The 116817-nt window shown below is 47.5% G+C and overlaps 4 protein-coding genes and 1 long non-coding RNA gene across 26 annotated transcripts; 3 read left to right on the top strand and 2 right to left on the bottom strand.

Moving 5' to 3' along the window:
• Positions 1-30842: 30842 nt before the first annotated feature.
• SELENBP1 (selenium binding protein 1) lies at positions 30843-50349 on the top strand. Of its 3 annotated transcripts, XM_086718212.1 has the most exons (13): positions 30843-31069; positions 32435-32473; positions 45003-45059; positions 45243-45355; positions 45613-45798; positions 46456-46576; positions 47734-47916; positions 48193-48371; positions 48797-48875; positions 48970-49091; positions 49359-49451; positions 49623-49741; positions 49947-50349. In XM_086718212.1, the coding sequence occupies exons 2-13, from the start codon at positions 32443-32445 to the stop codon at positions 50107-50109; spliced, it is 1446 nt and encodes a 481-aa protein (XP_086574338.1). In that variant the 5' UTR covers positions 30843-31069; positions 32435-32442; the 3' UTR covers positions 50110-50349. The 3 variants fall into 3 exon arrangements, with proteins under 3 accessions (XP_086574338.1, XP_086574339.1, XP_025791019.2); XM_086718213.1 differs by lacking the exons at positions 30843-31069; positions 32435-32473 and adding an exon at positions 42457-42603; XM_025935234.2 differs by lacking the exons at positions 30843-31069; positions 32435-32473 and adding an exon at positions 44601-44918.
• On the bottom strand, positions 40444-74150 carry LOC147578353 (uncharacterized). 4 transcript variants are annotated; one of them, XR_015255115.1, is made up of 7 exons: positions 62984-63121; positions 62770-62864; positions 61868-61924; positions 59983-61407; positions 58988-59067; positions 43576-43688; positions 40444-41238 (listed from the first exon to the last, which is right to left on the bottom strand). It is a non-coding gene; the product is annotated as an uncharacterized LOC147578353 (long non-coding RNA). The 4 variants fall into 4 exon arrangements; XR_015255113.1 differs by lacking the exon at positions 43576-43688; XR_015255114.1 differs by lacking the exons at positions 43576-43688; positions 62770-62864; positions 62984-63121 and adding an exon at positions 73563-74150.
• RFX5 (regulatory factor X5) lies at positions 59812-65726 on the top strand. 7 transcript variants are annotated; one of them, XM_086718208.1, is made up of 11 exons: positions 59812-59960; positions 60828-60956; positions 61187-61220; positions 61654-61736; positions 61990-62109; positions 62313-62432; positions 62576-62657; positions 62916-63117; positions 63358-63458; positions 63608-63914; positions 63951-65726. In XM_086718208.1, the coding sequence occupies exons 1-11, from the start codon at positions 59827-59829 to the stop codon at positions 64598-64600; spliced, it is 1962 nt and encodes a 653-aa protein (XP_086574334.1). In that variant the 5' UTR covers positions 59812-59826; the 3' UTR covers positions 64601-65726. The 7 variants fall into 7 exon arrangements, with proteins under 7 accessions (XP_086574334.1, XP_086574333.1, XP_025767918.2 ...); XM_086718207.1 differs by having other exon boundaries at positions 63945-65726; XM_025912133.2 differs by having other exon boundaries at positions 63608-65726.
• A 294-nt stretch (positions 74151-74444) lies between the features above and the next one.
• On the top strand, positions 74445-100423 carry PI4KB (phosphatidylinositol 4-kinase beta). 4 transcript variants are annotated; one of them, XM_086718203.1, is made up of 13 exons: positions 74445-74650; positions 82442-83378; positions 87928-87972; positions 90372-90599; positions 91613-91840; positions 93499-93608; positions 94159-94263; positions 94479-94602; positions 95263-95528; positions 98085-98217; positions 98471-98591; positions 99271-99333; positions 99639-100423. In XM_086718203.1, exons 2-13 carry the CDS (start codon positions 82470-82472, stop codon positions 99818-99820), a joined length of 2514 nt encoding a protein of 837 aa, XP_086574329.1. In that variant the 5' UTR covers positions 74445-74650; positions 82442-82469; the 3' UTR covers positions 99821-100423. The 4 variants fall into 4 exon arrangements, with proteins under 4 accessions (XP_086574329.1, XP_086574330.1, XP_086574331.1 ...); XM_086718204.1 differs by lacking the exon at positions 87928-87972 and having other exon boundaries at positions 74455-74650; XM_086718205.1 differs by lacking the exon at positions 99271-99333 and having other exon boundaries at positions 74456-74650.
• Positions 100424-100676: 253 nt separating this feature from the next.
• Positions 100677-110187, bottom strand: ZNF687 (zinc finger protein 687). 8 transcript variants are annotated; one of them, XM_086718197.1, is made up of 10 exons: positions 109289-109711; positions 106361-106451; positions 104152-106274; positions 103836-104014; positions 103285-103461; positions 103034-103196; positions 102526-102861; positions 102316-102428; positions 101916-102057; positions 100677-101770 (listed from the first exon to the last, which is right to left on the bottom strand). In XM_086718197.1, the coding sequence occupies exons 3-10, from the start codon at positions 106255-106257 to the stop codon at positions 101276-101278; spliced, it is 3711 nt and encodes a 1236-aa protein (XP_086574323.1). In that variant the 5' UTR covers positions 106258-106274; positions 106361-106451; positions 109289-109711; the 3' UTR covers positions 100677-101275. The 8 variants fall into 8 exon arrangements, with proteins under 8 accessions (XP_086574323.1, XP_086574327.1, XP_086574325.1 ...); XM_086718201.1 differs by lacking the exons at positions 106361-106451; positions 109289-109711 and adding an exon at positions 110085-110187; XM_086718199.1 differs by lacking the exons at positions 106361-106451; positions 109289-109711 and adding an exon at positions 109961-110082.
• Between the last annotated feature and the right edge of the window lie 6630 nt (positions 110188-116817).

The raw sequence follows: 116817 nt of genomic DNA, 5'->3' as shown, positions 1-116817 counted from the left end.
CTAACAGTGAACGCGGGATCTCTTAACATGTGTATTTCTCAAAGCAGCCTTGTATAGCAGGCATTACTCCACCCGTTTTATAAATATGTCTTGTGGTGTAGTGATTTTACGTGGCCACACAGAGAGTGAAGGTAAATCTGTCTTCAAGCCCAGATTTAAAAAAGAATCATACAGATGTGCAAATCCTGTGGTGTATGGTATTTCAGGTGGGTCACTCACTCTGTGGGAACTTGGACAGATATCTGAAAGTTTTCTTATTGTCAGATGCTCTTGCCCACCTCGTATGCAGCAGAAAAATTCCATTGACTGTGGGCATGAAACCAAATTCCAGAAGTTTCCTTTTCAATGTGGTTATGTAGCAGGGACTGGAACAGTATATAAAATGAAACTGGGCGGGGCGCCTGGGTGGTGAAAGGGGTTAAGCCCAGGATCCTTGATTTTGGCTAAGGTCATTATCTCAAGGTTCATGAGATCTGGGTGGAGGGGAGCTGGGCTCTGCACTGGCAGCAGGGAGGCTGCTTGGGATTCTCTCTCTCTGGGCCCCTCCCCTGCTGGTGCACAGGCTCTCTCTCAAAATAAATAAACATTTTTTAAAAATTAAAATCAAACTGGTGAACCTAAAATCACTACTTTGTCACTCCTCCCCACACAACTTGAATTAAAAATTTTTTACTTAGTGGGAAACCAAATCAATTTCGTTTTAAAAATTCCATGAGTTAATGGGGCGCCTGGGTGGCTCGGTCGGTTAAGCGTCGGACTTCGGCTCAGGTCATGATCTCACGGTCCCTGAGTTCGAGCCCCGCGTCGGGCTCTGTGCTGACAGCTCAGAGCCTGGAGCCTGTTTCAGATTCTGTGTCTCCCTCTCTCTCTCTGCCCCTCCCCTCTTCATGCTCTGTCTCTCTCTGTCTCAAAAATAAATAAACGTTAAAAAAAAAATTCCATGAGTTAATTTTAACCAAAGCAATGCAGGAAATCTTAACCTAATTAAGTAACAAAAAATTTTATTGGGTCATGAAACCCTGGAAAGGGAAGTTTCAAGATCTTGTGTTAGAGGCACCCAACTGACCCTCATTGTATCACCTTTGGTCTTGAAAAATATACTTATTTTTCTAATTAATAGCCACTTCCTCAAACCCTATATTCCAAGTGACTCTTGGGTCACTCAGTTTTACTTGAACAAATAGCAGGTGCTCAGTGGGATGATGGCTTACTGGGATTCCTCGAAAACTACGCGAATACTTTGTTATTTGTAGCTGCCAGAGCCCTCATTATATGAACTTTAAATCAATCAATCAGTCAATCAATCAGCAATTAACTGGCTATGTCCTTGTTTAGAAGTGGTCTCATGGCTTGCTGGTTTTGGTCTCACTCCTTCTTAGGTCCTCAGATTAAGGTTCTTGTGGGGCCAGTACCAGTTCCAGAGATCAGACAAGTAGTCAAAATTCCATCAGGCCTAAATGAAGAAAAGTGAAAGGATCTAGAATCATCCAGCCTGAGGGTAGAATGGCTCTCAAACCGCCAACATTTGATGATGCAATACTCAAAAGAAGGTGACCACCCTGTCTTTTTTTTTAAATTTTTTGTTTAATGTTTATTTATTTTTGAGAGAGACAGACTGCGATGGGGAGAGGGACAGAGAGAGAGGGAAACACAGAATCCGAAGCAGGCTTCAGGCTCTGAGCTGTCAGCACAGAGACTGACATGGGGCTGGAACTCATGAACGTGAGATCATGACCTGAGTCGGTGGGACGCCCAACCGACTGAACCACCCAGGTGCTCCCAGCCTGTCTTTTGTTATGAGGTAAAAACAAGACATAAACAAACAAGGGAAATTTGGAAGTTTCTTTCTTCTCTTTTTATTTTTTTTTAATGTGTATTTATTAATTTTGAGACAGAGAGAGAGAGCATGAGCAGGGGAGGGGCAGAGAGAGAAGGAGAGAGAGAATTCCAAGTAGGCTCTGAGATGTCAGCACAGAGCTCAACACGGGGCTCCAACCCACAAGCCACAAGATCATGACCTGAGTTGAAATCAAGAGTCCGACGTGTAACCTACTGAAGCCAACCAGGTGCCCCACTTTTCTAAAGCAGGTCTGATATTATCTGGAAAATATTTTTTAAGTGTGCCTAATTTTCTATGGTTGGCTGTTAACTTTGAGTGTAATTAACACTTAGCTCCCACCAAAGTTTAAACTCTTAAATCAGCAATCCCTGGACTGGATTTGAAACCTGAAACCTGTCAGGATATGCTTGAATATAGGGGATGTCCTTAAATTCTCAGAACAGAAATAAAACTAGACTAAATTGGAATATAGCAACCACCATCCCCACCACCTCACAAACATTTTCACTACTCTACTTTTTAGGAGAAATGGAATTTGAACCTTCAACTCCAAAAGAGTTAAGGATCATTTCCTGACCTGCTGGGGGAGGGGGGCGTATAACAGAAAGATGAGAAAGAAAACCTATCCAGCTTCGCCATAGCTGCACTACTCTATGGGTCTTCCCTGAGGATTTTTGCAATTTTACATCCTCTATAATTCAGTTCTACAGTATCTCTCTCACAGCATGCATCACACTTGCCGTAATACTGTCTCCTCTGCCAAACTAAAAGCCCCACAAAGGCAGGAACTGAAATTGCCTTTCAACAGTGTCCTTTGATGCACAGAAGTTTTCAGTTTTGACGTATCCCTATTTATCAATTTACTCCTTTGTTGCCCATACTTTTGACTTCATATACAGGAAATTATTAATGCTTCAATGTCAATGAAGCTCTCCTCTAGTTTCCTTCTAAGAGTTTTATAGTTTTAACTCTTGTATTTAGATGTCTAATCCACTTTTTAGAAAAGATTTTATTTTTAAGTAATCTCTATACCCAATGTGGGGCTTGAAGTCACAACCCCAAGATCAAGAGTCACATGCTCCAGGGCACCTGGGTGGCTCAGTTGGTTAAGCGTCCAACTTCGGTTCAGGCCATGATCTTGCGGTCCGTGAGTTCGAGCCCTGCGTCGGGCTCTGTGCTGACAGCTCAGAGCCTGGAGCCTGTTTCAGATTCTGTGTCTCCCTCTCTCTGACCCTCCCCTGTTCATGCTCTGTCTCTCCCTGTCTCAAAAATAAATAAAACGTTAAAAAAGAAAAAAAAAAGAGTCACATGTTCCACTGACAGCCAGCCTGGCACTCCATGCATCTCTTATCCATTTTGAGTTAAATTTTATATATGGTATAAAGTAAGGATCCAGCTTAATTCTTTGCGTGTGGAAATCCAGTTTCCCCAACATCATTTATTGGACAAACTGTCTTTTCCTCAATGGATGGCATTTGTACCTCATGGAATTCATTGATTGTATGTGTGAGGATTTATTACTGGGTTCTGTGTTGTATCCCATTAGTCTGTGTGTCTGTTTTTATGACAGTACCACACTGTTTTGCTTTCTGTAGATTTGTAGCAAGATTTGAAATCAGGAAGTGTAAGATCCCCAACTTTACTCTTTTTTTACATGTTTTGGTAAAAGTGTCTTTTTGAAACTTTTTTTGTGGTGGCATTTTTTTCCTCTCCTATGGAAATCTGGGTTGATGGTTACTTTCTTTTGAAACTTTAAAGATGTTATTTCATTATCTTCTGACTTCCACTGTTTGTGTTAGGAAGTCACCTGAGTGTCATACTGTTGTTTCTTTGAAGATAATGTGGTTTTCTTTCTTCTGACTTTTTTTGAGATGTTCAACAGTGTCTTTGATGTACAGCAGTGTTAGGAGGATGTACCTAGGCATTGTTTTATTTGTATCTATCCTCCTTGGGTGTGCTGAGCTTCTTGAGTTAGTATCTTTCACTGGTTTTTGAAAATTCTCAGCCATTATCTCTTCAGATATTGCTTTTGCCCAGAATTCTCCTTTCTCTCCTTAGACTGCAAATATGCTATCTATTTGAGCATGTCCCTGTGCTTCATACGTTCTTTCTTTTTCTTTTTTTTATGTTTATTTTTGAGAGAGAGAGAGAGCCAGGGAGGGGCAGAGAGAGATGGGGACAGAGGATCTGAAGCCGGCTCTGCGCTGACAGCAGCGAGCCCAATGTGGGGCTCCAACTCATAAACCGTGAGATCATGACATGAGCTGAAGTCAGATGCTCAATTGACTAAGCCATTCAGGCACCCTACTTCATACTTTCTTGTTTTCCAGTCTTTTTGATATCTGCGTTTCAAGTTGAGTATTGTCTTTAAATATATTTTTTAAACATTTTTTTAATGTTTATGTATTTTGAGAGAGATAGAGTATGAGTGGGAGAGAGGCATCGAGAAAGAGAGAGAGAGAGAGAGAGAGAGAGAGAAAATCCCAAGCAGCCTCTGCACTGTCAGCACAGAGCTCAATGTGGGGCTCAGTCCCACAATTCTGGGATTGTGACCTGAGCTGAAATCAAGAGTCAGACTCTTAACCCACTGACCCACCCAGGTGCCTCCAACTTGAGTATTTTCTATTGACCTGTCTTCCAATTCACTAATCCTATGTTCTACTTTGTCCAATCTGCTGTTAAATTCTTACATTGAATTCTTCAGATTTTTTTTTTCAGTTCTAAAATGTCCATTTGACTTTTTTATGGATTCCAATTCTATTTAAATTTCCCATATTTTCATCTATTATGTTCATTGTTTTCACTCTTCATTAACATGTTAATCTAGGTTATTTTTACATTCTTGTATGCTGACTCTAGTATCTGGATCATCTGTGCATTTTCTTCTTTTTTTTCTTTTCATTTTGGTCATGTTTCTTTTACTCTATGCAAATAGAATATTTTTTTCTTTTTTTCCAGAAATGATTAATAATTCTAGAGGCTCTATATCATGTTCTTTTCCAACAGAGAACATTCTCCCTTTTTTCTTTCAGGCAGATAGGGTGAGGGGCTGATCAACTCAATCTAGTCAGGAATTAAGTGGTGTCAGGGTCAGGTTGCTGTTTCAGTCTGATTTGCTCATATTCTTCAGACATGTTCCTCACAACCTTCTGATTGAAAACTGGGCAGGTCTTCATCTCCTTAGCCCCAAAATACTAAAGAAGATTGAGCTGACTCTCCAGGTTCCTGCTCCATGCAGCTCAGAATCTGGCAGATGTCTTTTTTTTTTTTTTAATATCTTTATTTGAGAGAGAGAGAGAGCACAAGGAGGGGAGGGGCAGAGAGAGAGGGAGACACAGAATCTGAAGCAAGCTCTAGGCTCTGAGCTGTCAGCACAGAGCTCAACACAAGGCTTGAACTCATAAACCGTAAGATCATGACCTGAGCCGAAGTTGAACACTCAACGCAGTGAGCCACCCAGGCACCCCGAATCGGGCAGATATCTTGAAGAGGAGACCAGTTGAAAGTTGAGGTTCTTCCTCTGACTCAACAGGTCTTTATTTCCTAACCAATAATTCCAGACTGGGAGATTTAGTCTGCCTTTTAGAAGCTTCTAGTCAGCCTCTCCAGCCTCCTGCACATTCCAAGAGTTCAGCAAATGTTCCATGGATAAACTAGCCACCGTTAGAGGCCCCCTCAGTTTTCAACTTGTCACTCCAATTTTCCAGTTTTGAATGACCACCAAAAGTGTGATTTCTCTTTCCCAAATAGAGGCATTCTGCCTAGATTATGCTTTAACCTCAGCCTGTGCTCAACTTAACTCAGAAAGGTTTTTCCATCTCTGGATTTTATGTCACCTAGTCCTCATTCCTTCTACAGCCTTTTGGTGCTTTTTTAAAAAATATACTTGTGGGGGCTGCCTGGCTGGCTCAGTTGGCTAAGTGTCCAACTCTTGGTTTTGGCTCAGGTCATGATCTCATGATTCGTGAGATCAAGCCCCATGCCAGGCTCTGTGGTGACAGCACAGAGCCTGCTTGGGATTCTCTCTCTCCCTCTTTCTCTGCCCCTCCCCTGTTTGTGTGCACGTGCTCTCTCTCTCTCTCTCTCTCTCAAAGAAACAAAAACTTTAATAAATAAATGAATAAATAAACAAACAAACAAATAAATAATGTGTTTTTTGTAATCTATCTAGATTCTTGCTGCAGTAGGATGACTGACCTGCCATGACTTATCTGGTGCATTCATTTGCTGTAACAAATAACAAACCACAGTGGTTTAAAACAACAGAAATGTATCCTCACACAGTTCTAGAAGCCAGAAGTCTGAAGTCAAGGCGTCAGCAGGGCCACACCCTCTCTGGAGGGTTCTTTGGCCTGTGGGTACATCACTCTTTGTCCTCATGTCACCTTCTCCTCTGGGTCAAAATCCCCCTCTGCCTTTCTCTTTTAAGGACACTTATGATTACATTTAGGGCCTGCCCAGATAATTCATTATATTCTCTTCATTTAAGGACCCTTTCTGGGGCCCCTGGGTGGCTTGGTTGGTTAAGTATCCAACTTTGGCTCAGGTTAGGATCTCATGGCTTGTGAGTTCCAGCCCTATGTCAGGCTCTGTGCTGACAGCTCAGAGCCTAGAGCCTGCTTCGGATTCTGTGTCTCCCTCTCTCTCTGCCCCTCCCCTGCTCACACTCTGTCTCTCTCTCCAAAAAATAAACATTAAAAAAAAAATTAAAGATCCTTCCTTTAGGGACACCTGGGTGGCTCAATTGGTAGAGCATCCAACTCGTGATCTCTGGGTCGTGAGTTCAAGCCCCACACTGGGCATGGAGCCTACTTAAAAAAATTATAAAGAAAAGAAAAAAGAAAAGTAAAGATCCTTCCTTAAATGACAACTGCAAACACCCTTTTTCTAAATAAGGTAACATTTATTTTTTTCAACGTTTTTTTTTTTTTGTTTGTTTTTTAATTTTTGGGACAGAGAGAGACAGAGCATGAACGGGGGAGGGGCAGAGAGAGAGGGAGACACAGAATCAGAAACAGGCTCCAGGCTCCGAGCCATCAGCCCAGAGCCTGACGCGGGGCTCGAACTCACGGACCAAGAGATCGTGACCTGGCTGAAGTCGGACGCTTAACCGACTGCACCACCCAGGCGCCCCTAAATAAGGTAACATTTATAGGTTGCAGGGTTAGGGAAGTAGATCTATCTTTTTTTTTTCCCCATAAATAAATACGTAAATAAGTAAATAAATAAATAAATGAGGAGGAGGAGAAAGGGAAGGAGGAGGCATTATCAACCAACTGCATCTGGATACAGAAATGCATCTGTTTTTTTACCTTTATAGTTGAAAAATAAAACACAGAAGATCACGCAAAACAAATATATGACTTGATGAATTATTATAAGGCAACTACCCTTGAAACTACCATCTAGATCAAGAAATGGAACCACTCCAACTATCCCACCCAGTCCTAATCACAATTCTCACTTTGCCCCTAAAAAGTAGCCACTATTCCTGACTTTTGTAATCATCACTCCCTTGTATTTCTTTTTTGTAATAAGTTTTTTTTTTCTAAGTTTATTTTGTGAAAGAGAGAGAGAGTGCAGGGGAGGGGAAGAGAGAGAAGGAGAGAGAGAGAATCCCAAGTAGACTCTATGCTGACCTGGGGCTCAGTCTCATGAGATCATAACCTGACAGAAATCAGTGCACCCTCCCTTGTATTTCTTTATAGTGTTATCAAGGAGGCATGCTTCCCTGGACACTATCCTCCAGTCTTTCCCACTTCTTTGATTTGGCATGTATTCTAAGTTTGGTTTTGTTTTGTTTTCCAATCTTTAGCCCTTTTTAATGACATGTTATTCTTCTCAGTATCATTATATACAAATCAATATAGAGTCTTTTCATTTCCTCTTGCCTTTTAGGGATAGTTAGGACTAAGAAAAACCACTTATTTTTATTATTTCCATTCTAAAATCTGTAGAATTATTATTTTTTTATTACCCTTTGATTCTTGGTTGGAATGTGTCCAGTTGGGTAAAATAGTGAAGATATGCTAAAAGTGCTCCAGTTATAACTACTTAAAATTTTAAATATGTTGGGGCACCTGGGTGGCTCAGTGGGTTGAGTGTCCGACTTTGGCTCAGGTCATGATCTCACGGTTCGTGGGTTCTAGCTCCGTATCAGGCCCTGTGCTGACAGCTCGGAACCTGGAGCCTACTTCTGATTCTGTGTCTCCCTCTGTCTGCCGCTCTCCTACTTCTGCTCTCTTTCTTTCAAAAATAAACGTTAAAAAAAAATTTTTAAGTTTTAAATTATGTCATAATTTTTTCGCTCTGTCTCTTTCTCTCAAAAATAAGTAGACATTAAAAAAATTTTTTTTAAGTTTTAAATTATGTCATCTTTTCAAATGAAAAAATGAATTTAGAATGAGAAGTTGGTAAATGTTAAACTTAAAAGCTATGGAATTCCAAACAATTAAAATGGCTTAAAGATAATTCCTTACACTGACAATAGAAAATAAAGCTCTTCAAGCAGAAAACTTTGGTTGTTAGAGGAACTGTTCACACTTCACACGATGATTAGAATTAGGTTGCTGATTAGAATTAGGTTGCGGAAAGTTTTGTTAATTACAGGTGGCTGATTTTCCCTGAGGGTGCAGCTCAGGCCTCCTGGCCCTCCCAACACCCTGCCCCTCCCATCTCACCTCAGATTGTCCTTTAGGATGCCTGGCTGGCTCAGTGAAGCATGCAACCCTTGATCCTGGTGTCAGGAGTTCAAGCCCCACATTCGGTGTAGAGCCTACTTTAAAAAGAAATAAAAATAAAAGTCAGGTCATGTCATAAAAAAAAAAATTGCAGTCTAACCTTTCCCTTAATCTATCTCACCTTGAGCTCATTGGAACTGCTTTCATTCCACCTCTTGTGGAGGTCATGAAACAATCTTCTATTTTGAAGATTACTGAATGTACAGATTTCCTCTTCCATCCCTTTCTTTTCCTAACCGTTTATCCATTGAAGACTCCAGATGTCTGACCCGAGTACCCTTCCTTCTGCCTACAGCCTGGGTTTTGCTGATTGTATACCAATAGTGCAACTCACTGTGTTCCTCTCTCCTCTGCTTTTCTGCATGTGGGCAGCTCCACCCAGAGGTCTGATCAGACCCAGGTTGGATGCCTTTGGCGAGACTGTAGGTGGTGGTGTATTCTTTCATTGGAGGCCCATTGTGTCTGATTGTCTCTCTTTTTTGTGATGTTAACAATTGCTTCTGTTTGTTCAGTAAATTCACTGGTGTTGCAAAATAATGATATTTTGAATCTGCTATTTCATTTTCGTTCCTTAGCTTGATTATTTCCGTAGAGAGACACTTACCCTCAGCTACTTTTTGGTTACTCAGCGCTAAACACATGTAAGGAAGGCGGGATAAGAGGCACCTGGCTCATTTGGTAGAACATATGACTCTCAATCTCAGGGTGGTGAGTTCAAGCCCCACATTGGCTGTGGAGCCTACCTTAAAAAAAAAAAAAAGTTGAAAAAAAAGAAAAGCAAGATAACTTGATTCTTTCTCTTTAATGACTTTTTAAGATGATTTTGCCCCATCATTATTTAAATGCGACAATTTTTGTATTGTTTTAAGTTTATTTATTTTTGAGAGAGAGAAAGAATCCCAAGCAGGCTCTGTGCTGTCAGCACTGAGCCCAAAGTGGGGCTCAAACAGGGCTCAAACCCACAAACTGTGAGATCATGACCTGAGCCAAAATCAAGAGCCGGACACTCAACCAACTGAGCCACCCAGGCGCCCCGACATTTTTTGTATTTTTAGAAACTCATGGATTTAAACATTATTCATTTTAGTGCTCAAATTATTCCAGATTTGGCCAGTAAGAGTGTTTTCAAGCCTTTTAACATTTCCCCATCATTTTTGAGCCCATCCTTTCTGGCACAACAGGGTATTCTAGGCTCATCTCATAATTTCTCTCCACACAAGCCCTGGAGTCAGCCATTTTTCCGAGGAGCCTTGATTTCTTTTAGTGGAGACTAGTATTTAGGAACCAAGATTGGGTCCTTAGGTGAGCTTTTTACTATGGAGATGTTGATGTTCACAAGACTTCTCAGTGGAGTGAGCTACACATGTACATTTACATCAATATTTATTTCTATACTTATCTATAGGTATTAAAAACTATTAAGTTTACACCAATATCTCCAATTCCAATCCAACACCACTGGGAATATTCTAATTTTCTCTCTTCTCATTTCTATAATTCCCTTTTTCTGAAAGTGAGAAACATGGCTACCATTAGCTTCACTGTATGATTTTTTTTTTTTTTTAATTTTAGGGAGAAAGAGCGAGAGCACAAGTGGAGGAGAGGCGCAGAGAGACACAGAGAGAGAATGGTAGCCCAATGTAGGGCTCAACCCCCTGACCCTGGGGTCATGACCTGAGCCGAAATCAAGAGATGCTCAACCAACTGAGCCACCCTGGAGCCCCTCACTATATGATTTTTTTTTTAATGTTTATTTATTTTAGAGACAGAGAGAGCACAAGTGGGGGAGGAGCAGAGAGAACTGGAGACACAATCTGGAGCAGGCTGCAGGCTCTGAGCTGTCAGCACACAGCCCAACACAGGGCTTGAACCCACGAACCATGAGATCATGACCTGAGCTGAATTCGGACACTCAGCCGACTGAGCCACCCAGGCGCCCCACTATATGATTTTTTTAATCAGCTCTCTTATGTGTGACCCATCTCGTGTCACTGCCACCATCTCTATCCCTGCACGAACATCCTCCTCCTGGCGTCCAGACTTCAGTTCTCCTTGCTGTGCTCTTGCTTTGCTATCCCAGCCCTGTGACAGTGAGCTCCTCAGCCTGCTCTGATGCTAGCAGCCTACCTGGCCCACCCTTCACGAAGATGTTCCCTTTAGCCTCCTGTGGCTCCAGCGGTCCATCTCAGGTCACTGTCACTGCTACCTCCCTGCCTAGATGTCTCCTTCACATCTCCTGCTGGGCCACAGTGCATATCTCTGCCTCACAAAAGAGGCCTGTCTTGCTTGGGCCCACCTCATGGCTTTTGGGCCAGAATTGTTTACAAAAGGAAGGGGTAGGGGAAGAGGAAGGGGGGAAATATATATATATATATATAAAACAAAGTGTCTCAAGATTTTACACTGATACTTCCACTTCAAATAAAATAACCACAAGCCTTTTACTTAACCTAGTCTGTATTACATCTGTATTTCTTTTCTTCTGCAATGAGAAGAGACTCTGTTTTCTCGAGGACATAGGGGGTTATAGAATTAACATATCCCAGGATTACTCATTTATTTTATCCCACAGTTTACAACAGTCTCAGGATAACAGTACTAATAGTACCACCAATATATTAATATCGTTTCTACAACATTATTTCTAAAAAGTTAAAACATTTTTTTGTATTTGTTTTTTAAAATATTTCTTCCCTTGATTTACAGCTTTTTTTTTTTAATGTTTATTTTTGACCACAAGAGAGAACGAGCAAGAGTGAGTGGGCGAAAGGGCAAAGAGAGAGAGGGAGACACAGAATGTGAAGCAGGCTCCAGGCTCTGAGCTCTCAGCACAGAGCCCAACACAGGGCTCGAACTCATGAACCACGAGATGGTGACCTGAGCTGAAGTCGGACACTTAACCAAGCCACCCAGGGGCCCTGATATTTTTGTATTTATCTTCTTCCCCTGCTTTGATTTTCTTCTTTAGGTCTACTATTATTTGCTCCTGATCTTTACCTGTCTTTAGTATTTGTCACTGGCTCTTGAATCCTTAATATCTTTTCATTTATTTTCAACCTAAATTTTTTTTTACATTCTGCTTCTCTTGGGGCTTTATCTGTTGTATTTATTCAGTCTTATATTCCTTTTAGTTTATAGTCTTCATTTCTGAAAATACTTTTTCTTTTATTTCCAATGATTTCCTGAGGTGAGTCACCCACACTTGCATTTTTTTCAAATTCTGACTTATGTTGTTCTTTTATTTCTTGTATCATTTCCTACTGAGGAAATCTTTCAGCTCGTTTGGAAATAGTGAATTAGATTATTCTGCTTGTGGGAACATCTGTCTGGCATGCTTCCATTGCCTGTAGGGATGTTATTCTCCCTATTCTCGTTCTTGTTAGAATAACTTTGTGTGGGATTTGCCCATGAGTCTTTTCTCTCATATTTTTGGAAACAATTGTTTTCCTGAACTTGGAGGAGTCGTGGTTCAGGATAGCTTTTCTAACTTCAAAGAGCCCCCTCTGCTGTTGTGTTTTGTGTAATGCTTCAAAAAACCTAGTGTGCTCTGTATGGTTTCCTAGCTTGGTTCTCCTTCTCCCCTTTTGTGGGGAGAGAGGCAGAGGGAAAGAGAATCTTAAGCAGGCTCCACGCTCAGTGCGGAGCCCAACACGAGGCTCAAACTCACAACCCTGGGACCATGACCTGAGCCCAAATCCAGAGTCAGATGTTCAACTGACTGGCCACCCAGGTGCACCCTCTCTCCTCCCTTTTATCTACACCTTCTCTTCCTTTGGCTCTGTTATCCCTGTTCTGATTAATTTTTTTCTCTCCTTCCAGCAGTTTCTTCTCAGTGTGTAGCACTATCCTAGAAGGGAGCCTTGCTGGTCAGTTTGGGAGTTCCTGGGACCCAGACTACTCCAGCCACTTCAGACCTGGATCCCCTTGCCTTCTCAGCCATTGGATTGGGCATAGCCCTTTTCTGTTTCAACTGCTGTTTCGAATTAGCCTGCTGTGTTTTCCAATGAATGCCTCTTAGCTGTTTTGGGATCTCCTGTTTTCAGGTGTTTCTTCTCCCACACAAATTCCAACAACTCACAGGTCTTTTAGGTAGTGGCGATTTTGAGACAGGGAAACTGAAGGTGATGCAGACAGGCTGGTCCGAGGACCCAAAGAAGGGGAACCCCAGGACTAGCCAGGAGGACCCTTGGCTTCACACAGGATGGAAGTCAACCGTGAGCCAGCAGGAAGTGAAGGCAGAGTTGACTGAAAAAAAATAGAGAGAGAGAGATACAGACAGAGCATCCAGGAGACTCGGAAAGGAAAAGAGCATGAAATATCATCTTTGCTTGGGGCCTGGGGTTTTTATTGGTGATTGTGGGCTTATTCACATGTCCTCTTAGGCATCTGGGAGCTGGTCAGAACAAGGATGGGGTCCAGGTGTCCATCATAAGTCACTCATTTCCTGAAGCCAGGGGTCTTGGAGGATGTACGCTCCTCCTGGTAAACTCCATAGATGTTATCTTTGGAAGACTCCAAAGATAACATTAGCTCTTTGTCCCTTACAAGGAGGACATATTTTATCTGCATTACAAGACAGGTGTTGAGTGTGTGTGTGTGGGGGGGGAGGGGTGCAGGTCTGAGCAAGAATTGAAGCTGGGCAAGGAGCAAAGGGAAAAAAATGGCTTTTTTCATGGGGTCCCTTTGAGACAGTGAAACTGAAGGGACCTCATGAAAAAAAAACCTCTCAGTGAATGCTGCTCTTCCTTTCTCTGGTCTTGCATTTGATTTCCATCCTGTACGAAGCCAAGACCCTCTGGGCTGGTCCTGTGGGACCTGCTCTGGGTCCTCATGATGAAGTTTTGGGGTGGTGGTGGGTGGTTGGGATCTGCTCTGGGTCCTTGTGATGAGGTTTTGGGGTGATGGTGGGGTGGTCCAGAGCCCACGCCCAAGAAAGAATTCTTGAAGACGTCTTTGGTGCAAAAAGGTGATTTTATTAAGGCATGGGTGCAAAAAGGTGATTTTATTAAAGCATAGGGACAGGACCCGTGGGCAGAAAGAGCTGCGCTGGGTTGTGAAGAATGGCTGGTTACATACTATGGAGTTGGGGAGGTATAGACAAAAGGGAGGCCTCCAGAAGGACTTTGATGTGCTAAAGAGGACTCCGGAGATACCTGAGGCCTTGCTATTGTCCAGCTAAGGTGGTTTTTCCCTCTAGCAAAGCATTAGCGTTAAGACAGTAGGGAGTTCCTGGGAAAACGTTTTACTCTGCCAGCCTCAGGTATTAGTCAATGGGCTGCAGGTTATAAGGAGACTTAATTTTACCTGTCGTTTCCTTCTGCCTTTGTTCCCCGTATCACTGTGGAGAGGCGATGTTGGGGCTCCAGGAAACTGACTCTCTAGGATTCTAGAGCTTAGGCTATTGATAAGATTGCCTTTTTCTTGTAATTTACTAGATGGAGACCTAAGTCTCCATGGAGACCCAAAGTCCTGTATGACTGTGATCTCTATCACTTGGCTGTTTGTTTTCTTTCCTTTTTTTTGTCCTTGGGTGGAGACAAGGATGGAGACCCAAGTCCTGTATGACTGTAATCTCTATCAGTTGGCCATTTGTTTTCTTTCCTTTTTTTTGTCCTTGGGTAGCCAGGAGTGCCTGAGGAATGTCACACACATCCCACCTGCGGGAGGGGTGTGCTAGCGTGTATTTTGCCCTCAGCCTGCCTGAGACTCCCTCATCACTTAAACCCGGCCCTCCTGCATCAGTTCGTCCTTACCCACTAATGTTTGGGTGTCTCGGAGACAACTTGTCACCTAATTTTGTAATCATTGGAAACAAAGTTGATAGGATTTTGGTTTGCTGTCTAGTTCTCTCCCTTTTTTTTTTTTTTTTTTTTTTTACAGTTTATTTATTTATTTTGAGAGAGAGAGAGAGAGGGAGGGAGGGGGAGAGGGAGAGAGAGAAAATCCCAAGCAAGCTCTGTGCTGTCAGCATGGAGCCTGACGTGGGGCTTGAACTCACAAACCTCGAGATCATGCTCTGAGCTGAAATCAAGAGCCGGACACTTAACTGACTGAGCCACCCAGACAACCCTCGTTTTCTTAAGAGAGAATTTGGTGAGATTAAAAAATCATGCCACTACCATTGTCTGAGAATGCTGTCATTCATTTTTACACTGTACAAATACAGAAAAGTTTACAGTAGAAAACACTCAATAGTGAGTTTTCCTGTACATAAATTATGCCTTGACAAAGTTGATTTTAAATATTTAAAACAGAAGTTAATCTTTACTCTTACCATCTAGAGATAATCATTCTTAACATTTTGACATAGTTCCTTCCAAGATATCAATAATGATCATGTATTTTTTTCCTTACTAATACTGTTTACTTATTTATTTTAGAGAAGCATTTTTACTTCAAAGACAAAATACAAGTCAAACAATACAAATATATCTTTCAAAAGTTGGTAATCTCCCGGGCGCCTGGGTGTCTTGGTGGTTAAGTGTCTGACTTTGGCTCAAGTCATGATCTCATGATTTGTGGGTTCAAGCCCCACATAAGTCTCTGTGCTGACAGCTCAGATCCTGAAGTCTGCTTTAGACTCTGTGTCTCCCTCTCTCTCTACCCCTCCCCCTGTCTCTCTTTCTCTCTCTCTCTCTGAAATAAACATTAAAAAAATTTTTTTAATTCTTAAACTTTTATTGTTACCTAGTGATGCTTTTGTTTCTGTAGACTAAGTCAAAAGATACATACCTTTACTCTCTATGGATGGAGCATACGTATAGTACACAAATCCGATGCATAATTCCATTAAAAATTGTTTTATGTTTATTTATTTTGAGAGAGAGAGCACAAAAGAGAGGGGGAGGGGCAGAGAGAAGGAGACACAGAATCCCAAACAGGTCTCTAGCTGCCAGTGCTGCAGAGCCCGACTCGGGTCTTGAACTCACAAACTTTGAGATCATGACCAGAGCCGAGATTAACCGACTGAGCTATCCAGGCAGTCCTCAATTAAAATTTATATATGTATATGTCCATGTAACCACTATTTAGATCAAGGTATAAATCTTTCTGCAGAAACCTTCCGTATACCCTTTCAAGTCAATAATCCTCCGCCGGGAGGAAACCACCCTCCTGATATCCGTTAATTTAGATTTGTCTGTCTGTTCTTGAACTTCAAATAAACAAATGACGCGGTACTCTTTTGTGCTTGGCTTTTGCTCAACCATATGTATTTGAGATTCATCTATGTTACTGTGTGTAAGAGTAGGGTGTTTTTTTTTTTCTGTGTGGTATTCATTGTATAAATTGGAGTGCATATTTAAATTTTTTGTATCTTTTATTGTAGTAAAATATACATAACATAATTTACCGTATTAACCATTTTAAGTGTACAATTCAGTGGCATTAAGTGTATTCACAATGCTGTGCAACCATCACCATTATCCATTTCCAGAACCTTTTCATCACCCCAAATAGAAACCTTGTATCCATCAACAAATAACCACCCTTCCCCACAGGCCCTGGTAACCTCTATACTACTTTCCGTCTTTATGAATTTACCTGTTCTGTATACATCATAGTGAGTGGCATCATATAATATTTGTCTTTTTGTGTCTGGCTTATTTTACTTAGCATAATGTTTTCAAGGTTCATCCATGTTGTAGCATATGTAAAAAATTCATTATTTTTTAAAGCTGAATAATAGTCCATGGTATGTATATACCACATTTTGTTTACTCATTCATCTATTCATTGATATCTGGGTTGTTTCCACCTGTTGCCTATTGTGAATAAGCACATTTTTTTTTGTTTTAATAGATGCTAGCAGCTTATTTTCAGAAAGATTGTGTTTTGGACTGAACTGTGATTACCCCTCTACCAAAATTCACATGTTAAAGCTCTAATCCCCAATGTGACAGTACTTAGAGATAGGGCCTTTAAGGAAGTAATTAAGGTTAAATGTGGTGGTATGAGCGGGGCCCTAATCCTATAGGACTGGTGTTTCTTTTTATCAGAAGAGGAAGAGGGGCACCTGGATGGCTCTGTCAGTTGAATGTCTGACTCTTGATTTCAGCTCAGGTCCTAATCCCAGGGTCATGGGATAGACCCCCGCATCAGGCTCTGCACTGAGCTTGGAGCCTGCTTGGGATTCTCTCTCTCTCTCTCTCTGTCTCTCTCTCTCTCTGTCTCTCTCTCTCTCTCCATCTTCCCTTCTCCCCAGCACATGCTTGCTCTCTCTCTCTCTCTCTAATAAAAAAAAAAAAAATCTCTGTGCACTCTCTGTCTCCATAGGCATGGAAGAAAGGCCATCCAAGAACATAGCAAGAAGACAGTCATCTCTAAGCCAGGAATAGAAGTGTTGCCAGAAACCAACCTTGTTGGTGGCACCTTGACTTTAATCTTCCAGCCTGCAGAACTGTGAGAAAATTAATTTCTATTGTTTAAGCTACCCAGGCTGTGATACCTGTATTTTGTTATGGCAGCCCAAACCAACTAATACAGATCATATCAAACTTTTACTCTCATGAGTAGTGTATGACTATGTAATTAGAATGTGCCAGATTTCCCCACACTCTCAAAACCATTAGATAGTATCAGTCTTTAAATTTTTGCCCATCTGATAGTGAAAAATAATTTCCATTATGCTGATGAGGAGTGTTATACTCAATTCTCTTCTTCTATGAATTACTTCCACATAGTCTTTATACTTTATTTTGCTTATTTGTTTCACTTTCTAACATTTGGATCTTTATTCTCTGGATTTTTGTTTTGTATATGATAGGAGATAATGTATCTAACTTTATTTCCTTCCAGATCAATACCCAGTTGTTCCAGGGAGCCTGGGTAGCTCAGTTGGTCAAGTGTCTGACTTTGGCTTAGGTCATGATCTCATGGTTCATGAGTTCAAGCCTCATATTGGGTTCGCTGCTGTCAGCAAAGAGCCTGCCTCAGATCTTCTGTCCCCCTACCTCAGCCCTTCCCACTCTCATACTCTCTCAAAAATAAATAAAACATTTTTTAAAAATACACAGTTGTTCCAACATGATGTATAACTAAGCATCCTTTTCTTGGGGTGCCTGGGTGGTACATTCAGTTAAGCATCCAACTCTTGATCTCTGCTCAGGTCATGATCTCACAGTTCATAGGATTGAGCCCCTCATGGGGCTCCATGCTGACATCTTAGAGCCTGCTTGGGATTCTCTCTCTCCCTCTCTTTCTGCCTCTCCCCTATTCATGTGCATGCACTCTTTCTCTCTAAATAAATAAATTAAAAAATTTTTTTATGTTTATTTATTTTTTTGAGAGAGATACAGAGAGCAAGTGGCGGAGGGGCAGAGAGGGAGACACAGAATGGGAAGCAGGGTTCCCGGCTCTGAGCTGTCAGCACAGAGCCTGATACAGGGCTCGAACCTACAAACCAAACCATGAGAGCATGACCTGAGTGGAAGTCAGACACTTAACTGACTGAGCCACCCAGGCTCCCCTAAGTAAAAAATAAAAATTAAAAATCTATCTATCTATCTATCTATCTATATATATATATATATATTTGCTTTTTAAAAAATTTTTTAACTTTTTTTTTTTTTTTTTTTTTGAGAGAAAGAAAGTGTGAGTGGGAGAGGGGCAGAGAGACAGGGAAACACAGAATTGGAAGCAGGCTCCAGGTTCTGAGCTGTCAGCATAGAGCCCGACATGGGGCTTGAACACATGAGCAGTGAAATCATGACCTGAGCTGAAGTCAGATGCACAACTGACTGAGCCACCCAGACGCCCCTGCTTTTCTTTTTCTTTTCTTTTCTTTTCTTTTCTTTTCTTTTCTTTTCTTTTCTTTTCTTTTCTTTCTTTTCTTTTCTTTTCTTTTCTTTTCTTTTCTTTTCTTTTCTTCTTTTTTCTTTTCTTTTCTCTTCTCTTCTCTTTTCTTTTTTCTTTTCTCTTTTCTTTTCTTTTTTAAGTTTATTTACTTATTTTAAGAGAGAGAGCAGAGCCCAGCACAGGGTTCAATCTGACAAATCATGAATTCATGACCCGAGCCGGAATCAGGAGTCGGTCGCTTGACTGACTGAGCCACCCAGGTGCCCCTATTGTAGTGTTTTTATTCACACTCACATATCACTGTGTTTTAGAGTTCTTAAGTTTCAAAGAGCACGTGGGATCCACAGCACATGCTCTCCCCTGAACCGCTTGGCCTGACCATCCTATTCTGAGTATCTCTCCTGCTCAAAGCCCAGCCAGGAGTGCAGAAGAAAAAAATCAATGATTTACACATCTAGTTCCCTTCCCTCTGTTTATCTGTGTTGAGGGGCTGTAGCTGGTGTATTAAATTAAGAATACGCAGATTATGGGGCATCTGGGTGGCTCAGTGGGTTAAGTGTCTGACTTTGGCTCAGGTCATGATCTTGCAGTTCATGAGTTCTAGCTGACAGCTCAAAGTCTGGAGCCTGACTCAGATTTTGTCTCCCTCTCTCTCTCTGCCCCTCCCCCACTCACACAGGCTCACTCTCCCTCCTTCTCCCTCCCTCTCCCTCAAAAAACATGAATAAACATTAAAATTTTTTTAAGATATAGAATATGCAGATTATGACTTGCTGAATGAGAGGGCCCAAGCCACCCACATGGGGTGGGAAGGCAACTTCCTCAACATCCAAGCCCCTGATGAGGTTTTGGGGTGATGGTGGGGTGGTTCAGAGCCGACAGCCAGGAAAGAATTCTTGAAGATGTCCTTGGTGCAAAAAGGTAATTTTTATTAAGGCACAGGGACAGGACCCATGGGCAGGAAGAGCTGCGCTGGGGTCTTGTCGGGTAACTCATCATTCTATACCCTCAGGTTGGCAGGGGGTCAGGGATAGAGTAAGTCTCTAAGGAATTTTGGAAGCAAGGTTTCCAGGACCTTGAGGGACTAGCTGTTGCTAGGGAAACACCATTTATTACCATTTAATGTAAGTTCAGTCATGAGACCCTTTAGATGTATATCAGGGGGCCATAAACTTGGAGTACGATGGCCAGCATATATCCTGGGGCAGTTGAGATAAAGGAAGTTGAGTTACAGGGTCCTTGATGTTGGGATAATGTTAAGCTAAAGTTCTCGTTTGCCCCCCACAAAGTGCCAGCATCCAGGCAGCTGAGCTCCTAGAGGGAGGTCACTCTGCCAGTTTCAAGGACTTGTCAATGCACTATAGGTAGTAAGGGAATTTAATTTTTCATTTGCCTGAGTTTCCCCCATGACCATGGCAAGCACTTAAACAAACCCCCTTCCTTTGTTCTTGGGTAGCAGGAATGTCCGAGGAGTATCACACATATTCCGCTGTGGGGGGGGGGGGGGGGTGCTAGCTTGTGCTTTGCCCCTCAGCCTGCCTCATGTTCCCTCAACACCCCCACTTTGGGGAAGTGAAAACTCCACGTCATTTTGATTGAAGCCGCAGTCTCAGTATAAGCACACAAAGGAAGTAAAGTCACAAGAATTATTGTAAGCGAGGGGAAGAGCAGTCCTCTGTCCCAGGTCATCAGTGAGCAGGAGACAGAAAAGCAGGATAAGAGGCACCTGTTACTTACAAGGTGGTTGGGACGGAGACCACTCACTTTTCGGGGGTTCAGCGCTAATTGGTTATTTTAAAAGGTGCCCTGGGAAAAGCACAGTGGGAACTGGGGTGGAATCTGAAACTCAGGTCCTTATCTAAGTATCCAGACTCTGGGTGTGAGCAGGGTTGTTACACTGTGAAACGCCAAGGCAGCAACTGAAAATGGATTTCCTCATTACACTTATGTCTAACCTTGAAGCATTTGCTGAACTGCATACTTCCAAGTTCTAGAAAGGGTAGAGGAAATCTCATGCTCAACCCCCACACCCCTTTCAAGCAGATGAACCCTTTCTGGGTATGGGTATTCAGACTTTTCCCAATCCTCCTAAATCAAACAAACAAAAACAGATTGGAGATGAGAAGGGTAATTCTAACATACTTCCTGCCAAAATTATACTTGAGAGCCATTGTCAATGTGAATAGAGCAGATTAGAGTCAAATTTTATCTCTAGGCAAAGGTCACTGAGGCTTGAGGCATGGAGATTATAAGGAAAGTTTAGGCTTTTTAAACATAATTGCAAAACCGATAAAATATTAGCAGATTAAATCTAATAGCATATTAAATAATACAGCATAACTAAGCAGGGTTTATCTCAGATTAAAGGTTAATTCACCATTAGGAAATTTATCAATGTAACTCACCAGATTAAAGAAGAGACACTATATAATTATTTCAATGGAAGCAGAAAGAGAATTTGATAATATTTAACAGCCATCCATGAAAAGAATATAAACAGCTTTTAATGAAGAAAGCAGAGAGGGGAGTTTCTTTAACCTGATTAAGGATATCCACCAAAAATCCTACAATAGACATTAGTTAGTGGTAAAACTTTAGATGTAGTCCCATAATCTCATTAAAGTAAAGAACAAGATAAAGAAGACCATTATCCCTGCATCTGATGGGCTGGCAATCCTCACCTCATAAATAACACAGATGGAAGGAAGGAAGGGAGGAAGAAAGGAAAAATTGAGATACAGGTGTTGAGAAAGAGAATGGAAAAATTGTGGCTAGGCAATCAATATGATTGCCCATATAGAAAATCCAAGAGATTAAATAAACATGGTATTCAAATGTAATTGAAATATAGAATGCTGTTCAGATGCACATAAAAATAATGAGGAATAGAATTATTATGTGCATTCATGCATTGAGTCTGGATTAAAAGTAACATAAACCATAAATCTAGACGAAATAGTGTAATGAGAGGTGTAAAATATTTAGAGACAAAAGTTTTTTTTCAGTATATAAGTCAGTTAATTACCTTCTTTTATTTTTATTTTTTTAATGTTTATTCTTAGAGAGAGAGAAAAATCGAACATGAGTAGGGGAGGGGCAGAGAGAGAGGGAGACACATAATCCGAAGCAGCTCCAGGATCTGATCTGTTAGCACAGAGCTGGACATGGGGCTCAAATTCACAAGCTGTGAGATCATGACCTGAGCAGAAGTCAGATGCTTAACTGACTGAGCCACTCAGGCACCCCAGTTCATTACCTTTAAAAAAAAATGTTTATTTATTTTGAGAGAGAGAGAGAGCAGGGAAGGGGCAGAGAGAGGAGGAGAGAGAGAACGAATCCCAAGAGAGCCTGATACAGAACCCATGAACCATGAGATCATGATCTGAGTTAAAATTAAGCGTCAGATGCTCAATCAACTGAGCCACCCAGGGGCCCCCAGTTCATTACCTTTTCTCAAAAGTTAAAGGTGAAAGTATTCTTTCCGCATATCCCTGCCAGCAACAGCTGTTAATAGCTCTTTCCCATATTATGCCTGACAAGGTAGAGCATGGCTTCTGATCCTTAAGTTGCATTTCCTGGACTGTCTGTGACTTTAAGCATCTTTTCATATTTCTTTGTAGAGCATTTTCTCCTCTCTGCATTGTCTCTTCATATTGTCTGTCCACTTTTCTTTTAGATTGCATGTCTTTTCCTTAACAATTTAGAAGACCTTTTCATGTAATGTGGATATTAATCTGTTGTCTGTCTTCCTGGGTATTTATCTTCCTTTAGGATCATTTATCGATTTAAAAAATCAACCCAATTGTATTGGGATTCTAATTGAAATTACATTTTGCATATATAATATATGATACAAATGATATGATACCATTTGTAATAATTTAAACACACAAAATAGGGGATGCCTGGGTGGCTCAGTGGGTTGAGTGTCCAGCTTCAGCTCAGGTCATGATCTCACGGTTTGTGAGTTCGAGCCCCGTATGGGGCTCTGTGCTGTCACCTCGGAGCTTGGAGCCTGCTTCAGATTCTGTGTCTCCTTCTCTCTCTGCCCCTCCCCCACTTGTGCTCTGTCTCTCTCTGTCTCTCAAAAATAAATAAATGTAAAAAAAATTTTTTTTAACGCACAAAATAATACATAAACATAAGGCTAATGGGCTCGTGACGGTGGTTGAAAGTGACTTTTATATAATTTTACTTAGGGAAATTTCAAAGAACCTCTGAAAATTTTCCTAACAATAAAAAATCAAGAAAATCTGCCAAATGAAGTGGAATTAAAACAGGAAGTATGCTTTGCTGGGATGAGGGGAATAACTTGGCCCCTGGAGAGGGAAATGGAGTTGGGAGAAGTTATAATGGGATTTTAGCTTTACTATAATTTTTTTTTAAAGAATGGATATAATTGCTTACATAGTTGATTTTTAAGGTATTTATGAGACTTTTGGTTTTAGGATGGTAAAGTAAAGGTGTATGCACACCCTGGCATCTTGAAAAATCTTAGGATTTGGAGGCATTGGGTACCTTGAAAAGCTGGGCTGAGGTGGGGGTGCTGAAAATTCAGACTTTGATGGAAATAGGATCACCAGGGTTCACTAGATATTTGAGGAAAGCCTTCAACATAAAGGAGACAGAAACCCTCTTCTGCAAACAGAAAAAGTTCTCTCGCCACTCCTGAGTATACACCCATGAGAGATGAGAACATATATCACAGGAAACCTGATACACACATATTCATAGTACTCCAAAAATGGAAACAGCCTATATGTCAATCAACTGATGAATGAGCACACAAAATATGGTATATCCATACGATTGAATGTTATTTGGCCACGAAATGGAATGAAGTACTGATATGTGCTACAACATGGGTAGACTTTGAACCTATCATGCTAAGTGAAGTAAGCCAGGCACAAAAAGCCACATATTATATGACGCCATTTAAATGAAATGTCCAGAAAAGGCAAATCCATAGATTAGTGGTTGCCTAGGGCTGGGGGTGGGGAATGGAAAGTGGCCACTAATGAATCCTAGGTGGTTTTGGGTTTTTTTCTGACCTCATGGAGATATTCTAAAATGAGATTGTGTTGATGGTTGCATACCTGTGAATATACTAAAAATCACTGAACTACACCTTTTATATGGGTGAGTTTTTTGGTATGTGAATTATAGCCCAATAAAGCTTTTAAAAAAGTGATCTGAAAAGAAGCAAAGATATTGGAGGGCAAAGAAGAGGATGTCAGCCCTCCTCTCTTCATGTTTGGAACAAGCCCTTCGAAAATCCTACATCAGAGAATGTGTTTCTACACATTTGTCTTTTCTTTTCTTTTTTATATTTAATTATTTATTTTGAGAGAGAGAGAGAGACAGAATCAGACGCGGGCTCCAGGCTCTGAGCTGTCAGCACAGAGCCCGATGCAAGGCTCGAACTCATGAACCGCAAGATCATGACCTCAGCCAAAGTCAGACGCTCAACCAATTGAACCACCCAGGTGCACCTGGTTTTTTGTTTGTTTGTTTGTTTGTTTGTTTGTTTGCTTAAAGAGAACATGTTATACATACAGTTCGGCAGTTGGCACCCTGCTTTTTGCTCAAATATCTTGACTGTCCTTCTGTGCCAGTATGTATGGTCTGCTTTCCTTGTGTTCTACAGCACAGATATAACCCAAATTACGTAATCATTCTCTTCATGAAATGTCTACTGTTGTCACTATTACAAATAATGCTGTACCGGACAGCTATTTTTGTATACTTATGCACTTGTTAAAGTATTTCCATAAAATTGTATTGGGGTCAAAAACTTGACATCTAACATTTTGAAAGATATTAACAGTGTTGCCCTCCCCAAAACATCATTTTGAGCACAGCATAATGTATAGGATTATCAAACCACAATGTTGTACACTTAAAACTAAGGTAACATTGTTATACTATACTCAAATAAAAATAGTTTAATTTGATTTTTTAAGGCATTTCATTAACGATGAGTGTCATTCTCTCACACCTCTCCATTATAGGATATTATCAGCCTTTCTAACTTTTGCCAAACTAATAGGGCAAAACAGTTTTGCTGGCCTGCACTAGCTTGTGAAACGGACTTGTGCCCCATCTCTTCCCAATTCTGTGTTTAATGATGACTCATTGGCAGCTGGAAATCAGTCGTATTTACACCACAAAATTGGCAAAGATTACAAATTAAAAGCATACACACACATATATACACAAAATAAGGAAGGGAATATGACTAGAGACTACAGTTCTCGTCTTTTTTGTTTTTTTACTGTTCTCTTGTTCTCATGTTTTTGTTTTGTTTTTTGTCTTTTCATTTTATTTAGAGAGAGAGAGAGAGAGAGAGAATGAGCAGGGGGAGGGGCAGAGGGAGAGAGAGAGAGAGAGAGAGAGAGAGAGAGAGAGAGTCTTAGGCAGGCTCCACACCCAGCGCAAAGCCCGACTTGGGGCTCTGTCCCTCAACTCTGGGATCATGACCTGAGCCAAAATCAAGAGTCGGACGCTCAACCGACTGAGCCACCCAGGTGCCCCTCAGGTTCTTATTTTTAATTAAACTTCTTCTTTGGAGGTAATTATAGATTCCCATGCAGTCCTAAGAAAAAATACAGGAAGATACTACATACTCTTCCCAGTTCCTCTGGATAGTAACTTCTTGCAAATTATAGTGCAGTTTCGCAACCTGGAAATCATTGATACAGTCAAGGTACAGAGCATTTATATTACTACAAATTTCCCTCATGTTGCCCTTTTATGGCCACACCCACTTTCTTCACACCTTAACTCCTGGTAAACATTAATCTGTTCTCAATTTCTGTAATTTTATAATTTCAAGAATGTTAATGTAGATTGAATCATACAGTATGTAACCCTTTGTGATTGGCTTTTTTCACTCCACATGATTCTCTGGAGATTCATCGAGGTTACTGTGTGTAAACAATAGTTCATTTTTTTTTAATTGAGATATAATTGACATATGACATTATATTAGCTTCAGGTATACAACATAATGATTTGATATTTGTATATATTGTAAATGATCACCACAATAAGTCTAGTTGACATCATCACCATAGTTACCAATTTTTTTTTAATGTTTATTTTTGAGACAGAGAGAGAAAGAGAGAGAGAGAGAGCACGCATGAGCAGGGGAGGGGCTAGAGAGAGAGGGAGACACAGAATCTGAAGCAGGCTCCAGGCTCTGAGCTGTCAGCACAGAGCCCGATGAGGGGCTCGAACTCACAGACTGCGAGATCATGACCTGAGCTGAAGTCAGATGCTTAACTGACTGAGCTACCCAGGCACCCCACCAAATTTTTCTTTATTGTGATGAGAACTTCTAAGATCTACTGTCTTAGCAACTTTTACATTTGCAACATAATATTATTCTATGATCACCAAGCTGTATATTACATCCCTATGATTTATTTTATAACTGGAAGTTTATATCTTTTGAACCCCTTCACTGATTTTCCCCACCCCCCACACCCCTCTTCTCTGGCAACTATCAATCTGTTTTCCATATCTATGTGTTGTTGTTGTTGTTGTTGTTTAATTCTGCATATATGTGAGATTTGTCTTTCTCTAACTTATTTAACGTAACGCCCTCAAGGTCCATCCGTGCTGTTGCAAATGGTAAGATCTTATTTTTATGGCTGAATAATGTTCCTGTGTGTGTGTATGTGTGTATTGTAAATAATACTGCAATAAACATAGGGGTGTGTATATCACTTCAGGTTAGCATTTTCATCTTCTTCGGATATATACACAGAAGTGGAATCGCGGATCATAGGGTGGTTCTAGTTTTAATTTTTTTACAAAACTCCATACTGTTTTCCACTGTTTTCCACAGTGGCTGCACCAATTTACATCCCCACCAACAGAGTACAAGGGTTCCCTTTTCTCCACATCCTTGCCATCACTTAACTATTTCCTGTCTTTTTAATAATAGCCATTGTGACAGGCATGGGGTGATATCTTATTGTGGTTTTGATTCACATTTTCTTGGTGATGAGTGATGTTGAGCACCTTTTCATGTGCCTTTTGGCCTTCTGTGTGTCTTCTTTGGAAAAATGTCTACTTACATCCTCTGCCCATTTAAAAAAAAAAATTTTTTTAACGTTTATTCATTTTTGAGACAGAGAGAGATAGAGCACGAATGGGGGAAGGTCAGAGAGAAAGGGAGACACAGAATCTGAAACAGGCTCCAGGCTCTGAGCTGTCAGCACAGAGCCCGACGCGGGGCTCGAACTCACGGACCGCGAGATCATGACCTGAGCCGAAGTCGGACGCCCAACCAACTGAGCCACCCAGGCGCCCCTTCTGCCCATTTTTTAAATGGATTGTTTGGAGTTTTTTTCTGTTGAGTTGTGTGTGTCTTTGTATATTTTAGATATCCACTCCTCATTGCATAGAGGATTTGCAAGTATTTTCTCTTATTCTGTAGGTTCCCTTGTCATTGTGTTGATGTTTTTCTTCCTGTGCAATGGTTCATTTCTTTTTGTTGCCAGGGAAACTTACTGTGGTGTGGATATACCTTCGTTTAATCATACCCACATTGAAAGACATCTGGACTGTTTTTATTTTTGGCTAATAATAATAAAACTAACATAAGCATGCCTGTACAAGTTTTTGTGTGTACTGTTCTCATTTTCCCAGCTGGTCCTGAAGCTGTTGCTGGTATATATGACTTCCCTCTGTTACTTCTCATTCCTTTGCCTTAATAATGGCTAACATTTATAGGGTGTTTACTGCATGCCAGACCCTGTCCTAAGTGCTTTAGAAGTATTACTCAATTCTCAAAATAACCACTTGAGGTATGAACTATTATTATCCCTAGTTTATAGGTGTGGAAACTGTGGTAGGGTCCCCTCCCTAAGGAAAGAAAAAAAAAAAACCCTCAAGGCAACCTTGACAACATCCTTCCCAACGTTGTAACATGAGACCATTTAATCAGACTACGTGTGTGTGTGTGTGTGTGTGTGTGTTACCATATATGGGAGACGAAGAAGTAAAAAATATATAAAAAACTATGCCACATGGCATTCGGGACTCCATTCTTTGGGTACGAACCCAACTGAGCAGTGCTGGAACAAATAAAGTTGCTGCCTGAAAAAAAAAAGCCTGGGTGTCACGACTCTGTGCGAAAATCCTGCTACAGAAACTAAAGCAGAGATAGACATGCAGCCAGCTTGTGTTAGTGCTTAGATCTGAATCCATGTAGACTGGTTCTAGAACTCAGCCAGGACTTAAGACAACTGAGGTTCTTTCCTTGTGGAGTGACCTCGGCCTTCACTCCTGGAGGACCTGAACTCTCAGTTCTCTTCTGCTTAGTCTTCTGTTAACATTAACCATTGCACCTGGTGGTATGAGGTACCCTGGGGGTGCCCGTGGGTTGCACCCATCTCTCTCCCTGACCCTGTGTGTAACAGCAACCTTATTTTCTCTCAATCATCAGGATCAATCGCCCCAGCTAACATCTTGCCCCCTTTTCTGCCTTTCACTCGATGGCATAAAAAACTAAAATACTCAGGTTACTGTCTCAAGGTCCAGTTCAACGGAACTACTGGTGTCTCCTCTTTGCAGAAGCAAATCTCCTTGGGATACCAAACCCCTAAACGGGCAAAGCTGATAGCCATGGATCTGCATGCAAAAAATGTTGTGAATGGGTTATAACTCCCACCCTTCTCTCTGTTTCTGGACTCATCGTGTATTCTGGCTGGAAGAGAAATGGTGCCATAGAATGGTTGCTGGTTCAGAACATAAATTGCACTCTGTGGTCAGCACTCCAATCTTAAAAGGTTTTACCATAAATGAGTCTTCTGGGAGGTCAGCTGCTTCTGAGGGATGGGGTACATGATAAGATCCATGACTCCCATGAATCTTCGTGTGGTGATTAAAGCATGGACTCTAGACCAAATTGTCTGGATTCAAATACAGGCCTCACCACTCACCTACTTCTGACTTTGAGCAATTTAAGAAACTTCCCTGTGACTCAGTTTCCTTATCTGTAAAATGGAGCTAATAATAATAGTATTTTGCTCAATATGATTGCTGTGAAGATTAGATGAGTTAATGTCTGCTGGACATTGCTAGCACTCCGTCACTGTACATTGAGAGCTTTGGTCAGAAGCCATGTTATGTGGGCCACCAAGGGAGCGTACAAAGCATCCAGGATGCCCACAGGTGGTGGTGGTGGTGGCAGCGAACATATGGGAGCAGGGAAATAAGTCCAAATATGAAATTGACTTATAGAGAGAACACATTTCTGCCTCCTCTTTGTTGAAGAGACCTAACATAAGCATCCTTCACCAGGTGGTAGGCTGGTTTGGTAGCTTTTGTAGGCCAAGTAATAGCCCTGGTAGGTCAGCCATGGTAAGGGGGTAGTACATCCTGGGAAGGCCACATGCAGCCTGTGTTCTTGCCACCACAGCCACTTCTTTCATGGAATGTCTGGGGAGGAAACAGAATGACATCCACAAAGTAGGTTCCCTTGACCCACTTGGCCACCAGAAGCAACCCTAATTTCTGATGGTGAGGGACCACTGACACAAATATTCTTCACATTCTGGGACCCTCCTGTGTGGTCTATGCACAAGCCTTCTTCCTGAACCCGCTGTCCCCGATCCTCTGTTCTCATTCTGTTTGAATCTGTCCACCCAGCCAAAGCACTGGCCTTGCACGTGGATCAGTAAAGATCCTCAGACTGTGTCTTCCACCAACAGAGCCAGTAACAAATTCTACTTGAAATTTTACCCACTGGAGGATTCTCCTTCTCCACTAACTTCTAAGACTATCTCTCAGAAAGCATTATTATCTTTTTAAATAAAGAGGCATTTATTAATTATCTGCAAGTTAAGAAAAGAATCACTAATTCTCTAGCTTTGAAAGTATCTTGGTTATAAAATTCTATGTGTAAAAACTTCAATTTCACAAGTTTTATAACATTTTTTATTGTGCTGAAGAATCTATAACATTAAATTTACCATCTTGGGGCGCCTGGGTGGCGCAGTCGGTTGAGCCTCCGACTTCAGCCAGGTCACGATCTCGCGGTCCGTGAGTTCGAGCCCCGCGTCAGGCTCTGGGCTGATGGCTCGGAGCCTGGAGCCTGTTTCCGATTCTGTGTCTCCCTCTCTCTCTGCCCCTCCCCCGTTCATGCTCTGTCTCTCTCTGTCCCAAAAATAAATAAAAACGTTGAAAAAAAATTAAAAAAAAAAATAAATAAAAAATAAATTTACCATCTTAACCATTTATTTTATTTTTTTATCTTTTTTTTAATATTTATTTATTTTTGAGAGGGAGACAAAGCATGAGTGGGGGAGGGGCACAGAGAGAGAGAGGGAGGCACAGAATCGGAAGCAGGCTCCAGGCTCTGAGCCATCAGCACAGAGCCCGAGCGGGGCTCGAACCCACAAACTGCGAGATCATGACCTGAGCAGAAGTCAGATGCTAAATCAACGGAGCCACCCAGGCGCCCCTATTTTATTTTTTTAAAATAAGTTTATTTATTTATGTTGAAAGAGAGCACGAGCAGGGGAGGGGCAGAGAGAGAGGGAAAGAGAAGATCCCAAGCAGGCTCCACACTGTCAGCACAGAGCCCGATGTGGGACTTGATCCCACAAACTGGGAGATCATGACCTGAGCTGAAATCAAGAGTTGGGTGCTTAACTGATTAAGCCATCCAGGTGCCCCCATTTTTTTTTTATTCTAGAAAGAAAGAGAGAGCACATGAGTGGGAGAGAGTGACAGGGGAGAGGGAGAGAGAATCTTAAGCAGGCTCCACACTCAGCATAGAACCTGATGTGGGGCTCGATCCCATGACCTTGGAATCACGACCTGAGCCAAAATCAAGTCGCTTAACCGACTAAGCCACTCAGGTGCCCCCATCTTAACCATTTCAAAAAAACTTTTTTTAATGTTTATTTACTTTTGAGAGAGAGAGAGACAGAGAGACAGAGGGCAAGCAGGGCAGGGGCAGAGAGAGAGGGAGACACAGAAACCAAAGCAGGCTCTGAGCTGCCAGCACAGAGCCTGATGCGGGGCTGGAACCCACGAACAATGAGATCATGGCCTGAGCCGAAGTCTGGCCCTTAACCGACTGAGCCACCCAGTCAACCCTTAACCATTTTTAAATGTACAGTTTGGTTTTGGGTTTGTGCAACAGATCTCTAGAACTTCAGACGGGCTTTATTACTGCGATCATAACATTAGCACTCCAGTGCATGCTCACTGCTACTAGAAGAACTTTACATTTATTAAGTCATTTAATTTTCAGTGCAGCCTATGAGAGTAGGTATTTTTATTATCTCTCTTTTAGAGATGAGGAAACTGAGGTACACAGAGGTTAAATAACTTGCCCAAATTCATTCAGCTAGGAACTTGTAGAACCAGAATTCAAACACAGGAAATCTGGTTCTAGAATTTTTGCTGTTAGTCTCCTGATGGGCCACTCCTGCCTGGCAATGGTCTGTTGTGGACAGCCAGCCACCTGTAACCCAAGCTAGAATGTTTTTTCTTCTCAGTATCTTTCCTGATGCCAGCGGCTTTCCTGATGAGCAGGCTTTTGAAGCCAGTAGAGCATACTGAGAAAGATGAGTTTTGGCAAGACAGGGCAAATGAGAGGGCACAGCGGGGCATTTTGTGGTTTCTTTCTGCCTTCAGGATGTTCTCAGGCTCCACCCAGCTATACTTGGAGGTAAGAAGCATGGAGCTACTGAAATCCTGGGCCAACTAGGCAAATCAGATAATCCTTAGTTTATGAAGGGGCTTGGGCCACAAAGTCACCCAGTGTCCCATGGTCCCACAGTTTGTTTCTCTTGGGACCCAGAAGCCCACAAGAGTCTATTTATCAAAAGAGGAGCCTGCTGAAGGGGGCTAAGCCTCAACACCTCTTTTGGCCTCCGTGGGGACTCTCCTTCTGGGTCTTGCTTGCCACAGCCTCGTGGGTCACCCCAATTTGTCAAGCACTGTTGGATCCTTTGAGTCATACGGCCCCATTGGCAGATGTGTTGAATACAGCCAGGCGTGGCCAGAGAGCCCTTCTTGGTAGGAGACCCCGCAGTCACTGCAGGGGTGGGGGGGTCACTGCCTCCACCCATCATGCTCCAAGTGCAGCCCTGGACCCTGCAGCATCGCTGGTCACCTGCACACTTGCCTGTGTCCACATCCACCAAAGCCCACTCACCACTGTCCTACCTCTTTGTGTCTGAGCCCTCCTGGGCACACCTACATGTCCAGGACTGTCATGTGCTTGATCCTAGCTGCAAAGGGATCTGGGACAGTGAGCATGGGGCCTTTTTGGTTCCTAGAGTGGTTGGTGGTGGGTTCCATCTGCCAACAGACATAAAAAGAGCCATACGTGCTGGCCAGCCCCAAACAATGAAACACAAAACAACCCATCTCAAGGAGCTCTTGCGAAAGTTCTATGATTCACTACAGGAGAGTGTGGCCGTTATAGGCACAGAGTCTGAAGCCGACTGCCTAGATTCAAATCCTAGACTCTGCTACCCACTAGCTGTGTGAGTTGGAGCAAGTTACTTCCCTTTTGTATGCTGTCACTTCCTTATCTGTAAAATGGGCGCAGTAAGAGTCTCCACTTCATAGGTTTGTTGTAAGGATTAATTAAACAAGGTAGAGGGGCACCTGGGTGGCTCAGTCGGTTAAGCATCCGACTTCGGCTCAGGTCATGATCTCGTGGTCCGTGAGTTCGAGCCCCGTGTCGGGCTCTGTGCTGACCGCTCAGAGCCTGGAGCCTGTTTCAGATTCTGTGTCTCCCTCTTTCTCTGACCCTTCCCTGTTCATGCTCTCTCTCTCTGTCTCAAAAATAAATAAACGTTAAAAAAATTTTAAATAAATAAATAAATAAATAAACAAGGTAGAGCATGTAAAGAGCTTACAGAAGTATCTGGCACATAGTAAGCTTTTATGTGGATTGGGGTTCATTTCTTTTTTTGTCTTTAAAGTGCTTAGAGCGATACCAAGGGTATGTTAAACATTTAATAAGTGATGTCTGTTTTTGTTGTTGTTGTCATTATGACCTATTTATCACCTACTTGTCCAGGTGCTTCTATGGACCGTATCCTAGAACTGGAACTCCCAGGTAAAAACGCTGTGCACAATTTAACTTTTGATAGGTATTGACGAATCGCATTTGTTAATAAGGCACCAGTTGGCACTGTCACCTGTCTCCAGTGATGACCTTTTCTTCATGTTCTCACCATGACTGGATTTTAACCTTTTAAATTTTGGCTCAAGACACAAGAGTGTTATCGTATTCTTTCACTATTTCAAATTTTTTTTAATTTATTTATTTATTTATTTATTTATTTTTTAATTTTTTTTTTTCAACGTTTATTTCTTTTTGGGACAGAGAGAGACAGAGCATGAACGGGGGAGGGGCAGAGAGAGAGGGAGACACAGAATCGGAAACAGGCTCCAGGCTCTGAGCCGTCAGCCCAGAGCCCGACGCGGGGCTCGAACTCACGGACTGCGAGATCGTGACCTGGCTGAAGTCGGACGCTCAACCGACTGCGCCACCCAGGCGCCCTCACTATTTCAATTTTTAAATTATGTGTGTATTTCAAGCTTACTTAAAAAAATGTAAAAAATACATAATTGGTACATAATGTGAAAAAGAAATATTCCCTATAATCCAAGTCCTCAGAGGTAACCAGTGTTGGTTACATTTGGTAAGTTTGGTATGAACTTACAAGAACTACAAGAAGTTTTGTCTCTTCAAATGCTTTTCTACAAACATGTAATCTTATTTGTTTGTTTGTTTATAGTATACATTTATAGTACATATTAAATTAGAAGTTATGTAATTATATACTACTCAATTATAAATTATAATTTAAATTAATTAGTTTAATATGTAAAGTAGTCAAACTAAATAAAACTATATGGTTTAATTAATTAATTTTATATATAGTTTAAATTGAATGGGTTCATACTATTTTCTGCCTCTTTCCCCCTCGTCCATATTTCTTGGATATCCTTCCACGTCCATGTGTATAAAATTATACATTATGGTATCTTGGTGTTCATGTTATGGATGTTCCATAATATATTGAACTATTCCCCTACTGGTTGTTTCCAACCTGTCACTATTATGAACAAGGTTGCAGTGGACATCTTATTAATAGATTTGAATACTTGTCCATTTCCACAGAGTGGATCATCCAAGGTAGATTCCCACTGAAAATGCTGCCAGGTGCTGCTAAACTGCCTTCTGAAAATGTTCCACCATTTTATACTCTTGCCAAAAAATACAAGAGTGTCCTTGTCCCCACACCTCTTCCAACACTAAATGTTAACAATCTTCTTATTTTTGAAAATCCTGTCATGTTGTTGTTTTAACAAGCATTTCTTTAGTTGCTAATGAGGTTGGGTATCTTTATTCATGTTTATTACCCATTTAACCTTCATTTTCGTATCTTTGGAATATTTTTCTATTGTACCGATTGTCTTTTTCTTTCTTTTTTTTTTTTTTTAAATTTTTTTTTTCAACGTTTATTTATTTTTGGGACAGAGAGAGACAGAGCATGAACGGGGGAGGGGCAGAGAGAGAGGGAGACACAGAATCGGAAACAGGCTCCAGGCTCTGAGCCATCAGCCCAGAGCCTGACGCGGGGCTAGAACTCCCGGACCGCGAGATCGTGACCTGGCTGAAGTCGGACGCCTAGCCGACTGCGCCACCCAGGCGCCCCTCGATTGTCTTTTTCTGATTGATTTGTTGGAGATCTTTGTATACTTTTTTTTTCTTTTGTTTTCTAAGTTTATTTATTGTTGAGAGAGACAGTGTGAGTGGGGGAGGGGCAGAGAGAGAGGGAGAGAGAGAGTTCCAAGCAGGCTCCACACTGTCAGCACAGAGCCCAATACGGGGCTTGAACCCACAAACCGTGAGATCATGACCTGAGCCGACATTAAGAGTCAGAGACTTAACCGAATGAGCCACCCAGGTGCTCCGGAGATCTTTCTATATTAAGAGAGATCATCATTTTTCAGTTTAAGCCTTTTTAAACTCTGGTTTCTGAGCAGCCTTTTGATAAGGTGAGACAGGAAATCCCAAAATATCCCCTTTCCAAACAGCACTCTCCATCTTTCTACACTTGTGACCCTGGGGAAATTGCAGTGGAACAGCAGGTTAGATATGGTATATGGAAGACAGAGAGTCCAGGACATGCAGTGAGGCCCTTTCCCAGACCTTCCTCTGATTCCATGTAGAATGAAGACAGGTGTCCCAAAGCCTCAGGATTCCTGTCTCTTTGGGACACTGGAGGGAGTATCCAAGCTGTCTGCCCTTTTCCCAGGCAGCATCTTGGTGGTGAGGTGAGAAAGTGTAGGCCCTGAGAAGAAGGGCAATTTGTTCCTGCCTGTCCTGAGCTTAGTAGAGAAACTGTGACTCAGAGATACGACTCCAGGGGCCAAAGGTCCTTCCAACCTCAAACAGAAGGGCTTTCATTTTCCTTTGGATTTTTTTTATTTACAGTATTATAACATGTCCAAAATGGAAGCTTGATTAGAGGTTTTGATGGCTTAATTTGGGCCATTAACCGAAACTGATGTAATTCTTTCTTCCCAGGGCTCGTAACTGAGAAGGTGCAAGCCAAGTGAGCCTCTGTAAAGGTGGAGACGATTGCATAAAAGCCTTTTTATGGTTCTCGTCTCAGCTCTTCTGGAGCCAGGCTTGGCACAGGAGGAAGGCTGGCACAGGGGGGGCCGGGGAGGAAGTCACAGCAAACTTCCCTGTGTCCCTGGGACTGATGTCGCTGTTACCTCCTCTAGACTACAACACTGGGTTCACACCCACCTCACTTTTTCTTCTTGTAGGTTAGATATGTGACAAGATACATAATTTCTGTTGTAGTGAGATCCTCCTTCACTTAAACTTGAATCTATCTTCAAGGTAGATAGATACCCTTGCTTTCCTACAGATTAAACAGATTTAAGAACAATAGAGGGGCGCCTGGGAGGCTCGGTTAAGTGTCCAACTCTGTTTTGGCTCGGGTCATCATCACACGGTTCGTGAGTTGGAGCCTCACATGGGGCTTGTGCTGACAGTGCAGAGCCTGCTTGAGATTCTCTCTCTCCCCTCTCTCTTGGCCCCTCCCCCTCTCACTCTCTCTGTCTCTCTCTCAAAACTAAATAAATAAACTTTAAAAAATGCATAAGAAAAAGAACAATAGAAAGGTATGGACCCTCTTCAGATCTTGATTCAAATAACCTGTAAAACAAAAACGTGTAAGACAAAAGGGGAAATTTGAATATCTGATAATAGTGAAGACTTAACTAATTTGCATAGGTGCGATTATGAGACAGTGGTTTAAAAAAAAAAAGATGGGAATGCAAGCTGGTGCAGCCGCTGTGGAACACAGTATGAAGGTTCCTCAAAAAACTAAAAATAGAACTACCCTAAGACCCAGCAATTGCACTACTGGCTATATAACCAAGGGATACAGGTGTGCTGTTTCGAAGGGACACATGCACCCCAATATTCACAGCAGCACTATTAACAATAGCCAAAGTATGGAAAAAGCCCAAATTTCCATCGATGGATGAATGGATAAAGATGTGGTATATATATATATATATATATATATATATATATATATATATATATATACAATGGAGTATTACTCGGCAATCAAAAAGAATGAAATCTTGCCATTTGCAACTACGTGGATGGAACTGGAGGTATTATGCTAAGTGAAATTAGTCAGAGAAAGACAAATATTTTATGACTTCACTCACATGAGGACTTTAAGAGACAAAAGAGATGAACATAAGGGAAGAGAAACAAAAATAATATAAAAACAGAGAGGGGGACAAACATAAGAAACTCATAAATATGGAGAACAAACTGAGGGTTCCTGGAGGGGTTATGGGAGGGGGGATGGGCTAAATGGGTAAGGGGCATTAAGGAATCTACTCTTGAAATCATTGTTGCACTATATGCTAACTATGATGTAAATTTTTAAAAAATAAAATTAGGGGCGCCTGGGTGGCTCAGTCGGTTAAGCGACTGACTTTGGCTCAGGTCATGATCTCACGGTCTGTGAGTTCAAGCCCCGCGTCGGGCTCTGTGCCTGACAGCTCAGAGCCTGGAGCCTGCTTCGGATTCTGTGTCTCCCTTTCTCTCTGACCCTCCCCTGTTCATGCTCTGTCTCTCTCTGTCTCAAAAATAAATAAACATTAAAAAAAATTTTTTTTTAATAAAAAATAAAATTAAAAAAAAGAATTCTAATCTTGAAAGGATGCTTATAGAAATATTAATGCAAGGAATAATACAGTGTCTCGTGTTGGCTTCAAGAAAATCTGAGGTAGAGGAGGGCTAGGAAGAAGAGTTGAAGCAGGTAGGGTTGTGAGCAGAGTTTTAGGGAAGATGGTGGTGTAACTGCAGGTTCATCATACTCTTCTATTTTTGTAAAAATTGACATTTTTTGCTGAGAGAGAGACCTAGAGAGAGAAAGAGATCTCCCTCTCTCATTTGCCTTTCTTTTCTTCTGTCCCAAGAGACGGCTTTTTAAACACTTCCCTCTCCTTCGCATCTCCCTTGCTCTTAAATTTTTTTTTTTAACATTTATTTGTTATTGAGAAACAGAGAGACAGAGCCCGAGCAGAGGCGGGGCAGAGAGAAGAGTAGACACAGAATCTGAAGTAGGCTCCGAGCTGTTAGCACAGAGCCAGACGTGGGCTCGAACTCACAAACCGCAAGATCATGACCTGAGCCGAAGTCTCAGCTCAACCGACTGAGCCACCCAGGCGCTCCAAGTCTTCCTTGCTCTTATTATCAGAGGCATGCCTCTGATAAAACCAAGCCATGCTTAGCACCTCAAGGGTAACCTCTGAGGCTGGAAGGTGAGAAGAGGACATCCCATTCCACAGAAATAAACTGTTAGTGGTGATCTTTCCAGCATCCGTGACAGGCCAGAAGGCGGCTATTTCTGAGTGCACTGAGGGTGGGCCGGAAGCCCTCCAAGTGCCTCTCAGATCACCCCCAGCCCTGGCAGAGGGCTTTTTTCCTCTCTCTGAGCTCTGTTATTCTGAGTGGCAGGCTTTGAACTCAGCATTGTTCAGAGATAGGGAGGTGCTGTGAAATTAGCGTGAGCAGCTGGTTGAATTTGTAAAACTCTGTTTCCTCTGATGTAATATGAAGAAAAAGCTGTTTACCTGTCCAGTTTGCTGTGGGCCGTCCCTGAGCTAACTGCTAGTGTGCAGAGCCCGGCCTGGCACCAGCCACACCTGCTAACAGGTCCTCAGTAAATGCTACTCCCTCCTGCACAGGGCGTGTCGTTGGTCTGTTAAAACCAGGAGAAATGAGCAGGACGTGGCTCAGGAACTGCTTAGCTGCGAAAAACCTCCACCTGTCCAGCCAGTCCCACATGAGGCCTCCGCAGGCTGCTGCCTTGGGTGCCACAGGCACCTTGGGTTGTGTGTTGGGTGTGTTCGTTCTGTTCGCGCTGCTTGTTTGCACACAAACCTGCACGTGTATAGACCAGACCACCCTGTCCAATCCCCGTTTACTCTCGGCCACCCACATTACCCCATGTCCTTCATTGCACTTTATTGGTAATGATGCTATTGCCTTGATTAGTGGCCATTTCCCTCCGCAAATCATCTCTATGACGGCAGAAACTGCCTTGTTTCCCACTCTGCCTACCAAACCTGGTGGAGGCCAAGACGGAATGAATGAATGACCACGCACGCGTGTGTCTCCCAAAGGAGAGGGCAGGCAGGCAAAAAAATAAATAAAATAAATTAGTACCTTTATTTGGGGTTTTGATTACAAAAGTAATACACGCTTATTATTTTTTAAAATGTACAAGTGTCGGGGCGCCTGGGTGGCTCAGTCGGTTGAGAGTCTGACTTTGGCCCAGGTCATGATCTTGTCGTTTGTGAGTTCGAGCCCCACGTCAGGCTCTGTGCTTGGAGCCTGGAGCCTGCTTCTGATTCTGTGTCTCCCTATCTCTCTGCTCCTCCCCTGTTCATGCTCTCTCTCTCAAAAATAAACATTAAAAAAAATTTTTTTTTTAAATGTACAAGTGTCTGGGGGTGCCTGGGTGGCTCAGTCAGTTAAGCATCTGACTTCAGCTCAGGTCATGATCTCACGGTTCATGAGTTCAAGCCCCGCGTCGGGCTCTGGGTTGACAGCTCAGAGCCTGGAGCCTGCTCTGGATTCTGTCTCCCTCTCTCTCTGCCCCTCCTCCGCCTACTCTTGTCTCTCTCTCTCTCTCTCTCAAAAATAAAAAAATAAGCATTAAAAAATAGATATATACAAGTGTCTGAAACAAAAGTAAAAAAATTATCCCCTTCCTTCCGTTGCCTCTCTCCAAAGGTAACCATGGTTACACATGGACGTAGTACCTTTCCTGTAGCAGGGGGCATCCCCCACTCCCTCCGCACCAGGAAGACCCCACTGTTCAGTTCAGGAGACACCTGCTTCTTCTCTCCCCATTCCCAAGAAAGTGTCGCTGAGAGTCCCCAGAAACAAAACAGCACAGCTTTCCACATTCCTTCTGGAGCTTCTTCCTCCCCACCACCCACACCCCTCCCAAGCCAAACAGAGCCAAACAAAACACCAAATGGCCTGGAGTGATTAGAAAAACTGTGAGCTCCAGAACCCAGGAACCTGAGAGGAGTTCCTGCTCGGCACCTACCTTGCTTGGCCTTGGCCCCTCTGAGCCTCAGCTTCTTCCTAAGTCAAAGGAGGATGATTTACCTACAAGTTTGGGGTGTGGCAAGGGTTAAGTGGGGGTGCTGTGGGCAAGGGCGAGTGTGACCAGGTGGTTCATTCAGTTTAGTTCTGCTTGATCCCTGATATCCTCCCCTCCACCCCCCCCACCCCTCACCGGCCGGACTGGGATTGCTTCCCCATTGCTTTTGTTTTGCGAGAGATGAAGAACAACACTTTTTTTCCTGTCTCTCTTTTTTTTAAATTTTCTCAAATGTTTATTTACATTTTGAGAGAGACAGAGCATGAGTGGGGGAGGGGCAGAGAGGGAGACACAGAATCCAAAGCAGGCTCCAGGCTCCAAGCTGTCAGCACAGCTGTCGAAGCTCAAATCCATGAACTGAGAGATCATGACCTGAGCTGAAGTCGGACTCTTAACAGACTGAGCCCCCCAGGCGCCCCTCTTTTTGTCTCTTTTCTTTTTTAAATGTTAAATTATTCTTGGAGACTCTGACGTCATCTCCTCTCCTTTCCCTTCTCTGGGTTTAATCTTTCTTTCCTCACTTCGCCATCTTGCCAAACAGTGGTCTGTTTAAAGAGGCCCAAAGAAGTCTGGCAGAGACTGGAAGGAAAGGGGGGAACCAGCAGAGGGGCTCCATACCCCCTACGCCACAAGAATCTGCTGTCTGTAGATGATGGAGCAAAGCCAAAGTTCGGGCAGCGGTTACATAACCGCCTGGCTGTTCAGCTGCTGGCCTGATAACCTACCTCCTCTAATATTTACTGTGCTTTTTTGGAGCTTGAACCAGCAGGAAGGAACATGGGCCGCACCCACCCTCCTTTGGGGTGGGGGTGCCCAGTGTCAGGCATATGGCCTCCTGGGATTAGCAGACCTGGGCTGGGGTCTCACCCTCCCTGGGACTGCCCAGGGCAGGAAGCTTGTGGCCCTCCTCATATGCCTTCATATCAATCTGGGAGTCAGCCAGCTCCAGTTGGACTCTGGTTGGCTAGGGAAGGGCAGATCAGAGAGAGGAGAGAATGCATAAGTTCCTGAGAAGCAACATTAGGGATGCCTGAGCCACAATGAGGCTGACTGGGGTGGCCCATCATGGAAGCAAAGACGCCATGGGCCGTGGACCCTTCTACGACCAGCCTGAGCCCTCTCCCTGGGCTGCTTCCACCTGTAGCCCTGATTTGAACGAATTTTCCCAACCACCTTGCAGGCTGTGGAGGAAGCAGTAGGTAGGGGCTAGGGGTGCCATTCAGGAGCCACAAAGAACACCAGGTCAGGGTTCAGAGCATGGAAGAACCTACAGTCTGTGACAGAATGGTGCTTTGCGGTTCTTGTCTAGAATAAGCAAAATCACAGTTTCTTTGGGGGTGATGACTCAAGAACCTTTTTTTTTAAATGTTTATTTATTTACTTTAAGAGCACATATGCAAAAGGGGGAGGGGCAGAGAGAGAGAGGGAGACAGAGGATCTGAGGTGGGCTCAGCACTGAGAGCAGAGGGCCCGACGCGGGGCTCAATCCCACGAACCACAAGATCGTGACCTGAGCCGAAGTCAGACGGTTAACCGACTGAGCCCCCCAGGTGCCCCAGAACTTTTGACAAGGGGGTGAGGATGGGCTTTCTTTCTCTTTCAGATCTTGGCTGTAAGGCTACTTCAAGCCCCAAAGCAGGAAAGTAGAGGAGGTATGAGATGGGGTCCGAGGAGGAGGAGGAGGAGGCCAGAGGCGCAGGCTGGAGGCAGGGTGAGGAGAGACAGCCAGCAGATGGGGAGGCCAGCCCAGGCGAAGAAGCAGCCCCCTGGGCCACCCCCTGGGGGACAGCTGCACCCACAGGGCTGACTGCGGCACATGCCTAGCTGATGGCGTGATGGTGAGGACCCAGATGTAGGAAAGAGTCAGGGGAGTTGAGTGATATTGAGGAGAAGGGGGTAAGGGCAGCCACAGAGCATCTCCCTCTGGGTGCTCCCTTACCCACGGGAACCAGGAGGACAGATGCCCATCATCTGTCATACTGCAGCCCAGCTTTGTTCTTCCTTTCACTCCGGTTTGGAAACACCATGGATCTTTCCGCCGGCAGTCTCGAGACCAAACTTCGTCCCTTTCACTATCCAATAAAAACTTCACCCCATAGCTTTCATCCAAGATGAAAGTGGCTTCTGTAGACGCCGAGTCAGCAGGTTCCTAGAAGAAGCACATGTTACCCCTGTCAGGCAGCCAGGTTTCAGGAAAGAGGGCCCCTTGACTTCACGATGAAAAACAAGTGGGGTGGGTTCCCTTGCCCAGCCCTTCGAACCCGGGCCTCTCTGGATTGGGGCAGCCCCAGAGAGAGTTAACAGATCAGGCCTTAACCTTGCCTTGGTTCTTCAGCAAGCACCTGTCATTTGCTTGACGGCTGTGTGGCATGTCCCTGGGACCCTGTACTAGCAGGCTAGGCAGCCCTGGTGGCATTGAATCCTCCAGCTGGGGGACTCCTTCCTTCCTGGATGAATGGAACCCTGAGAGTCTTCTGACTTGTCACAGGCCAGTTAGGGACAGTGACATCATGCTGGACTGCTCTGGGGCCCTGCTACCCACCTAGGGAGCTGTATGAGGTACCCAGCCCAGAGATGGGGGGGGGCACTACACTTCCACCTGCCGGGATTTATGAGAGTAATGAGCGTGATAATGAGTGCTGCCAATTTTCCTTCCACTTCAAAGCTCAACAGGAATACACAAGTCAGGAGAAAGTGAAACCTGGACATGGGTCCTAGTTAACCCTGGTTCCTGTCAGGGCGGCCATGGCAGGAGGACAGGGTGGGCAGTTTGGGGGTGGGTAGGACTGTGCCTTTTGGAGCCTGGACGTCTGGAATCAGAGGGCAATCTTAGGAGAGAGCTGACCCTGACTGTGAATAGGAGCAGATGGGCCCACGGCCCTGCGTGGAAACAGACCCAAGTACAGAGATGAGCACTGACACAGGAACATGTGCGCTCATACGCCCGCGCAAACACACACACTCACGCACACAGGCACATATGCATAGGCCCACACAAGCAACACTCCGGCAGGCACAAACTCACTTAAGTACACACAGACATGCACAAGTCCAGGCACACAGGAACACTCACACGAGCACGTATGCACACACAAAAACACACACACACACATACACACGGGCACACAGGACTGTGCACATACACAGAGCCACAAAGTATTCCCAGGCACCTACAAGAGATACACACACAGGTACAGTGCATATCTGCAAATGCACAGGCTCCTAGCACACACGCACGCGCACACACAGATACACACACACCCTGCAACTCAAACAGCAGCCTCCCAGGCCATTTGAGAACGTCCTGGCCAGCTGCCCTTGGTGGTTCACCCTGGGCTGCAGCCGGGGCCCTCCCCCTGCCCCGCCCCGCCCCCCAATTGGTTGTATAAATTCCTTCCCTTTGCCCCTTCCCGGGCACAGCGGCACAGCGTGCCTCGGACACCAGCCCGACCTCTTGTTTCTGCTCCCTCCTGACAGGCCAGTCAGGATCAAAGCATACCAGCAAGCAGCATGGGTAAGGAGGGGGCTTTCTGACAACCAAGTGCCACCCACCCTGCCACAGGAAGTGGCAGAAAAGCTAGGTCGGGAGAGCTGGGTGGGGGAGCAGGCGCTGGACTCTGCTCCACTGGCGCCACCCCACCCCCACCCCTGCATCTCCCAGCTCAGCCAAAGTTTCTAGAGGGTGCCAGAAGAGGAGGGTGGAGGGGCTGCGGAGATGGGTGGCCCTGGACCCCCACCTGGCTTCTCAGCTGCAGCCCAGGCGCCTTTCTGCAGCTGGGAATATCTGGTGGGGCGGGAATACAGTGGGAGAACCTTTTGTCACCGGCCTATCACCATAGGTGAATGACAGTCCTGATTTCAGCCCTGGGCCAGCTTCTTACTCCAGGAAGTAGGGAGCCCAGGCCTTTGGGGACAGATGGCTCTCCAGCCACCCGGAACCTGATCACTCTGGGACGGAAAGCCGAGCCCACACTCGGCCGCTGGGCGCCTATTCCAGTGCCTCCCACCCCTCAACCCACCCCCCAGTCCCCAAGCCCTCCTGTTCCTCACTCTCAGGCTCCTAGAAGCTCCAGTGAGCTACCCTGTGTTCATCCTAAACCCACAGATGTTCAGAGATCTTGCTTAAGATGCTTAAGACAGGGCATTGTTTCCCAGAAAGAACACTGATGCTCCTGGGGGCCTGGTGGGTGCATGGGCCTGACTGATTCTAAGAACTGCTGGGAGGGGGTGGGGACAGGGACAGGAAGACAACACAGCCAGCAACACCTCCCTCACACCTTTATTTCTCTCTCCGTTCAGCTTTGCGGGTTTTGTGTCTCTGTCTTGAGGTCTTGGGAGTTTTGAATCTCCTTCTGTTCTGTGTTGGGCAACCTCCCTCCCCTCTCCCTCCCCTCCTGTGCCAAGCCCTGGCACAAGTCCCCTTAATTCCTTTGGACTGGACCTCTCACCCTGCCACACCCACCCAGCCCTCTCTATGAGCACCAACCACTGCCTGGGATTTCTGTCCCCAGCTTCTGGCACAGTCCTTCCCATATTTATACAACACTTCTCCTTTAAAGTACTTCTGAATACATTGGCTTATTTGACCTTCATGGGTACCTAGAAAAGAAGGTAAGATATTATTACCCGCTTTTAGCCAAAGCAGGGGAGAGAACATGAGAGAACAGACATCAGACCTGGAGCTTGAAACCAGGTTTCCGCACTCAACAATGCTGTTGCTGCCACCTGGGCCTCCTAAGTCACTTGGCTGCCATGAGTAGGGGACCTGGCTTCCCGGCTGAGGCCCAGCTGAGGGCCTCCAGGTACCATGGAGGCTCAACTCTGGCTACTCCTGCCTCCCTACTGGTGGCCCCCCAGCTGTCAGGGCAGTGGCCAGACCGGCCATGGGCTGCAGCAAGGAGGCAATGCCCCATCCTGTGATCTCCACTCCGGGATTTCTTTCCTCCTACAGCTCCCTTTGTGCTAGTCCTCCCTCTCCCTCCTGGTCAGGCTCCAAACCCTGATGCCTGACACCTGGTCCTGGCAGCCCTCCTTCTCAGAGACTGATGTTGGTCCGGTAGATCCATGTGGCTTCTCTTGCCAGACTTCAGGGACAAGGAGGGCCACACCCTATAGCTCTGGTAGGTGGGCCTCTGAGCCCTCCAGAGCAGGACCAAACACCTAACGTTACAGATGCAGGAAGTGGGTGACACCCGGGGGTAGAAACTGGTCTCTGCACATCTAGGTGGTAACAGCTCTGTGGCCCCAAACTTCAGCCTCCGATCCTTACCAGACCTTCGGAGAAGTAACCCAGGCTTTGGACAGCAGCCTGGGGTCAGGACGCAGAGGGGAGAAAGGCAGGAAGTGTCCCAGACCCTGGCAGAGACAGCTTTCTGGGAAGGGAGGTGAACAGGCACCACCCTCACTCGCTGAGGAACAGCCAGGCTTTGATGGGCTCCTGTCAGGCAAGCACGAGCTGCATACTTCACTCATTGCACCTTCTTGTTTCCTTCTAATAAAAGCCAATCGTGGTACTCTTATTACTTTCTTTTTACAGATGGTGTGGATGTTGAGGCTGGGGAGGTTAAGTAACTTGTCCCAAAGCTCCCATGGCTTGGAGCAAGTCCCAGTGAGCAGCCGGGACTGGGATGCAAGTCAATGTCATAGCCATTGTACCGCACAGCCTCTCCTGCCCCTCTCCTGGGTCCTGCTTGAGTGTCTGTCCACCTTCAGGTCATAGCTGTGAAGGCTCTTCCTGCCACATGCACACATGCATCAGGGCTCTGAGGGCCGGGGAGGATGGTGGCGGTGACAGGGCCAGAGTCAGGACAGGACCTGGGCCAGCACGTGGTGAGATATGTGTTGCCACAGGTAGGGAAGGAGCCTTGACCCTGCAGCGAGTGACAGAGCCAACCTGCCTCATTGTTTTCACAGCTACAAAGTGTGAGAAGTGTGGACCGGGCTACCCTACCCCTCTGGAGGCCATGAAAGGTAAGTGTGCAGCATCTGCCAGCCTGTGCCCCCAGAAGGGAATTGTGCAAAGCCATCACCCTCTACTGATCCCACTGCCGGTGAAGGCAGGAGACCTGAGGCCTCAGCCTCGGGCATGCCCAGCTCCGTGCCCGTCATTCCTCTCCACCCTGCCATCCCCACTAACTGCTTTCTACCCTTTAGGACCCAGGGAAGAGATTATCTACCTGCCCTGTATTTACCGAAACACAGGCATTGAGGCCCCGGATTATTTGGCCACCGTGGACATTGACCCCAAGTCTCCCCACTATTGCCAGGTGAGGTGCAGCTTGGGCACTGGAGTACCCTGAGTCCCCTCTCTAGCCCTGGCCCCGGCAATGCCCTTCCCCAGCCGCATCCTTCTTCACCCTCCTTGGGTACGGTTGTACAATCTGTTCCCTGCACAAGGGCACCCCCAAGGTACAGGACAACGATGAACACCAGCCTGTGCTGTGCTGCCCAGCCCAAGTGGGTCCAGGGATCCCAGTGGCATGGTCTGGGTGAGCACCACCTCCTGCCCCCTCTCCCATCCTAGGTCATCCACCGGCTGCCCATGCCCAACCTGAAGGACGAACTGCATCACTCAGGATGGAACACCTGCAGCAGCTGCTTCGGGGACAGCACCAAGTCCCGCACCAAGCTGATGCTGCCCTGTCTCATGTCCTCCCGCATCTATGTGGTGGATGTGGGCTCTGAGCCCCGTGCCCCAAAGCTACACAAGGCATGTTGCCTGCCTTTGTTGCTCAAGGATCTAATGGACACGCCACTCTGGGCACCCTCCAGGCCACAGGCCACCCCCCAGCCAGCTGCCTTCAGCTCTTGCACAGTGTCAGGGCTCAGCAGCAGGGGGAGGGGGCGGGACTTCAGAGGAGGGTTACCAAGGCCTGCGGGTGGTCACCATATAGAATCATGGGGGTGGGCACCAGAGGGGTTGGGAGGAGCTTTTTGTTTTGACTCTGAGAGAGTGAAGGAGCCCTTTTTTCCCCCAGCCAATTATGAGCCCAGGACTTCCCTCAGGCAGGAGCCTCTAACCACCCCTCCCAACACGTGGTTGAGTGCCATCTTTGTGCCTTGATGCTGGCGATGGCCCAGCAGGAGAGGAGCTTCTGGTCTCACGGACTCATGGTGCCTTCAAGACAGACAATGGGAGAGAAGTCAGTGCTTTCTGCCTGCGGAGTTAGTCTCTCAGACTCTCCCTTGCTGCTCTGCAGAAGCTACCAGACTGAATCTCTGCCATATTCCCCCTGGGAAAATTGTGTTCATGTCTTAAAGGAAAAAATATGATGGTGTCAGCAGATAGGAATGGGGGGATGGGGGAGTCACAGGTGGGTCCCCCCAGCCCTATAACATTCCGATGCCATTCCTTACCCATATCCAGGTCATTGAGGCTGAAGACATCCATGCCAAGTGTGACCTGGGCTACGTCCATACCAGCCACTGCCTGGCTAGCGGGGAGGTGATGGTCAGCTCCCTGGGAGACCCCAAGGGCAATGGCAAAGGTACCTGTTGGCACTGTAGGCACATCTGTGGGGAGAACAGCTCCCAAGCTGAGACAGAGGGATAGAATGACCTTCCAGGGAGAACCAGAGGGCTGGGTCTTATCCAAAATTTAAACTATAGTCAAGGAACTTCAGTCGTTTCAATGATTTCTATAAAGATGAAACTTGAATGACAAATTCACTTAGAAATTACAGTCAGAACAGTGCACTATGTTCTGGGGGACTATGACATGACCCTGGAAAACACAGACATTTAATATCAGCCTTTACGAATTCATGGGCAAGTCTCACAGTCCGTGGGGTCCTTAACCTTCACATCGGCACTCTCATTTATGGTGCTGTCTTAGCTAATACTTACACAATGTCTCCCGTGCGCCAGGTACAACCTATGAGGTAGGTGTACCTAGCATCTCTGTTTTCCAGATGAGAAAGCCGGGGCACAGGCTGGGTAAATAACTTAGCCAAAGTCATACAGCTAATAAGCTGTAGAAGAACTCAAACCCAGCAGTGTGGTTCCAGAATCTATGACCTAATCACCACACTGAGCTGTTTCTCTCTGAACCTTACCTATTTATTCCATCTGAGGGCTTGGAGTGGGACACCAATTCCTTCTCAGAGGTAGGAGGAATGTGACCCTCCTAGGTTTAATACCACTGAGGAGTTGACATCTAGTTGTATTTGCAAAGGACTATCAAGGCGTCATAACACACTAAGCAAGGGAGGAGGACATGTTAGGCATTCACAGTGAATAACGAGTATACGCAATTTGTCTGCTCTAAAAAAAATACAACTTAGTGAGCAGAATGGAGCCTAGCCTCTGGAAGGGAGAGTCCACACTGAGAGAGAGGCTGGGCAAGAGAGCCACAGCCTTCTGAGTCCCAGACTCTCGGCTCAAGGGGACAGAAATGTCCCCTGTGGTCTAGGACCGGGATTAAGTTGACGGGAGGTAGGGGCACCAGAATGAGTCCCCACCTCCCACCTGGTCCCCTGGATGGAACCCTTTGGGCACCTGAATTGAAGGAGCTAGCAAATCCAGGGGGAGGTAGGGGCACCATGAAATGGACTTGCAGCCCCTTGGACGTGCCTGGGGGCAAGGGTTGGATAAGGCTGGCATCTCCACTGTCGCTACCTGCCACTTTACTTCCTTCACTGTTCAGGGGGTTTCGTGCTGCTGGATGGAGAGACATTCGAGGTGAAGGGAACATGGGAACGGCCTGGGGGCGCTGCACCCATGGGCTATGACTTCTGGTACCAGCCTCGACACAATGTCATGATCAGCAGTGAATGGGCGGCTCCTAATGTCTTTCGAGATGGCTTCAACCCCGCTGATGTAGAGGCAGGTGAGACTTGTTCCCCATAGGCCAGTAGGAGCCTGGGCACACACACCCCTACTTTCTGCTTGAAAACCCCTCTTCAGGTCTCCTACTTCTCTCCTGTGAACCTGACTCTTGGGGTAATTGATGGTATAGGACTCGCTGAGTACTCTGGCTTGCTCAAGCATCCTTCTTATCCCTCCAACCGGTTTTTCAACCTATGCCCTGGGTTGTGCCCCAGCCTTCACTCATGCTGCCCTGCCCTGATCCTGAGCCCATCCTCTGGCCCCATCCCTTCCCCAGGGCTGTATGGAAGCCATTTACACGTGTGGGACTGGCAGCGCCATGAGATCGTGCAGACCCTGCCCCTGCAGGACGGGCTCATCCCCCTGGAGGTCCGCTTCCTGCACAACCCAGACGCGGCCCAGGGCTTCGTGGGCTGTGCCCTCAGCTCCACCATCCAGCGCTTCTACAAGAATCAGGTGCCTCTGTGTCCTCTGGCCCTCTCCTCCCAGCCGTCCATAGCCATGAGGCACCCCTCTCTCTAGGGCTGACCCAAGCCCCTCTGCCTGGCTCTGCTAGCCCTATTTCTCCAGGAACAAAAACCAAGGCCACTTGTCCCATCTCTCTTCTCCCCTGAATCCTAAATTCCTACTCATTCATTCAAAAAACGTCTGTGGGTTTCTATGTTAGGCACTGTGCTAAGTGCTAGGAATGTAGTGGTGAAGGAGACATCATCCCTACCTTAAGGGTCTTGCACAGGAGTTAGACCTAAGTGGCAAGAGGGCCCTCCATCTGCTGTCTCACTGCAGACAGCAGGCACTGGGGAGACCCAGATGCAACCCCAAGTCCCCAATCTAACAGGCTCACCTCTCTGCCTAACCCCACCGTCCACCTCCTGACGCAGGGAGGTACTTGGTCAGTGGAGAAGGTCATCCAGGTGCCCCCCAAGAAAGTGAAGGGCTGGATGCTGCCCGAAATGCCCGGTGAGTGTCCAGGGGACGTTGGGAGTCAGAAGGCTGATTCCTGGCCCCGGGGAACAAAAGTCCTTACAGCCTCTGAATGGCACCCCTGCCCCAGGCCTGATCACCGACATCCTGCTGTCTCTGGATGACCGCTTCCTCTACTTCAGCAACTGGCTGCATGGGGACCTGCGGCAGTATGACATCTCTGACCCTCAGAGGCCCCGCCTCACAGGACAGGTGGGGTGCTAACACGATGGGGGAGAGAGAAGGGGGAGGAAGAAGAAGGCTGGGGATGAGGTGGACGGTAGGAAGTGGCTGGGGGATGATCAGGGAGGTTCAGGAATAGCAAAAATGCAGACTGAGGGGTGGCACAGGCCAGGACTGTGGGCAGCCGTGGCCACAAGTGAGGGAGTATGGGCACACTGACTGAGGCACCCTGCTCTTCCTGCGATGTCCTCACCTCCCACCACCGTCCTCCTTTCTGCTCTGTATCCCCCCACCCAGCTCTTCCTTGGGGGCAGCATTGTTAAGGGAGGGCCCGTGCAAGTGCTGGAGGACCAGGAGCTAAAATCCCAGCCAGAGCCCCTGGTGGTCAAGGTGAGGATCTACCCCCAACATCCACCCCTCACCCGCACACCCCCACCCTCCACTCCAGCTCATGGGTACCCTCATATCCATGCTGGAGAAGTATGGGGTGGGGGCATGCTCCATGATCCCTCTCCCAGGACCCATGTGTTATCACGGGCCCTGACCCCTGATTTTCCCAAGGGGAAACGGGTACCCGGAGGCCCTCAGATGATCCAGCTGAGCCTAGACGGGAAACGTCTGTACGTCACCACATCTCTGTACAGTGCCTGGGACAAGCAGTTTTACCCTGATCTCATCAGGTGAGAAGCAGACAGCCTGGGCTCCCCTCCCCAAGTCCTCCTTTCCCAGAAGAGTCTGGTTTCCTGAACACTCCTTGGGCACCCCACCCGCCTCCGCCATATAGGCCCTGCTCCTTTCTTAGGACCCACCCCTGCATCACAAACTCTTGGGGGAAAGGGATGGCCACCCCTGACCTCTTTCTTACCCCCTCCCTCTTTTTGCCAGGGAAGGCTCTGTGATGCTGCAGATCGATGTAGACACAGTAAAGGGAGGCCTGAAGTTGAACCCCAACTTCCTGGTGGACTTTGGGAAGGAGCCCCTAGGTCCGGCCCTGGCCCATGAGCTCCGCTACCCCGGGGGTGACTGCAGCTCTGACATTTGGGTCTGAAGTCCACCCCGGGTAGCCCCATCCCACATCTGAGCCCTCACTTCCTCAGACACCTGGCTTCATGCTGCTCCCTCTCGGCCCCCACGCCTTGGCAGATAGTCCCACCAAAGCCAAACAGAGGCTATTGGGACGTATTGAGTGGTGTCTTCATTTACTGACTACCTGTTGCAGGTTGCTCACTGGCTGTTTTTACACAAACTCTTGGAAATTGCTTTACCAAGAAATAAACTATTGAACCTATTTCTTAGATCACCTTGTCTTTGGGGGCACAGTCTGTGACCCCGCTTCTGCCGATCCTTTGTATCTTGTATGGGAAAGTCCTGACGAGGACTCTGGGGGACTGACTAGTTCACACCAGGGATTACAACATGATACTGAAGGTGCCCAAATCTCACTTCTATGGCCAGACAGAATGTGAAGACTTTGGAGGTGGTTGTCACAAGGAGACCTGAGGGGACAGAGTGTCTACTGGTGTTCCTAAACTTCACTATTTTTTTCAATCCATCCTCCACAGCCTGGAGGCTTTTAGGCCCGCTCTCCAGGATGGGGCCTCCTGCACTTAACCTCAGCATGAACATATGTCACATTACATTGAGACTACCTGCTTATTCCCAGCACCTGGCTTGTGCCTTAGCACAAAGAATGCTTTACTGAACAAATGAAAGTAAGGAGGCATGTGTGACGCGTGACTTATGGGGGCCTTGGGATCTAGTGTGTCTTACTAGACGTTTCTCTCCTAAGTTTCTCCCCTGTCCTTTTCAATGACCAAACTGCTTCAGAAAGAAAAAGGATCATATCGTTCTACATCGTATTTAAATATTTCTAAAGGTCTGGGGCACCTGGGTGACTCAGTCAGTTAAGCGTCTGACTCTTGAGTTCAGCTCAGGTCATGATCTCATAGTTTGTGAGTTTGAGGCCCACGTCGGGCTCTGTGCTGACTGCGGAGCCTGCTTGGGATTTTCTCTCTCCCTCTCTCTCTCTCTGCTCCTCCCCTGCTCTCTCTCTCAAAATAAATAAATAAACATTAAGAAAATTTCTAATACTTTTAAAGGCTTAAAATTCCATTCAACAAAATGAGCCTCAAACACTTACCATGCCAGAATCTATGAAGACTACAGGGGTTATATCTAAAGGACATGGGACACATCTGACCAAAGACTTGTATCTAGAATACAAAGCTCTCAAAATTCAACAGTTAAAAAAAAACCCAAATTCCAGTTTGAAAATGGACAAAAGACGTGAACAGACATTTCACCAAAGAGGATATAAAGATGGCAAGAAAGCACATGAAAAGATAATCAACATTACCAGACATCAGGGAAATACAAATTAAAGCCATGTGATATCACTACACACCTATCATGATGGCTAAAATAGAAAATAGTGATAATACAAAAATGTTGGCCAGGATGGGGAAAAACTGAATCATTCAGACATTGCTGGTGGAAGAGTAAAACTGTACAGCTACTCTGGAAAATACTTTGTCAATTCCTTATAAAGATCAAACATGGGGCACCTGGGTGGCACGGAACCTGCTTGGGATTCTCTTTCCCTCTCTCTCTGACCCTCCCCAGCTGGCACTGTCTCTCTTTTTCTGTCTCAAAAAACAAATAAATAAACTTAAAAAGGGGCGCCTGGGTGGTTCAGTCGGTTGAGCAGCCGACTTTGGCTCAGGTCATGATCTCCTGGTCTGTGAGTTCAAGCCCTGTGTCGGTCTCTGTGCTGACAGCTCAGAGCCTGGAGCCTGCTTTGGATCCTGTGTCTCCCTCTCTCTCTGCCCCTCCCCCACTCATGCTCTGTCTCTCTCTCTGTCAAAAATAAATAAACATTTAAAAAAGAAATTAAAAATAAATATATAAATAAACTTAAAAAAAAAAAAAAAAAGACCAAACATGAGTGGGGGGAGCTAAGATGGAGGTATAGTAGGAAGACCCTAGGCTTGCTTCATTCCTTGAACACGGCTACGTAACTGCCAAATCATTCTGAATACCCAAGAAATCGACCTGAGGACTGAGAGAACAAACTGTACAACTAGAGGGAGAGAAAAGGCCACGTTGAGGAAGAAGGAAGCAAAGTCACCGTAAAAGACAAAATAATTCTCAGTCTGAAGCAAAACAACAACAACAACAACAAAATTGAACTTTTGGGCATATATACCAGAAAACTGAAAATGTATGTTCACACAAAAATCTGCACACAGTTGTTCATAGCAGCTTTACTCATGACAGCCAAAAACTGGAAACCATCCAAATGTCTTTCAGTGGATTAATGGTTAAACTGCTATATCCATGCCATGGACTATAATACTCAGCAATAAAAAAGGAATGAACTATTAGTACACGCAACGGTCTGGATGGATCTCAAGAGAATTATACTGAGTAAAAAAAAAAAAAAAAAAAATCTCAAAAGGTTATAGATATTATGATTCAATTTATATAACATTCATGAAATAACAAAAGTATAGAACTGGAGAAAAGATTAGTGGTTTCCAGGGGATAGGGATGGGACTGGGTGTGTGTTGGGGGGGGATGGCTATCAAAGAGTAGCACAGAGGATTCTTTTAGTGATGGAACTGTTGTGTATCTTGACTGTTGTGATGGTTACACAAATCTACAATGTGATAAAATCGCAGAGAACTAAATATGCATATACGTACATATAAGTGAGTGTATGTAAAACTGGTGAAACCTGAGGAAATTTGGTGAGTTGTATCAATGTCAGTCAGTTTCCTGGTTATGATATGGCACTATGGTTATGCAAAGTGCATCATCAAGGAAACTGGGTGAAGGAAGGGTACATGAGATCTCTCTCTATCTGTATTATTTCTTACAATTATATGTGAATCTACAATTATCTCAAAAGAAAAAATAACACAGAAGTCAACATGAAGGAGCTTCCACTGGCCAAAGATGGGACAATTAGAGTTTCAAAGAGAACAATAATTGAAATAGATTGAAATACACTATGTTAAAATCCAGAAGTTCATGAAAACACACATAGGAAAACTCTAATTGGTCATGTTTGAAAGATACTAGAAAACCATCTTGTTATTCTGAAAACTGGAGAACAGAGAGAAAGAATCAAGTATTTATCTTGCTTTTCCTCAGGAATCCACCTTAGGACAACCAAATAGTTGATGAGGAAAAGATCTTTAAGGAATTTCAGCTAGTACATTAAGAAGGAATGATAGAATTTGGATAACACCAATTTGTAACTTCTAGTGACAAATGAGCCTAACCAGTGGTCACCAGTAGCTGCTAAAACCATTAAATGAAACACCAAAATGAAATTTTATAATGGATAGAGCTGACCGGCAAAACCAGAACTCACTAATCAATCTGCATCACAAAAAGAGTAATGATCAGGCATTATGTGCTACCTATGAAGTATTCTTGCCAAAACATCAAAATGAATCTGAACAAGTCTCTAGATCTCACAGTCGGTTTACAGGAAATATAGGAGGCAGAAGAACAAGTTTCAAAAGCTTAAAAACATTACAAAGATGCAATTCTAAAAATGAAGAATGCGGGAAATTCTACAAAGCAAATGACTTGTTTCCTCAATGAATAAGTTGAAAGAGGGAGGATATAGTTTAGAAAGATTTAAGAAACACATCAACCAAAACTAAATGCAACGTTTGGATCTTGTTGATACTGATTTGAACATAACAGGAAATACATTTTTGAGAAAATTAGAGAAATTTGGACACTGGCTGTTCAATGATAATAACTTATGTTTAAGTTTTTTAGGCATGATAATGGCATTGGGACTATGTTTTAAAAAAGTCCCTTTTTTTAAGTTATACTGAAGTATTTACGTGAATACTAAGTTACTTACAGATGTACTGATATAATGAGCACCTCTATTAAAATGACCGGGAGCAGGTAAGTTGGAGAGTGGAGGAGGTACAGATAAAACAAGATTGACCAGATGTTGTTAATAATTATTTTTTTTAATTTTTTTCTAACATTTATTTATTTTTGAGAGAGAGCACAAGTGGGAGAGAGGCAGAGAGAGAGGGAGACAGAATCCAAAGCAGACTCCAGGCTCACACAGGGCTCAAGCTCACAAACCATGAGATCATGACCTGAGCCAAAGTTGAACGCTTAACCAACTGAGCCACCCAAGCGCCCCTCTTGTTAAAATTCTTAAAGTAGGGTGATAGGTATAGGTATGCAGGAGATTATATACTTCCTTCTTCTTTTGTATGTTTGAAAATTTTTCATAATAAAAACTTTTTAAAAATTCACCTGTATCCTAGATCTGTACTTCTGATCCTATATCACTAAAACAGAAACTCCAAAAAGAAGATAGTACTTCCTGTCACAGATGACCCAGTCACCAGCAGTATGTGACCCAAATCTTCCCTAATCCCTGCTGTACCCACCCTGACAGGACCTTTGTCTGTTGTACTCACAAAGATACCACCCCATGCCCCTACACCAGACTAAGGGAGCAAGAATACCAAAACTGAGCTTAGCATGTCTTAAGTCCAATGTATCATCTAGGGGCTCCTGCTAGCACCATGGTCAGCTCCACAAGTTGGTTTATGACACCATCTGGAAAGTTCTAGAGAGTTTGCTGAGCTCAAGGATATGCCCAAAAAAGCTGTAGTCCCAGGCCACCATGTCAAAGAGTATGACAGAGTTCTGGAAGGTGTCCACTCATCATTGGTCCCTTTAGACGGATTAGACCTCCTACCCATTGTAGTTTGGGTAAGTCTTTCAGGACAACCTCAGGTAATTGAATTTATCTTAGTGAGGATCACCCTCCTTCTTGCATCTTCCAAAGTTGATTGCCTGGCTGCATGTTCTAAATATCTGCTCCTGGCCATTCTCTGGCACCCTACTGGGAGTCTCTTTCCTGACTTACTGATTTTTGAGGCCTAGCAAACTCTCTGCTCTAAACACTACCTGACTTAGAGGAATATGTACAACATTATGTTAAGTAAACAAATTAAGTTGCAGAGTTATATATATAAGAGAATAGTATAACCCCATTAAAAATTTTTTTAATGTTTATTTATTTTTGAGAGAGAGAGAGAGAGGGTGAGCAGGGGCAGGGCAGGGGCAGAGAGAGAGGGAGACAAAGAACTCGAAGTGGGCTCCAGGCTCCATGCTGTCAGCACAGAGTCCGACGTGGGGCTCGAACTCATGAACTGTGAGATCACGACCTGAGCTGAAGCTGGATGCTTAACCGACTGAGCCACCCAGGCGTCCCTATATTCCCCATTTTTAGGAAAAAATTGAACAAAAACCTTGGATTGGGTGGACCTGGGTTTGTAAGAACATGAAATGGGTATGGAGCATACTTACCAGAATGTGTTGTCCTAGAGGGATGAGGGTTATGTACGAAATTTCTAAGCTGTTTCTAGAACTAAGCGGGAAATATAAAGGCATAGTGCTCCAGTCATCTATCGCTGGATAACAAACCACCCCAACACATAATGACTTAAACCAATGGCAACACTACTTTTTCTCACAAATTTGTAATTTGGACAGGTCTCTATGGGGACTACATTCAGTGTCAGCTGGAGCAGTTTAAAGACTAGAGGCTAGAATCATCCAGTGGCTCACTCACTCCATGTCCAATGATTGACGCTGGCTGTCACCCAGGACATTGGCTGGGGTTATGAGCTACACATGGCCTTTCCATGTGGCTGCTTGGCTTCCTCACAACATGGTGGCTGGGTCCCAAGGGTGAGTGTCCCAAGAGACAGCAAAGAGGAAACTGTACCAGCTATTCTGACCTAGACTTGGAGGTCACACAGCATCACTTTCACTGCATTCCATTCACTGAGATAGTCACAAAGGCCTTCCCAGATTCAGGGAGACAGGAAATAGATTCCATCTCTTGATGGGGAAGTGGCAAGGTCCTGGAATAGTCTGTGAAACCAGCAATACTGTTGTGGCTGCATTTGGAAAATATAATCTTCCATATGTAGACACAACTATTTTAATTAATGAAACTTAGGGTGGAAAATGTTCAGCATTAGATAGCAAAACATACTACATAATTACATTAAAACAGTGTATTATTTGGGGCACCTGGGGGCTCAGTCGGTTGAAGTGTCTGACTCTTGATCTCAGCTCAGGTCTTAATCTCAGGGTTGTGAGCTCAAGCCCTGCGTTGGGCTTCACGCTGGGTGTGAAGCCTACTTAAAAACAAACAAACAAAAAACCCAGTGTGTTACGCGTGGAGGAATAGACAAATAGAGTCAATAGAAAAGAAGAAGGTCCAGAAACAGACCCAACTAAAAAAGGGAACTTAGCAGGCACCTGGTGGCCCAATTGGTTGAGTGTCCGACTCTTGATTTTAGCTCAGGTCATGATCCCAGTGGAGCCTGCTTGAAATTCTCTCTCTCTTCCTCTGCCCCTCTTCCCTGCTCATGCGCGCTCTCTCTCTCTCTCTCTCTCTCTCTCTCAAAGATAAAAATAAATAAATAAAATAAAAATAAACATAAAAAAAGGGAACTTAGCACCTGATAAGAGTATGAAAGGAAAGCTATAACAAGAAGGAAATGAGGGGCGCCTGGCTGGGTCAGTTGGTGGAGCACACAACTCTTGATCTCTGGGTTGTGAGCCCTAGTCCCACATTGGGTATAGAGATTGCTTAAAAAAATTAAGTCTTTAAAAAAAAGAAGAAGAAGAAGGAAATGATAAATATTTTGAAAAGACTGTCCGTCTATTTGGAAAACAAACAAATTAAATTAGATCCTATGGAAGACATTGTCGATTGGCTCTTGAAGAAACATTCCCAAAACTCTTTTCCATTGCTCACTGAAGGTAAGTTATATCTTTACTTTTATGGTAATAATTCTATTACTCTTACTCTTTACCACATATGTATTTATCCATAAACAATATATTAATGCAGTTTTGCCTGCCATCAAATTTTGCAAATTGCATCGTACTGTATGTTCTCTTCCGTGTTATAGTTCTTTCACGGTTTCTAAAGATTCGTCCTTGTAGATGCATGTGGCTGTGGCTCATTCATTCCCACTGCCCTATGACATTCCATCGTATGAATATACCACAACTTTTCACTCTACTGTTGATGGACATTGGGGTTCCCAGGTTTTGCTAATGCAAACAGTGAAACTATAAATCCTACTGCCTCTGTCTTCAAGGCATGTTTGTAGGAGTAGGATTGTTGAATTATAAAATATTTCCATATTCGACATTATCAAGTAATTCCAAACTCTTTCAAAATGATTACAGCAAACCACGTCCCCACCAGCAGTGGGTGAGGGCTCCTCTGGGCCCACAGCCGTGTCAGCTCTCAGCATTGGCAGACTTTGGAATTGTTGCCAATTTAGTGGGTATGAAATGGCATCTTATCGTGGTTTTAATTTGGAATTTCTTGATTACTATAGAGAGTGAACACCTTTTCATATGTCTATGAACCATTTCTGCTTCTTTCTTGAAATTCCTGTTGATCTTCTCTGCCCATTTTTTGATTTGGCTATTTATCTTTTTATTTGTAGAAGGCCTTTATAAATTCCAGATAATAATCCTTTGTCAGTTATATGTCTTGAAAGTATCTTCTCCCAACGTGTGGCTTGATTTTATATACTTTTCATAGTGGTTTTAAAAATAAATTTAAGTTTTTAATATTAATGTATCTAAATTTATCCATCTTTTCTTTTATGGTTTGCTTTCTAATGTTCAACAAATTCACTCCCAATATTAGTAGGCATTGTACAATAGTGTTTAGAGCAAATTCTGAATCCAGATAGCCTAGGTTCAGATCTTGGCTCTCTCACTTACTGTGTGACATTGGGCAAATTATTAACCTCTCAATGCCTCAGTCTTCTCATCTGTAAAATAGGCATAATCACAGTACCTATCGGCTAGACTTGCTATGAGATAAAGTGGCAACATCTGGGAGGCCCTTAGAGGAATCCTCGGCACATATTAAACTCTATATAAGTTCTTGCTATTACTGTGGTGATGCTTACCAGATAATTTTTATTGTTACTTCTCAGGGCAAGGTACATCATACCTCATTCAGCTTTATATCCCTAGCCCTTAGCGCAATGCCTGGCATAAATGAATACCTGCCTTTTTTCCCCATCTCAAGTCTCTCCCCCTACACAACCTCACCTTCTACAGTGGTGTCAAAATAATCTCCTTTACAGAGCTATGATACTTTTTCTCTCTTTCCTGAAATTTCCATTTATTCCCCACCACCTGCGAATTCCTAAGCTGGCATAATTTATCCCAAACTCTTTTTCCAATCAAGTGCTCTATATTTCCCTTCATACCAAACCGTGGTGTTTGGGGGTACCTTTCCATCAGTCTATATCCATATTTGTATATGAATATCTACGAATATGTATCTACACGGCCTAGGACAGTGTTCAAGAGAATGGGCTCTGAAGGCGGACTGCTTGCCTTTGGATTCTGATTCCAGCACTTAACTACATATGTAACTGTGGACAAGTCCCTTCACTTCTCCAAATCCCAGTTTCTTTGCCTGGAAAACGGAGGCGGTAAGTACCTTCCTCAAAGAGCTGCCAGGAGCATTAAATGAGGTGTTTAGCATTTGGTATGGTGTCTAGCACACAGTAAACATCAGACACATTTTTGCTGTTATTAGAAAACCGTCTTGCCACTATATCCTTATTCCCCCAAACTCTGCAATTCCCTGGGTTCTCCCAGTACCCACAGAAGCTAGTAGTAGATAAATGGAGGCTAAAAAGGGCAAAGGTGACAAGATCAGGCATCATTGCTGTCCTCCTTACAAAAGTACACTGATGATGAGACTAGAGAATGTATTAGAAGTCAGGACTCCAAATACAGTTTTAGGTGTAACGTATCCGTTGTGCCAAACAAAATACATCCATTCAAAAAATCGTTAACCTGCAGTCCCTTACCTTTGAAATTAGATGCAAAACTTAGTCCTCACGTGCATTTTTCATAGCAGAGGGTCCACTGCTTTCATTTGACTCGCGATCTAAACAAAGCCGTAACCGAAAGGTTAACAACCCATGGCCTATTCAGCACAATGTTCTCTTCAAGAGTTCATGTGGGCATCCAGCACCCCCTGGGGGTGTCAGTCAAAATTCCAGTGTTCCCCGAGTGCAGAACTACAGGTATGCAAATACATTAGCAACTCTTCGGAAGGAAATAAAATACCCACGGGAAACCAAGAAACGCTTGGCATTTTAACTTAATGTGGTACAGCTGCTGAGATTTTGAGGCCTCCATCAGAGAGCAACGTGAGCCCGTGTTTGCAGATTTGCTGTGAATGCCTGTAGGCTGTGTTGAGGGCGGGGGTCGGAGGGTGGGGTGTTCAACTTATTTTTCATCAAAAGGAGGTGGTGTGAACTTTCAGCGAACCTCCATCACTACTACCCATAATTTTCCAGTTATTTTATCAGCCACTGATTCTTTTCTTCCAGTTGCTCTGACAACCGAAGGCAAAACTGAAACCCTGAAGACGAGGGCAAAGGAAAAGAAAGCTCCAAAGGGAGCCCAGCGCCCGGCCTTTCGTCCTGCGGTCCCTTTAAGAGAAGAACCTCTCGGGACCGGCAGTCCCAACCGACCCCAGTTTTAACCGAAACCTAACCCGGACTTCCCCCTCTTCACTCAAATAAGACCAACTTTGGATTTTCCCTCCCCTATTGACCAATCAGAATCTGTTACCAGGCAGACTTTAGCAGCCGCCGGTGCGAGCCCGGCGCCTTCTGTCTCCGGGTGGCCGCAACGACCAATGAGAGAACAGGCCGCGCGAGTCTCTAGGCAGATCGGGACTGCTCCAGCCACTCAGAAAAAAGAAAATAAAGCAACGCACGAGCCCGCTGGGCCAGGACCGTGGGGCTGGGCTGGAGTGAAGGTGGCTACGAGGTAGTTTCTCTTTCTCCCTTACCTTTATTGTTGCTTGTGTTGGAAGGCGACTGTTCAAAGGTAGGGAGGGGACAGTATGAGTTGGGAGGAGAGCAGAAAAAGATTGTGGCCGTATTTTCAACAGCTCCTTCGCCCATGTGCACGTGCCCCGAATCCGGGACCCCGTTCCCCCAACCGGGTTTCCTACGCCCAGCCCAGGAGTTCGCCCCCCTGAAGCCTCCCACCTTGCAGCAACGCGGGATTGAATGCAGGGGGAAGGGAGGGAGGTGGGGGTGCGCCTCAGGATGGGAGGTTGAGGGAGATGACGTAGGGACCGGCGACGTGGGGAGGGGGAGCCGCGGGGGAAGCCGTGGCGAGATTAAGTAATGAGAACTTGGGCCCAGTTTTTTCCAAGCCTGCAAGGGCAGAGTATGTTCGTATCCTTTCTGACCTCCCAGGAAAATTCAGGCGTGAGGAGAATCGGAGAACTTTGTTTTGTGGTGGTTCTTGTTTTTGGTTTTTTAAGGGGGTGAGGGCGGGACGGGGCCAGAGGCAGAAATGGACATTTCTAACGTGGATTCCCAACCCGCCTATCTCTTCCTGTACAGTTTTCCACACTCAGGAGACTGCAGGAAGGGGGGGGGGGGGGCAGATAGAATGGAGGTGGCAGAGATCTCTTTGGGTATATATGGGCCTGGAGAAGTAATGGGATCATTTCTAATTTGGGGAGAAGGCAAGTGGTGAGAAAAAAAGACCACTGAGGACATTCAGAGGCTTTCTGTTTCTCTGTGTTTCTGGGTAGGGAGACGAGGAGCGCCTGGGGAGCGGTGGGGTGGCTCCAGGGGAAGGGAGGTTGAATCTTCCTGTCGTGTCTCCTCTCAACTCTAGCCCTCATGCCGGGATGGCAGAAGATGAACCCGACGCTAAGAGCCCCAAGACTGGGGGACGGCCCCCCTCAGGTAGTGCTGAGGCGGGAGAACCCACCACCCTTCTTCAGAGGCTCCGAGGTACCATTTCGTAAGTACTCCTCACCACCTCCAAGTCTTGCTCCAGAACCGTAGCACTTCACTTCCTCTGTAGATGAACTGGCTCTCCCTGAGCAAGTGCCTGTGAGCACTGGGAGATTCTCCATCATGGTAGCTGTTGCTGAGCACCTGTCAGGCCTCTCAGCCCTCTTCCTCTCCCTAACAGTAAGACACCAGGGAAAATCTTGTGTGTGACCTCCAGCTTTCTCCTCTCCTCCACAGCAAGGCCGTGCAGAACAAAGTCGAGGGGATCCTGGTGAGTGTTTTTGGGAAGAGGGCAGTAGAGAGATGGAGTTGGTGCAGCGGGGAGGAGGAGGAAGAGGGTATGCCTAAGTGAAAGGTTTCTGTGGGACAAGCAGTGTTGTCTTCCCCGTCAGAAGATAATTGGCTTTGCAACTTGCTGCCAGTTTGACCTTGAGCATCTTAGTTCATCTCTCTGTGACCTGTGGTATAGACACTCAGTAGGAATAAAATCAAAGCCGATCCCCTCCACTCCCCTCTCACCATGGTAGCTCACCTAGGTGCCTCTCAGATAGAGTGAGAACCCAGCGCCAGATCATTTCTAAGGTCCTTTTTCACTCTGACAGTCTCTAAGGCAGCCCAATTTGGGGGGAAGGATCAGAAGATCCTACCTTGGGTCCTTCTTGGCCTTATTTTTTTTCCCTTGCCTCTGTTCCTCCCAACCTCAGCAAGATGTACAGAAATTCTCAGACAACGACAAGCTGTATCTCTACCTTCAGCTCCCCTCAGGACCCAGTACTGGAGACAAAAGGTAGGTTTGGTGCTACAGTTGAAGGCGTCAGAGGTTCTGGTTCTTAAAGGAAGGCTCACTGAGATGGGGCTGGGTGACTAGGAATACTCATAACCGCTTGATAAAGAAGGAAATGTGCTGTCCTGGTTTACCTGGAAAAGGTGGATTCCGGGCCGAGTGATTTGGTCCAGCACTGCTGAAGTGGTAGTCTGTTGAGAACCACAGCCAACTATTAGGATCTTAGTAAGGTGTGTCCCTTTTACTTCTCTTGCAGCTCAGAGCCAAGTACACTTAGCAATGAGGAGTACATGTATGCCTATCGATGGATCCGCAACCATCTAGAAGAGCATACTGACACCTGTTTGCCAAAGCAAAGTGTTTATGATGCCTATCGGTGGGTGAATGGGGGGCTGGGGTGTGGGTTGGTGGGCTAGGACTACTCCCTCACTCCTGGAGAGCTCCCTGCCTTGATAGAGCCCCACTGACTTGTTAAGGGGTTTCCCATACTTGATGCCAGGGACCCTCCGAATCTACCCATGATTCAGATACTCACTGGTGTCTAAGTATCTTCCCTCTTTGCCCCCTCCCCCCACTTAGGAAGTACTGTGAGAGTCTTGCCTGTTGCCGCCCACTCAGCACCGCCAACTTTGGCAAAATCATCAGAGAGATCTTCCCTGACATCAAGGCCCGAAGGCTTGGTGGCCGAGGCCAGTCCAAGTATCCTTGAGTGGAGAGGTTGGGGCTGGAGGATGGACCTGGGGAGGAAAACTTAGGGTGTGGAGGGCCAGGAGTAGAAACAGCCTAACCTTCCCACGGGGCTTGGAGATCCCCATTGTTGGCTGCTCTTTAACTTGTCTCAGATATTGCTACAGTGGCATACGAAGGAAGACCTTGGTGTCTATGCCACCCTTACCTGGACTTGACCTGAAGGGCTCTGAGAGTGTAAGTAACAAACAACCCTCCGATTGCATTCTTCTCTCCGAAGTGAAGGGTGACACAGCCTAGGTCATTCTGCATATAGCTTCTGGGTGTATAGGATATTCCCTTTACCTACCCGATGGCTCAGGCAGACGGTGAAGAGAATTTTTGGGTTCCTGGGGCGAGTTACTCCCATTTGCAGTCTGGTCTTGCTGTGGTTGACACTGGTGTCTGAGAGGGGCCAAGGTGGGGTGTGATTGGGCATGTCCTTCCCCACTGCAGCCAGAAATGGGCCCAGAAGTAACCCCAGCACCCCGGGACGAACTGGTTGAGGCAGCCTGTGCTCTGACCTGTGACTGGGCAGAACGAATCCTGAAACGATCCTTCAGTTCCATCGTTGAAGTCGCCCGCTTCCTCCTGCAGCAGCACCTCATCTCTGCCCGGTCTGCCCCTGCCCACGTACTCAAGGCAGTGGGGCTCGCTGGTGGGTGGACCATCATCTCTCAAGTCCTGAGAAACTCTATGCCACTTTCAACTTCATAGGCCCTCCCAGCTGCTAGGGTAGAGACACCTTGCATTTGCTTTCTATTTCTAGTGGCCCTTATAGGACATTAGGTCATGCCTTAGACCGCCTTCTTCCTCCTTCTCCACCAGTCAGAGTTGCCTCACTTGTCCATTGTTTCCTCCTCGCCCTCGCCTTACTACCTTTCCTGCACCTCCACAGATGACGATGAACATGCCCCTCGGGAGCGGTCCTCTAAATCCAAGAATGGTGTTGAGAGCCTAGAGGGTGGAGCCCATAAGAAACCAGAGAGACCAGCCCAGGTAAGGAAGTTGATGCCCCTGACCTTGCTGCCTTGGGCTGGGGGCTTTTGGTATCCCTTTCCCCATATTTTCTCACCCTTCTATGCCTGTGTTGACTCCAGTGTCCAGTCTTCCCACTTAACTAGTTGTGTCCTCTCTTTACCTTTTAGCCACCTAAGGAGCCGGAACCCCGTGCTGGGGCTGGCCCTCCTGCACGTGGAGAGCGGAAGAAGAGTGTAGTGGAGAGCCCAGCCCCAGCAGCCAGTAACCCACAGGTTAATGCCCTGGTGGCCCGGCTGCCTCTGCTCCTTCCCCGGGCCCCTCGCTCACTTATTCCACCACTCCAAGTCTCTCCCCCCATCCTGGCCCCCAAGCTTTCTTCAGGCCCTCTGAAAGTGGCTCTGCCCAGTAGGGCTGGGGGACCCCAGGCAGCTGTGCCCATCATTAACATGATCTTACCAGCTGTTCCTGCTTTGCCTGGACCCGGGCCTGGGCCTGGGCCTGGGCCTGGGCCTGGGCAAGCCCTACCTGGGGTGCTTGCTCAGCCACGAGGCACAGAGAACAGGGAGGTAGGCATAGGTGGTGACCCAGGACCCCATGACAAAGGTGTCAAGAGATCAGCAGAAGTACCTGTGAGTGAGGCCATTGGGCAGGATCCACCAGCTAAAGCAGCAAAGCAGGATATAGAGGATACAGGAAGTGATGCCAAAAGAAAACGGGGGCGCCCTCGAAAAAAATCAGGTGGAAGTAGGGAAAGGAACTCTACCCCTGACAAGTCAGCAGCTGCCGTGGACTCTGCCCAGCCCTGCCAGTTACCACGGGAGACATGGGCCTCTGCAGGGGAGAGCAACTCTGCCAGAGGGTCAGGGAGACCAGGGCCAGTGGGAGGGGCTGAGAAGGGGATGGTGCTTGCCCGGGATCAGGAAGATGGTGTTTCCAGAGGAGGAAAGGGCCCCAGTTCCCGGCATGCCAAAGAAGCAGAAGATAAAATTCCTCTGGTCACCTCAAAAGTGAGTGTCATCAAGGGCAGTAGAAGCCAAAAGGAGGCTCTTCCAAAGGGAGAGGTAGACACCGCAGCACAGGGTAATAAAGACTTAAAAGGGCACGTGCTTCAGAATTCCTTATCCCATGAAGGGAAAGACCCCCAAGCAACACCCCCTTGATAGGTACGTGGGGAAAAGTGTTTATATTCACATTAACTCTACCTGCCTAGTAGAGGCCCTTCTCTGCACTTGCTTCTCATTTGGCTCTTCTTTTCCTAAGGCAGTTCATTCTCCTGTAGAGACTGCTGAGGCCCCCTTGTCTTACACAGTGTCTGGCTCCTGCCTCTGATGTTTCCAGCTCAATACCCTTGGCTTTAGAGTCCTTGATAAATGTAGTGACTGTCTTACCTGGATCTCTGCTATCCTGTGGGAGGATAGGGATGGAGTAAGTATGATGAATGTATCGGCTAGGAATCTTTCGGTTTTAAATCAAAGAAAACCTTACAAACTGGCTTAAAAATTAAGACTTCCTGGCTCACGTAACCGTGAAGTCCAGAAGTAGTACTGGCTCCAGGGAGAGCTGATGCGGTGGCTCAACCCGTTTCTAAATACCTGATCTCCCCCCCCCTGCTGCTGCCTTCTATAGGATCGTTTTAAACCTGGGCCACCTCATGGCTGCCAGCACTCCTGGGATTACACGTTTTCTCATTTATATCCAACCTGAAAAGGGAACATCTTTGTGCCAGGAATCTTAGCAGAAGCATCAAGATTAACTCTGATTAAGCCATCCTGGGTCACATGCCCACCCCTAACCAATCACTGTGGCCAGAAGGATGGTATATGCTAATTTGTTCATTCTACATCGGGGAAAGCCTGGGATCAGCCTCCTTAGAATCACAAAGGTCTCCAAACGGGCAGTTCCTGGGGAGGCAGCTGACGCGGGCCACACTATAAAGTACATGTGGTTTTAGCTTGCTAGGTTAGGATCGGCTACACCTGTTTCCTTTTCCCCCTCCCTGTCTTGCATTTTCCTTACTGCAGCTATAATAATAGTCTCTTTCCTCTGGTAGGCTCAGAAGGAATGAGAGGGAAGTCCCTCTCCTTTAAGGACTCTCTTTGGTCTCATTTAGATGATACTTCCTACATTTCAGAGATGGAGATCCTTCCCTTTCCTGTTTCTGAATGTTTGTTTTTTCCTCATTCTGCTTCCCTACTCATTCTGCTTTCCCGACCCTACTGCCAGCTTTCACCAAGTGGAGTGAAAGATGAACTTCTTAGCCATTTTATTAAATCCATTCTGTATCCACCAGGTGTCAGTCTCTTGTCATACATGTGTCAGGACTTAGCCAGGATTGTGGGGTTTAGGCTAGGTGTGTGGAAGGAGGTAGCTCTGCAGATCAGCACCAATAGGAAGGGAACCCAGACCTTATGTTCTCCTTTGGAAAAGCAGTAAACCAATATTTACTGAGGACCTACTTTGTCTTCTGCGTAGGGTAGCTTCTGTCAGGGAATCTGGTTCTGCCCAGGAAATAAATTTTCTTTCAGGGAGACTTCATTTCCACCACAGCATATTTTTTAAAATTATAATATGTAATATTTGATATATATAAAGAATATATTTAACATGAATAAATTATGAAACATAATTAAGTGAATACCTTTGACCCATCACTCAAATTATGCATTAAAACATTAGAAATACCGTTGAGTTTCTTGTGTTCCTACCCTGGCCTATTCTGCTGCCTCTCCCCAGACAATAACCACTGTCCTTAACTTTGTGTTTATTAGTTACCTACATACACACACACACACAAATATATGTGTATCTCTATATTTAACCATATACATATAATATTCTTTTAAAATATTCAGTTTTGCTTTTTTAGCTTTACAAAAATTTTGTACTCTAATAGTCCCCTGCAGTTTTTCACCTAACACTATTTTTAAGATTCATCTATGTTGTAAGTAGCTATAATGCTCATTTTTCACCTGTAGAGTATTCTACACATTCACCTATTCCTGGATATTTGGGTTGTTTCCATTTTTTTGCTATTACAAACAGTGTTGCTATGAACATTCTTGTACCTGTTAGTGCCTTTTTTTTTTAAGTAAGATTTCGAAAAAAAGGTTTCTAAGATGGTTCATTTGATCTGTGCATCCTCTGAGTTGGGAACTGTTCCCTCTCATTCTCTGGAAGAGTTGACATCAGATCAGTAAAACTCAACTGTTGAACCATTTTTGCCTGGCATTCCTTTTTGGGAAAAATTTTAACCATTGATTGGACTTTCTATTTTTTGTTGAGTCAATTTAGGTTAAGTGTTTTTTTTAGGATTTTGTAATTTCATGTCTTTTTTTTTTAATTAAAATTTTTCCTTTTTTTTTCCCCCCTGTGCTCTCTGGGTAGTCATGTACTTTGTTTTTCATTTCTACTATTTACTTTTACCTTCTTTTGCACCAGAAATTTGTTATTTTACTTATTCAGCTACTACTTTTGGTTTTGTTGATCCTCTCCCTTATGTATTGTTTTCCATTTCATTAATTATGGATATTATCTATAGTATTTCCTTTTTTCTGCTTTCTTTAGATTTAATTTTATGTTCTTCCATAACATCTTAATTTTGACACCTAACCTAATTTTCAAGCTGTTATTTTTTTCTACTGTAAGTTTTTAAGGACCTGTTTCCCTACATCCCCCCAATTTTTCTGTTGTAAATTACTTTAATTATAACTTAGTCCTAAGATATTTAAATTACCTTTATGATTTGTGATTTATGAATTATTTAGAACAATTTTTTGAACTTCCAAACATCTGAATATTTAAAGTTTTACCATTTTGATACCCACTTTCAACTTTAATCATTTGTACTCAGAGATGTGGTACCCTATGATGCTAAATTTTTGAAACTCGTTGGGTTTGTTATTTTGTATTTCTGTAACTTTCCTGGATATCTAAATCTGTTTTGTTTTCTGCTCACTCTTGCCTGTGGTAGCTTGTTTCTTTGTATATTTTCAGTCTTGGGGTTTTGAGCTCAAATTTTGTTAAACTTAATCTATGGGAATCCAGAGAGCCTAAATTGGGGGCACTTTCCTGCAGAGATTTGCATTTGCTTCTGCCAGGAGCCAAATGATGCTCCTGACCTGGGACTGTGTTAGCCCCTTCATGGGGCTCAGTTTCTTTCAGGAGTCCCAGGTTTTCTCCCCTTCCTTGGCTAGGCCCGGGGTTTAGCCTCTGTTCACAATACTGTTCACTCCTTCATACAGGTTTCAGCTTAATGTTATTTTTTTCTTCCTTTAGTGATTTCTCTTACTTTCTAATGAGCCCAGCAATATGCTGACCATTATGTTTGTTGTAATGTATCCAGGATCTACTTGTATTTTAATGGGAGAGCCCTTTCTTTTATCCAGGCTGTCAGAAATCGGCCTTACTGTGGTTTTGGCAATTTCCTTTTTGTTTTTTAGGTGCCAGGCACTTTTTAGAAGCCAACTGACTTAAGCTGTCTTCAAGTCAATAATGATCATAGCGTAGTGGCAACATAACAGTTATGTTAGCAGTAAGCATAGAGCTATGGGGGCCCAGAGGAATAGCATATAGATCAGACAGGGATCTGGATGACTTCCCAGTTGAGGTAAGTAGGAGTCACCTGGACAAGTCTAACTCCTAAAACAAGGACAGAACAACATAAGACCTATAGAAAAAAAGCTAAATCATGGTACTCATTCTGCATAAGAGCTATAAATTTAGAGAGATCACTTGGGCTGAATAATTTTGGAAGACTTCATGGAAAAGATAGGGTAAGTAGAGCGTAGATAGGTGGAAAAGAGAGGACATTCCAGGGAAAGCAGAGGTTTGGGGATGTGAGATGTGACTAAAGACCTAGGAGAACCATCCCCTGATAGAGACCTGTCAGGTAGAAGGGGGGTGTACGAACAATAGTGAGAAGTCAACTAGAAGGACATGCAACCATCATAGTTCTCTGTTGACTGAATGAGTGGATAAAGGTATGAAGTTTGCATTAAAGGATGGAGGAACTGGAGTCATAAGGAAACAGCCAAGCAACTGGTTCCATGTGGAAGGAGAAGAGGGACTGGACTGGGCTGCTGATACATTAAAAGTGACAGGCAGGGGCACCTGGGTAGCTCAGTTGGTTGAGCATCAGACTTCGGCTCAGGTCATGATCTCACAGTTCGTGAGTTCGAGCCCCGTGTCAGGCTGTGTGCTGATAGCTTGGAGCCTGGAGCCTGCTTCGGATTCTGTGTCTCCCTCTCTCTGCAACCTCCCACTCTTGTGCTCGGTCTCTCTCAAAAATAAATAAACATTAAAAAATTTAAAAAAAAAAGTGACAGGCATATGGGAAAATAAACCACTTATGTTAGAATAGATGAAAGCATCCAAGAAAACCTTGTCCTCACCATGGTTGGCTTTGGGGATGTATCCATTCACTCTGGGAGACCAGCCCACCTGAGGATTTTGAGATTTATGTGTTTTTTTTTTCCAAGTTTGTTTGTTTATTTATTAGTAAACTTTACACCTAATGTGGGGCTCAAACTCACAACTCCAAGATCAAGAGTTGCATGCTTTTCTAACCAAGCTAACCAGGCATGCGCCACTCCCTCCCCAACCCCTAATCCCTGCCATAGGATTTTTAAGTAGCCTATTTTATTTATTTGTTTATTTTATGTTTTATGGTTGTTGTTGTTTTTTAAGTAGGCTCCACATTCAACTAATGACCTTGAGATCCAAGATCTGAGCTGAGATCAAGAGTCAGACGCTCAACAAACTGAGCCACCCAGGCGCCCCAGTAGCCTATTTTTAAAACTTACCTATTAAAAAAATTTAACGTAAGGGGTGCCTGGCTGGCCCAGTTTGAAGAGTGCAACTCTTGATCTTGGGGTCTAGAGTTCAAGGCCCATGTTGGGTGTAGAGATTACTTAAATCACTTAAATAAGTAAAACTTTTTTAAAAATGTAACATGGGGGGGTGGGGACCTGGGTGGCTCAGTTGTTTAAGTGTCCAGCTTTGGCTCGGGTCATGATCTCAGTTTGTTGAGTTCAAGCCTCACATCAGGCTCTCTGCTGTCAGCACAGAGCTGGCTTCAGATCCTCTGCCCCCACCCCAAATAAATAAATATTAATAATAATAATAATCTAACATGGGGTACCTGGGTGGCTCAGTAGATTAAGCATCTAAGTCTTGATTTTGGCTCAGGTCATGATCTCACAGTTTGTGGGTTTGAGCCCTGTGTTGGGCTCTGCACTGTCGGTGCTTGGGATTCTCTGTCTCCCTTTCTGCCCCCTTCAAAAATAAATAAACATTTAAAAATAAAAATAATCTGGGGCACCTGGGTGGCTTAGTCGGTTGAGCGTCCAACTTCAGCTCAGGTCATGATCTCGTGGTCCGTGAGTTCAAGCCCCACATCAGGCTCTGTGCTGACAGCTCAGAGTCTGGAGCCTACTTTGGATTCTGTGTCTCCCTCTCTCTGCCCCTCCCCCACTCATTCTCTCTCTCTCTCTCTCTCTCTCTCTCTCTCTCTCTCTCTTTCAAAAATAAACTTTTAAAAAAATTAAAAATAATCTAACATGAAACAAATTATTCTATAGTTTAGGCAATCTTCAGTTTACTAGATAAAGGGTTAAACTAAGATTTTGGGGATTGCCTACTGCTTCCTCTACCATTTTTATTCTTTCCCCAACACCCTACTCTGTACTCACATGACCTCACCCCCCAAGTGTCATGTTCTTTCATTTTAACCCTATCATAAATTAAGTTAAAGATAATTTATAATTTACTAAGATTTGAAATAACTCTTTACTATGAAGCCAAGATAAACTCTACATGTCTAGTCGATGGCCCCAAATAAGTGTACTTATTATTTTTGTGGACAATTAACTATCTTTAGAAATCAAAGCAAATGCCACATTTACTCACATACTAAATGAAAGGACTAATGTCATCACATGTTTGTCTAAGTATTTCATCTTATGGTATGGTTCCTCAGTAGGTCTATCCCTTCTTTGCCTAGGATTGTCCAGGTAGCTCTGTCCTATGAGATAAAACTAAGCACAACATATAGGTAATGCATTATTTAAGAGATGTTCATGAGAAGGTATTTGCTGAAAAGAGCATGAATTCAGTTCATATCTTAGCCCATTCATGGGTTGTAAAACTGATTTAGCAGGGTGCAAAACAGTGTTTTCAAAAGTGAAGTAAAACAGAAACTATCAGAGTTATTTGCATATAGTAAGGGTAAGTATTAGTTCCTGAAACCTTTATTTCAGCGAAGGTACGTCTGTGTATTCTTGATCATGATATAAAATGTACTTCTTATTGTGGGTTGAAGTAAAACAACCTTGAAAAAGTGACTTAACCGTTCTGAAGCTTAGCTTCCATAAAATGGGATAAAATATCTTTCACAGGGTTGTAATGAGGAACAAAGGAGGTAATATTTGTATTCATACACAGTAGGGGCTTGGCCAACAACTGCTGGCTTCTTTATCTTTTCTCTGGAGGAAAAAAAAAAAAACCCTAATTTCTGTGGCTCAGGGAGAAAAAGTTGTTCTTTATAATTTCTTTAACCACAGGGGTATTTAAAATATAACAGGAGTTACATTATGAACTGGGTCCGCTAGTTATACCAACTTTTGATGACTAAGCCAACTTCTTTACCTGATTTGGTTAAACTTAAATAAATAAACGACATGGGGTGGCTCAGTCAGTTGAGCATCCAACTCTTGATTTTAGCTCAGGTCACAATCTCAGGGTGATGGGATCGAGCCCCACATTGGGCTCCATGCAATCAGTACTGAGCCTGCTTGGGATTCTCTTTCTCTCTCTCTCTCTCTCTCTCTCTCCTCTCTCTCTCTCTGCCTCTGCCCCTCTCGCCTGCTCACACTCTGTCTCTAAAAAACAAAATAAAATAAATGACATTACCTGACCCTATTGGTACTTTCCTGCCTTCCCTATACTCCAAGGTGCCACACACACATATACTTTTCCATCAAAACAAGAGGTGTCCCACACACATAGGACAGTACAGTTTCCCATAGGGTCACATCATCCATGTGCAACCATCTACACCTGCAGTGGCTCCCTGGGACCTAGGAAGGAGGCAAATGGTACTTTTTCTAGCAAAAGAAAATTTTCAAAAATAGGTTCAATATGGTGGGGAATTTTAGAAGATATCCTAAGTGTTATGCTTTTAATTTAATATGGGAAACAGAATAGCATTCAGCTTTATAATTTGACAACTGAAAGCAAATAGGATGAGAGAAGAAAACTAGTCAATATTTACTTGTTAACATTTTTAATTTATTCATTTATGAAAAATAACTTTTTCCAAACCAAAAAGAAAAAAAATCGGTAAGACAGTTGGTATTGTTTTACATTTTTGGAAATCCCTTTAATGCCTAACTAGATTCTTATATCTGCTTCTGCATTCCATCTGTTGCTATATCAACAAATATAATTTCTGCCCCTGTGGTAGAAACTAAAGCTACAGCTAGAATACAAAGGTGAATCCCTTCCTGCCTTGGGTTCGGACTAGAGGGGTTTGGAGACTCACAGAAACAGGAGAGTAACAACAACAACCACCCCAGAGAAAGAAAGACCAAGTCATACAGAGATGCAAAGAAGTTCACACGTGAGCCCTTAGAGTCATAAACACAGAAAATCAACATACTTCTGCTTAATATTGTTTGTAGGGGAGGAAAAAAGTGGGGATCTCACTTGGTTAATAAAGGACTTAATAACTGCCTATGGCTATAAAAAGTTCCACTTAAAGTTTGAACAGAGATGTTCCTGAAATCTTGTTTTGTTGTTGTTATTGGAAAATAAAAAACTTCCTACTATAAAAAGTAGGGCTTTCACATCCGTTTTCACACTGTTTCAAAAGCTGGTCTGAGGCCCTTTGGAATCCTATCCACTGGAAGGGAGGGATGTATGACATTTTAAACTCTAGGCTAAAGCAGGATCATCACCTCTTGACCCTTGCCTGACAGCTGATTGGGAGCTGGCCAAGAGTTGCAGGACCTAACAGGTGGGTTGGTGATTCTCTCCTCCAGACCAGTGGTGACAAATTTAAACTATCTATGGCTCTATGGCACTCTTGTCCTCTTTCTCCGCTCATCTTTCATAACTGTACTCCTGCTTTAACCAAGTTTATCAGCTTGCCCTCAAGCAAATTCCCATCTCTATTCTTCACCATACAATTTTTTAGTCTTCAGAATGCTCTCTCCTTTTTTGTTCTGCTGGATCATGTCCAATATCTCTTCTAAGACCTGGCTTATAGTATTTTTTGAGAAGTCTTCCATTCATTTGTTCACCATAATACTGAGTGGCTAGGCCTTCCATATTAATTCATCAAACTCCTCTATGTTCCTTCAGCAATTGGATAGCCCATTTGTTCTACTTTTGTACATACTGCATTGCATGTTTTACATAGGTTTTTTTTTTTTAATTTTTTTTTTTAACGTTTATTTTTGAGACAGAGAGAGACAGAGCATGAACAGGGGAGGGGCAGAGAGAGAGGGAGACACAGAATCAGAAGCAGGCTCCAGGCTCCAAGCCATCAGCCCAGAGCCCGACGTGGGGCTCGAACTCACGGGCTGCGAGATCGTGACCTGAGTCGAAGTCGGACACTTAACCGACTGAGCCACCCAGGCGCCCCTTACCTAGGTATTTTAAAGCGACTACTCTTTATTCTGCTTCCCTATTAAACACAGAAGCAATGACCCTCTTTTCTTTCATTATCCTATATAGTTGTCCAAATAACAGTAATATATAGTACCATGGTAGTAATCTATACCTCTTTTAATCCTCACAAAGCCCGTGAAGTGTTAAAATTCCTGTATCCACTTTACAGACCTAGAAACAGGTTCAAAGCGGTTACTTCAGTCCCCCCAAATGAAACAGCCTTTAAGTGGCAGGGAAGGTGGCATCCAAGATCAGGGCTAGCTTCAGAAATCTAGCCTCAACGTCGAATGTCCCAGCGAGACTGGGACTGAGGTTCTGAGAGAAAGGGCTCCCAATCAAATCAATCAATATTGACAATATACAAAACCAACACCAGAGGTCCATTGCAGGGCGCGTTTTTATTTGTTTAGCTGCATATGGTTTGGTTTGGAAAGAGGGGTTATGATCACTCACCTCTCCCAATTTAGGCCCGTCCAGCCCCTCCCTGGAGAGATCAACGTCCGGAGGCTGGAGGCCAAAGGACCCAGGCAGGTGGTGACTTCGGAGGCAGAATCGCGGCCTCGAGTCGCGCCGGTAACGGTGAAAAGATTGACGCGGTTGGACCGCGCCATTTCCCAAGCGACAAGGGGCGTAATCTTGGAAGCTTCCTTAAAGATGAATTGGAAAAGGGTGTTGAGGGTGACTATCTTCCCCGCCCGCCCTTTCTCTTTCTCCTCTCCCGGCTGGGTCCCCTGCGTATATCCCACGGTCTGATTTACTAAGAGAGTCATGTGGAACAGGGGAGGGGGAAAAGCCACTGAGAGCAATTACGGTAACTCGGTGGCTAACGCAAAAGGACTTATTTACATATAATTTGCATGCTCAGATACTTATGGAAATACCCGATATGTCTGTACTTCCTTTCTAACAGGTCATCCGCACCCGCCTGCTTGCCTGCTCTTCTCTCCTCTAGGGCGGGAGCCCGGTCCCTTATCCAGTAACTTTTACGACCTTTTCGGTTACCCAGCCTGGCACACGCTACCTCCTAGCCTTAGGAAGATTGACCCCTCCTCCCACCCGTAGGCTCCTCCCTTCGTCTTCTCCCTCTCCTGCTTTCAAAGGCCTCTTCCCCGCCCCCTTTTCTATTTCTGAACAGGCATGTTGCAGGCAGCTCAGCCGACTCCTTAGATTGCTATGGGATTGGTAGGGTCCTGAGCATCGAAGAAGCAGGAAGGCACATCCCACGAAGAGCTGCTGGGACTCACGAGAAGACTCGAGCCCTGCTGGGATTTTATTTATTATCTGTCTGTTATTTTTGGTCTTGCTTTTGTGGAGGGAGGGAGAGGAGGCTGTGCGGCTCGGTCGAACTTGAGGCAGCGCGAAGGCCCCCTCAGGCGGCGCCGAGGGCAGCCCCGAAGCCGGGGCCTGGCTCAGCCGCCGCGGCCGCTGTCAGGGAAGCGCAGGCGGCCAATGGAACCCGGGAGCGGCCGCTGCTGCTGAGGCGGCGGTGTCGGCAGCCCGACCCCGACCGCCCGCACCCCCTCTGCGGGGTTCTCCCGGAGGTAAGCGACTCCTACCCCGTGAGTCCCCCTGGCCCTTGTGAGTGGGGGTGGGGGGGCCCTCTCCCACCCTGTCCCGCACAGCCTCTCCCCGCCCCCACACCTGGGTTCAACTACAAAACTGACGTCCTGGTGGCAGCTGCACCCCGAGTGTCTTCTCCACTCTTTTCCCTCAAGCCTAGGGTCCTCTTATGCTTTTTTGGCTTCCTCTTCTGTTTAGCTCCTCCCTCTGCCCCGGGGACCCCCCCCCCCCCCCCCCCGTCCCTGTTGCCTCTGTCCCGAGTTATTTTCTATTAAATCATGAACCCTTTCCACATCAGGACACCTCTTGTAATGCCCACCCTTGTTTGCCCTTCCTCGTCATCTGTGTTCCCGCCCCAAACCTTTCCCACAGCCTCCGCCTTCATCCCCTTTCCTATTTTGCCCCTTTTCTCCGATGTGTTCGTGCAGCCCCAGCACTGGGTTCCACTTCCCCGTGGCCCTCTTCCTCTGTTTCTGATTCCATTACCTCACTGCCACCCACCCAGCTCCTGGCTTTCAAGAATTGTCTCTTCCTCTCTCCTTAAGGAATCTCAGGCCCTCATCGGCATTCCCAAAGTACCATTTGCATTGTACTTTGACCTTAATTCTTACCCTTCTTCTCTAGAGTGCTTTATGAGCCCTGTAACTTTCTTTAGCTTCCCTTTCATCCCTCCTCAAACCCCCCAACCTCTGGAGGTTTGTTCCTATAGAAGAGAAAAGATCTGACAGTGCCCCTTTCCATTCGGGATTTCCAACTTTGACACCTTCTGCCTCGAATTTCAAGGATTTTTCTGATCCTTGTGACACTTGATTTTGTTTTCCATGTGGTCTTCATGTGCTCTCTGTCACATTCTTCATCTTTACATACCACTTATTTCAGGATCAGCTAAACCTTGAACTGAGATAAAATGTGTTGGGAGGAGGGGGAGCCTCAGCTGTCTCACTCAGGCTTTTCTGGACAGAAGGGTGTTTCTGAAGGATGGAGCAAGTTTTGAAGAAGTCCCTATCAGATTACACTTTGTTGACTACTCAGGATCAGCCACTAGGAGGGATGAACAGGCCTGCATGGAGACTGAATGAGGTTGTGAGAAATTTTGTTTTGGATTACTTAATTTTAGGCTTGTCTTTAAGGCATCACAGAGTAGAGTGTCTTCCCACCCCTGTCCAGATCCAGGAATCAGTTTACTGTCTGTGGCTTACTGGAATAGTTTTGGTTGATTCTATAAGAGCTTAGGCCTGGGGTGGGGTTGGGAGGTAACTGGGAAAAGGAACATGAGACATTAGAAAAAGGTTGTACATTCGGAATCAGGATTCCTGGGTTCAGCATATGACTTCCTCACTTGACATCTAGAGTGACCTTTTGGGGAGAATGGCCCACTCTGTGGGCATTGGTGTGTAATAGGCTATTTGTAGGATGTGGGTTAGGGGAAAATTAGACTTGGTTTATTTGTTTACAGAACATTATGGGTTTCTCAGACAAAAGGCACTTATTAGTAGTGGCTTAGCTGACCTGAGACTTTTCCTTCATTGTGGTCTCTCTGTTGGGTCTTTCTAGTTGCCAGCTGTGGTGATAAGTCCGTTTGAAAGACAAGCTCCAGGCCTGCCTCCTCTGTTTGCCTTGCTTTTTTGCCCCACTGCATGAAATTACTGACCACCTCTGCTGTTCCTCATGGACTTGGTCCATAATCCAAATTTTATAGGTGGGAAGTATGTTTGTGGGAAAGCCCTTGGAGGGAGATGGCTGGAGAAGAACTTGGAAACGTGCTTCCTGTGTCCATGTCTCCCGGCCTATGACAGTGAAAGGGCTGGTGAAGTTCCATTCATCTTCCGACTCTAGGCTGTCTGAAAGTAATCATGCTTCCTCTTCCCCCTTCTTCCTGGTCTCCCTCCTTGCTCCTGAGCCAGAGCACAGCCTCCTCATCTCCCCTTTTAGGAGGACTTTCACTCTTTTCAAATACCCCCAAAGAGAAATCCTGTTTCCCCTAGCTTCCCTGCTTCATTCTCAGAGCTGGGTCCACGCCTCATGAGAACATGTTTGCCAAACGCCATCCAAAGCAGCAGATTGAAATTCTTTGATTTGGGGAAGAAGTTTGGGTAGAACCTTTCAGCAATTGGCAGGAGACAAGACAGGGCCTAGTCCAAGCACATTTGGGGCTTGCAACAGGGAGTAACAGTTCAGAGAGAGGTGAGTGCACAGGTTACTTTCTTTGCCATCTGTCTCTTTCAGCAGGGGCTCCCAGAGCTGGCTTGGACTGTCTGGCTGGAATCTGCCTACACCAGCTCCCATGGCCCTGCACAGAGACTTCTCAGCCTGATTCAATATTGACTTAACTACCCTGCGACCACTGCCCTCCCTACCCTCCTGCTGGTAGCTTGCTAGGGCCTGAGCCTGCTTGACTGTTCAGCCCGGAGTTTCTAGAGGGGAAAAATAGTACTCAGTCTCTACCTTATCCATTGAGGTCAAGGGGGAAAGATGAGCAGAGACCTTCTTCAAGGAAGGTTTGAGTTAGACTTTAAGATATAAGAAGAAACTTCTCAACAGCACAACAGGCAGCCTAGGGTGATGTGGAGTCTCTTTGGAAGAGCAACCTCTTTTTAAAAATTACTATCAAAGGTGGGGTGCCTGGCTGGCTCAGCTGGTGGAACACACCTCTTGACCTCGTGCTTGTAAGTTCAAGCCCCACGTTGGGTATAGAGATTACTTAAAAATGTAAAATCTTAGGGGCGCCTGAGTGGCTCAGTTGATTAAGCGTCTGACTCTTAATTTTGGCTCAGCTCATGATCTCATGGTTTGTGGGATCAAGGCCTGCACTAACAGTGTGGAGCCTGCTTGGGATTCTTTCTCTCTGCCCCTCCCCCGACACTCATGAGCTCCCTCTCTAAATAAACATTTAAATAAATATGTAAATAAATAAATGTTTGAAAAATTATTATCAAAGGCAAACATATACTGGGTAACAAATCCAGTGGCACTTTTTTTTTTTTTTTTAATTTTTTTTTTCAACGTTTTTATTTATTTTTGGGACAGAGAGAGACAGAGCATGAACGGGGGAGGGGCAGAGAGAGAGGGAGACACAGAATCGGAAACAGGCTCCAGGCTCTGAGCCATCAGCCCAGAGCCCGACGCAGGGCTCGAACTCACGGACCGCGAGATCATGACCTGGCTGAAGTCGGACGCTTAACCGACTGCGCCACCCAGGCGCCCCCTCCAGTGGCACTTTTATGATGAGATCAACAGTTCCTTTCCATTCATCCCTACTCCTATTCCTTTAATGTCTTCATTATCACAATATTTCTGAAGGTTAGCACTGTAGCATTGGATAAAATGCTTGTGCCTCTATTTCTTGATTTATTAATTGTAACAAAAGAGGATTGAACTTTAGAGGATTTGCACTTCTCGTTTATATAATTGTCACTTTTATTTATTAGAAGCCTGTGTAACTATAAATAACATATGTGACCCTCCCTTTCTTTTCCATGAACTTGTAAAGGTCTCTACTTTTTTAATGTTTTATTTATTTTTGAGAGAGAGACAGTACGGGCAAGGGAGGGACAGAGAGGTGGGGGGGGGACACAATACGAAGCAGGCTTCAGGCTCTGAGCTGTTAGCACAGAGCCCGACGTGGGGTTCAAGCCCACGAACCGCGAGATCATGACCTGAGCTGAAGTTGGATGCTTAACCGACTGAGCCCCCCAGGCGCCCCTGTAACAGTCCCTTTCAGCTACTCACCTTGTAGGATTAAGATAGTGGCTTCACTACCTTTTTTTCTAACTCACATGATCCATCTCAAAGGGAGGGAAATTGAGCTTGCCAACCTGCTTGGAAATTCAGATGTTCTCTTAAGACTATTCTTTGAAAATACAGGAACGTGTAAAAACATGAGGTTTGGTTTGAACCAATCCATATTTATCTATTCCCCCAAGAAGGGAATGGTGGTTAAGTGGGTGAGAGGATTGATTTGGGGCTTTTTACCTCCTATCCTAGCAGAGGCCAATCCAGGAAAGCCTTTAATGGAGACCAGTACAGGGGTGGAAGGTTGTTGCTTGGAATCTTTTGAGAAGTGGGAAACCAGGTTAAACATCCCCTCCCCCTAGAGGTTTTGCAGACATTTACTTAAATCCTAGGTCACATAGAACACATGCATGTATAGCTTTTCTGTCTGCCCCTGCTGCGCTCTGCCCTGAACGGTCGCCTGATGCTCAGACGAGGATTCCCTACATTGCCCAGACAGTAAGCTGTGGAGCCCAGTCAGTTTTTAACACCCCCCACTCCCATCGCAGTGCCTAGAAGCCAGCTGCTAGACTGCGGCAGGGGAGGCATTTTCAGTCCCCTTTATCTAATTGGAAGGACAGTTTAGATTCCCAGTGTGAAATGTGGGGCTCAGTTGTTTGAACATCTTTGAGAGCATAGGGGCCATTTGATACTAAAGATTTGAATTTTGTTCTCTTTTTGCTTATTCTCTCTCTCTCTCTCTTTTGAGAGAGAGAGAGCATGCAAGTGAGAGGGGAAGAGGGAGAGAGAACCTTAAGAGGCCATTCTCAGCATGGAGTCTGACTCAGCGCTAGATCCCATGACCCTGGGATCGTGACCTGAGCTGAAATCAAGTCAGATGCTCAGCAGACTGAATCACCCAGGCACCCCTCTTTTTTCTAATTCTCTTACAAGGGGAAGGGTGATGAATACAGGACCTGTTTCTTCGTTTCTTCTTTAGCTTTCTAGTCCTTTCCCTTTCTTTATTTTTTTCAACTTTTTTTTTTTTTTTTAATTTATTTTTGGGACAGAGAGAGACAGAGCATGAACGGGGGAGGGGCAGAGAGAGAGGGAGACACAGAATCGGAAACAGGCTGCAGGCTCCGAGCCATCAGCCCAGAGCCTGACGCGGGGCTCGAACTCACGGACCGCGAGATCGTGACCTGGCTGAAGTCGGACGCTTAACCGACTGCGCCACCCAGGCGCCCCCCTTTCCCTTTCTTTAGAATGGTTACTTACCAAAGCTATATTGTCTTTGCTTTTGAAAAGGAATGAATTGATGTTGAAGACCATATCAAGATTTAGGTTTTAGAAAATCCTTTTCCTGTTTCTTATTGTCTAAATTGGCAACTCAACACCTCCTTCCCCCCATGACTTGCTTCAGATGCAGGCAATCCCTGAGGCTCAAAGAGGCCAGGGAGGTCCACCTCCAGTTTGGTAGTTTCTAGTGGCAAAGCCTCCTACATAGGAGAAGAATCCAGTTTTCCTGCACCTCATAACACTGTCTGGTTCCCTAGGGAATAAAGACTGCTAGATGGGGGATCTGTTCAGTGAGGAGTCCCCTGAGTACTGTGATGTGGGATTCCTGGCTAAGCCCTGGGATTAAAAAAAATAATAATGGCAGGCTTACCTCCCTTGCTGGTGCCAGTAACAATCCCAATTGTGATCAATGTGGGCAGGCATCTGCTGCAGATCCTGGTGAGGTCTGTGGTGCTAAATGTGGGAGATTGTCTGAACTTCACATCTCTCAGAAGTTTTGAAAAGTGGATTTTAGGAGCTTTTGGTGACTTGGAAGTCTCTGGAATACAGGGAAGGGGAAAGATGTGCCACGCATAGACAGATTGAGGAAACAAAGTTAGTTGCATAAAACAGTTGAAGCTGTCACGTGAGTTTTTCAGCAGACCTAAAAGGTAGTGGTCTCAGTTGAGTTAGAATGACCCTCTGCTCAGAGAACCCTGCAAAGGTGTGGCAAGGGGAGATGAAACTTCCTTATGACTCCTGTGTCACCTAAAGCTGTGAGTAGGGACAGATCCACCTAGGCAGCCATGCTGGTTCTGCTGTTCAGAGGATGCTGCCCAATTTTAGGAGAGATAATGAACAAGTTGCCAAATTTTTACTGATTCCGAGCTCAAGCTGCATCGGAGAAATTAAATTCAGGGATGGGAACTTCTTGTTTGACAGAGTTGGGAGAAAGATAAACCGAAGAAGCCTTTTTTGGTGATCTCTGAGAACAGAAGAGTTCCTCATCTGTCTTCCAGCAAGACTTCAGTGGGGACTGCTGGGAGGCAGGGAGCTGGGCTATAATAGTATTGGCAGAGCAGATAGCTTTGACTTTTAATGTTTTAGAGGTTCAAGAAGAGGCCCTGGGAGGGTGGCAGTGGAAAATGGGGCTTCTCAGTGTGATCAGAGAATTTGTATCTTGAGCCTCTTTTCACCTACCCAAAGTCCTATGTCCCCAGATTCACAAGCATCCAAGGTGATGTCACTAATAGTTGGAAATTACCTGCATTCTAGCTCTACAGTAGATTCTGCCTTCCTCTTGCTCATGCTCTTGAGTTTATCTTAGATTCACTGTGTTTTCATGAAGAGGCCTCTGAGCCCATTGCTTACTACCGTCAGACTCTGGAGCTGGGTTGAGCTGACATTAACAATGTGCCTCTCCCAGTCCCCGTTTTGAAATTTCCTTCAGTTGTGCACTAACTCTTCTGATGTGGATTCGGTGAGGCTCTGAAGAACGGTTCTAGGAGAGCAGTGGCTTTTGTCACTCCAGAGAGGGCTTCTTGGTGATGTGATTCCTGTTCCTCCCTGTAGTTTGCATGTTATAGACCCATGAGCTCTGGCCCGAGTTCTTTTTTTTCTCTCAGCCCTTCCAGTTCTTGAAGTGTGTGTGTGATAATGGGGAAAGTAGTGTCGGGGTAGGAGAGAGTTGTCATAAATGTTTTGGAGGATTCTCAGACAACGAGTGTAACTCAAGTTCACTTTCCTTACAAACAGTATATGCGTGCGCACACACACACTTGCATGCGTGTACACTGTTTACTAGCCTGTTAGGTGATTGGGAGTCACCTAATATTTATTGACTGCTAATGTGTGCCAGGGACTGTGCTAGATCCTTCTACACACATGAAGTTATTCCACACAGTAACAATGAGAAATAGATGTTTTTCCCATTTTCCAGTTGAGGAAACTGAAACTCAGAAAATAGATGGTTTGCATAAGATTACACATTTCATAATGGCAGAGCCAGGATCTTGAATCCCATCCCAGCCTATTTGACTCCAAGTTCAGGAGTCTTTCCACTTTACTTCAGCTACCACAGCACTAGAGAAAGAGAGAATGGTGTCATGAAGTCAGACAAGCAGAGAAATGACACACTTCTGCAGAGTTGATGATGGTTGTTTTAGAGCTGTTTTCTTCTAAGTGAAGCCTGGATATTATTTGCTGACCCTATTCCTTGGAACTTTGAGTCTAAAGAGAAGGTAAAGTATCTGTGATTAGAAAAATATATGAAGACTTTGATACTAAATAAAGGTGAGATGCTTAGGACCTGTGTATGGAGTGTTATATGAGTAAGGAAATAACAGATTAAAGAAGAAAAGAAAAAGGTTATGGGCAGGCATGTCAGGGAAGACCCAGAAAGAGCACAAAGATAGAAAAACATTTGAAGAGTTAGAGACAAGGGAGTAAGACGAGAATTGCTTCCCAGTCTATCTGCAGAATGTATACACCTATACAAACATAACATGTAAAGCAACATTTTGCAAATACAAGGTAGGAACAGAGGCTAAGCCGAGTAGCTAAGTGCAGAAGGAAGGAAGAGTAATGTGATCAGCCATAGAGGTAGGAAGGGGAGGCTCCATGGGAGATGGCTTGTCGTCTGATTTTGAAGAAGTCCAGGAAGACAAAAAGAGGAGGGGCCTGGGTAGGTTTCATGGTGGGCAAAGGAAAACCCAAGGATGCCACCACTAACTGGTGTGTATGTGTCTCCCTTTCTGTTCCTTTCTCTCTCCTTCCTCCTCCAGCTTGGAAGCTCGAAGTCTGGCTGTGGCCATGGGAGACATGGTGGTGGAACCTGCCCCTCTGAAGCCAATTTCTGAGCCCACTCCTGGCCCACCAGGGAATAACGGGGGCTCCTTGCTAGGCGTCATCACAGAGGGGGTTGGGGAACTATCGGTGATTGACCGCGAGGTGGCTCAGAAGGCCTGCCAGGAGGTGCTGGAGCAAGTCAAGCTTTTGCGTGGAGGCGTGGCCGTCTCTAGCACAGGCACCCCACTGGAGCTGGTCAATGGAGATATTTTGGACAGTGCGATCCGTTGCCTGGATGATCCACCTTCCCAGATAAGGGAGGAAGAAGATGAAATGGGGGCCACTGTGGCCTCAGGCACAGCCAAGGGAGCAAGGAAGCGGCGGCAGAACAACTCAGCCAGACAATCCTGGCTCCTGAGGCTGTTTGAGTCCAAACTGTTCGACATCTCCATGGCCATTTCCTACCTATACAACTCCAAGGAGCCTGGAGTACAAGCCTACATTGGCAACCGGCTCTTCTGCTTTCGCAATGAGGATGTGGATTTCTATCTGCCTCAGTTGCTTAACATGTACATCCACATGGATGAGGATGTGGGTGATGCCATCAAGCCCTACATCGTCCACCGTTGCCGCCAGAGCATTAACTTTTCCCTCCAGTGCGCCCTGCTGCTTGGTGCCTACTCTTCAGACATGCACATTTCCACTCAGCGACACTCCCGTGGGACCAAGCTCCGGAAGCTGATCCTCTCAGATGAGCTGAAGCCAGCTCACCGGAAGAGGGAGCTGCCCTCTCTGAGCCCAGCACCTGACATGGGGCTATCTCCCTCTAAAAGGACTCACCAGCGCTCTAAGTCTGATGCCACCGCCAGCATAAGCCTCAGCAGCAACCTGAAACGAACAGCCAGCAACCCCAAAGTGGAGAATGAGGATGAGGTAAAATGCCTGGAAGGGGCAGTGGGGCAAGGTGGCATGGAGACAGGATGTCTGACATACAGTTCCTCTGTCCTTTTCTCTCCTTCCCTCTGTTTCATTTCACTGATAAAAGCATGGGATGTCAGAGTGGAAAAAGACCTTAGGATTCATGTATTCCAACTGCCTCATTTTACAAAGGAAGAACTCAGAGACCCAGAGAGATAAAGTGACCTCCCTCAGGTCATATAGCTAATAGCAAGACTGACACTCCTGACTCTGCCTGGGTGTTTTTACTCAACTTCCCTGCCTTTCCATTAACTGTTTACTGAGAACTGTGGCAGAGACCCCTCCCACCCTGACTTGATAGATACCTGGGGATCTACCAGAACCTCTCAGAGCAGCAGCCATAGGGGAGGAAAAGGGATGGTGTGTGTGCTGGAGGGAAGGTGTGTTAAATACAGCCTTAGCTTCATTCTCCTGGTCCCTCCTCCTCATAATCCCTCTGCCCCATTCCCAGTGATCCTGCTTTTTGTCGACTTAAGAGTAAGGTTTATTCCCTGTCACTGAGGCATCTGCAGAATGCCCTTGTGCCTGCCTTTCCTCCAGAGAAGGGATGTCTTGCTGGGATCTTTCACTTTGCATTTGGGAGAAGCACAAAGGGAAGAGGGAAGCAGTCTTGGTGTGGAGTAAATCTTGGGCATGCCCAGAGGCTTGTCAGAGACTTGAAGGCTGGAAAGAGGAGAAGGCTGCAGGAACAGCTGGGGGTGTCCAGTTTAGGACCCAGAGCAGGGAGGAGATAAGCACATCAGTAGGTTATGCCCAACTGCCATCCCATGTCTGGACAGATAGCTTGGGAAGTTGCCAGGGGACAACCAAGTGTCAGTGACCTGGTGTCCCAGCCAGACAATGGTGCTCCAGTACCCCCTTCTGACTCACCACCATCCCGGCTCTCATTCTGGCTGCCAGCCCAGCCTACGAAAGAAGGGAGAAAAGAACAAGGAATTTGCACTTGTTGGAAAATGCATATAGCCACGGTGCTGGCATGTGCCCCTGTGGGGCACATAACCCACCCACGGTTTTGATACAATGAGACTTCTTTCAGCTTCTTTGAATCAGAGTGACTAAGGAAGGGAGAAAGCAGGAGGGACAGAGACTACAGAGCCTGCTTTCTGGAATTTTGGGATTTTGTTACGATAGTTTAATAATCGTGAAGCCAACAGAGCTAACATTTATTGAGCATCTATTATGTGCCAAGCATCATGCCAGGTACTTTACGTTTCATCCTCACAAAGTCCTAAGAGATGGGGATTATTTTACCATTGGGGAGACAGGTTTAGAGAGGCGAGGTGATTTGCCCAGGGCTGCTCAGCCAGGCCTCAGTTCACAGCTGGTACTCCTCCATCATTCAGCCAGGCCATCTTGCTTACTTCTCAGCATCCGTTTTCCTAGGCCCTCAGCTGTCAGAGTCCACCTGGGGAAGAATGGCCTAGGCCTTAGCCATCTAGGTTTCCACAGTTCCGTGCACAGGCAGAAGAGCTCAACTGTTCTCAGAACCAAAATGGACCATTTCCTTTTCTGGTTGAGCTTGGCAGGGAAGTTCAGAATCATGAAGGGAGGTTGTTACAGAACAAGAAGAATCATTTCGATCTGGTGGGACTATGGTCATGAAGGGTTTGGGAGCTCCTCCTCTTGGGCTCAGGCCCATAGCAGTGTGTGTGTGAGCAGCTAGAAGTGAGCCCCTTGGTGCCTCCTGTCAGGCGTGGCTTTTCTCTGTGTGCATTTGATGGTCCTCATCTTAGGGTCAGAAAAGCTGAGGCCTCAGGGCTACTCTGTGCTGGTCCTTGATCTCTCTTCCTTGGTTCTAACTCCTTCCCAAGATGCAATCATGAATGACTCTGAGACCTAGGTATTCTGTTAAATCCTCTGGGATGGCTTCTCTGGCTGCCATTCTTTCCAACCTGGCACCTTATCGTGGGTCACTAGATCCAGGAAAGGAAGGAGATACCCCATCCCTAGGCATTCCTGGGTTATCTGATGCTGGCAGAATGAGATACCTGAACCCACTGTGCGTTCTTAGGAAACATGAGAGCAGGAGTGAGAGAATAAACATGAATATCTCTACGGGTCCAAGCACTGGCGTCTGGCACAGAGGTCTCTCCAAACCCCCTTTGTCAATTTGAGGATACATCTGTCAAGGCCCAATACCAAGGGAATGGGTTTGCCTCCTCCTCCTCCTCCCCTGTTATGCAACATTCATTCACTCAACAAATGAGGTTGTACAGTGTGCAGAGTGTCCAGTGCCAGGAGGCAGTGGGGGCTGGAGGATAAAGTACGGCCTGTCCCTCCAGGAACTTGGAATGTTGAGACCCCATTATCCGAGAGACCATTTAGTGTGGGACTCCCGATTTTGTTTCATGAAACTTCACTGAATTCATCAGTTCTAACAGTTTTTTGGTGGAGGTCGTGACTCTCTTGAAAAGCTGTCTCCTGCATATAAGGAGGAAGTCACCAGCTTACTAAACAAAGCACGAAATTATCTAAAGAGAAGCTCTGGAGAGTAAAGTGAGGCCGCACAAGAGGCGGCCCTGGGGCTGCTGGTCTAGCTGTCCCCCTGCCCAGAGTCTCCCTGCAGTCTTCCCCTCCCCAGATGTCACACAGGGTTCTGTTTTCCTCTAATGATGGGTCTTTTCCACTCTGGACCACAGCAGCCAAGGGCTCTAGCGCGGATTTCTCCCACCCCTCACCATTTCAGCCCCTAGGACACACCGCTTCAAAGCAGTTTTTGTCAGCCTAACCAGAGGACTCTGCTCAGGTGGTTTTCCTTCCCATTTGTAACCAAAATGCTGGACATTCTGACCTAGAGTAGGGGCCCAGGGAGCAGAGATGATTTAGGTACCACCCCCACTCCACACCCTGTCCCCACACAATGACAGTTCTAGTAGATGAGCTTTGTCTTTTCAGGACTGCAACCTTTGTACAGAGAAATCTGCTGCGTGTCACACTGGAAACCCCGGTGGGCCTTCCAGCCTGATGCGGTGTGATGTCAGCTTCTTGGCCTCAGCTTTTGTCCTGGAGCTGACTCAGTATGAGTGACTCAAGCCTACAGAGTAGGACAGATATACCTCCCTTCCCCCAGGGCTGTTAATGAGTCAGACAGGGCCTGTCTGTGGAAGACTCAGCTGGAGCGTTGCTCACTGAGCCAATATCCTGCCTGCTGTTTCTTCCCCAGCCAGCTCATAGGTAGAAATTGAGCCACTAAGTCAGAACAGACTCTGGCATCCTCCTCACTGCCTCAGCTCTCCCTCCCACCTCTGCCTACCTACCCAAAGCAGAGGAGTTGTTGCCTTGGGAGAGTGTTTGGCTTGCCTTCTCCCTCAAAGTGCCCTTCTCCCCAGATCCTTCAAGGAATGATCTGCCTGTAGGACCTCCAGCTAGAAGAGAATGTAAACCATGGAATGGAATTAAGTAGATGCTTGACATCCTGATTGCAAAGTAGAAGCTTAGTGACCACTGCCCTCCTGCCCTGGGACCTCCCAGGGCTTTGTCTCCTAAGGCCAGGCCCCTGCCCTCCTGCAGGTTGGTGCACAGGTATTGCCCCTTTGTCCCTGCCCTGGGAGACCTTGGCGGACAGAACTCAGGATGGGTCTGTGCGTGAGCTCCAACAGAGCCGCTGGAGGAGAGTTTGACCACTAGCCCTTTCCCCTGATTTGCTCTAGACACCAGTAAGACACAGGGTGAGATTTAGACAAATCCCCTCACCTGGGACCTGGATGGCTGCTACCCAGCTGCTCAGCTTTCTCAGGTGGATGCAGCTAGGGCCAGCTCCCCAACTTGGGTCCAAGAATTGTAATTTATTGAGTGGGGCATGAAATAACCTGATAGGAAGCCTGCGGAGGTTTGGTAGATAGAGTCATCCCCTCCTTTATGCCCAGCAGCATCTAGCCCCGAGGTGTCATGCTCATGGCTCTGGAGTGTCCCTTGTCACCTGCTTCAGTGTTGGGACTGGTCTTCCCAGGGTGATAATGAGGCTGATTGGAGAGGAGACACCCTTGACACTGAAAATTTAGCTTTTCTCCTTCCTCCTTGCTGTTTCCAAGAAGCTGGAGGAATGCGGGCTTTCCAGTATGGGGGCCACACAGCTTGTTACATTCAGTCCCTTTGTGGTGGTTTCCACAGAGAAGACTCTGGGTGGGAGCGCATGAGTGGACTGAGTGGACGAAGAGAAAGCAGGCAGCTTGCCAGGGCAGTTACCGCCCTGAGGCACCCAGATGTTAGAGGGAGAGCTGGGTTCAGGCAAGGAGAGAAGGGCGGAAAGTGAAAAGCACAGGCCCTCTGTCTCTTCAACCCTTCTTTTACGAAGGTCTGAGCTAGCAGCCTTCCAGTGTCTCCCACAAGTGTCAAGAATTGGGGCAAGTGGTGTTTCTGGGTTGACTTTCTCCTGTTAAAGCAGCAAGGTAGAGATCACAAGAGAAGCTGTTATGATCCAGGTTGGAGCTAAATTCTTTGCCTTTGTCTCTCTCCCCTCCCTCCCTGCCCCTCCTCCTCCCTTTGCCCTCTGGCCCTTTCCCAGGAGCTCTCCTCCAGCACCGAGAGTATTGATAATTCATTCAGTTCCGTAAGTGGGGCCAGGCTGGGACTGGGTGGCAGGCTCCCCCTGTGGCCGCATTTCCTCTCCGTCCCCAGGTCTTCTGAGTCCCCAGGCCAAGGCTGGAGTTAAAAGGTGCCTTTTTTTCCTGGGAGAACCGCCCCTCCCACCCGGCCTCCCCAGCCTGGAGGAATCCCCCGTCCTTTGCCTCTAGTACCCTGAGTCCAGGTGGGGCCTTCTCCCAGATGCACCTGGGATGCAACATGACTCAGCCCCTGTTCCTGGGTCTCTAGAGAAAACAGCTGGGAGAGAGGTAGAATTTACCCCTGGATTCATGCCAAGAACTGTTTGGCAGAAACCCCCAGGATCCTGTTTCCCCCACCCAGAACCCTTTCCCTATGGCTTCTGCCATCAGACCATCAAATATTTATTCAGCCCTTCTAAATGCTAGCCCCTGTGCTGGGGGAGCAGACTCCAAAAGCAAACAGGATTTGGCCTGAAGGAAAGTTTTACCTCCCCACAGCTGGTTTTCTTTTTTAGCTTCAACCACCTTTCTTCCAGGTCTGAGTTCTTCCCTTTCCCAGCTCACTGCCAGGAGGTTCCTTAATCTGCATTCTCCTTTCTTGTTCCCTCTGGACTAACCCCGTGACCCTCTGATCCCACAGGGTCTTGGACCTTGTTGTTGGGCAGAGACGTGAGAGGAAATGCTGGACCCTCTGGGAGTTTGGAAGATTTTTTTACATTTTCTTTTTGATTTATCTACCCAGTCAATTTTCTCCGTTCTGTGCTGATTTCCTTTCAATCATGATTCCTATCTCCTCCCATGTGGCAGAGCCTCTTTCGAGGCCTGGGGTCACATCTCCAACATACTCAAGGAATGTAGGGGCCCCCGACCCAAATGCTGATTGGAGGATGGGAAGGAATTCTGCCTTTTCTAATCTAAGATGACTCTGAATTGGTTGGGGTGGAGAGTCCTTGGAACAGTGACCATTTGCCACCTGAGTGGATGGATTAGGGGATCAGGATGAATGAAGGAGTGAGTCTCCAAATTTCCTCGTCCTTTCTTTTGCTTTCTCCATGGGCCCCTGTGATATTTCCAGGGGCCACAGAAGCCCAGTTCTGCTCTCTTCCTGTCTTTATCTCTTTTCAACCCTGTTTCCCAGAGCAACCCTGATTGATTCTGATACCCTGTTTCATTATTGTGTGGAGCCCTGAGCCAGCCCCTCTGTGGGGCAGAGGCTGAGAGATGAGCTGTTCCTTTGAACCCTGGCCCTTTGCACATGCAGAGATGGGCCTGGTACTGCCCAGCTTTCAAAAGAAGCTCTTCTTTGCAGTGTAAGGGGGTGAGGGTAGAAATTCTCAATTCTCAGGAAACTAAACAGGACCCATAGAGAGGGAGAAAAAGGCCTGGTGAGTGAAATACTGTTTCTACCAGAAGAGGAGATACTGTTCTTACATAGCTGAGGGGAGCTGGGATGGGGCTGCTGGTTGGCTACCTTGATAAAGTGCCCTTATGATAGAAGGACTTGGACTGGGAAAAGAGCCCTTCTTTGTGTCCATCTTTCCTCCTACTCCCACCTCCCTCCCCAGGCAGACTTTGCCCTTTCTGAGAATGACGAAGTACCCAGCCTGCAGAGCCAGGCCCACAGCAGGGAGCAATAAGGGGACGCTAGTCCCTGAGAAGGGGGAAGAGGACCTAAGGAAGAACCACTGAAAGAGACAGGCCTTCAGGGCCCTTGGCAAGGGCTGAAAGGAGCTATTGCTTTCTCCACCCACCTCCCTGCACCTCCCTCCCTCCATCTCCTTTTTCTGTCCCCATAGATTGTTCCTTCATTAATGCAAAGTCTACTCCCATCTCCTCCTCATCCCCTGCATGTGCAATGACCCCTTGTAAGAGACCGTGGGGTGGACCAGGGGGGATGCCATGGAAGGTAACAGAAGTCATTTGAATGGTGTAAGTCCTCCTTCTTTGCAAGGGGACATAGTGACTCAGAGCTCCCCTCCCCAGCCGTGTGGGCTCTGGCAGAGCCCTGCAGCAGAGACTCAGCCCAAGAACCTTGAGCCGAGGGAAGCATGTCAGGTGTAATCAGCTCTTCTCTCCGTCCGCTCCACCCATCTTGAAACCTTGGGACAGTTCCTAAGGAACTCAGGGCCAAGAGAAGAGGGGTGCCTCCCAGTGACCCACATTCATGCCCTCCTCCCACCCAAGAATCAGCCTGTGGAGGAGTGGGCTGGCTTTTCTACGTACTCCCAGCTCAGGTTGTCTGGGGTGGAGTGGTGGGATCTGCCACCAGTGCTGAAAGGTAGCTCTTTCCCTAGGGTTCAGACATGGGGATCCCTGGCCTGCACGGCCAGGAGTGACTGAGTGGGTGGCCCACTTTTTTCTATGGTCTCTTCACTGTCTTTTACTTCACCCCAAACCCCTGTAGCCCGTCAGACTGGCTCCTGAGCGAGAATTTATCAAGTCCCTGATGGCAATTGGCAAGCGGCTGGCCACACTCCCCACCAAAGAGCAGAAAACACAGCGGCTGATCTCAGAGCTCTCCCTGCTCAACCATAAGCTCCCTGCTCGAGTCTGGCTGCCCACTGCTGGCTTTGACCACCACGTGGTCCGAGTGCCCCACACCCAGGCTGTTGTCCTCAACTCCAAGGACAAGGTAGGTGGACTCTGGCCCAAACCCATCCCTACATTTGACTCTTCTCCCATGGTTGTCCAGGTTTGTGTATATGCCCAGATATGCTGCACCAACATCCTGGACTCCTTCATGGTTCATGTGCGCCTGTCAATCTTGACTTTACCTCAGTGCTGTTGTGATCCTGGGGCCATCTTGTCCCCCTTCTTGGGCCTTTTTTCTGGTCCCAGAGAGGCCTAATCTTTCTAGTCCTCCTCTTCCCATGGTCAGGAGAGAGTTGCTCTCCAACCTCCTTCCAGCCCATCTTTAACTCTTAGGCTTTCCAGGCACAGTGACAGTGGGAGTAGAGAAATCTCTTGTTTCTAAGACCTTCTCTCATCAGAGTGGGCAGGGAGGAGAGAGAAGGATGCCAGACACACGTTGGAGAGAATTAGCTGAACTTGTGTGCTGATTGGAGCGAGTACTAAGGTTCGGCTTTTTCGGAAGAAGTATTGAGGATTAGAACCCTGCTTGGAACAGCACCCAGCTTTTCCCCAGTCTCTTTGTCTATCTTTAGGACAAACCCCCAGAGGCTTCCAGGCCTCTTTGATGGTGATAATCAATAGTTTTGCCTAAGTGCATCATCTGTACAAGTGGGAGCTCAGCTGAAACATTCATTCATTCATTCATTTATTTATTTTTAAAAATTTTATTTTGAAGTAATCTCTACACCCAACATGGAGCTCAAACCCACAACCCTAAGATCCAAGAGTCACATGCTCTTCCAACTGAGCCAGCAGGCGCCCCTCAGCTAAAACATTAAAAAAAAAAAAACCAAAACCTGTGCATGCTCTCACGCAAATTCTTGAAATGCATGTTCGCAGGACAAGTTCCTGCCCTGAATGTTGTGTTCACAGTGTCAAGGGACTGACAGGCAAGGGTTGGAGCTAGGAGTGGGCAGCTAGAAGGACAGTGTTAGCAGAGGGGAGATTTGGCAGACGACGGTGGAGCTAAGTGGCAAATACTGGTCTCACACCCACTGCACCCCACCCTGCCAGGCTCCCTACCTGATCTATGTGGAAGTCCTCGAATGTGAAAACTTTGACACCACCAACGTCCCCGCCCGGATACCTGAGAACCGAATTCGGAGCACACGGTCCGTGGAGAACCTGCCCGAATGCGGTATCACCCATGAGCAGCGGGCAGGCAGCTTCAGCACCGTGCCCAACTATGACAACGATGACGAGGCCTGGTCGGTGGATGACATCGGCGAGCTGCAGGTGGAGGTGAGGGAGCTCCCAGGAGGTGGTACTGGGGCCCAGCACCCGTTCTCCAGGAGCTTTCGTTATATTTGAGACAGGACCACACACCCTGAGAGGCAGGCTGAGGCAAGTGCCCATACGAATGAGCTAGGTAGTAACGGGGATGAGGGGAAAGGCTCTGGACAGAGCTAGTCTGGAATATTCAGGTGGAGCTCGTTTTCCTGCTGAAGGAATTTAGGTTAAATATAAGGATGAATTCCTAAGCCCAAGGGAGTGAGGGAAACTTAGAGTATTTATTGAACATTTGCTATATAAAGCTGTCTTATGGAAGCAGAGAATGATAAGTCATACATTCATTCATTCAAGAAATATTTATGGGCCTTCTTTGTGCCAACCTTGAGTGCTGTGTGCTAGTGAGCACAATGGCCCCTGCCTGCAAGGAGTTATGACCTGAAAAGACAGATGACAAGACCAGTCAGCAGGTAGCTGTAGTCCGGCGAGACCCCAGTTGTGCTGCAGAGGGCAGGGCGTTAACGGGAGCACCTGAGGGTAGAGGTAGGACTTACTACAGACTTGGGCCTGGGCACACCTCAGATGATTTCCTAAGGAAGTAATAGGTCAATGGGGGCCTGAAGATGGGTAGGAATTTACTGGACGGAGCACTCCTGGCAGAGGGAGTAGCAAATGTGCAAAGGCTGGAGGACAAGAGAGCTCGGCCCGGTTGAGGAACTGAAGGACATTGTGTGTGACTGTGATGTGTGGTGTGGGTGAGAAGTGGTGAAGAAGGAGGCTGGAGAGGTTGGCATGGGCCCGGTTGTAGGAAGGATCCTATCAACCATGGAAAGAAACTTGGACTCTCGTGCGGAGCCAGAGCCACATTTTATGGAGGACTGTGACACAACCACATTTCATTTTGTGAAGACAGACTTCACTTGTAAGCTCTGTCCTTGAGCTTACAGTCCAATTAGGGAGACTGGACACAGACATCTAAGGGGAAAATTTTTGTTTAGGATATACAACAGGGCAGTGTGCAGTAAGTGCCGAGTGGAGTTGAGGAGAAGGGATCCACTGCGAAGGAAGGAGAAGGGAAGGACTTTGCTGTGGACCCTGGGGTCTGGTAGAATAATTTGTATTTGAGAGAGATGGGGAAATAAGACTGAATGGCTGAGACTGAAGAAATGGTCAGAGGCGACTAGTCGGGAGAGGCTCTGTTCTCTCCTAAGGGAGAATGAGGCCGAAGCTGTGGACAACACCTAGTAGAAGGCCCGAAGTCCAGCTTTCTGTGGCCGTTGTGGTGGGGCTGTGCAAACTTGAGCACACTTGGGGTCTTCTGAGAACTTGTTAAAAGTTCAGACTTCCAGATCCCATTCCCAGTAATTCTACTTCAGACTGATGGCAGGAAATAGGAGTCTGTGTTTTAGCAGCGTTCCAGGCAATTCTGATGCAGGTAGAGTCCACGCCTGGAGAAACGCTGCTGTAAGGCCTGTGTGAGTGCCTAGGCATTTGGGGTCCAGGTGGCGAGGATGGCATGGAACCAGGGCAGTCTTTTTGGAACAGCATCCATAAGGTGGTGGGGTGATTGTGACACAGAGGCAGCAAGCAGGCAGAGTGGCTGGAGGAGTAGATGACAGAAGCGAGGCCTGTGCTTGGCACTTCTGACTTGTGGTCCCCTCCTCTCTCAGCTCCCTGAAGTGCACACCAACAGCTGTGATAACATCTCCCAGTTCTCTGTGGACAGCATCACCAGCCAGGAGAGCAAGGAGCCTGTGTTTATAGCAGCAGGGGACATCCGGTATGGCCAGGCCACCACCCTGCCCCTTGTTCTTCCTCCCTCTCAGGCACTGCCTGTCTCTGTCCCCTTCCTGTGTGTCAGCCTGTCTTTCCCTCTTCTCTCTCCTTACTCTATCCTTGTCCTGAGACCACAAAACTTGAGGCAGTGAAGGTGCAGGTTGAGAAATTATTGGGCTACCGCAGAAGGACGTTACATTTTAAGAGGACTCCAAAGGGGTGAAAGCACCAGAGGAAGGAATTAGAACAGCATTTCTCGGACCCAGTCTGAGGACTACACGTGTCAGAATCAAGGGAGAGGGGAGGAGAGCTTGCTGGAAACACAGATGCCAGAGCCACACCTGATCTGACTCAGAGTCTCGGTGGAGGAATGGGGCCTGGTAACCTGCATTGCAACATGATTAGAAACCACCAGGTTAGCAACACTCTCAGCCCAGGTTTCTAGCTCTGTGTGCCCGGAGTCAAGGAAAGAGTACAGGAAATTCCGGCATTGACAGGGACGTGAGGCTCTGGGGTGTCTCCTCCAAGCAAATGATATAGTTTCTTCCTGCTAGACGGCGGCTCTCGGAGCAGCTGGCTCATACCCCCACAGCCTTCAGACGAGACCCAGAAGACCCTTCTGCAGTTGCTCTCAAAGAGCCCTGGCAGGAGAAAGTAAGGTGAGTCAGGTGGGAGTGATCTCTAGGCCCTCCCAGAACTTGCAGGTGACCCGGGACTCACCGCACCCCCTGTCTTGTCCATCAGCCTCTCCCAAACCATCAGGCTCCCAGGCTTCTGAGTCCTTGCCTTGTGGGGAGTTTGATCTGGACTTCGGGCAGAAGCAATGTCTGTCCTCTCCTGGCATCACCTTTTGCTTTTGCCTCTTTCTTCACAGGCGGATCAGAGAAGGCTCCCCCTATGGCCACCTCCCCAATTGGCGGCTCCTGTCAGTCATTGTCAAGTGTGGGGATGATCTTCGGCAGGAGCTCCTGGCCTTCCAGGTGTTGAAGCAATTGCAGGTAAGAAGGGGCAGGGGGGACAAAGGTGAAGAGCCAGCTGAGGTGAGCGTGCAGGTTGTCCCAAGGGGCGCTTGCTGGGGCCCAGCTTTCTGCCCCGGGGCTAACTTGGATGCAGACACAACTTGAGCCGGTGCTCCTTCCCCAGTGCACTTCCCCAGGAAGTACAACCATGGGAACAGCTCCACAATGACCCCTCGTGGCCTTTTCGTGGCCCATGTCTTCTGTGATCCCTGAACTTTGGGGGCTGGGTTTGTCCTTTAGTCTCCGAACTGGCCTGTGGCAGGTGGTTTGCAGTGTGCTGTCGATCCCCTGAACCTTTGAATTGGTCGCCTGCAAGCAGCTTCGCCTATTTCATCCAGTTCTTTCTGAAAATATTGTCATTTTCTAGGGAGGGCTTTTCTGCACCTAAATCCTTTCTTTGCCTTTTTGGGGCTTTCTATCTATCCGATGCTTTTCTCACATACCTCCCTGTGTATTGTCGGGCCCTGGACTTCTTTCAAACCTCCCTGGTCCTCAGTGGGATCAGTGGGTTTTTTACTCACTTGATGATCCAGAATCCAAAACCATGGGGACTGTCCAAGGTTGAGGTCAGAGGGGGATTTTAACCTCCTCCCCCAGTTTGGAAAGATGATAGTCGCATGCCTCTGTGTCTCCTCACAGTCCATTTGGGAACAGGAGCGAGTGCCCCTGTGGATCAAGCCATACAAGATCCTTGTGATTTCGGCCGACAGCGGCATGATTGAACCAGTGGTCAACGCTGTGTCCATTCACCAGGTGAAGAAGCAGTCACAGCTCTCCTTGCTCGATTACTTCCTGCAGGAGCACGGCAGTTATACCACTGAGGCATTCCTCAGTGCCCAGCGCAATTTTGTGCAAAGCTGTGCTGGCTACTGCTTGGTCTGCTACCTGCTACAAGTGAAGGACAGGTGGGTGAACTCCTCATCCTAACCTCGGCCCTTCATGCGTGTTGTCACTCTTCCCCGCCTCCTGTTGCCTAGATGTCAAAGTGGAACGAACAGCACAGTTGAAGCAGCGACGTGTTTGCGGGCGGGTTCAGCAGGGAGGCAGACTGACAAGTACTAGGATACAGAGGCAGAGACCTGAAGGACCTAGGGGAGGAGCAAGGGATTGAGCAGGCAGTGTCTTGAAGGATGAGGAGGACGAGGCTAGAGGGCACTGTGGGGCAGGGACTCTCCAGGAGAGGGACCAGCCCAGTGTGCTGAAAGCCGGGGCCACGCTGCCTGGCAGAGGGAGCAGGGGGCACCGCAGGTAAGCCGAGGCCAGGTCGGAGGGCCTCCCTTGTGAGGCCCAGGAGCCTCAGTCTGCAGGCGCAGGAGTGACAGGGTCCAGTCTGTGTTCAGTGACAGTTTGGTGATCGCCCCTGTGGCGCTGAGGGTGAGGCTGGACTCATCCGGGTCTTCAGCAACAAAGCAAGAGGTACTGAGGCCCGGCCTGAGGGTGGTGGCGACGGTGACCGAGAGCAGGAGACAAGATGCATGTGAGGGACATGGTGGACACAAAGTTTTACCTCCCAGCCCCATACTCCCTTTCTTGTTCCAACACATGACTTCCAAAGCTTTTAAGTGTCTGTTGTTTCCCCCAGAGTGGTCATTTCTTTCAATATCACATTGAACTTTGTGAGGTCCGACTTCACGTATAGGTGAACAACGTGTTGTACAGAGATAGTTACCCCTGAGAAAGTCTGTCTTAGAGAGTCTGTCTCCGGACAGTGAGTGACTCAAGGTCAGCACCCTGAATGTTCCTGTGAGTTGCACCTCTCACTAGATAGAGGGCAGCCTCCTGGAAAGACAGGTGTGCAGTGGCCTGAGCTCCTAGGGCTCCCGGTAACATGGCAGTGTGTGAAGATCTGACTAACGGGATGTTTAACAGAAATCTCACATCCGTTAAGTACCTGTCATGGCCTGGCATTCTCATATTAAAAGCCAACGAAAACCTTGTGAGGCAGGCGCTTCCCCCAAGGGAAATGAGGGTCCAGGAGCTTTCAGGACCTCTGCCTATTCTACCCAGCCAGCCCTACAAAGGAACCCAGCAGAGGCTCTGCATGCACAGGCCAATGGGAAATGTGATTATTTGTAAGGATTTTGGTTGCAAGCTTTAGACTATCCCTGAAGAAGTAGGATTTTGAACCCAAGGCCCAGAGAGCCTGGAGCTGAGCCCCGGATTAAGTGGGGGTGGCAGCGGGCAGGTGCTAGTCAGGCCTTTGAGCTTTCCTGTAGGAAACTAGTGTGTTTGGAAGAGTAGAGATCATCCTTTAAAGAGGGTGAGGGGTCAGGCAGCTGATAAGCCTTGTAAAATAAAGAGCAGATGTCATCAATCTGTGAATGGATCAGCCACTAGAGAGAAGTGGTGACAGTGAACCATGTAGAATCAGGTGTAAGATCTCAACTGCTGCGGAGAGCCCCGGACCACCTTGCAGCGGAGTGGATTCCAGCATTTGAGAGAAGCCTCCCCTCCATAGCCATGGGGCCATGGGCATGAAAGTCCCTTCTCTTGGAGCCTCTGTTTCCTCACCTGTACAATGAAAGTTTGGACTAGGACATCTAAAACCCTTCTCACTCCCAAGACTGCCTTTATTGCTAAATTTGTAATGCTTTCCCCAAGGGGGAAGGACTGAGGTGGGACTGGCTCCCCCTCTCTCCCCTTTTTTAGCCAGTCACACCAGACCTAGAGAAGGGGGCTCCAGACTAGGAGCTCTTAGCCTGCCAAAGCCTCTGTTGACACTGAGAGAGAGGGTCAGTTAGGTTGAATGGGCCGGGCTCACATGCTTGGCATGCTAACTGTTCCTCCTTCTGCTGGCCATTTTGGGGGGATCACGGAGACCTGGGATTTCTCTCCCTCTAACTCTTCTTCCTGCAGCTAGCTTGTAATAATTGTCTCCGGAGATTTTTTTCTTTTAACGTTAGTGATCTTACCATGTAGTTAGAATCTCCTGCTCAGAGCCCCACGCTATTTTACACGTACACTCCGCTCAGCCTGTGCTCTTATAGTGGGGCTCTGCTCTGCAAGGGGCTGACAGGAATTACCATGAAAATACAGGTAAAGTATGTTCTGACTAGAGGCCTCCCACTGAGCAGAGGGCTTGGCCTCTGAGACAGCTGGCTGGAGCTAGAGACCTTTCCTTGCCTCCAGGTGCTCTATTTGGGATCAGTTTGGGTGCCAGAAGCATGATTTTTGGAAAATGGGGATATTCTTAAACTGTTTTCAGTTGTTAATGCAATTTCAAAAATAATCATAATACAATTTCAGATTCCACGGCCTTTGATAGCAGTTTACTTTTCTGATTTCCCTTCTTTCCGCTGTTAGCTTTAGGTCCTAGGAGGTTGGGCCCAGAGTTCTAAGCAGCAACAAACGTGGCAGGAGGTGCCCCTGCCTGGTATCACGTGGCCAGTGTGTTGCATCTTGAGGCTCCCACCTCAGTCAGACTTACTACTGCCTCTTTCTCTCCTCTGCCCCCTCCTCAGACACAATGGAAACATCCTTTTGGATGCAGAAGGCCACATCATCCACATCGACTTTGGCTTCATCCTGTCCAGCTCACCCCGAAACCTGGGCTTTGAGACGTCAGCCTTTAAGCTGACCACAGAGTTTGTGGACGTGAGTCAGGAAGGAGAGGTGCCTCACTGTGTCCTTTCTCTGTCTTGGGAGAGGGAGCTATGGGCTCCCCCCAAATTAGGAACAAACAACAGAAATGGCAGCAAGTCAGGGTGAGGCTGGATGTCCTGGGAGGCTTCCTGCCTGATAAGAGAGCGGGGAAGTCATGGAGTTTGGCGTGTCTGCCCCGACGGAGGGGGTCCTGGCTGGCTTATAGGACACTGAGCCCTGTGCACACACAAGTGTCCCTTCACAGGTGATGGGGGGCCTGGATGGCGACATGTTCAACTACTACAAGATGCTGATGCTGCAGGGGCTGATTGCTGCTCGAAAGCACATGGACAAAGTGGTACAGATCGTCGAGATCATGCAGCAAGGTGGGCTGGGAAGAGGCCATATGTTTGGGGACAGGGCAGTGCCCATAGTGCCTCAGGGTTCCCACTCATATTGGGGCCCTGGAGCATGGAACTTCCAAAAAGTGGATTCCACCTCAAGACGGGGGGGAGGGGGGGGGGGCGGTACTCCCAGAGGGTTTCCAGCTCCCATTATCTAGTGCCATTCTTCCTTTGGGACATTCCTCCTGATTCCTGATAGAGCTGGAGGGGAGGTGGGAGGGTATGCGGGGGGTGGTGCACAGGCCACAGAAACCACCCTCTGGGCACACTCAGGGAAAGAACAGCGTCCCTCCCTGTCTCCTGTCCCTTGTCTGCCTGAGCTTGTTTCCTTCCATGTCTCTGGCTCTTCTCTTTGCCACCCCCATGTGTTTCTGGTCACCACTTTCCCCCCTGCTGGCCCTTGACCACACACTGCCCTGTCCCTAGGCCCCTTCCCTGTCCCAACACTGCCCTCTCCTGCTGAGCTGGAAGTATTCCCTCGGCTCTCCTCTTGATCCGCTCCCACAGAGCCATCTCCTGGCCACCTCGCCCTCCTGTCCCAGATCCCTCCTCTCCCAGCTCTTCTGGGCCCGGTCTCCCATCTCCCTTCTCAAGGCTGTAGTGCACACTGGGCTAAGCTGCCAGTGTCCTCCTCCTCCCCGCCCCTGCCCCCACCCCACAGGTTGTCGCCGTTGCTCAGGAGCATCCCCGTCTGGCCCCGTGATGACGGTGGCCCAGATCATCTGTGAGTGTCAGACGTAGCATAGGCATTGGCCTGCGACCAGATAAGTGCCCAGCTCAGGGCCCGTTCCCCAGACCCTCTCCCCAGCCTTCCCTCTGGGTCCCACCCTTGGCGAGATGGTGCTGGTCCTCTCCCCTTCTGCCCTCATGCAGCACCTGGAGGGCCTGAGGAGTGTGGGGTGCAGATGGGCTCAAGACGGAACTCCCCTTCCCAGGCAGAACTGTGTCTGCAGCCAGGGAAGGTACTGAAGTGGGAGGGGAGGGCCTCGGCAGACAGCCCATGACCCGCGCCCTCGCCACTCCCCCCAGGCTCTCAGCTGCCTTGCTTCCACGGCTCCAGCACCATCCGCAACCTGAAAGAGCGCTTCCACATGAGCATGACCGAGGAGCAGCTTCAGCTGCTGGTGGAGCAGATGGTGGATGGCAGCATGCGGTCCATCACCACCAAGCTCTACGATGGCTTCCAGTACCTCACCAATGGCATCATGTGAACCAGGCCGGCAGGGGTGGGGGACCCTCCTGGGAGGAAGCCCCGCCTGCCCATGGGAAATGGAAGGCAAGAAATACAGAGGATCATGTGGTAACTGTAGAGCTTGCTGGGAGTGGGAGTGCCAGCAGCGGCAGGGCCCAGACCTGCCAGGACCTCCCCTCCCGACAAACTGCAGGAAACTGCAGGACTCGATGCCCTCCCCCTCTGGAGGAGAGGCGACCGATGGGAGGGACACTGGGGCCTTTCTGCTCCTCACCAGGGTCCACAAGGTTCTTCCCTTAGGCCATCCTTGCTGTGTTCTGGGCCCCAGGAAGGGGGGAGGGTGGGGACAGTAGGTTCTTGGTACTTAGGACTCCTGTGGTTGCCCTTTGGCTGTGCTGCTGCCTGCCTCTGTCCCCTCCTAGCGGCTGGCTCTGACGTAGGGTCCTGCACGCGTGGTGGTTCCCAGTCCCGGGGTCAAGGGCGGGAAGGACTGGGACCCCTCCTGTGGATGAGGGGATCAGCCTAGCCACAGGGGATTCCTTGGCCTGATCCCTCCCCCACATCCGGGGAAAGAACTCTCAACTTTTTAATTTTTGTTTGAAATAAAGTCCTTAGTTAGCCATCTGTGTCATTACTGGATTGTGTTTTTTTCAGGGGTTGGGGGGGAGGGGGATAGGTGAGGAAGTGTTGAGCAGATGCCTCAATGTCCCTGATGCAGAAGGCACCACACAGAGCCAGGTGGAAGAGGACTGCTCCTTCCCTGCCTTGGCTCAATCAGTGCCTCCTTGTCCCTGGAAGGGCCTCCCCGGTTTTGACTCTCACCAACTCCCTGTCAAGTCCCCAGTGTCTAGGTCACATAAAAAGAGGAGCCTGAATGGGGATTAAACCATGAGCAGTTTTAATGGTCTGGTTTTCTCCCTCCCGTTTCCCCACTGTTAGTATTATTACTACAAGAATAAAGGATTCCTGAGAGCCTGTCCACTCCTCTCCCTTGGGCCCTCCCTTGACAACACTCGTCCCCACCAACCCCCTCTGGATTTCTGGATTAAAAAAAAAAAAAAGTGAAAGGCACTGCAGGGGTGGGGGGCTCAAGTGCCAGGGAGTCTGAAGGGTGGTACAGGGGCAGGGCCAGGCCCTTGAGGGTGGAGAAGCATCCTGAGGGCCCCAGTGGCCTAGGAAAGTCCCTCCTCCCACCCCCAGACCCACCTCGGGGGTCTGCAGCAGGAGAGTAATTAGTGTTGGGCTCAGAAAGGAGGAATGGAGGGCCCATTCTACTAGGACCCACGGGCCAAACCCAAAGGGGACTGCAAACCACTATAATCCTCAAAAGCCTGTTGTGTTCGGGGGATGGGGGTGAGGAGCTGAACAAAATGTGAATTAGGATGAAATCCCTAGTCCAGGGACCACACAGCAGCAGTGACCCAGGCTCCCGGCAAAAAGGGAGGGGAGAGGGCTGGTCAACTCAGGCCCAGGCCTAGTTGTCCCCACTGCCCCCTTGCCGAGCCCTGATGAACGCCATGCCGTGTGTGCGAAAATGGGTCTTGAGGTTGAGGGGGCTGTCGCAGCTCTTGCCACAGACCTTACAGGTCAGCGGGCCCCCAGAGGCAGGCAAGGGGGACTCTCCACCCTCTGGATCAGACCTCAGTGGAGGAGGGACCTCTTCCCCATCACCCAGGCCCAGGGCACTGGCACCACCCACACCCCGTTTCTTTTTGTGGCTGATGAAACGGTGCCGGCTCAGCGAGCCCGGGGAGGCGAAGCACAAGCCACAGTCGAGGCACTGCTGGGCACCGCCGTCCACCCTCAACCCCACCATAAGGCTCTGCTCCACTGAGCCACCACTCCGGTAACGCAGGGGCCCGTGGCCTCCTGAGCTGGGCCCACCCCTGGGGGACTTGGCCGGGGGTGTTGTGCTGTCAGGCTCCTCACTACAAGAGTCAGAGGACTGGCGGCGTTTCCGTCCTGGCCCCTGGAGGAGAGAGTACAGAAACTAGGCCTCCCCATCACCCCGCATGGTCCCGGGCACACCCACCTAGCTTCCCGAGGCCAAGGCCTAGAATCCTGCCGCGTTCCAGCCCCAGGGACCCGACACAGTGGGCCGGGCCTCTGCCTACCTGGGCTCTGGCACCGGGGCCCCGAGCCAGGGTGCTACCCCGGCCAGGGGACTGGGACCCAAGTGGCAAGCCATGCCGAACCTGGACGTGTTTCTCCAGGATTAGGCGGCTGCTGAAGGTGCGTTTTCCCTCTGTGCAATACCTAGAGGGGGAGAGTGTGGAGCGTGGGCACCAGGGGAACAGCCCAGAAACCAAGGCCTAGGACTCAAGGTTGGGTGGGGTGGGGTGGGGCGGGGCGGGGTGGGGGGGGGGTCTCCCAGAGAGGAGACCTCAACCTTCAGTCCACTCAAGACAAGACTCGGGTTGGCAGGTACTTAGTGGGGGTGGGGGCATGGGGTGGGCGGGTCACTTGCTGGGCAGAACGAGGAGGGGGACGAGGCGGCAAGCAGCCAAGGGTTACCTGCATGGGTAAACTCGCTTGATCCCCTCATGATTGACCCTGACGTGGCGCCTCAGGCTGGGGGCGGAACAGAAGGAGCGCTCACACAGGCGACAGGGAAACTTTTTCACAGACTGAGAGAGCAGAGGGCGGGGCAGCTCAGAGCCAGGCTCCAGGCCACTGCCCCTCCAAGGCCACACAGACCAATGCCCGAGGGGGAGCCCCACTCACCTTGCCATGCTCCTTCTTCATGTGAGCCACATACTCATCTCGCTCGGGGAACCAGGAGTGACAAAGGCCACAGGTCCAGCCTCCAGGGCCCCCGCCCCCACCACCCTTGATGCCTTTGCTCCCTAGCTCCCGCCGGGGCCGTTTGGTTGGGCGAGGGGGTGAGGGGGAGCTGGGTAGTTCTTCCTCTTCCGAGGATGAAGACGACTCCTCAGTGGGGACGGTTGTTCCTCCCCGAGACAAGGCCAGCTCCTCGGGCTCAGCCTTGGGGGTCGTTAGGGCACCCGCGGCCCCTTTCCCAGCAGTGTCCTCCCCCTGGCGCCCGGACTGATGGGTGTTCTGAGAGAGGGAGACAAGGGTGCAGCCGTTGCAGGGGAGGGCCTGGGTCAGCCAGTGGCATTTGCTCCCACACCCCCCACTTCCTGAAGGTCATGTGACCCCAGCCCCAGGTCACCACAGCTGAGCACACCACCCCACCTCCACCCCCGCCTCTGTCCCTTAACTTCTATACCTTGAGATGATCCAGCATGGTCCTTTTTTGGGCAAAAAGCAGAGGACAAGACGGGCACTTGAAGACGCTGACACGCTGGGGCAGCAGGTGCTGGTCGAAGTGTGAGGAGAGGAGGGGTTTGTGAGTGAAGACCGTGTCACACATGGCGCACTTGTAGATCATCCTGTGTGGGCGGAGAGGACAGTGCAGACACCCTGGCCAGCAGGGCCCCAAGCCCACTCCGGCCCGCCCCACCCCCTCCCAGGTCTCACTTGGCCTGCTGCGCATGGAAGCTGGGGTGCTGGGTGTACAGGTGGGCATGGGCGCTGGGTGCAGACTTGAAGGCCATGGGGCAGATGGGGCACTTGTGGAAAACCTCGCAGTGCGACGTCTGGATGTGGGACTTGATGGAGTTCACACCCCCAAACACCACTGCGCAGCTAGGGCACCTGGGGGGCACGGAGCGTGGAGGTAAGGTGGGGCAGCTCCAGCCTGTCCCCCAGCCCTCTCATCCCCAGAGCCGCTGGACTTAGAAGCTCATCGGCGATGGAGCATGAGCAAGGTGGGGACGGGAGGGGTGAATAGACCCTGCTCCTTGAGGGAGGCGTGTGGAGAGTGGTCTGGGGCTTTCTCTGCTCTCCATGGGGGCAGGGCAAAGGCAGACAGATCCCAGGAGGAGGAGTTCAGCAGGGGAGATGGGGCGCTCCCTCAAAGACCGGCTAAAAGGCTGGTACTGGGCCACAAAGTGCTGAGCTGCACAACGGTGGGCTTGGGGGCAGGGATAGATGGTCTCAAGACAACGGGGCAGGAAGGCAGGAGGCACCTGTATCCCACACGGCGAGACAAATGCAAACAGGCCTCCCGGAGATGGGTCTGGAAATTGGCTTGCAGGAAGTTGCCCCCACACTCAGGGCAGACGTGGGGAGGCCGGTTCTTATGCATACGCTGGTGGGCGCTGAAGCTGCAGCGATTGGGGAGCATCATGGGACAGGTGGGGCACACCTTTCGAGGGGGTGGAAACAAGACGGTGAGCAGTGGCCTGTCCCCTGTGACCTCCCCTAAGCTCCCAACCCCCTCCCAGGTCCTACTCCCCGGGCATCGGGCTCTACCCCGGGGAAGGGCAGTGAAAGGCAACTCACAGTGCTGTTGGCCCCAGGGGCGGGGGGCCCAAGCTGCTGGAAGTGGGCAGCCATGCCCGCCTTGTCCCGGCACTGTTCCTTACACTCCAGGCAGCGAAAACACGTGTAAGCTGAGGTGGCAGGGGCAGCAGGGGGCTCGGAGGAGAGCGGCAGCACAGGGGCCTCGGCAGGAACTGCGGTAATGGCAGCAGTGATGGCCCCGTCCCCCTTGCCCAGGGCAGGCAAGGCTGGAGGTCCGAGGGCAGGAGGGACAGCCAGCAGGGGCGTGATATCCGGCTGCCCCACCATCTGGTCCAGAGCAACGGGCCTCATGACCAGGTGTGAGCACTGCATGACGAGTCCTTTGTCCTTGTGCTCTCGGGCATGCAGCAGCAGGCTGCACTTGTTGAAGAAGACCAGGCGGCGGGCGCAGTGGTTGCAGGTGACCTCGATGCGCATGCTCCGGCGGTCATAGTGCCTTGCCAGGCTCTTCTCCAGTGAGAAGGCATCCCCACACTCAAGGCAGCGGTAGCCGGTTGGAGGCAGGGCCAGCCCGGCCTCGGCCGGAGGACTCAGGTTGGGCCGGTAGGCAGGCAGCAGGTTCTTGCTATTGAGGACCTTGTTGAAGGCCTCCACCAGGCTAGACTGAGTCCGCGAGATCACCGTGCCACCGCCCACCCCGGGCCCGGGGGCCGGCTTGGAGGGCTGCACCATCACCACCGAGGCACCGTTCACCTTCTGCCCCCCAGCCCCCAGCCCCACCCGTCCCTCGGCCTTGGGCAAGGTTTGGGGCACCAGACCTAGCACATTCTTAGCCATCGTCTTAGGGCTGGTAGCAGCACCTCCAGGCAGAACCACGGCCTTGCGGGCCACGCTGGCCGCCATCAGCATGGCCGTACTTGCGTTCTGGATGGTGGCCACAGGAAGCACGGTGCCTTTTAGCCGTGTACCGTCACCCAGCTGGACACTCACCACCTTTGGACCCTCAGGGGTCGGGGGCGCGGGGGATAGCTTCAGGAGGCCAGCCTCAGCTAGGAGGGTCCCTTCGGCCAAGGGGGCAGGGGGTTCGGGATCTGACGGGACCCGGGTTACCGTCCTTGTGATATTCCCGCAGGACGTTTTAATGGTCTTGATCCGCACCTTGAGAGGCCTTGAGGAGCTGGAAGAGGCAGGGGAGTCGTTGCTGTCCTCATCTGCAGCCTCGGCTCCACTAGAGGGACTCTGGGGACTTCTGGGGGAAGACTTGGCCACCGGCCCCTCCTCCTCCTCTTCCTTCAGGGGCTGACAGCGGGGCACTCTGGGGGAGGCAGGAGGGCTCTGATGCCCTGGAGACTGCTTGAAGAAGGGCACCCCTGCAACCTGGGGAGGTGAGGCGCCGGCAGGAATGTCCATGGCCTCAGGGCTAGAGCCAGAGCCTAGCCCGGCTAGGCCCGGAGGATGAATGGGGCTGCAGCTGTCTTGCTTCAAGGTCCCCAGCGGTGGGGGAGAACCAGACGACAGCAAGGCTGGGCCATTCTCCCGGGACAGCTCAAAGGGAGAAGAGAAAGGAGGTGGGGTCATGGCCCCTTCCTGAGGCGGGGAGGGTGCAGTGGGAGGGAGGGGATCAGGGTGCTCCCCTGGCTCAGGCCCAAAATGAGCAAAAAGGTCCAAAGGAGCTTTGCCTTCCATGGCTTTTTCTTTCCAGGTACCCCCACTGGGAGGAGCTGGAGAGTGGGGTGTACCTGGAAGGGATGACTCAGGGCCCCCAAAACCATTCTGCATCAGACGATGTCCCACAGGCCCTTCCTTAGTCACCCCCACAGCCCGGGTCCCGTCCCCTCCTGAACTTCCAGCCGGGGACTCAGGCTGCTCGGGACACACAGTGTTCTTGACAATGACGCTGACTGCTGAGATGTCTGGGGGTGGCAGGCCATGATCAGAGGCCTGGGCTGGAATCTCGGGGCCATCCCGGGCAGCTGCTGCTGTTGCCTCTCCAGATTCACCCCCTACGCTGGGTTCTGGCTTCCCTGAGTCTCCGGGCCCCTCATTTTCTTCTGGCCCAGAGTGGATGGCTTCATTCGCATCAATGTCAGGGATGTCAAAGGCAGCAAGGAGGTCGTCGAAATCAGGGGTCTTCATGTCCCCCATGGCAGCGGGTCCCCAACCTGATGAAAACAGAAGAAAGGAGGAGAAACTGAGCCCTCTGGAGGCAGGGACCCCGGCCCTCCTCCCTGGAGAGTTCCAGCTTCACCTGCTCAGGACCTGCGCACAACGTGACCTGGGCACACCTTTACCGCTGCGCAAATCCTAGGGAGCTGGTGGAGCTCTGCCAAACCCTAAAACTGAAAGAGAGGTACTGTGCACATTCCAGGGAAGACACCAAGATCCAGAGAAAGCCGAGGAAAAGGCACTTCTCAGAAACACAGCTGAGAGACAAGGGCAACAGAGACAGATGAGTTCAGTGAACATCTTGGTTAAAACTGCCTCAGCCCCTCCTGGGCCCTGCACAGAACCAATCAATTAATCAATAAAGGAGCAAAATGTACACAATGCTCTGGGGCTAAGGGCTCATTCAAGGCAGCACGGGACCCATTCACAATTTCTTCAGGGATCTTCTGGGGGTCCACAGAGATCTGAAAGGTCAGTGTACAAAGAGACAGTGACTTAGACCAAGATGTAAGAAATGATTCTAGTTCCAGCTTTATTAATGGCCTGCTGTCCACTGCCTTACTTTTGAAAAGGAGGGCCAAGTAATCCATACATTACAGGGTGAGTCTGAGCATGATAGGAATCGTAACCCTGAGAGTCAGAACCCAGAAGATTTGTTATTACAGGTGGGACAAACAAGGACTAGTCAGGTCAAGGAGGAGCCAGGAAGGAATAAGCACTGAAAATCCAGGACTGGGGTCAGAGAGAAGAATCAGGGGTTAAGTCTGGAGACTTGGGGTCATCACTGGCACCTGGAGATCTAGCTTGGTTACCAAGGAGAAGTGGACTGAGGGAAACCACCCAAGAGACCAAGATGGAAAGAATAAGACACAGGAACAGAAAGAGACAAAGAGACAGAGGGGAAAACCGTGACGGCACCCTGGTCACAAGGGCCCCAGCCTAGGCCTCTCCTGTCACAAACACCTGCTGCTAGCTCACCTACCTTCCCCAGAGTGCCTCTGCCCTCCCGTGGCCCTCCCTGGGCCAGCCCCTCCTCCCTTCCACTCTCCCTGGATCCTGCTCTCTCAGGGCCAAAACTCCAGGGTAACTTACCCAGCACAGCCGCCACAAAGGGGAAAAGCCAATCCCCCTCACTCCTGTCACTTCTGCTCCGAACTCATACTCCTCCCCTTTTCATTTTCCCTTGGCAACACCAGTCCAGGAAGTCTCGCCCAACCCCAACCTGGCCCAGTGTACGCGCCCGCACGTGCACGCGTGCACACACACGCACGCGCACGCACACGCACACACACACACATCCCACAAGACTCATGTGGCACTAAACCAACAAGAAGGATAGCCTAGGGCTTGTGGGGAACCCGGGTCTGTTCCTCACCAGTTTCTCCCCAAAAGTGTTTCCATATCTAAGAGGAAGAAACTGAAGAAGTCTCTGTCCTTACACATTCTCTGCCCAGGATGCAAGCCACTTCCCAGGGCCAATTCTCTCACCTCCTGCCAGCCTTTAGACCGAAACTGGAGAGAGTCCCAGCAGGTGGCAGCTGGCAATGCTGGGAGGAAGGTAGGGTAGAGGAAGAGGGTACCAACTAGAGAAAGAAAGGGAAGTTTCCCCTCATCACCCCCTACTTAATTCTGCAGTTTCTGGGTTTAAACACAGCCCTCCATCCCTTGCCTCTGCCCTGATGGAGAGCCAGGGCCCTCCTCTGCCTGGCTGTCTCCCCAACAGGAGAAACCCGAGCTACCTTCCACCCTGGCCACCAGAAAAGCGGGTTGGTGAAGCACAGATCACTGGGGACTACAAGGAAACATATGCCCACTCACCCTCCCCAAGCAACTCCCCCTTTGGCGTCCAAGTGACTTAGAGGTCATGCGATAGCCAGGAGCGGACAGTCCAGCAAGCAGCGGGAGCTCAAGGCCAAAGAGGCTCCCCCCCACCCCACGGCTGAGGCCTTTTCTGCGGCCGTTGTGCCCGAACTCTTGGGCTCCGGCCCTCCCCCCACCCCTTTCCTTCTGTTCTTCCCCAAACACCAAAGGAAGGGGCTGAACAGGAAGAGGGTGAACTGGCCTGGGTCGGGAGGGGGCTCCACTGCCCTTTCCCCTGGCCCGGGGCCTGCAGCGCAGAGGAGGGCGAGGGGCCGGCGGCCGGGGGCGATTAGGCTGCCGCCAAGCTGGGCAGCGGGTGGAATTAAGTCCCTGCCATCTGCCGAGGGCCGGCGCGGGGAGATGTCCGGGGTTTCGAGGAGGGGGCGGGGTGTACAGAGGAAAAGCCGCTGGGGAAACTGAGGCGCACCGCGCTTCTCTCGCTCCCACCGGCGTGCGGAGGGAAGGACGGGCGCCGGCCAGGCCAGGCCCCACGGGATCTGCCGCGCAGCACCTCCCGGCCCAGGACTTCACAGGAGTAGGGAAGGCGCGTGGAAAGAGAGGAGTGGGGAGGGGACGGTCTTTGCGTGACTCGCAGCTCTCCGACCGGGGTCCGTCCCAACTCCGACCTCCTCCCCTCGTCCCGGCGCAGCACAGCCTCCTCCTCCCGCAGACTCCCGAGGATCCCTCGAGACGCGAGTGAGCCGAAGGCGCGCAGCGGACCGGGGCGCGAGCCTGAGTCCCGCCCGGGCCCGGACGCTGACCCGCACCCAGTCGGGGTGCAGGCTCCGCTCCGGCCAGGCCCAGCTCCCCCGCCCCCGCCCCCGGACACGGACACCATTTTAGGTCGCGACATCCCGCAGCCTCCAGTCACCGGGCCGCGCTTCGGACGCCTCTTGGGCTCGGGGCGCCTAGACTTGGGGACCCTGACCCTCCCTCCACGTTTACCCGGCAGGGGGCTGTGCTTTCAACAGGCTGGGAGTTTCGCCCATCCGCCTCAAGGGATGGAGGCGCCGGCGGGGCCTTCCTAGAAGCCGCCCCAGGGGGGCGGCGCGGAGAAGGGGGTAGTTGACCAAGTGGGGGAGGGGCGGGGGTATTTACCCGCCCCCCCGGGGGCGGGGCCAAGGGCGGGTATTACCCCAGGTATGCTTACTTGTTCCGCTCCAAGTGCGGGCCGAGACCCGGCGGTCTCTCGCCTGCTCCCACCGCCACCGCCACCGCCGCCGCCCTCCCCGCGGCCGCCGCTACTTCCTGCTTCTCTCCCGTTCAGCCTCCCCCTCCTTCAGCTCCCTCCGCGTTCCAGGTCTGGGCTGCCCGCTTCCGCACTCGCCATTGGCCCACGCTCCCGTCGTTCAGCACTGCGCCCCTCCCGGCCCCGCACTGGGTTGGCCTTAAGTACTGCCGCTCGGAACTAGCCCCTCACAGTCCTCCCAGCCTCATTGGGCAAGGAACCTAGTCCTTCTGAAGATGCCTCTCCCCATTGGCTGCGCCGGGCCCACCTGCCCCATCTGGGCATCTCAAAAATGACTGGCTTCCGCTACAGTCGCTTAGAAAGAAGCCAATCTGATCCCCTGCTTTCCCTCTAGAGGCGGTGACTATCCCAGGTGCGTCTCCGCCCCCTCACTCCCTATTGGCCACAATCCTTGAAGCCTGCAGTTCACTTATGCAAATTAAAAGAACTCTCAGCTTCTATTTGGTGGGCACTTTGAGGAGCGCCTCGTTGACTCCTAACGAAGCCCGGATGCGTAGATCCGCTTGCATTGTCTTCTCAAGCTAAACCCCAATGTCAGTCATGCCGTGCAGAAGTCACAAAATGGGACGTTACCCAAAACATTACGTCATCTGGTTGACCAGTTCCTTGCAGTCTTCCTACTGTCTAAATCGTCATATAACCTGCACGGATGGGGTTCTCGCGCGGGCCAGCTCCTGGGCGATGGCGTTACCCCTACCTTCTCCCTCTGCAGGAGCGCTTGCAGTGGGGGCGGGATTAGTTATGAGTGTGGAAGGAACCGGCACCAGGAGCCCGGGACGGCTTTGCAGACCGGAAGTGGAGGAGAGGTGACGTTAGAGTGCTGGCGTGGCCTGAGCCATGTCGAAAGGGATCTTAAAGCGGCATGCTGGTAGGCTTCCTGAGCACGGGGACTGGATGGGACCGACCCTCGCTTCCATTTCCCATTTTAGGGCTCTCCTTTTCCCCGCCCCCAGCACGGGGTGGGGGTGGAGTCGAAGCCGGTTTTCCCGCGCTTTGTTGCCACGCCCCCTGGAGGCGGGAGAAGGGGTGGGGATCCTCCGTAAATGAGTTGCTTTGATATTCATAATACAGATGCTAGCACTGGCTGCCCCCTCGCGCGCGGGCTGCCCTGTCCGCGAACCTCCACAGCCGGTCGCGTACGCAGCAGCTCAGCACCGGGACGCGATTACTAAAAGCGGTTCTGTTATCCTGCACAGGAGTCACTGGACCTCTGGACCTAGGACTCTCCTACGCGCCCCGAGACTTCACACGGGTAATAGCGACTGTATTGAGATGTCAATCAGAGTCTCTGAGTGGAAATCTTCGGGCCACCACCATGGAAATCTATGGTTCCATCGGGCAAGGCGCTCGACCTCCCTGCACCGATTTTTCTCATGGATAAAATAGGGACTATAATACCCACCGACATGATTGTTTTTGTGAGGATTACACCCGTTCAGAACCTAAAAGTGCTTTGTAAAGTGATGGGCAAATGGAATCAGTGCTCCCCAGTCGGCCGCCTTCTTTGTGGAGGTTTGCCTGCAGTTAGTTACCCCGGCTCACAGTGTTCTTCCATGTCTGAACCACTAGCTAGAGTAGCTTCCTGGATGTGGCCAGACTGCATTCCATTCCCACCTCCTTCCCTGCGTCTTCCTGCATGGAATAATAATTACCACTGATGCACACGTACTATGTGTGGGACCTATTATAAGCACTTTATATGTATTAACTTATATAATCCTTGCCACAACAGCGTGAGGGAAGTACTATTATTATCTCCATTTTACAGGGGAAGAAATTGCGGCACAGACAGGTTAGATTAGGTACCTTAACCAAGGTCAAAGGCAGTGGAGTTGAAAGTCCTAAAGGTCTGGAAAGCTGAACACTTTCGCAGATTCCTTTGTCAGGAGGACTGTGAATAGAAGTTTGTTCTTCAATTAGATGCACTATTCACTCAATTAAGAAATACTCTAATTCAGGGGCACCTGGGTGGCTCAGTCAGTTGAGTGTCAGACTTTGGCTCAGGTCATGATCTCCTGGTGGGTGGGTTTGAGCCCTTCGCGTTGGGCTCTGTGCTGACAGCTCAGAGCCTGTGAGCCCAGATCCTGGTTCGGATTCTGTGTCTCCTTCTCTCTCTGCCCCACCCCTGCTTGCTCTCTGTCTCTCTCTCAAAAATGAATAGATTAAAAAAAATTTTTTTATAAAAAAATATGTTATTGTTATTATTTTTTTTTAATTAATGTTTATTTTTGAGAGAGAGTGCCCAGCTGGGGAGGGGCAGACAGAGAGAGAGAGAAGGAGACACAAAATCCAAAACAGGCTCCAGGCTCCGAGCTGTCAGCACAGAGCCGGATGTGGGGCTCAAATCCATGAACCGTGAGATCATGACCTGAGCTGATGTTGCACCTAACCAACTGAGCTATCCAGGCGCCCCAGAAATATTTTAATTCAACCAATACCTGAGCACCATCTAGGAGTAAAATAATGTAGACACTGAGGATACAGCAGTGAACAAAGCAGACAAGAATTGCTGGCCTTATGAAACATACTGAGAAGACAAACAATAAATATGGTAAATAAGTAAGATAAATAGAAGCATGTTAGAATCTAACTGCCGGGAGAAAAATTAAGCAAGGCTATTAAGCCATAAAAAGAAATGCGAGGAGCTTAACTGCATATTGCTAAGTGAAAGAAGCCAACTGGAAAGTCTATATACTGTATGATTCCAACTATATGGCATTCTGGAAAAGGCAAAACTGTGGAAGCAGTAAAAAGATCAGTGGTTGCCAAGTGTTCAGATAGAGGGAGGAATGAACTGGTGGAACACAGTGGATTTTTAGGCAGTGAAACTATTCTCTGTGATACTGTCATAGTAGATACATGACATCATACATTTGTCAGAAACCCTATTGTAAACTATGGACTTTAGTTAATAATAATGTATCAGTATTAGTTCATTAATTGTAACAAATGTACTACACTAACACAAGATGGTAATTAGAGGAAAAACTAGGGGGAAGGAAGTATATGGTAACTCTAATTTCTGCTCAATTTTTCTATAAACCTAAAACTGCTCTAAGAAATACTCTATTAATCTTTTTTTAATGTAAAAAATAAAGCAGGAGGGGGGTACCTGGGTGGCTCAGTCGGCTAAGCATCTGACTCTTGATCTCAGCTCATCTTGATTTCAGGGTCGTGAGTTCAAGCCCCACACTGGACTCTGCACTGTGTGTGAAGCCTACTTAAAAAATAATAAATAGGGGCGCCTGGGTGGCGCGGTCGGTTAAGCGTCCGACTTCAGCCAGGTCACGATCTCGCGTTCTGTGAGTTCGAGCCCCACGTCAGGCTCTGGGCTGATGGCTCAGAGCCTGGAGCCTGTTTCCGATTCTGTGTCTCCCTCTCTCTCTGCCCCTCCCCCGTTCATGCTCTGTCTTTCTCTGTCCCAAAATAAATTAAAAAAAAAAAAGTTGAAAAAAAAATTAAAAAAAATAATAATAATAAATAAATAAATAAATAAAGCATGGAAGGAGTACAGGAAGTGTGGGAGGATTGTGATGGCCTTTCTGAGAAGGTGGCATTCAAGTAAAGGCAGAAAATTGGTGACTGAGCCATGCAGCTATCTGCATTGCTATCTGTGAGAACATTCCAGAAAGAGGGAACAAATACAAGGTCTTGAGATGGGAGCATGTTTCAGAGGGATAAGGGGTGAGATGAGTGGGTCAGGCCACCAGATGCTTTCGGAAGGACTTTGGTGTTTTCTCAGAATGGGATGGGAAGGAAACATGATGTAGTGGCCTGACTTAACTTTTAAAAGGGTTGAATGTGCAGGGAAGTGCAAATCAAAACCACAATAAGATATCACCTTATGCTTGTCAGAATGACTAAAATAAAAAACAAGAAATGGCAAGTGTTCGCACAGATGTGGAGAAATGGGAACCTTCATGCACTGTTGGTGGGAATGCAAACTGGTGCAGCTGCTGTGGAAGACAGTATGCAGGTTCCTCAAAAAATTAGAACTACCCTATGGTCCAGTAATTGCACTACTGGGTATTTACTCAAAGAATACAAAAACACTAATTCAAAGGAATACACATGCCCCAATGTTTATTGCAACATTATTTACAATAACCAAACAGGAAGCAACCTAAATATCCATTGATACATGAATGGGTAAAGAAGATGTGTGTGTGTGTGTGTGTGTGTGTGTGTGTGTACACACAATGGAATATTACTCAGCCATAAAAAAGAATGAAATCTTGCCATTTGCAACAACATGGATGGAACTAGAAAGTATGCTAACTGGGATAAGTCAGTCAGAGAAAGACAAATACCATATGATTTTACTCGTGTAGAATTTAGGAAGCAAAACAAGAAAAAAAGAAGAGAGAGAAGCCAAAAAACAGACTCTTAACTATAGAGAACAAACTGATGGTTACCAGGGGTGTCTGGGGGTCTCAGTCAGTTAAGCGTCCAACTCTTGGTCTTGGCTCAGGTCATGATCACACTGTTCATAAGATTGAACCCCACATGGCTGGCTCAGTCAGTGGAGGCCACAACTCTTAATCTTGGGGCTGTAAATTCAAGCCCCACAATGGGTGTACAGATTACTTAAAAATAAAATGGGGGGGGGAAGGCGGGGGGAGAACCAGGAGAATATCGTATCCTTAAAGTCACCAAAAAAAAAAAAAAAGCGTTTCAAGGAGGAGGAGAAAAGAATGATCAACTGTCAGATGCCACTGAGAGATCAAATAAAATGAAGCCTGAGAACTGACCAATGGAATGGGTTAAGCAAAATTGAGGTTATGGGTGAGCACGATAAGGACAGATTAGATGGATTAGTGGCAACAAGAGCTTGCACATAGTGGTTTCAAAAGAATGATAAGGGGGTAGGGGAGACAGTGACTGTGGACAGTCCTTTCCAAGGAGGGAGGGAGAGGAAAGGGGTGATAACTGGAGGGGAAACAGAGGTGAGGAAAGGACTACTTCAAGATGAAGGAATTTCACTATGTTAGTACACTGAGGGGAAAGATCCTGGAGAGAGGAAAATCTGAGGTTGCAGCAGAGATAGAAAAAAGTTCTGGAGCCAAATGGTTAAAAAGATGAGGGGCGCAGTCTAGTTCCCGAGTGGAGGGACATGTAGAGTTCACCCATAAGGACAGGAGGGAAGGCAGAGCGAGTCGGCTTGGCAAGGAAGCTGTAAAAATCTCTCCAGTTGCTTTTATTGCTGCTTCAGTGTAAGAAGCAAAATCGTCCCTGAAAGTGAGAATGGTGGAGGAGCTGGAGGTTTGAGGAGAGGGTGGGTAAGCTATAGGCATTCAGGAGCCAATCAAGGGGCTGAGAGGCCAGAGGGTTGGAAAGCTCATTGACAAGAATACTGAAATTAAGAATTAAGATAGCTGTAGTGTGGGAAAGAGGGAAGGGAGCGGGGGCGCAGATGGCTGCAACCGAGAGAGGTGGTGGTAGTTTAATCACAAGGTACTACTACGTGTGTGTGTGTGTGTGTGTGTGTGTGTGTGTGTGTGTACGTTACTAGCTCCCTCTTAGCCCTTCCCAGGGAATAATTACTATCTGCTTCTATCACCATCGATTCATTCCATGTGTTCTTGAACTTCATATAAAATGAAATCATAGAGGGGCGCCTGGGTGGCTCAGTCGGTTAAGCGACTGACTTTGGTTCAGGTCATGCTCTCATAGTTTGTGAGTTGAAGCCCCTGCATCAGACTCTGGGCTGACAGCTCAGAGCCTGAAGCCTGCTTCAGATTCTGTGTCTCTGTCTCTCTCTGCCCCTCCCCTGCTCACAATCTCTCTGTATCTGTCTCTGTATGTTTAAACATTAAGGGGCGCCTGGGTGGCGCAGTCGGTTAAGCGTCCGACCTCAGCCAGGTCACGATCTCGCGGTCCGTGAGTTCGAGCCCCGCGTCAGGCTCTGGGCTGATGGCTCAGAGCCTGGAGCCTGTTTCCGATTCTGTGTCTCCCTCTCTCTCTGCCCCTCCCCCGTTCATGCTCTGTCTCTCTCTGTCCCAAAAATAAATAAACGTCGAAAAAAAAAAATTTAAATAAACATTAAAAATTGCTTAAAAAAATAAATAAACTGAACAATTGACTGGCATTAGTATAACCATGATGTTATATAACCACCACATCTAACTCCAGCCATTTTCATCTCCCCAGAAGAGAACCCTGTATGCATTAATTGTTCCATTCCCCATCCCCCAAGCAATCTGTGTTGTTTCTGTGAATTTACCTATCTGGTTATTTAATATAAAGGGAATCATACAAGATATGACCTTTTATACCTGGCTTCTTTCACTTAGAATGTTTTCAAAATTCATCCAAGAAGTTCTTAATTTTAATAAAGTCTAATTGATCAACCTTTTATTTACAGTGAGTGTTTTTGTGTCCTGGTTAAGGTCAAGAAGTTTTTGTGTTTTTTCTTCTAGAAGCTTTATTTGTTTTACTTTTCACATTTAGGTTCAATGATCTATTGTGAATGGATGTATATGGTGTAGGTTAGGGATCATAGTTCCCCCCGCCCCATATGGATATTCACCATTTATTGAAAAGACCATCCATGGGGCACCTGGGTGGTTCAGTGGATTAAGCGTCCATCTTTTGATTTCTGCTCAGGTCATGATTCCTGGGTCATGGGTTAGAGCCCATGTTGGTCTCTGTGCTGAGTGTGGAGCCTGCTTAAGATTCTCTCTCTCCCTGGGGCGCCTGGGTGGCGCAGTCGGTTAAGCGTCCGACTTCAGCCAGGTCACAATCTCGCGGTCCGTGGGTTCGAGCCCCGCATCAGGCTCTGGGCTGATGGAGCCTGTTTCCGATTCTGTGTCTCCCTCTCTCTCTGCCCCTCCCCCGTTCATGCTCTGTCTCTCTCTGTCCCAAAAATAAATAAACGTTGGAAAAAAAAAAAAAAAAAAAAAAGATACTCTCTCTCCCTTCCCTCTCTTGCCTTCTCCCCTTCTCCCAAGCATGTGTGTACATGTGCGTGGGTGCTGTCTCTCTCTTTAAAAAAAATAAAAAGAAGAAAGAAAAGAAGAAAAAGACCATCCTTTCCTCCCACTAAATTGCAGTGTAGTAGCATTGTGTTCTTGAAATGAATAGTTCCAGTAGTAACCAGTAACTTCCTGATATCCTCCCAACTTCCTAATCATGACAAAGATAGCAGTTTCCCTGGCAGACTGGTTCCGCCATTTTCTGAGAATCATTCCTGGAAACCCAGACTAGAGCCTGCCCCTGTAACCTTTCCGAGTACTTTGCAAACACCTGATTCAATACATTGAATTTCTTTCTTTCTTTTTTTTTTTTTTTTTTTTTTTTTTTTTAATTTTTTTTTCAACGTTTTTTATTTATTTTTGGGACAGAGAGAGACAGAGCATGAACGGGGGAGGGGCAGAGAGAGAGGGAGACACAGAATCGGAAACAGGCTCCAGGCTCCGAGCCATCAGCCC

This window comes from Puma concolor, chromosome C1, assembly GCF_028749965.1.
Source record: "Puma concolor isolate L17-30 chromosome C1, mPumCon1.1.hap2, whole genome shotgun sequence".
NCBI classification, from domain to species: Eukaryota; Metazoa; Chordata; class Mammalia; order Carnivora; family Felidae; genus Puma; species Puma concolor.
This window is presented reverse-complemented; position numbering and strand designations above follow the sequence as displayed.

Bases quoted from the DNA above. Each gene is read 5' to 3' on its own strand.
- SELENBP1 (XM_025935234.2), top strand. From the start codon at position 44,717: ATGCAAGTCAATGTCATAGCCATTGTACCGCACAGCCTCTCCTGCCCC. The intron at 45,356-45,612 runs GTGAGGTGCAGC...CTCCCATCCTAG, and splicing joins AGTCTCCCCACTATTGCCAG to GTCATCCACCGGCTGCCCAT. The intron at 49,452-49,622 runs GTGAGGATCTAC...GATTTTCCCAAG, and splicing joins CAGAGCCCCTGGTGGTCAAG to GGGAAACGGGTACCCGGAGG.
- RFX5 (XM_025912133.2), top strand. From the start codon at position 59,827: ATGAGAGAACAGGCCGCGCGAGTCTCTAGGCAGATCGGGACTGCTCCA. The intron at 61,221-61,653 runs GTGAGTGTTTTT...TCCCAACCTCAG, and splicing joins ACAAAGTCGAGGGGATCCTG to CAAGATGTACAGAAATTCTC. The intron at 62,658-62,915 runs GTAAGTAACAAA...TCCCCACTGCAG, and splicing joins ACCTGAAGGGCTCTGAGAGT to CCAGAAATGGGCCCAGAAGT.
- PI4KB (XM_086718203.1), top strand. From the start codon at position 82,470: ATGGGAGACATGGTGGTGGAACCTGCCCCTCTGAAGCCAATTTCTGAG. The intron at 83,379-87,927 runs GTAAAATGCCTG...GCCCTTTCCCAG, and splicing joins AAGTGGAGAATGAGGATGAG to GAGCTCTCCTCCAGCACCGA. The intron at 99,334-99,638 runs GTGAGTGTCAGA...CACTCCCCCCAG, and splicing joins GACGGTGGCCCAGATCATCT to GCTCTCAGCTGCCTTGCTTC.
- ZNF687 (XM_086718202.1), bottom strand. From the start codon at position 108,991: ATGTCGCGACCTAAAATGGTGTCCGTGTCCGGGGGCGGGGGCGGGGGA. The intron at 104,015-104,151 runs GTGAGTTGCCTT...CCCCCTCGAAAG, and splicing joins CCCCTGGGGCCAACAGCACT to GTGTGCCCCACCTGTCCCAT. The intron at 103,462-103,835 runs GTGCCTCCTGCC...CGTGCCCCCCAG, and splicing joins TCTCGCCGTGTGGGATACAG to GTGCCCTAGCTGCGCAGTGG.